General features: G+C 44.4%; 2 protein-coding genes across 7 annotated transcripts in view; one reads left to right on the top strand and one right to left on the bottom strand.

The window, feature by feature from the left end:
* SHCBP1 (SHC binding and spindle associated 1) overlaps positions 1-37,715 on the bottom strand; it is a 149,080-nt gene extending 111,365 nt beyond the window's left edge. Inside the window, exons 1-2 of the mRNA XM_068119310.2 lie at positions 37,603-37,715; positions 25,976-26,152 (exon numbers count right to left, since the gene is read on the bottom strand). Coding sequence (XP_067975411.2) covers positions 25,976-26,033 — 58 coding nt within the window. The 5' untranslated portion in view covers positions 26,034-26,152; positions 37,603-37,715. The remainder of the gene's footprint in view (positions 1-25,975; positions 26,153-37,602) is intronic.
* A 1,955-nt stretch (positions 37,716-39,670) lies between these two features.
* PIGN (phosphatidylinositol glycan anchor biosynthesis class N) lies at positions 39,671-138,214 on the top strand. Of its 6 annotated transcripts, none has more exons than XM_068119813.2 (29): positions 39,671-39,872; positions 42,975-43,211; positions 53,823-53,944; positions 54,064-54,162; positions 57,058-57,161; positions 57,721-57,845; positions 62,938-63,068; positions 72,001-72,117; positions 72,319-72,359; positions 72,519-72,578; positions 82,172-82,264; positions 87,099-87,154; positions 88,309-88,387; positions 90,153-90,338; positions 96,346-96,491; positions 103,475-103,574; positions 108,066-108,158; positions 110,317-110,408; positions 110,571-110,685; positions 127,218-127,326; positions 129,849-129,951; positions 130,648-130,741; positions 132,989-133,072; positions 133,237-133,292; positions 133,379-133,454; positions 133,532-133,605; positions 133,707-133,749; positions 136,476-136,528; positions 137,700-138,214. In XM_068119813.2, exons 2-29 carry the CDS (start codon positions 42,985-42,987, stop codon positions 137,818-137,820), a joined length of 2,799 nt encoding a protein of 932 aa, XP_067975914.1. In that variant the 5' UTR covers positions 39,671-39,872; positions 42,975-42,984; the 3' UTR covers positions 137,821-138,214. The 6 variants fall into 6 exon arrangements, 4 of the variants coding, with proteins under 4 accessions (XP_067975914.1, XP_067975915.1, XP_067975916.1 ...); XM_068119814.2 differs by having other exon boundaries at positions 133,693-133,749; XR_013623775.1 differs by lacking the exon at positions 133,379-133,454.
* The last annotated feature ends 5,965 nt before the right edge of the window (positions 138,215-144,179 follow it).

Here is a 144,179-nt window from a genome sequence, read left to right as displayed (position 1 = left end):
AACGACAGACGCACTCTTTATTGTGAGGCAGTTGCAGGAGAAGTACATGGAGAAGAGGAAGAAATTGTTTCTTGGGTTTGTTGATCTGGAGAAAGCATTCGATAGGTTCCACGCGAAGTATTGACATGGGCATTGAGGAAGTTAGAAGTGGAGGAATGGTTGATCAGAGTAGTGATGGCAATGTACAAAAGAGCGCGCACAGCTGTAAGGACGAAGGACGGGAACAGTGGTGAGTTTGAGGTGAAGGTGGGAGTGCATCAGGGGTCGGTACTAAGTCCACTACTATTTCTAGCTGTGATGGAGGTGCTGGCTCAGAACGTAAAGGAGGGTTTACCGTGGGAGTTGTATGCAGATGATCTGGTGTTGATTGCGGAAAGTATGGATGGACTGAAGGAAAAGATGAACAAGTGGAATGAATGTATGGAGACAAAAGGTCTGAAGGTGAATATAGGAAAGACGAAGGTGATGGCAAGTGGTAAAGCATGTCGTGAGGTGGAAATAACTGGGAAGTGGCCGTGTGCTGTGTGCAGGAAGGGTGGCGGAGTGAACTCCATTCAATATACAATGTGCGCTGAGTAGGTTCATCAAAAATGTAGCGGTCTGAGAGGGTCATTAACCAGTGTGGCAGCTACATTCAAATGTAAGGTGTGCACAGAGGGAGCTGCAGATGGAGGAAATGTTGAGTTGGATCTTGGAGACGGCGTGAAGCTGGAAGGTGTGAAAACATTTTGCTACCTCGGAGACATGCTGAATGGAGAAGGTGGATCAGACTCGGCAACGGTTGCTAGAGTGAGATGTGCATGGAAGAAGTTTCGGGAACTGAGTGGCGTGCTGATGAGGAGGGGAGTGTCGTTGGAGCTGAAGTGAAAGGTGTATGTTGCATGTGTGAGAAGTGTTATGATTTATGGGAGCGAGACATGGGTCATGAATGTAGAGCAGCAACGAAGGCTGGAAAGGATGGAAATGCGAATGGTTCGGTGGATGTGTGGAGTATCGTTGAGGGAGAGGAAGACAAATGATGAATTGCGAAAGATGATGGGAATAGAGCCTGTGATTGATGCTGTGAAGAGGAACAAGTTGAGATGGTTTGGTCATGTGTTGAGGAAGGATGAAAGTGACTGGTTGAGAAGAGTGATGGAAATGAATGTAGAAGGAAGTAGATGACGGGGAAGACCGAGAAAGACTTGGCTAAAGATGGTGGAAGAAGAAATGTGGGGAAGGGGGTTAACAAGGAGAGATGCAGAAAATAGGGCAAAATGGAGAAGATTGTCATGGGGACCGCAAGGCTAACCCCCGCTCTAGCAGGGAAAATGGCCTTAAAATGCATGTTGTTGTTGTTGTTGTTGTTGTTGAAGAGAGAGAGGATGTCTCAATACAAACTGACGCGGACGGGCTTTGCAATTTCAGATGCTTTCTGGTTTAGCAGTTGCAACTGGTCCTACCCCCACAATCCCCAACCCATCCTCCCACTCCCACCCCTTTATGTCATTTCCACACACGGTTAAAAATAAAAATGAGATAAGCTCCACAAACTCTTAATTCGAACAGATCTTCAAACTTCCAACTTCAGAATTGACTCTAACTGTAACAATAGTCCCAACTACTAAAGAAGTGTTCTTTGCTAAAAACTCGTCATTCAAAAAACACGTCTCTGAGCAGTTCCCATGGAAATAAGAATTAAGTTAAAAACGATTATTAAGTGAAACAAGCATTCTGAGTATTGCACTGCAATACATGTCCCCAACCGGCAGTCTGTCGTCCGGAAAATTGTTGGTTTGTCGGAGGGGGGAGGGGAGGGGGAGGGGGGAGTCAAGTCGGAAGTCATTGTCGTCAATTGAATGTCGCATTTATTTTTTATTCCCTGTCAAATGGCATTGGTCCCGCATTCCGAACCCGGACGTCGGATGTCATTGTCGTCAAATAAATGTTTCACTCTCTGTCACATGCCGTTGGTCCCATGTCAATCGGATGAAGTTGAAAAATTAACGTTACGAAGTTTCTCTGGGACGTACTGATTCTGAATATGAAGTTGAAAAATTAACGTTCCGAAATACGCTGATGACGTCATAATTTTCAAACGCGAAGTTTTTTAAATTTTAAAGTGTGCTGTAGTTGCTCTGAGACGTACTGATTCCGAATATTCCTTTGGTTTTGCTCTGCGATGAGTAGTTCTCGAGTTATAAGAGGACAAACAAACAAACATACTTTACTGCTTTATATAAATAGATAGAAGAAGACTAGCTGAATGCACCCAGCTTGTCCGGGTTCTTTTTGAACGAATTTAATCTTCTGTACATAGGTCTGAAGCGAGCCCAGTATCAGTTAGTGTTCAACGATTCCTTGTTCTTTCTTCTGTCGGGCCCCGCGTGAAAGAATTTTGAAAGCAGGTGTTGCAATCAGTCAGATATTCCTATTAAATGCATAAGTTGTACTTCAAGAGAATTTTGAAAGAAGAAGATTTATTGCGAAATGGGCCCAGCCCGGCCGAAGCGGCCTCACCACCTAGCCTATAACCTTCCCGGGGCCCGTCCCGACATTTTTTGTTTCAGAGGTTTCGTCCTATCGTTCACCGTTCACGAGATTAGCGCGTGCAGACAAACAAACAACAAAAAAAACTTTTATATATATATAATGATATATAAAATATATATAAAGATAATAAAGATAGAAGAAGATAGAAAATAGAAGATAATAATAATAAAAAATAATAATATATTGTAACGAATGTGGAAACGTTACAATGTGAACGTTACAAAAGTATGGTAACATCCTCGTATTAATGTAAATAATGGTCGTAGCCGGCCTCCTAGTTAATTCCATGAAACTTACACGCAGGTCACGATATATCTTTTAAATAGTGTATTTCCTTATTCCATGTAGGCTAAATATGTGTTTCCCACTAGATTGACTTTGCATTGTATCAAACAAAATAAGCGTAGGCCCTTCCAATTTCCCCAAAACCTCCCTTCCATTTGCCTTCCGCATTTTGGGCGGTTTTCTTCAACCGCCATTGCCCATGTGCTTTGAGTCGGAGAAGAAAGGCGTGTCTCCACCTCGTCATAAGAGGGAAGGAGTGAACCGGCCCTAACAGCCAATCAGCACCGCGGTGAGCGACCCGGTAGGCGTGCCCTCGGAGCCGGCGGCTTAATTCCGCCCGAGGTGATAAAAGCGACTGTAAGGGACTGCTTTAAGAGAGGCCTTGAGAGATGACCCTGGGAGATGAGCAAAGAGGCTGCACCAAGAGAAGCGGTGAGATGCGAAACGCTCCAAGCCAAAGAGGAGAGGTACTCGGCAAGGAAACCAGCTTTGGAGAGACGCGCTGAAAGGAGGGAGACGGCTCCACCCCATGAAGAGGAGCAGGTGTGCAGAACCAGCGCGTGACGTCTACCGCAGTGGATACACGACGGAGGGTTTCCCGCCAAAACCGCGAGGAATTGCGAACTGCGGCCTCCCGACCTTGCCTCCCTCTCAAGCAATCCATCTCAAGCCCTACCTGCCTGCAATATCCCCTGTGTAAGTGTGAACGTCCTGTCCTACTCGTTGTCTTGGGGCTAAGTAAAAATGAATAGTGTAAGTTAACGATTCGCTGTGTTACTGCTTCTTCCATCCATTGCTTGTGTGTGTATAATAAAATCTGTTCTTCCTCCGTATTCTTCTTCTTCTTCTTTTTCATTCTCTTTCGGTCGCTTTAGAGATTTCCCGATTGAATATCTGTGGGGCGATCTGGTCAACGTCGGGTGGAATCGGGTTTTAATCGGGGAGTAACTGTTCGGACGCGGTTAAATACACCACCGCTCGGTCAATATAACATCTAAAGCCGCGTCTGTAACAATATATATATAAAACACAGTTTGTGTGTGTGTGTGTGTAATGTTACCGATAGACTCCTAAACGGAGAGGCTCATGTGCTTGATATTTGGCACAGACATGGCCATTGAGCCTGGGAAGAACATGGCCTACCTAAAAAAAAATATTTCATAATATTTTTTTACCATATTTTTACCTCAGCGCATTTCAGCGAGGAATATTATACATGGAATCTGAGCCGGTGGCAGAGCAGCGCGCTGATTCGCTCAGAGCGATCACGTGATGTTCCAACCTTGCCGCCATAATCTCACAGTTACGCGTTCGCACGTAATTCAGAACGAAAAGCGATTGCGTTTTTTCACATTTCAGCGAGGAACATTGCCATTCACACCACATAGGTTTTTTTTTCTTTCATCTTGAGATCCATATTTTTATCCATAACGTAGCGAACGTAGCGTAACGTAGTGTAGCGTAGCTAACGTAGCGTTAGCATAACGTAGCGTAGCGTAGCGATCCTCGCTCAGGATCTTCGTCAGGTTCGCAAGCGAGTTAGCCAAAACGTAAAAGTGAAAATATATTGAATGACCATTGCCATTCACACCACATAGGTTTATTTTTTTTCTTTCATCTTTAGATCCATATTTTTAGCCATAACGTAGCGAACGTAGCGTAGCTAATGTAGCGTTAGCATAACGTAGCGTAGCGTAGCGATCCTCGCTCAGGATCTTCGTCAGGTTCGCGAGCGAGTTATCCAAAACGTAAAAGTGAAAATATATCGAATGACCATTGCCATTCACACCACATAGGTTTTTTTAACTTTCATCTTTAGATCCATATTTTTTGCCATAACGTAGCGCATTATGGCTCGCTCGAGCTCGAGTTAGCCAATCACCTGGGAGCATGAGGCCACGTTGGCCATGCCCACGACACGACGCAGAGTTGCAATCTTGACGAAGACTGACTGTGATAAAGGCAATTTTTTTTTAGTTTTTTTTTGTATACTGAATCGAGGCTCGTGAAAGAGCAGACACCGAAGCACCGAAGAAAAGAAATTTGTCACGTTCAACCTCCCGAGAAAGGAAAATCGCTGATCGGAGACTCCATGAAACTGATGAAGATACTTTTCACCATCGACAAGCCAATCAAGAACGTGTCTCTAGATTCAGACAGCAAGAGACAGAAGATGAGAGAACGGCACGTCTAAACGCCAAACAACAATGTCTGGCGAGGGCCAGACAGCGAGAGACAGAAGATGAGACAAACTGTATTTCAAACAAACTGTATTTCCCATCTACACGGCCATGTATTCCTATTAACGTCATGTAAAGTACATACATTGTGTGGATTACATCATTTGTGGATGTGATCAATTGCCAGTAACCATCTATATCCCTCCCCTCCCCTTCCCTCCTCTTCTCCCCCCTCTCCCTCTCCTCCCCCCCTCCCCTCCCCCTCCCTCTCCTCCCCCCCCCTCTTCTCTCCTCCCCTCCCCCCCGTTCCCCTCCCCTCCCCTTCCCCACCCAGCAATGCCAGGTACTTCTGCTAGTAATAAATAAGAAGACAGAAGATAATAATAATATAAAATAATAATAATAAATAAGAACATAGAAGATAATAATAATAATAATAATAATAAATAAGAAGATATAAGATACAAGATATAAGATATAAGATATAAGATATAAGATATAAGATATAAGATATAAGATATAAGATATAAATAAATAAATATATATATATATATATATATATATATATATATATATATATATATATATATATATATATATATATATATATATATATATATATATATATACACCTTGACTTACGAGTGCACCAACTTACGAGTTTTCCGAGATACGAGCCGTCGCTCGGGCGGTTTTTTGCTTTGAGATGCGAGCCGAGATCTGAGTTACGAGCTTACGCCACCCACCACTAGGTGGCCCAACGAGCGTTCCGGTCACGTGGTTATCTTGCCGTGCAAGCATCTCTGCCGTATATCGCTGCTGCTTTGTTTTCGCATGTTGGTTATTTTGGAAAATTTCTTAGTTTTAACCATGGGTCCTAAGAAATTGAGTGCCAAGGGCAGTACTGAGAAGAAGAAGAGGATGATGTGCTTGGATATAAAACACGCAATCGTCGAAAAACATGAGCGAGGTGTGCGTGTTGTCGACTTGGCGAGGCAGTACGATCGTAGTACTTCTACGATATGTACGATTTTGAAGCAGAAGGAGTCGATAAAGGCTATAACGCCAGCCAAGGGCGTGACGATTATTTCAAAGCTCCGGACCTCTATCCATGAAGAGATGGAGAATTTTCGAAACATTTTGAAAGGGAGGAAGAAACAAACCTCGTTGGACAGGTTTTTATTGAAACGCCCTGCAAGTGAAAGCGAGGAAAGTGTGGCGAAAAGGGCAAAAGTTATATCCTCCACCTCCGCCAGCATCTTCGTCTGATCTTCAAGGTAAAAACACTGTAGCGCGATGCTGCGCGCGCTAATGCTTACGCAAGGAGCAAGCGGACAACGCGGTTCATACAAGTCTTTATTCAAACTGCAGCACTAAGCTGCTCAACTCAAGGCTGCACACCCCGTCTCTATCCCGAGGCCATGCCTCTCTCCCCGGCGTGGCCCACCCCCACTTGGTGTGCGGGGTGATGTCACCACGTCAGTGCTTTCGTGTCCGCCACAACACTTAATAAAACCAGTTTATTTCTTTACATTGAAGGAATCTGGACTCCAGCAGAATACGGATAAAAGGATGGCAAGGCACAAACTCGTCCGAGAAGATGTTTATTCGTAAAGCCAACTCGGGAACACTAAAAAGCCCGTTTATCGGGCTGCCTTATAAAGCAAAACCAAAAACCCAAACCCAAACCGAAAGCCACGCCTCTCAAGCGAGGCGTGCTTCGGTGGTCACGTGATCCAAAGGTGTAGCTCATTATACCCGCACGCGCGGGACGCTTTGGCGGTCACGTGACCGGTGACGTTACCAGCTGGAGCAAGGAGATTCTGATGCCGGTCTTGCTTGGGGGACCCATGGGTCGCTACAACATTCTCTTTTATTATGAACAGTATATATGAGGTCATGCTTGTTTATACATTATTTGTTATTTATAAAGTACATTTTTCTTATTTAAAAACACGTAACAAAAAAAATTGGTGTGGTTTTTTGGGGGCTGGAACGGATTAATAGCATTTCAATGCCTTTTAATGGGGAAATTTAATTTGAGAAACGAGCAAATTGAGTTACGAGCTCGGTCACAGAACGAATTAAACTCGTAAGTCAAGGTTTCACTGTATATATATATATATATATATATATATATATATATATATATATATATATATATATATATATGTATGTATATATATATATATATATATACAGTGGGACCTCTAAATCCGAATTTAATTCGTTCCAGCGGCAGTTCGGATTGGGAAAAGTTCGGAATTAGAAACTATTTTCCTCATTAGAAATAATGGAAAGTGAATTAATCTGTTCCTGGACCCCAAAAATCCATTATCAAGACACTTAACTGCAAATACACATGATTCAAGGTAAAATAAGATGAGTAAATGCCCGAAATATCAAATAATAATAATAATAAAAACAAGAAATAAATGTACTAACATGAAAATAACTGCATTTACCTTAGTGGAGAGTTCTGATGGTGCATGTGGAAGCTGGAGAGGAGGAAGGAGGGAGAGGGTTTTATTGCTTGGAAGGTGAGGCACCTTCCAAGCTAACATCAGATGACTGTGCTTCTGGTGTTTGCTCTCTTTGTCTCTTAACACCACTTGTAGAGGGTTGGGGCTCACTAGGCTTGCTTTCTTTAGAGAACCACCTCTCCAAAGTTGCCTGGTGTTGGCGACTTTTCTTAATTTTGTCTGAAGTGGTCAATCACATTGTCACCGAACAAGTTAATGCTCCTGTTAACCACTGCTTTATTAGGGTGCCACCTTTCAACAATGGCCTGTGTTTTAGACCAATGGATGCACAGTTCTTTAATTTCAGCACTGGAAATGTTACCACTAGCTCCCTCTTCCTCCTCTGAATAAATTTCCACTGCCACTTCTTCTTGCTGCATCTTGTGGAGGTGCTGAAGTTCTTCTGTGGTGAGTTCCTTGTTGTGATCCTCCACTAACTCCTCCACATCCTCCTCACTCACCTCCAAGCCCATGGACTGACCCAATGCTACAATAGCAGGCACAATAGGTTCTTCAATGCCTTCAAAATCTCGACGTTCGCGGTGGGAAATATGAACGACGCTAACGCTATGTTGGCGGTTCGGTTATAGAAATACATTCGGAATTAGGGACAAAATTTTCTCGAATTTACGGTTCGGAATTAGAGTAGTTCGAGATGAGGGGCGTTCGGAATTAGGGGTCACTACTGTATATATATATATATATATATATATATATACACAATATCATATAAGATATATATATATATATATATATATATATACACACACAGACTTAGCATTTAATATGGAATATATATTTTTTCTTGACGGGTTTACTTTCTTAACTCAGTATATCAATCTAGTGAGTTTCTTTTACACTTTGGTGATTTATTTGTTAAAAGAACCATGTCACTGATTGTCTGTCGCAGCAAGAAGTCAACAACAGGATTATATCACAGGTGGCGTGGCAAAATGTACGGACAGGTGCATTTGATGATTGGCTTCACAGTCGGGTATACAAGGGTTGTTGCGTTCTGTATTAGTGGAAAACAACTGCTGCACATCTCCAAAAGTTATTGCCGCTTCCTCTGGAGATGGTCCGTCAACTCGGCAATGCTGTTTGTCATGGAGTGGTGGCTTTACGAAATTACGGCATGAAACAGCGTGCTATTGCTCAACAGTATGGCATCACTCAAGGTCAGGTGTCAAAGATCCTGAAACGAAATGCTCAGAGGGGTGTCCCTACTCCAATACCGAGGTCAGGACGTCACCCGCAGAACCACAAGGAGGGATGATCACCAGCTGCACCGGTTAGTCCGCAATGGCCGTACCAAGTCAGCTAATCGGCTTAGGGCTGAGTGGCAGCAACTGACAAATGTGCCTGGATCCAGAAGGCTAGTCAACCAACGACTGGTTCAAGCAGGCTATCGTGCCAGGTGTCCCCTGAGAAAGCCACGCCTGACCAGACAACACCACCAGCGCCGATTGCAGTTGGCCAGAGAGCACCGTCAATGGCAGCCAGGACACTGGAATCACATGATCTTCAGTGATGAGTCTAGATTTCTGGTCTATCGTCAAGATGGTCGCGTCCTTGTGTGCAGACAAGTGCATGAAGCCTACAACAAAGATTGTATAGTGCTAAGATTCCAAGCTGGAGGTGGTGGGGTGACCATTTGGGCTGCTTTTCATGCAGGGGGCAAAACTGACCTGGTTGTTCTGAATGGAAACCTGAACCAGTTCAAGCACAGGGCCATTCTGGAAGAAACATTGCTTCCATTTGCTCGTGCAGCCTTTCGAGGAAACTTTGTCTTCCAAGATGACAAAGCACGGCCTCATCGTGCTCGCATGATCCAACACTTTCTTGCTGACCGTGGTGTAGAGCATATGGAGTGGCCTGCCATGTCCCCGGATATCAATCCGATAAAGAACTTGTGGGCAGAATTAACGCGTCAAATCGACCACTTAGACCAGCAGCCGACCTCTGTGCGTGAATTGCAGCAGGCTATTGTCACTGCATGGCAAGCGATTCCTGTCCAAACCTTGGCAAATCTCGTGAACAGCATGCCTCAACGTGTACGTGCTCTCCTGAATGCTCGCGGGGGTTACACGAAGTACTGAACTGTAATTTTACTGTCCGTAATCCCAGTCGTAATTTAACTTTTGTTTTTGTTATAAAACAATTTTGGCTAATGTGCAAAATAAAGAGATACTTCTGGAAAACGTACAGAAGTTTAACACAGTACTGTCCATGAATTGAGTTCGATATCAGTTTGCATAACTTTCAAGGATCAATTTATTTTTTTTGAAATGTCAAATGTAGTTTTTGTTTCTTTTAAAGGTCACATTAACAAAATCTGGAATAATTTCAACATAATTCCAATTAACTTTTGGTTCTAAGACATCTTGAAAAGTAAGTTCACCCCCACAAAAAAAATATTCCATATTAAATGCCAAGTCTGTGTGTGTGTATATACACATATATATATATTGTTGCGGATATGGCATTTGGCCTCCAGATCCGCTTGTAAATATTCCCCTATTTCCCCAATACTCCCCAACTATCCCCAATCCCCCATTCCCTAGTCCCATTGCCTGTAAATAACACTCTGTAGAACCGACCTTCCCCTTTTTCCCCCATTAAATGTCGTGCCCAGGTCCACCGCATCTCACGTAGACAACTTTCGGACATCTTGCTAGTTATTCTTAGTCTATGTCAGTTAAGGACTCGTTTCCATTAATTCTGACTCTTCGTTGCACCAGAATGTGATTATATGGCACCAGTAGTGAGTTTAGGACCTTCCCATACCTCCTCCCATCTTCTTCCCCAAACAACAACAACTACAACAACTACAACAACGGCGCGCGCGGGGAGTGTGCGTCCTCACTCCGGCTCGGTTAGCCGCCATTACCCATGCGCTCCACGGGGTTACCACGAAGGGGCTGGCTGTCAGCTCCTCGTCAAGGGCGGAGCCTGGTAACCCCCCCGCACCCAATAAGAAGGCCGGACCGATTCCATCTGGGGCGGAGCTAACGAGCCGAGGGCGTGTCACTCCCCGCCGGATATACGCAGCGACTTACCGGATGTGACGTGAGATGCGCCCCCAGCTTGGAAAGAGAAGTCACTACCTCCGAGCGCTGAGAGACCTCCTGCATCTTTTGGGCCGCGCTATCCTGTCCCTGAGCACAAGGTGCACCTTGTGCTGGCCATCGACCAACCCGCCTTTCCTTGCCATCAATCCCCGTGTGAGTCAGTTTTTGTCCCGTTTATCTGTCGTCTGTCGGGGCTAATATAAGAGTGTAACTAAGTGCCTGCCTTTCTATGCTGTCCCTCTTGTCGTTGTAATCTGACCTTCCGCCCTAATATAACCTCCTCCGGAGGTCTTGAGAACTGAACCCTTGGTGTCGTGTCATTTTAATCCCAGCCGTTGTGTCCTTTTCCTTCATTGATTTAGCGTAGCGCGACTCGGCAACGTTCGAGTATAATCGGGTAATTTGTGCGGACACGGCGGCCATTCCGCTCGGCCCACCATAACATCAAAGTCGTGTCTGTAACAATTGGTGTCAGGAGTGTCGGATTCGAACCTGGGACTAAATTCATTTAGCCCAAATTTTGGAACACCAAGTGTACCATTAGGGTAACATTTTGGTGTTGGGAAGAAAAATTCGATCCGGAGCGCGTTTTTTCCGCGCTCGAAATTATAACGGCGAAATTTGAACTTGTTTTACGAAAATAAAAACCCGAATTTTGAAAGTCGCGCTGTGGCGGATCAAGACAGCTGGGTTCCGGTAGAGGAGAGTGAGGCAGGGTCGGTCCAGGACCAAATTGAGGGACGTGAGGAGAGCGAAGCAGCGAGGGTAGCAGACGCGCGAAATAGCGCCTCGCACATGGCCACGGCGCCCACACCCGCGACCGTAGTAGCGCCGCTGGTAAATTTGGACCTTTTTTTCATACAAATGAAGGCCCTTATGGCCCAGAATAGCGAGCAAATGAGGGAGGAAATGAGGGCTGATAGTGAGCGGTTGGGGAACCGGATGGATGCTCAGAGTGAGCAATTGGGGGTAATGGGAAACCAAATGGGGGTAATGAGGGACGAAGCGAGGGGTACTGGTGAGGGATTAGACAATAATTTTAAGGGATTAGACAATAATTTTAAGGGATTAGACAAGAAATTTGGGAAATTAGACGATAGATTAGGGGAAATACAGGAGGGGTTAATGGGGGTAGAAAACAGAATGGCCGCTCAAGAGAATCAAATGGAAGGGATGCAAGAGGGGTTAGAGGGGTTAGAAAACAGTATGGAAGGCAAATTGAGGGACATGAGGGACCAAGCGGAAAGGGAAGTTAAACAAATGGGGCAGCAGATAGAGGGGGTCAGAATGGGGGTAGAAACCAAACTGGATGCTCACAGGGAGGAAATGGAGCAGATGAGGGTGGCATCTGGGCAGGAGATGCAAGTGATGGGAGAGGAGATCAGAAGAGGAGTGAGTGAGGAGGTCGGAGGAGTGCGCGAGGAGGTGAGGCACTGTAAGGAGCGCATGGAGAAGGAGGTGAGAAAGGGGACTGTAAAATTGCAAAGTGGTATAGAGGAGTTGACGCTGGGAGTAGAACAACTGACAGTGGGACAAAAGGAGTTGGGGGACCAGGTAAAGAAGAACACAGCGGTAATAGAGGGTTTAAAATCGACACAGAAGGAGATGAAAAAGGACGTAGGGGTAATTAAAAAAGAGTGTCAGACGGTACATGAGGACCTGACGAGGAAAATGGACAAGGTGGTAGAGGTGATGGAGGTTAAAGAGCGGGAGGTGCGGGAGCACATAGAAAAAAATAAAGTGGAGTTAGAGGAAGAGCTTAAAGGGGCGCACGAAGAGATGAAGGAGGTGAAGCAGAAATTAGAAGAAGTGGAAGAAGGGGTGAGCGAAATGAAGAAGCGACGGAGAGAGGATAAGAAAGAGATAAAGGAGGAAGTAAAAGAATTGGTCCAAAGTCTGTGTTCGGATCGTGATGATGTGCTCATTAACCGGATGAGGGATTCGCAGGTGATGGAGGAGAAGCGAAGAGAAAGAGGACCCGGTGTAAGTGGTGACCAATATGGTCGTGCGTATGATGCGCCAGGTGATTTAATAAGCTTGGGGGTCGAGATAGACCCGGATGTTCGTGAGAGGCCACGAGTGAGGTGTATGGCTGGTCCGGAGGGTATGGAACGAGAGGTGCGAGGTGTGAGTGAGCAAGGTTGTGGTGGTATGGAATGGGTAGCGGGTTGCGGAGGTGTGACCCATGCATCGACACCAACAGGGGTAGTTGTTGGAGGGACCGGGGAGGCACGACAGCCCCTTGGGGGTAATGTACTGTGGGGGCCCGGCCGGTTCGGCCCCGCGCTGACCCCGCAAGGGGCGACGCACGGGGTCCGGCAGGCGGGCAACGACTCGCATGCGAGGTGGTCCCACAAGGTCCCACTCGCGCCGTATGACGGCAAGAGTGATCTACGCGCGTACCTGGCGCAGTTCGACTGTGTGTGCAAGGGCAACGGTTGGGGTGAGGACGAAGGTGGAGTACACCTGGTGGCCGCATTGCGCGGCGCGGCGGCGGAGGTGCTGACGGCATTACCGGCGGGTACTCTCACCCTGCCAGCCCTCCGCGACGCCCTAATTAATCGATTCGGCATAGAACAGCAGAGCGAGCTTGTTAAAGCTCAGCTCGCGCTGCGAAAGCGCAAGCCCCAGGAAGCCATCGGGGAACTTGCCCACGACATTCGCCGCACAGTGGGGATCGCACATGCTAGCATGGCAGCGGATTCCCGGGAAAGCCTGGCGCTGGACCATTTTATCCAGGCCCTCCCGGACATTGAGCTCCGGCAACAGCTCGCCATGTGGCGCCCGCAGACTCTGAGCCAGGCGGCTGACGCTGCGGCCCGTTGGGAAGCAGCGAGGCCCCTGGCCCGGGGGGGCGAGCGTCTCGCAATGGCGGTCCGCCAGGTGGGACCCCCGATGGAGGGCGGACCCCTTAGGGGGCCCGCCCCCGACGTGGGTCCTGACCTGGCGGGCATGGTCCGGAGGCTGGTGGACCAGCGCCTGGCGGGACCTGGACCATGGCAGGCGGCCCCGGAGGTGGCCCGCGGTGGACCATGAGCGGGTAATCCAATTCGGACCTACAGGGGGGGAAATTTGGAATTCCGGAGGCAAGCACCTTATCAGGTGAGGTGCTATACCTGCAACCGTCTGGGTCACCTGGCGCGGCACTGTCGAGCCGCGCGCCGGGATGATCCCCGGCGGTTGAGGTCCTCAATTCCGCCCAGGGGGGAGCGGGTTAGCCGACCCCAGACACCCCCCCGCCAGACCCCGGGAAACTAGAAGGTGTCGGGCACGTAGGGCGGTGTTCGGCAGCAGAGGATGGAGGAGAGCCCTCATTGACGCGACAGGTCATTTATTGTGGCCAAATTGGAACCGGTAGCCTGACAATTAGATGCAAAATTGCCGGCGTGGGGGTAGACGCCGTAGTGGACACAGGAGCTAGCGCCACGATCATCAGCCCTGTGGTCCTTGATTCGAGCGCAGGTGGCTGGGATAAGATCCAGCGCCTGCAAAATTATAGTTTGCAGCTTGCTACCGGGGTAACGGCCCCGATCATAGGGCGTGGTTCTGTGACCCTCAAGTTATGGTCGGTAAGGAGGGAGATAGATGTTTGGGTGGCGGAGGTGTGCGACCCATGTTTAATAGGGTTGGACCTGTTGACTGCCAGCGGCTGTAAAATCGACTTGTGCCGGGGGATCCTGCAGGTGGGAGTAGAAGAGCTGCCGTTAGGGGGAGTGAGCACGGCCGAGAGAGCGGAGCTGGAGGCTTCCGAGGCCGTGACCATCCCCCCAAGGGCCGAGGCGATAGTGTCGGCCCGGTGGGCAGCTCGCCCAACATGGCAGGAGTCCTGCGGCCTGGTCGAACCGGTGGCAGCGCAGTCCATACCGGGTTTAATCGTGGGCCGCACCCTTGTAAAAACGGACGGACCGGTAGTGGCCGTCCGAGTAATAAATATAAGTACAGAACCACGCACTATAGTAAGGGGCACGAGGGTAGCTGGCTGCACCCCAGTTGAGGAAGTCGCGACAGTGAGGGGCGAGAACGTCCAGCCGAGCCAACCCCGGGGGGAGCCTTCAATAACAAGTAGGAATTGGCCCGATCCCATTTGCGAGATGGTAAATCGTAGTAGCGTAGAGTTGGGAGGTACCCAGAGGGAGGCCTTACACAAACTGGTTGGGTCCCATTTGGACCTCTTCTCCCTGTCCACCGAGGATATTGGACGTACGGGCCTGGTGAAACATCAGATCCACACCGGTGAGGCCCGGCCTATTCGTCAGGCCGCCCGACGGCTCCCTTGGAGCAAGAGGGCGGAAGCTGACGAGCAGGTTGAAAAAATGCTCGACGCAGGCGTGATCGAGCCCTCGGGAAGTCCTTGGATGTCACCTGTTGTGCTGGTCAAAAAGAAGGATGGGACCACGCGGTTCTGCGTGGACTATCGCCAGCTAAACAACGTGACACTCAAGGACTCATATCCCCTGCCAAGGATTGATGACACCCTCGATGCCGTTGCGGGCTCAAATTGGTTCTCGACTTTGGACCTCAAGAGTGGGTATTGGCAGGTGGAGATGGATAGGGCAGGGAAGGAGAAAACGGCATTTTCCACAGGTAAGGGACTGTATCAGTTTACTGTGATGCCGTTTGGTTTGTGTAACGCCCCCGCCACCTTTGAAAGATTGATGGAGCATGTACTAGGCGGCATGCCATGGCAGTCATGCCTGGTGTACCTGGATGACGTCCTGGTACATGCCCAAACGTTCCCCCAGGCAGTAGCTAATTTGGACCAGGTGTTCGGGTGCCTCAGACAGGCAGGGTTGAAGCTGAACCCGAGTAAGTGCACTTTGTTTGCAAGAGAGGTGGCCTATCTAGGTCACGTGATCGGCCGCGAGGGGGTAAAAACGGACCCAGACAAAATTAAAGCGGTAGAGGAGTGGCCCGCACCACGTACCATCAAGGAGGTGCGGGGATTTTTGGGACTCTGCTCCTACTACCGGCGCTTTGTGGCGAAATTTGCGGAGTTGGCCCGTCCCCTCCACCGGCTTACGGAGAAGGGGACGCGATTTAATTGGACACGGGAGTGCCACGAGGCCTTCCAAAAATTGAAGGGGTGTCTAACATCCGCACCCCTTCTAGCTTACCCCACTAGCAACGGGGCATTTACCCTGGACACGGATGCGAGCCAGGAAGGATTGGGCGCAGTTTTGTCCCAGACACAGGAGGGCGTGGAGAGAGTGATTGGTTATTATAGTCGGGCCTTAAGTAGGCCCGAGCGAAATTATTGCGTGACTCGCAAAGAGTCATTGGCTATGCTGGCTGCCATGAACCATTTCCACCCATACTTGTACGGGCGGAAATTTTTGGTTAGAACTGACCATTCCTCCTTGCAATGGCTCCTTCGGTTCAAGGAACCAGAGGGCCAAATTGCAAGGTGGTTGGAAAAGTTGCAGCAGTACGATTTTGATGTGGCCCATAGGGCCGGGAAGGCCCATGGTAATGCGGACGCACTCTCTCGGCGTCCTTGTCTGGGGGAAAACTGCAAATTTTGTGCGAGCCACGAGGAGAGGGAACAATTGGGCGATTCGGACCCGACCCTCGTTGTCCGGGCAACCCGGGTGAGAGGGCCAATTTTGCCACTAACCGCGGACGAAGAATTTGGAGAGTTGGCTTGGAGCACGGCCCAGCAGGAGGATCCTGTTCTGGGGCCGGTGTTCCAATGGGTCAAGTTGGGGCAAAGACCAAAGGGGGAAGAGGTCACCCCCCTCGGGGCGCAAACAAAGGCGTATTGGGCTCAGTGGCAGACCCTGGAATTGAAAGGCAACATCTTGTATCGCAAGTGGGTGGAGGTTCCCTCTGATAGAACTTCCTGGCTGGTGATAGTCCCTGACAAATTCAAGAACGTCATATTGCAACAGGTGCATGGTACCCGCTCCGGCGGCCATTTGGGCAGGACAAAGACAATATCTCGGGTCCGCCGGAGGTTCTATTGGGTGAATATGGGGCGCGACATACAGGACTGGTGTCGGAGATGCGACGCCTGTTCTGCCAAAAAGGGACCAGCACGGAGGATGAGGGCCCCCTTTCAATTACATCAGGTGGGGGCCCCCCTTGAGCGGGTGGCTATGGATATTCTAGGACCGCTGCCCCGCACCCGCCTAGGTAATAAGTACATCCTCGTTGTGATGGACTACTTCACCAAGTGGCCGGAGGCCTACGCCCTCCCCAACCAAGAAGCAGGGGTGGTAGCGCAGGCCTTCGTGGAAGGATTTGTGTGCCGGCATGGGATTCCACAGGAGTTGCACACCGACCAGGGACGAAATTTTGAGAGCAAATTGCTAAAAGATGTGTGCAGTCTCCTGTCAATTCGGAAAACAAGAACCACGCCCTTGCGGCCACAATCTGACGGGATGGTGGAACGGTTCAACAGAACATTAATCCAACAACTGGCACTGTTCACCGCCACCCGTCAGGATGACTGGGACGAACATCTCCCTTATTTGCTTATGGCCTACCGAACCAGCCAGCACGGGGCCACCGCATGCAGTCCAGCGTTGCTTATGTATGGGCGGGAGTTACGGGCTCCCGTCGACTTGCTATGCGGTCCCGTGCCAGACACAGTGGTTAACCCGCCGAGGGAGGGGTACGCACGTCACCTAGAGGAAGGCATGGAGCTAGTCCATGCCTTCGCCCGCCGCCAACTCCATCTGGCGGGGGAAAAGATGAAGCGCAGGTACGACGACCGGAGCCAGGGGAGTCAATACGCTCCGGGGATGAAGATTTGGTTCTTTAATCCCCGGAGGCGGAAGGGAAGGTGCCCAAAGCTCACCTCCCCCTGGCAAGGCCCAGGAGTCGTCCTGTCGCAAATCTGTGACGTGGTCATTAAGATCAAAATGGGGCCACGAGCCCTCCCTCGGATCGTCCACGCCGATCGGATAAGACCTTACACCGGCGAGCAGGCGCCCCCGTGGATTGCCTCGGCTTTAGATGCCGAGGCGGGACCCAGTACCTCTGAATAAGGGGGGCTTATTAGTGCCAGAGGACTGGGGGATTGAGGAGCGATGGGCCCGGTGGGTAAGGGTGGCATCCTTGCCACCCTTCCCATAGTGGGGGCAAAGGAGCAATAGCTTATGGGGTGTATGGCAGTGAAAACTAGCCCGGGTGGGTGAGGTTATATTGTTAGGGATCTAGAAGAGATTGACATTAGGTGACGTTAAGTTTAGTTAGTGACTGATACCTGTAGTGGGGACGCAGGTAGTTTAGTGTGGATGATAATGACGAGGGAGCGCAATAGTTTAAAGGGACGACTGGGAAGCGCAAGTTTCAGAAGGGAGTAGTTAGCTGAGATGATGCCGTGTGTGTGAGAATGGAACAGGTGTGATTGCACAGGTGTGCAACTGGACAGGTGTGTGGAGCAGTGTGTGAGTAATGAGTGTTGTGGATCAGCGCGAATGCGCTTGGGGGAGAGAAGGGTGCAGGGGGCACCAGGTGTGAGAGCACAGGTGTGCAAGTACAGGTGTGTGGAGAGAGTTGGAGTAAGTGGTACGGAGTGGTGTGCATGGTGCGAAGGTGTGGATGGGGGAAGAGTGGACCCCTTTCACGAGTACCCGGGGCGGGTAGTGTAAGTGTTAGGTAGAGGGTATAGGTAAATTGTGGTTGGATATTGGCATTTGTGGTGCGGTTGCAGAATGGTATTGTGAATGGGTGCACTAGTGTCGTGGAAATGGCTGGGCGTGTAGCCTGTTAGTGTGTGTAGTTGGTTGGGCACTCCACCACTGTGAGGATGTCGGCCAGGTGAGGCCGCAGGTGGGCTCTGGGAGCCGGTAGAGTTGTGGATGGGGCCCGAGGATCCGGAGGACGGACCCGGGTAGCCCAGTGCCAGAGAGGGCACCGAGTGGGGAGAGCGCCAGAGGGCCTTCCCCAGGTAGTTAGGTTAGGGTAAGGAGCAGGTAAGCTCGGAGGCAACTGCAGTGGTGGAGGTGTGCAGGTGGGTAGACCGGCTAGGAGAGCTTCACGTCGCAGCCCAGAAATTGTGCGAGGGCACCGGGAGATGAATCGGGGGAGTGAGACCCCAAATTGAAAAGCACCACAGTTTGGCCAATGGGAATTGGTTTTTAGAACCCATAGTGTAAGAGGGCCAATGGTTTGGCCGGAGAAAGACCCCGGGTAGTGTAAAGTTGTTAAAGTCATTTAGGAAATAGTTAGGATTGATGAACCTGTCGCACCATACGCAGCCACTTACCTGTGGTGATGATGACTCCACACCTGTGTTTTCTTTGTTTTGTTGCAGGAAATGAGATTGCTGTGGATTTGTGAGACGCATCACGACGTGGATGAGACATTGGGGTGATTCCATCTCTCCCTCCCTAGGAGGGACTGATGATGAATTGGTGATAGCAAATTATGATGTTGAGTTGGAGATGGCAAATTTTGATGAAAGTTGAAAATGGCAAATTTGATTGGTTAGGAGGGAGAGAAGACGAATTTGGTTTATGGGAGGAACGGGGAAGACAGTAGGGACGTTTGTTGATTTGTAAAATAGATGTTTATGGGTAGTGTTGTGTTGTGTGGATACAGTAAGGGGTAAGGGAGGGGCCATGTAGGTTACCTGGTGGGGGGGGGGGGGGGGGGAGCGTACGGTAGGAACGTACCCGTCTCACCTGGTTCCCATGTGCCCCTAGTGTGCATTACCTTGTGTTGCGTGCACTTTTGCGCCCTTACCACCTTACTCACTTGTCTGCTTCTTTTGTCTCCCACCTCCGAGGATCTGGCTTTGGGGCAGAGAGAGAGGAGAGAGAGGTGCTGGCTACGCAGTTGTGGGCCTGCACTTTCGCTGCTTGCTGCCTGGATCGATACACCATATGGACCGCTATGTTTGTGGCCACCCACCATGGACCGCAGTTCTTTTGCGGCCAAGCACCACCCATGGATGGACCTATGGGTCAACGTGGCACCTATGCCATACAAGGTGAACCACTAACAGTTGGCCCCCTGACGGCCACAATAGAGAAATGGACGTGGTTGGCGCCTTTCTTTATTTTTTTGAAAGAGGCAAGAACACCAAGTGCACCACACGAAGGCAAGACCAGCGGCAGAACATCGGCCGGCTGAGACACCACCGGTGATTTATAAACACTTTATTGGTGCACCGGATGGTGCTGACTGTGTGATGGGGTGGTGCTTTTGGTGCTGGGAAGGGGTGCTCTGCACATTATTAAAGGCCGTAGGCCACAGAGCACTCGTGGGTTGGTGTATCGATGCTGGCATGCGTGCTCTCTCTATGCATAACATCTGCATGTGTTCCTCCAAAAACAGGTCCTGGATCGTAGTGTAAATATCAGCGTAGTCTTGTAAATAATGCTCCCTACCGGCTGTATGTTTAGTTTGCGAATTCTTTCCGGATTCGGTTATCCTGTGGGTGTGTTTCTGTGAGGAGAAGGGTGCAACGTCGCAGGGGGACATATTTACTCATTTGTGAATATCTGTAAAACTGTCGCACTCAGGGTAGAGTTAATAATAGAGGGAACTACATCTGAGTGCCACACTAAAATAGGTAAAAATTTATCGGGTCGGGACGCCCCGAGGGTAGAGAAGGGTGCAATGTTGCGGATATGGCATTTGGCCTCCAGATCCGCTTGTAAATATTCCCCTATTTCCCCAATACTCCCCAACTATCCCCAATCCCCCATTCCCTAGTCCCATTGCCTGTAAATAACACTCTGTAGAACCGACCTTCCCCTTTTTCCCCCATTAAATGTCGTGCCCAGGTCCACCGCATCTCACGTAGACAACTTTCGGACATCTTGCTAGTTATTCTTAGTCTATGTCAGTTAAGGACTCGTTTCCATTAATTCTGACTCTTCGTTGCACCAGAATGTGATTATATGGCACCAGTAGTGAGTTTAGGACCTTCCCATACCTCCTCCCATCTTCTTCCCCAAACAACAACTACAACAACAACTACAACAACAACTACAACAACGGCGCGCGCGGGGAGTGTGCGTCCTCACTCCGGCTCGGTTAGCCGCCATTACCCATGCGCTCCACGGGGTTACCACGAAGGGGCTGGCTGTCAGCTCCTCGTCAAGGGCGGAGCCTGGTAACCCCCCCGCACCCAATAAGAAGGGCGGACCGATTCCATCTGGGGCGGAGCTAACGAGCCGAGGGCGTGTCACTCCCCGCCGGATATACGCAGCGACTTACCGGATGTGACGTGAGATGCGCCCCCAGCTTGGAAAGAGAAGTCACTACCTCCGAGCGCTGAGAGACCTCCTGCATCTTTTGGGCCGCGCTATCCTGTCCCTGAGCACAAGGTGCACCTTGTGCTGGCCATCGACCAACCCGCCTTTCCTTGCCATCAATCCCCGTGTGAGTCAGTTTTTGTCCCGTTTATCTGTCGTCTGTCGGGGCTAATATAAGAGTGTAACTAAGTGCCTGCCTTTCTATGCTGTCCCTCTTGTCATTGTAATCTGACCTTCCGCCCTAATATAACCTCCTCCGGAGGTCTTGAGAACTGAACCCTTGGTGTCGTGTCATTTTAATCCCAGCCGTTGTGTCCTTTTCCTTCATTGATTTAGCGTAGCGCGACTCGGCAACGTTCGAGTATAATCGGGTAATTTGTGCGGACACGGCGGCCATTCCGCTCGGCCCACCATAACATCAAAGTCGTGTCTGTAACAATATATATATATATATATATATATATATATACTGTATATCAAAGATCAAGTTCCACTTCCTTATGTATTTTTTATGTTCTGTAGCTGCTCCACTGCTATGCTATGCGGTGCTTTTTTCGATTTTCTGCAGCTGTGATGGAACAATTTCATGTGCAGCCTGACTTTCGAGTGGGCTGTCCCAATCAGGAAGTGGTCAAAACGTATATAATGACACACAAGGAATTTTAATTTTGATGCACGAGATCATTTGGCCGACATTACTTTAACATCGTTTTTTTTTGTTTGTTTTTTGCATACAAGATCGAGGCTCGTGAAAGAGCTAACATTAATCACACAAAAAGTCAAACCGACACACAAAACACAAAATAAGGGGAGCGGTAGACAAGATGGGGAGAGTGGGGGAAGGACACAAACACAACATTTGAGAGCAATGACATCGAGGGAACTGTGGGAGGGAGAGGGCTTGGGGGGAGGTATAAAACATATGGACACTGCAAGGACTTCCAGGAAAGAAGTCGGTATTTCAAAAATGTGGATTTGGGGTGAAATTAGCGGGGGTAGAAAAGATCAAGGTTTTGGATGGGGGAAGATAAGAGATGGTGGTGAACAGCTGTTTTAAAGACCTGGAGGGAGGAGTGGGATTGAAGAGAGTGAGGGAGTTTGTTCCAGAGGTGGGAGAAAAGAGGAATGGAGGAGTGAAGGTGAGCAGAGAGTCTTGATTTTGGCAGTTTAACCATAAGAGGGTTGCAGGCAGATCTTGTGCGACCTGAAGGAATATTTGGGGGACAGAGCCCAGAGAGAGCTGGGGGAGCAAGGCCGGAGAGGAGTCAGTAGAAGACAGAATGACCACCAACCTGCCTGCGGTGAGTGAGTGAAAGGCCCTCGGACTTAGCTTCATCGCGGGAGATTACATCGCGGGATTTGAGGTAAGGGAGGGGATGGAATGGGAACAAACACCAGAAACGGATTTGACCAGACACCACCAGGATTTGGAGGAAGGAGACAGGTTTGAGAGTTCATTCTTGAGTGTGAAGAGATGGTGCTTCCTGGCACTCCTGAGGGTAGACACAGACTTGTTCCGAGCTTGGTGGAAGGAACTGAGATTGCCTTCAGTTGGATTTGCCTTCCAAGAGGCAAAGGCAAGTTGTTTCAGGGCAACTGCCTCACCACAAGACTCAGTGTACCATGGACGGGAGGAAGGGTAAGACAACTGAAGACGAGATGGGATAAATCTGTGCATGAGAGAGAGCAGTTTGCTTTGGAAGAATTCCCAGGAAGTTAATTAAATATTAACTTCATCATGTTAATTACATCTTTCACTTTATTGATTGGGGAAGGGGTGGGCAGAGGGGAGGAGAGTGCAGGAGTGGGGAGAGTCATACAGACATCACAATAATGACACAGGTATACAAACAACGCTCAACACCTCAGTCACCAACCATTCCAGCCAATATCCGGCACGTTCCCCTCCATTCTCTCTCCAATGTTTATAGGTACATATCGAACTCAAATATTACACCTATCTATGGTAACTTCTGACACTACTATTCCAGGGAGACTATTCCATGCATTAACTATTATCTAAGTGAAATAGCCTTGCTTTACACTACCATCCTAACTATCCTCATCTTTACTCACAGGCTATGTATGACCCCTGGTTGAGCAGTATTTGTCTTGGTATAATTCATACTCTATATAGATGAGAGGAACATATGTGGACATATCAATATTTGATCTTTATTTAAACAGTATCAAAAGATAAAGGTGATCTAGTTGAACAAAAAACAATGAAAGATTGACTTTGCAATAATTTATTCAACAAAAAATTAACAGATGCCATTTCCTTCTGTGGAAAAAGTAAGTACACCCCTGGCTCGAATAGGTGGTATTGCCCCCTTTGGCAGAAACAACCTCAAGTAGGCATTTCGTATAACTGTCTACCAGTCTCTGACATCCACTGGGAGAAATTTTTGCCCACTCCTCCATGCAGAATTCTTTCAGCTGTGCGATGTTTGAGGGGTTTCTTGCATACACAGCTCGTTTCAAATCCCCCCACAACATCTCGATGGGATGTAGATCCAGGCTTTGACTTGGCCATTCCAGAACCCTCCATTTCTTTCTTTTCAGCCATTCCTTGGTGGATTTACTGGTATGTTTAGGGTCATTGTCATGTTGCAAGGTCCACCTTCGGTTGAGCTTCAACTTTCCGACAGATGGCCTCACATTATCCTCAAGCACCATCTGGTACAATGAAGAATTCATAGTGGATTCTATGATGGTGAGCTGCCCAGGCCCTGATGCAGCAAAGCTGCCCCAAACCATAATATTTCCACCACCATGCTTGGCAGTTGGTATCAGGTTCTTGTGGCCAAATGCTGTCTTTGGTTTTTGCCAAACATGTCTTCTGGTACTGTGGCCAAATAGCTCTACCTTTGACTCATCTGTCCAGAGCACATTGTTCCAGAAAGATCGACTGGACAACCCTCCCATCTACTTTCTCAACAATCCTCTCCAAGAAGTTCTGTCGCTCAAGCTTTTGGGTCTCACTATCTGCCATGATCTTTCTTGGGAAAACCACATTTCCAAGCTGGCCTCAAAAGCCCTTCCTCCGTCGTGCGAAGTCCTTCCTCGGCACACCTGAGCTCCTCACCACATACAAGGCTTTCATCCGCAGCTCATTGGAATACTGTTCTCCCCTATGGGCCGGTGCTCCTGCCTCACACCTAGCTCGGCTTCACGCTGTTGAAACCAAAGCTTTCAGAATCATTGGAATCTCCCGTGATGAAGCTATCTCCGAGGGCCTTTCACTCACTCACCGCAAACAGGTAGGTGGTCTTTCTGTTTGCTACCGACTCCTCTCCGGCCTTGCTCCACCCAGCTCTCTCTGTGCTTTGTCCCCCAAATATTCCTACAGGTCGCATAAGATATGCCAGCAACCCTCTGATGGTTAAACTGCCAAAATCTCGGCTCTCTGCTCACCTTCACTCTTTCATTCCGCTTTTCTCCCGCCTCTGGAACAAACTCCTACACCTCCCTTCAATCCCACTAATCCCTCCAGGTCTTTAAAACAGCTGTTCACCACCATCTCTTATCTTTCCCCAGCCAAAACCTTGATATTTTCTACCCCCACTAATTCACCCCAGATCCACCCTGTTTGAAATTCCAACTTCTTTCCTGGAAGTCCCGGCAGTGTCCCTATGTTTTATACCTCTCCCACCCCCCCTTCCCACGCCTCCCCCCCCCCCCCCAAAGCCCTCTCCCTCCCACAGATCTCTCGATGTCCCTGCTCTCAGATGTTGTGTTTGTGTTCCTCCCCCTCTCGCCCCATCTTGTCTACCGCTCCCCATGTTATATGTTTTATGTGTCGGTTTGTCTTTCTGTGTGATTAATGTTAGCTCTTTCACGAGCCTCGATCTTGTATACAAAAAAAAAAGAAGAAAAAAAGTGCTGGTCTTTGCCTATGTGTTCATTGGCAAACTTTAGTCTTGTCCTGATGTTCTTTCTGGACAGCAAAGGTTTCCTCCTGGCACACCTCCCATGTAGATCAAATTTGTGCAGCCTCTTTCTAATGGTAGACTCATGCACTTTGACATCAACAGTGGCAAGAGCTACCTGTAGGTCCCGTGATGGCATTCTGGGGTTCTTCGAGACTTCTTTCAGCATCTTGCAGTCTGCTCTCAGCTGAACTTGCTGGGGCGGCCTGGCCTGAACAAGTTGGCAGTTGTTTTGGAATCTTCTCCACTTGTAGATGATCTTCCGGACAGTCGAATGATTGATTTCAAATTGTTTGGAGATCTTTTTAAATCCCTTCCCAGACTCGTGGGCATCTATAAACTTCTTTCTGAAGGCCTCAGAGAGCTCTTTTGATCTCGGCATGGTGACGCCGCACACTTCAACAACAAAGAGCAAACCAAACGAAATGGCTGAAGTTTAAATAAGACAGGTTCCTCCAAGATCCTCTCTAATGATGTTCTAATCATTTGCACCTGAGCTGGTGCACCTGATTCTAATTTTAGCTATTTGAAGTAGTGATAAATGTCAGGGTGTACTTACTTTTTCCACATACGAAATTTGCATTTATGTTTATTTAAATTATACAATGGACTACAAAATGTAAATGTTTCATGATATTTGTTATATTACTTCATCTGTCAATATTGTTGAAATGAAGATCAAATAGCTGCATGTTGAAATATGTTGAAAAAGTCAAAACTTTACATGGGGTGTCCTTACTTCTTCACGTGACCGTATATCTTTGCAAGGCTGAACAGTTTACGTTACGTATCCCACTGATGGGCCGGATCTGGATTCAGACCTGAATCAAACTCTAATCAGCTTGTTCTTGTCACCAATCCAACTCATCCACCAAGTTGTGTCATAATCTGTTCACAACTTCATGTGTTGTCGAAATATCGTGCTATATATCGCTTTTAGCCCAACAACTAAATGGTGATGAATCACTTTAAAATTCCTGGATCCGAATCCGGATCTTCACCAAAAACGAATCAATTCGTCCTTGTAAAGCGCCCAACCTGTCCATCAAGTTTCATCCCAATCCATCCACAACTTTGAGATATCCTGCTCACAGCCAGACGAACAAACAGGCAGACACACAGGAGGTGAAAACACAACCTCCGTTCATCTTCGGTGGCTGAGGTAAAAGTGAAGGAAAACAATTTTGTCAGAAGATGTGAGAAAATGTATGGATCACTGCAAAAGCAAAATAATTACCATACCAAGGATGTAGTCTTGATAAGCCTTGAAACGAACATAATATGACAGGTGATTTGTCATGAAAATATCTGGAAAGGCGTCGATGTCAGAACCAGAGGTTATCTTGCTGAGATGAGCTCTGGGCGGAGCAGGCTTGTTACAATCACTGTTGCACTCATCAGCATCTGCGTTGTTATGGCCTGGCAGACATAGAATGACATCTCCTAAGTCATGATAATCATATAGAATAATCTTGTGACGAGGATATCTTTAAGCATAGTGATTGTGCGAACCTGCACATCACAAGTGAAATTATATCATCCCATTGGTTAAACTGCTCCACATTGATCACCGATACAAAATGGCGACAGAAACACAACCAGTCAAATGTTTTAGAACACCTCAATTTTTCCAGTTTTTATTGAAATTTACACAGTTTAATTTCTAGTGAATAACCTGAAATGGTACAAAGGTAAGCTCAGTAAACTGCTCGAGGTTAAAAAAAAAAGGTTAGCAAAAACGGCAAAATAATGGAAATTGCTCAGTTATACTGTAAAAAAGGCCTTCTTCAGGGAACAAGTAATGGGTTAACAACTTACTGCTGTTCTGCAGCAATGCAAGTAAATTAAGCCTTCAACGTTGATGGACAATTCCTATAGGTGTCCCAACCTCTGCTGATTACAAACCCCCTGTCTGTATAAAAGCAGTATTGGAACAGACTGTTATTACACCCTCTGAAGCATTATTTGGACAATATTGCACTGCAGGAAGTAGTATATTGGAAACTGGAGGAAACTCTGACAGGAAGAGGTCTGGCAGACCCAAAGCCACAACAGAATCAGAAGACAAGTTTCTGAGAGTCAACAGCTTGCGTGATAGGCAGCTCACAGGACAACAGCTTCAATCACAGCTTAACACTGGTCGAAGTAAGCAAGTCAGTTTCAACTGTGAAGAGAGACTTTGAGCTGTAGGTATGACAGGTGGCGTGACAGTCAGAAAGCCATTGCTAAGATGACAAAATAAGACAAGCGTTACGCCTAGGTCCCCCGTCGGTGAAGTGGTGCGAGTTGACTAAGTGGAAGACACAGAAAACATGCTATGATATGATATTTCGCTCACAAGGTTCAGACAGACATGGAGGCGGCCATCTTTGATTTTGACGTGGCGACCCAATTTTCAATAGCGTTCTTCCTTATGCCTAGATACACCCACACACCAGATTATAAGTTGGTAGTTCGCTTATTTTTCAAGATATTCCGCTCACAAGGTTCAGACATACATGGCGGCGGCCATCTTGGATTTTGACGTGGCGACCCAATTTTCAATAGCGTTCTTCCTTATGCCGAGATACACCCACACACCAAATTAGAAGTTGGTACTTCGCTTATTTTTCAAGATATTCATCTCAAGGTTCAGACATACATGGCGGCGGCAATCTTGTATTTTGACGTGGCGACCCAATTTTAAACAGCGTTCTTCCTTGTGCCTAGATACACCCACACACCAGATTAGAAGTTGGTACTTCGCTTATTTTTCAAGATATTCATCTCACAAGGTTCAGACATACATGGCATCAGACATACATGGTGGCAGCCATCTTGGATTTTGACGTGGGTTGCACCCACACACCAAATTCGAATGCGGTCCTTCGCTTACGCACGCACGCAAACACGCACGGACGGACGGACACACGGACGGAGAGGAAAACCATAGTCCCCCTTTCTCTCTGCTGTGCGACGGGGGACAAAAAAGAGGCTTGCCTGGGCCATGAAGCACCGCCAGTGGACTACTGAAGACTGGAAGAAGGTCTTATGGACCAATGAATCAAAATTTGAAATGTTTGGTTCATCACGCAGGGTTTTTGTACGCCGTCGAGTCGGCGAAAGGATGGTTCCTCAGTGTGTGACACCAACTGTCAAACATGTAGGAGGAAACGTGATGGTCTGGGGCTCTTTTTCTGGATCCAGAGTCGGCGACTTGCACAGAGTGACTGGCACCCTGAACCAAAAGGGGTACCACAGCATTTTGCAGCGCCATGCAATACCCTCTGGTATACGCCGAGTTGGCCAGGGGTTCATCCTCCAGCAAGATAATGACCCTAAACACACCTCCATGCTATGTCAAAACTACCTTCGAGGAAAGGAACAAGACGGTAGGCTTCAAATCATGGAATGGCCAGCACAGTCTCTAGACTTAAACCCCATCGAGCTGGTTTGGAATTAACTGGACAGAAGGGTGAAAGCAAAGCAACCTACAAGTGCAACACATTTGTGGGAACTTCTGCAACAGTATTGGGAAGAACTTCCCAAACAATAGTTGATTTCCATTGTAGAAAGAATGCCACGAGTGTGTTCGGCGGTTACATCTGCAAAAGGTGGCTACTTTGCCGAGTCAAAATTTTAAATTAAATTTTGTTAAACAAAATGATTCTATGATTTCTTTATCTCCAATTGTTTATTTTGTTCTTTGTTTAATTTCAGAGTACATCGAAACATTAAACGGTGTAAATTTCAATAAAAACTGGAAAAATTGAGGCGTTCTAAAACGTTTGACCGGTAGTGTAAGTTTGAAGGGAATGTTGCTGCAAAAAAAAATCATATCCCGACATGGCTTTACTCCAGAATGGCATCAACGCAGAGTTTTATTATAAAATTAACATTTACAGAGGATCAAATGGATTTGCTTTACCGGAAAATACAAGCAAACAACACTGCTGCTGACATTAAAATTGGTACAGGAATTGTTCAACGGTAATTAAATAACTGCAGTGAGGCTTCTCAAGGACAGGCAATATCAAAGTATTATTTAATGGTGGAGGACACTGAGGTGATGGGAGCAGAAGGATGGGGAGTGTAAGGAGGTGATGAGGGAAAAGCGACAATCGTATAGTGATACAACAGAATGCCATCACCAGCCTGCAAGTGTTATTTTCGGATATATTTGAACTAAAACATCGACAACCAAAATGCCCTGTTGCGCTTCAAAGAGAGTATTCGTGATAGAGAATTAGTTATGATAGCATGGACAGCAAATATCAATTACAAACAGATGTATGGGCCAATTAATCAATTCATTTATTCATTTCTTATCTGGCAGTTTTCATTTCAAATAAAATGTTAAAGCACTTTACAAAGAGGAAAAATAAACATCGGGGCCCTGGTGCTCACCTGGTAGAATAAACCGTATACTGCACTGACTAAAGGTATTTTAAACCAATTTCAATGGTTGCTAGAAGACAGGGCAGCATGTAGAATTATGCTAACATAATCATAAGACTTTAAACAAACAAACAAAAAATATTTTTAATGCCGTCAACAAACTTTAGTCACAATAAAACAAATATCACTTGTGCCAAGTTTGGTCACAATCCCTTCAGCAGTTTCGGAGAAGTTGCAAGTGTTTACGGATGGACAGATGGACGGACGGGCTGACGAACAGACAACGCGCTATCGCACAAGCTCCCCTGAACTTCGTTCCAGGTGAGATAAAAATGAGTAAAAAAATATTAAATGATACAAAAAACAAAGGTAGGAACTACAATGGCACTCAGTAAAGCGCATGCCTCCACTAGGCCGAATACGTTACATTTTGTCTCCCACCGAAAGGTCGGATCTGGAGGACTTGGACCTTAAAAATGGAATCAGCTTGTTGTGGTCACCTAACCAACTCGTCCACAACATTTTGTAATTTCATGTTATATACAATACTAGTGGGGTCACCCGTGGGAGCACGGGCATGGACGTGTGTGACATTTCGACATATTGAGTTAGATGCTGCACCTGCACATGCAGTTTCACAATAACACACACACACACACACACACACACACACACACACACACACACACACACACACACACACACACACACACACACACACACACACACACACACACACACACACACACACACACATGTTTAAAGTGTACGTGCCCTTCCCCCCTTCCCTGCCCGGCAACGCTGAGTACTTCTGCTAGTAACTAATGAAATAAAAACGAAGAAATATCTCTGGGTAATTTCCTGAAACTCGGTGAAATTCGCTGAAATTCGCTCGGTGTATCGGTGAAATATTTTATTTGGGCGGTGTATAATTGCTTCGACCGAAATATCTCTAAGCAATTTCCCGTCTGTGTTTCATGTCCATGCATACGTGAAATGGAGTTTGTTTTTGCACACGTGAAATGAACATGTGAACCTTTACTTCCGGATAATAATGTTCAATGAAATAAAAACGAAGAAATATAGTGGGGTCACCCGTGGGAATCCCACGGGCATGGACGTGTGTGACATTTCGACATATTGAGTTAGATGCTGCACATTCATTTTTACAAAATGGTTACTGGCAAGTCATCAGATCCAGAAATGGTGTAATGAACACAATTTATTTATTTCACATAATATGTGACCCCTCACTCCTCTCCACCTGACACTCTCCTCTCTCCAATCCCTCACTCGCCTCTCCAATCGCTCCTCACTCGCCTCTCCAATCGCTCCTCACTCGCCTCTCCAATCGCTCCTCACTCGCCTCTCCAATCGCTCCTCACTCGCCTCTCCAATCGCTCCTCACTCGCCTCTCCAATCGCTCCTCACTCGCCTCTCCAATCGCTGCTCACTCGCCTCTCCAATCGCTGCTCACTCGCCTCTCCAATCGCTGCTCACTCGCCTCTCCAATCGCTCTTCACTCGCCTCTCCAATCGCTCCTCACTCGCCTCTCCAATCGCTCCTCACTCGCCTCTTCAATCGGCTTTCCCTATCTCGTTTCTCTCGTTTTTCTCCCGTCTCGTTCTTTTTCTTGCTCCAAATCGGCCCATCTAGCCCGTCGGCCCGTCGGAATCGGAAATCGGCCTGTCTTGCTTTCGTGCTTGCGCGTAAATAAATTGTGTTCATTACACCGGCAAAAAGGGTTGGCGTCAGGAAGGGCATCCGGCCGTAAAACATTGCTTCAAAAAGGGGACCAAAAAACAACAACTACCACGGTCCCCGAAAAGGCCAACCCCCGCTTTGCGGGGAAAAATGGCCTCTAAACGGTGGTTTACACCATTTCTGGATCTGATGACTTGCCAGTAACCATTTTGTAAAAATGAATGTGCAGCATCTAACTCAATATGTCGAAATGTCACACACATCCATGCCCCTGGGATTCCCACGGGGGACCCCGCAAGTTTGCATTGACGTTCGTCGATGGACTCGTTCGCCCGTCTCATTCGTTTTCTTGCTACATCCTGTTCAAGTCTGCGTTCTTCATCGATCGTCTCATTCATTTTGGAAATAGAAGTTTCCACGCAGCGCATGAATTGTCACGATCCTCAAGAGGAAGTGTCTCGTAATCATCAAATGATAAATGGCAAGTAAATTACATTGTGGAAAATTAAAGATTTCAAATAAACCTATTTAAGTGTATGCGCACATAACTAATAAAAAAAACGAAGAAATATCTCTCGGTAATTTCCTGAAACATATTTTACTTCCGGCTAATAATGTTGAATGAAATAAAAACGAAGAAATAATGTCGGCATCATTGTTCACGTTTTTGTGACGACTGTCATCAAACGAAAAAGTAATATATCTTAACGGAAAAGCAAAAGCGAATTTTTAATATATATCGACACGTTGCCGTCGGTGTCATGTTGGGCGGTGTATGATACACCATGACGCGATTTTTAAAAATATAACTCTGCATTTTCCCACGTGTGTGGAATGTTCTCAATTATTGCTGACACCGAGTCTAAAACCATCGATAAAAATGAAATCATATGGTGAGTTAGATTGGAGATAAAGGCGTGAGAGAGACTCAATGGCCTTGAAGTTACAGGCGTTTGAGAATTCATTTCGTTCTATAAACGGCAACTTTCATTGGATTTTCTTCCCGTTTTTTTTCAACCGAGTCTAAAACTATGTTAGCGACTGTGAAAAATGAAATGATATATCGAATTTGATTTGAAATAAAACTGGGAGAGAGAGCAAGACACCACGGGCCTACAAAACAGGCCTCAAAGCTATGCGAGTTAATAAAATGGTGGATATTTGTTTATAATTATATGAAGCCACTCCCAGAATGGGTGGAGCTATGGGTGGAGCTACTCTGCAAACCGAGTAAGCCACACCCCGGACAGACGCCCAACAGACAGACAGACAGAATCATCTACGGCTATTATAATATAGATAGTTTTTGGCTCCATCTCTCAATGGTGAAGAATCACTTTAAAATTATTGCATCTGGATCTGGATTCTGATCTTCACCAAAATCGAATTAACTCTTCGTTAGGGCAAACCCAACCTACCCACCAACTTTGGTACGAATCAATCCACAACTTTTTGAGATATCATACTGTGTTTCCTTTTTGGGCGATGATACTTTGTGGCATGCTGATGAGGAGGGGAGTGTCGTTGAAGCTGAAGGGAAAGGTGTATGCTGCATGTGTGAGAAGTGTTATGATTTATGGGAGCGAGACATGGGTCATGAATGTAGAGCAGCAACGAAGGCTGGAAAGGGTGGAAATGCGAATGGTTCGGTGGATGTGCGGTGTATCGTTGAGAGAGGAAGACAAATGATGAATTGCGAAAGATGATGGGAATAGAGCCTGTGATTGATGCTGTGAAGAGGAACAGGTTGAGATGGTTTGGTCATGTGTTGAGGAAGAATGAAAGTGACTGGTTGAGAAGAGTGATGGAAATGAATGTAGAAGAAAGTAGAGGATGGGGAAGACCGAGAAAGACTTGGCTAAAGATGGTGGAAGAAGAAATGCGGGCAAGGGGGTTAACAAGGAGAGATGCAGAAAATAGGGCAAAATGGAGAAGATTGTCATGGGGAACGCAAGGTTAACCCCCGTTCTAGCAGGGAAAATGGCCTTAAAATGCATGTTGTTGTTGTTGTTGTTTCCTTTTTGGGCCTATCACTGAATAGCGAAGAATCACTGGAAAAAAAAAAGTAATCCAGATCCGATCTAGATCTTCATCAAAATCTAATCAATTCTTCCTCGTCACACCCAACCACTCCACCAAATTTCGTCCGAATCCAACCACAACTTTTTTAGACGTCCTGTTGACAGACAAACAGACAAACAAATAGACAGATAGTGGTGAAAACATAACGTCCATCCACCTTAATTATGAAAACAGACCCTAGTAACTATAGGACAATGAGCTTGCTACCCATTACAAGTGAAGTCATGGAATCCACCATTTCTTCTGATGCCGAGTCTTTCCTGGTTTCAAACCGTCTGATCTCCGACCACCAGTTTGGATACTGTTAAGGTTACAACTCAGGACATGCTTCTGCTGCTCTATCTCTCAGTAAATGGTTGGAGGCCCTAAATCGCAAACAGTAGGTCAAGACCATATCCCAGGCATTCAACAGTCAAGCATCCTGTTTTGCTTGCCAAGCTCTCTGTCTGTGGCACAGAAAGCCACCTTAATTCCTGGATTTCTGACTTCCTCCATTCATCAAATCAATGTGTTGCAAGCAATGGAACCCTCTCCTCCCCAATCTCGGTGGAGGCTGGAGTTACCCAAGGCAGTGTTTTGGGCCCAGTCTTGTTCCTCATCGATATGAATGACCTGTCTGATGCTCTGGAAAATCCTTTCTTCCTTTTTGCAGATGACTCCATCTTGTGTTGGACAGTATCACCATCCTTCTGCTAGGCAGACAACAGCTCTGCGTTTCTCTCCACCGATCTGGAAATTATTAATTCTAGTCTGATCAATGGAATATGTCCTTCAATCCTGCAAAAGTCTCACTCGACCTCCAGAAGGATCGTCAAATGAACCCAACTATCAATTTCCTTGGTCATACACTGGATGAGCTTCAGTCTATTGAACTTCGAGGCTTCACGATCAGTCAAGACCTTTCCTGGACAGACCATATAGCAAAGCTCACCTCCAAAGACGACCACAAAGTGTCAATTCATCAATCCAAGACTTTACTTGGAAAATAATAGTTATTCACAATCTACAAGGCGTTTGTGCAATTTCTCAATGGAGTACTGCTTTTTGATATGGACTGGTGCCCAAGCATCGAATCTGTCTCTCCGAGGTTCTGTGGCATCCAATGCTCTCAAAATGTTTTTTTGTTTTGTTGTTTTTAAAATACTGAATCGAGGCTCGTGAAAGAGCTGAGTTGAAATCTCCCATAACTCTTACAATAGTTAACGGACCAGTGCGAGTTTGTTTGTCGTGCTACTACTCCTACAGTTTTGGGTAGATTCCATCCAGACTTGCTACATAGGATCAGCATGACCCCGATTAGTGTATAGGGGTGTTTTACCTTTGTCGGTAGTCTTGTGGGAGGGGTGGGAGACGCAAATTATCAATGTAAATAGATATTGTGTAGCTCCACTCCGAATGGGAGAGGGTACGCTAAGTCCACACCCTTTACAGTACATTATTCCTATCCTAACATTTTCCAATGCAGTAAGGCGTTTTGAATTTCGGAGAGATATTTTGATTTACACGTATAAATAAGGATAATAACACAACCTCCCTGGCAGTTCCCGTAGGGAGCAGGTACTTCAATTGTAGCCAAAGCACAGCATCTAAACATCACAGGCAGGGTGATGGTCCCTGTGTTTTCTACCATCCATTCTCTAATGTTGCACCCTCTGCTCTTTTCATCCTCTGACCCTACCTATCGACTCTAGGATGCATGCATTCTTCCAGTAACCCCCTCCTGGTTAAACTTCCAAAATCCAGGCTGACTATACACCTGAACTATATTATTGCTTGCTTCTCCCATCTGCATAACCACCTTCCGTAGGCTGCTCTACCTCACTCCCTTATTTCCGATAAGAGCTTCAAACAAACAGTGCTCTGCCCTCTCTTGTCATCCGCAATTGTGACCCCTGATATTCATTACCCCCATTAATTTTTACAAACTCAACCATTTATTTGGTAGTTTCTATGTTTCCTTCCCCCTCTCCTCTTTTCCTCTTCATTCATTACCATGATGTTTGTCACATGTCAATTCTGCCTCACTCTTTCATGATTCTCACCCCTGTTAAAAAAAAAACAACAAAACAAACAAAAAAAACCTGAAAACTAAAATAAACTGGGGCTGATGAGTTAGTGCAGATTTTAAATGGCAAAGAGTTCCACATATCTCAAACCATAACTTGAGAATGCTCAACCAGCAAGTCTATCTTATTACAGTAAACCACCAATAAATTCCCAGTGCCAAAGCAGTTTCTTGGCCAGGGGACATGCTGGGCGGTTTGCCATCCATCTCCCATCAGTAGTTAGGCAGAAATTTGAAATTTGGCCATGTTGCAGGCGATAGCTCGCCTACTCTTCACGAAGCATACAGTGGGATCTTTAACGTCCACCAACTAATGGTAGCAGACAGGACGCCGAGTTTTAACATCCACCGGAGGGGCGGCACACACATTTGCGACCTGCATGCCAAATGCCATGACGGCAGTTTTTAAGTGGTAAGACCACTTCAATATTCGGCTCTGTCCGTCCTTCAGTCAATAATGAAAAAGAAGAACCTTTCTACCCCACTGTGTGTAATGCTAAAGGATTCTAAAAGGTCATTCTAAAGAGTAATTCTAAAGGGTGATTCTAAAGGGTTCTGAAGGGTAATTTTAATGGGTTTTGTTTGTTTCTAGGCTTTGCCTATATCATGTTAAAATGCCAATCTGAACCGCCTTCTTCGTACATGGGTGCGATTTTTTTATAGCTTGTCTGAGGATTTGATCCCAGACTAGACAGCTCGGTGGGCAACTCGGTATACCTCGATGCTATCCTGCCAGTCCAAATGCAGAGTTAAGCTTTTCTGTAAATGGAGTTGCAATCGACGGAAACAAAGAGCAACATGCGTGGGTAGTACAAACAGCTGGTAGAAGGATGGCTGTCATGTGTGCATGATGGAACCATGGCTGATATGCCATAACGATGATGCTATTTTGGGAATCCTCATGATCAGAAAATGTGCAACCCAAAATATTTTTTCTGGATGAGAAGTTAAAGCTACTATTTTTCTTGCCAATGCAATTGTCTAATGCCCTGTTTGTAAATAATGAATTCAGAAAGAGGAGGAGAGGTATCAAAAGCTTTCTCCATTCAATTTTCAGATTTGCTTGGAAATTTATGTGCAAATAAACGTAAAGGCAGGAGGGCTACAATAAATGTAATACACCAACAAAATTGTCTGACTCTTTACAGCTCCCCTATGTTGCTTAACAAAAGTACAATTTGACGCGAATCGGATATGCCTCTGCCCATGTTAGATGTCAACCCACTGTCATATAGCTTCACATAAAATATGGAGCGCGAGAGAGAAAATAACTGCCCAGTTGGAAGATAGGAAAACAGAAACCCAGATTCAAAATAATTTCATAAACATGTAATAATGGCAATGAATTGCAGAACGTCTATGATGAAGACCACTCCTTGGGCACCGTGACGAGACATAGGGCTTCTGAGGCAGTTTCCCTGGCTCTTGGGCAGAATAATCCTGGACGGGTCGCCACTCCGACGCAGGATACCTGGCACAATAGTCCTGGATGGGTCGCCGCTCCGACGCAAAATAACCGAATGGCCCATTCATCCCAGCCAGCTGGCACTCATTTTGCCGACCTCGGGAGGATGACAGGCTGGGTCAACCCCACTTGGTGTCGATTCAACAACATGACAGGGGCTTCAACTCAGGACCTTGCGATCTCCAGCCAGCCACCTTAATCATTAAGCCAACACCAGGCTCAGCAAAAATCGTTCAGAAAGTAACCATAATCAGGGAAAACAGACCATAATATGAACACAAACCAAGAAAGAAAGAGAACATTTACCGCCTTACACTGGTTGAAAAACTTAAAATATGTACCGTACTCTTTACAGAGCGTTAGTGCTGCCGGAGCAGTTTCATGGCAAGGGTTATACTGTGTGGTTTGCCATTGCCTTCCTAGCGTTGTTTGTCCGTGCTATCGTTTTAAATGCCGAGTGTCAACTAAAGAAGTGGCACGTACCATTCTTTGAAAATAAAAGTCTTTGGTACGACTCGGCGGGGGTTTGAACCACTGACCTCCCAGACTAGGGGAAGACACTCCAACCATTAACACCACCAAGTGCTTCGACTTCAATAAATTTGTGAGATTCAGGGATAACAAACGGTAAAGATTAAATTCTTTTTTAAAAAGTTGATTTAATTTGAATTCCCACCCCTACACTCACCCCCCCATAGCCCCCCCCCACCCCCCCAATGTTGATTGCATACATAAAATTTCATCAAATGTTTTAAAATGTGCTCGTAATTGCATTTTTTGGTATGCAGCTATTGACCCCACCCCAGGGGGTAGGGCCATAAATGACATTGCTCTCACACCTTCGTGCCATGTGGTGACCATAACTAATAAGTTTGTTGACTTTCTGCCCAACCGTTTTGGAGATAGTGTGACAGATGGACGAATGGACAGACAGGCAGAGCTGATTACAATATCTCCCCACTTTTTTCAAAAGTATAGGGAAAACAATGTATCGTATAGCACTGTTACCAGTGTGAGTGGGTATTACCAGCCATACATACTAAAATGCACCAATTCCGCAGAAATTATCCCATCTGTAATTTTACGGGGAATTGATGGGACTGTAAGGCCGGATTCTTCGCTAGTAGCATTAACAATATTTGGTGAGAGCACGTGTAAAATGCTTTTGCTTCTTACTTGTATTGTCAACTGCCTCTCCAGCAATGTTCCCCGCCTCTCCAGCAATGTTCCCCGCCTCTCCAGCAATGTTCCCCGCCTCTCCAGCAATGTTCCCCGCCTCTCCAGCAATGTTCCCCGCCTCTCCAGCAATGTTCCCCGCCTCTCCAGCAATGTTCCCCGCCTCTCCAGCAATGTTCCCCGCCTCTCCAGCAATGTTCCCCGCCTCTCCAGCAATGTTCCCCGCCTCTCCAGCAATGTTCCCCGCCTCTCCAGCAATGTTCCCCGCCTCTCCAGCAATGTTCCCCGCCTCTCCAGCAATGTTCCCCGCCTCTCCAGCAATGTTCCCCGCCTCTCCAGCAATGTTCCCCGCCTCTCCAGCAATGTTCCCCGCCTCTCCAGCAATGTTCCCCGCCTCTCCAGCAATGTTCCCCGCCTCTCCAGCAATGTTCCCCGCCTCTCCAGCAATGTTCCCCGCCTCTCCAGCAATGTTCCCCGCCTCTCCAGCAATGTTCCCCGCCTCTCCAGCAATGTTCCCCGCCTCTCCAGCAATGTTCCCCGCCTCTCCAGCAATGTTCCCCGCCTCTCCAGCAATGTTCCCCGCCTCTCCAGCAATGTTCCCCGCCTCTCCAGCAATGTTCCACGCCTCTCCAGCAATGTTCCCCGCCTCTCCAGCAATGTTCCCCGCCTCTCCAGCAATGTTCCCCGCCTCTCCAGCAATGTTCCCCGCCTCTCCAGCAATGTTCCCCGCCTCTCCAGCAATGTTCCCCGCCTCTCCAGCAATGTTCCCCGCCTCTCCAGCAATGTTCCCCGCCTCTCCAGCAATGTTCCCCGCCTCTCCAGCAATGTTCCCCGCCTCTCCAGCAATGTTCCCCGCCTCTCCAGCAATGTGCCCCGCCGCTCCAGCAATGTTCCCCGCCTCTCCAGCAATGTGCCCCGCCTCTCCAGCAATGTGCCCCGCCTCTCCAGCAATGTGCCCCGCCTCTCCAGCAATGTGCCCCGCCTCTCCAGCAATGTGCCCCGCCTCTCCAGCAATGTGCCCCGCCTCTCCAGCAATGTGCCCCGCCTCTATGCCATGAGCTTGGTATGTTTCGGTCTCTTCCTTTGTAGTCGGTTCCATGACCAAAGCTTGAGATAAATGAGAGCCCATGTTAAAGATGCAAAACATATATCACATAAACGAAAAATAGACAGATATAAAATAATTAAACAAACATGATACAAAACATATATATACAAAATTGCTGATTACACAAGTCATTCTTCTTAGACAACTGATATTTATCTGGTACAACAGCTGTCAACATTGCTCAAAAGATATCATGATGTTAACTTTTTCCTTCATTCTAATGTGTCACCCATAATAATCTACATCCAAGCGACAAATTTTCACTTTACAACAGTAAACCTTTTGGGTTTCGTTTATGGGAAAGAAGAATCTCGGCCGACCACCACCTTTACGAAATCAACCTTGTGCGCCGCTGAAACCAACACACACAATTTGAAATCTCCCGCAGCAGATTAATTTCCGGTGTATCTTATTATTATTCTGTTTTAGGCGTAATGACGTTGTCAAATCCATAAAAATATTTATATTCAACTCGTTGTTCAAAATATATACGAAGAGAAACAAGAAAGAGAGGATATTCTAACAATCCGCTACCCATTAATGATAACACTGCTACAAACTATATCGCTGTGGCCACCATATATTGCATAAAGACTGCGGTAAATATGTTGCGATTAATATATCGCGGTTGAATTGGCAAATCTTTGAGTAATTAAACTACTTAGTTATGCATATAGTTATGATGAATTTACCACCAACACAAATATATACGTTTATCCATGAACCTTCCAGCTCGTGTACGAGCAAAGTTTCAAGAGCTTAAAAATAAAATGTTTTTCTTCTGACAGATTCAGCTTCAGGAGGGTCACGTATAAGCGGATTATTATTGCAAGTTGCAACGTATAAATTCCATTTATTCCTGTTTAAATTGCTTGTTTTTATTTTATAAACGCAACTTATTGAAGGAGTACGATTAAAGCAATAAAGGTAAAATAAGATAATGTTCTGTCCTGCCTAACGTGCTGACGTCAGTTCCGACGTCATGGTCGAGTAAAACCACTGGAAGTTTAATAAATTAATTTTTACGTTTCTCTTCTTTTTCTGTTTCCCTTTCCAATGCCGTTTCCAAAGGACAATTTGTGTTGCGATTTCCATTTTGGTACGTTTCTCGTTATTCCTTTTTGCACTGAGGCAGAACACCACGGGCCGGAAGATCATTGAGGCAAGTATGGGTTGGATTGGAGATGGATTGAATGACTGAAATGAATGGACGAGTTTTGATAAATTCTCAACCGACAACCTGTTTTGTCCTGGTTATCATACAATTATGTTTCTCACCCCAATTCAAAAAATATATTGTCGTGTGCGTGTGTGTATATCACCTCCCTCACTATAAACACAAATTCCTGTTACTAGTGTTAGTAATTATTTTTTATTTGTTAGTAATTAATTGCACAAACAAATATATAAACAAAGAAATATCAAGAAATGTACACCAGCAATTGGGAGAACGACAAAAGAGCAGGAAAATACAACAAATAATTGGACAGAGTAGGGATAGACAAAGAAGGCTCATTGGAATGGCTAAGAAGTGGTCAGCTCAATTGGGACGGAGAATGAATCTTAATAAATGCCCAAGATCAAGGACACTACACCAATGGATTTAAAAAGATGGCAGGACTGAGCCAGACGGACAAGTGCAGATTCTGCAAGACAGAAACAGAAAGTACGAGTCACCTGCTCTCGGGATGCAGAAAACTACAGTTATCGGGGCGGGGAAGGTATATCCTGCGTGCCATATAAGGATTGTTCCCTGAAATGTCTCACAAAGCTTGTAAAAGAAACCTGAGAGAAAGTAGTGTGCCTCCACACAACAAATATTTGGAGAACTATCTGATTATCTCGCTCAAAAAGTTGATTTCTCACAGTCCGTACTGCAAAAACTCATGACGATATGGGCCTGTGAAAGGCCTGTGGACATGCTGTCGACCAGAGCGTCCTACCCAACCTCCTCGATCATCCCTGTCAGTGAGTGGTGGCGTGAACGGTGGGGCTAGTTGTGGAGCGAGTGATGCGGGTGGTGGTCCTGTTGGACATTGTGAAGAAATGTGGGCAATAACTGTAGGCGTAGAGGTTATAAAGGTGGGATGATTAGCATGATGAGGGTTGCATCCTGGAATGGGGGGAGGGGGGGGGCATTGCATTTAGTTTTTGTTGGAATGGGGTAGAGATTTGCATTTGTTATGGTATAATTGTCACGTTTCGTCTTGCTTTCTGTTGTTTTGGAGGCAAAGGATAGTGGAGATAGTTGGAGGCATATTGGTGAGTGGTAAATGAGAGGCGCCGAGATATTAGGGGTGTTTGCCTCTTTCAGGCTGAAGTAACGATTTAACTCTTCTGGCGAGGGAAGGGAGAAGTGACGTTCAGAGTCGGGTGGTTGTGTGGGTTGTTTGGCGAGATAGTTCTGTTCATATATAAGAGACATGAGGGGAGAAGCGCAAAAGAGAAATCATGGACGTTGAGAGTGAGAAATCTAACAAGTGGAACCGAGCCTGGAAGGAACCATTTTGGAAGCAATGGACGTGACTGAGTCGTAGCCCACTGCAGAGAGGCCAGCTGATCATTTCCTTCCTTTTTTGGCTAAGACATAGCTTGGCTCAATTCACTTTTGGTACACACATCGAGGGGCATGCTTGGGATCACGGGGAACCAACCAAGCTGTTGCAGTGTGGTGCATTGGTGTAGGAACTGGGCTGCGGTCCATGACAAATCTGACCATCCACCAGAATCCGTCAACTCCTTTGTTCTAAGGAGAGTTTGCTCACCCCACATGTCACCTCTACCCAGGGTCTTCAAATTTTAATGGCCATGTTTCCAAGTGCTCAGCAGTTCCGTGAATAAAAGCTTGTTTGAGATAATCTTTTAAAAGCCAGTTTAATACCAAAGTCCCGGGAAGTGAAGTCAAATACCTCCTGAATCCATTGTTCTGCCGTGTTGTCCTTGTCCTGATTGTGGAGAAATGGTAAGTGCCTGTGTACAAAAAGATAATAATTGAGCTAAGAAAAGTTATTGTTTGGGTTTTTGAGGGATATTTATCAAATTTGCTTTGGGATGGACATATTTTGTGAACCTGTTAAGTGGTTGTTATGTGATCTTGCATGCTACCTCAACGGCTTCCCATATTGACCACTGTGACCCAAAGTCTCTACACCCTGGGGTATGAACCGGGGGTTAAATCCCCTAAAAAAGTTACGTATTTTATGCATCTCACAATGTTTATTGCACATACAAAGTTTCATTTAAAAAATATGCCTGTAATTTCATTTTATTGGTATTTGACTTTTTGACTCCACCGCAGGGGGTAGGGCCAAACATTATACTGCCGTTGCACCTGCTTGTCATGTGCTGATCGTAATTCCCAAATTTACTGAATCTCTTTACAACCGTTTAGGAGGAGATAGCGTGACGGACAGACAGACAGACAGAGCCGATTACAATAAACCACGTTTTTTTTTCAAAAAGTGAGGGGATAAAACTACTTTTCATAAGGGACATGTAATTATTGTATTATTTATTACATTTTACCTGTTACATATTTAATTTGTACTACGATTACAACATTGTGTACAAAAGCAGAACGAGTTTACTGGAATTGCAGGAACGCACAATAGCCCCTTTAACACTGCCGAGCGTCGAATCGGTTACAGCTCTCTGAAGAGATTGTCAGAGAGAGAGATGAGAGAGAGAGATGAGAGAGAGATGAGAGAGAGATGAGAGAGAGATGAGAGAGTGATAAAGAGAGAGATAAAGAGAGAGATAGGAGAAGAATCCAAATTGGTTTGGGACCAACGAAATTGTGGCCTGTCATCGTTTGCAAAATTGATAAAACGTTTAGAATTCGTGAGTGCTATGATTTGGTATCATGAGCTGCAAATAAATGCAGTTGGACAGATGCACTTTGACCTTCAAAAAAAACAAAAACTTATCATGTATGTACAAAATCCTGGTGTTTGCTTAATGGCTGAGGTGGCTGTCTTCCGAACTTAGCATCTTGAGTTTGAGCCCCTGTCATGCCGTGAAATATGACCAAGTGGGTTGACTCGGCCTGTTATCTTTTCGTGGTCAGCAAATTGAGTACCAGCTTGCTGGGGAAAGGGGGCACTGCATGATCGGCACATCCGTGCTCCCAGCAATGATGTAACCAGTGGACATGTTTTGTAATTTTCTTCCATGAACCTCAAGATCCCCAAACCATGCACATTATTACTGAGAAAGCACAATCTACTACAACGACAATAAAGTTCTCTCACACCTCCCTCCCCAGACTTGGTGGCATGAAGCTGTTACATTTCCTTATCGCCGCACTGGCTGTGCATCTTCTTCTTTTTGCCTCCATTTTCGAAATATACTTCACATCGCCTCTGGTGCATGGTATGACGCCCCATACTCCCCCATTGCCAGCTCCAGCACGCCGCCTTGTTCTTTTTGTGGCCGACGGGCTGCGGGCAGATGCGTTCTTCCAGCTTGATGCACATGGCTCGAGTCGCACGCCATTCCTTAGGTGAGCCAAGACAACAGCATTAACCAAACACATTATTTTCCTTTTGAGCACATCTTCCAAACCTGACCCATATCTTTCCCACCTATTGGAGTAAGGCCTTGGCTTTCGGCATCCTTTTTGCTGTTGAAAATGTCGTAAACTGGGTTCATGATGCCACTCTCCGACACACATTATCCCAAACACTGGAGGGAACAATGAGTAGAATATGACTTCATAGACCAGGAGCCCAGACAATGTACTCATGTGAAAATTGGCAAAATGTTTGACCTTATGGACACATGGGAACATCTCCGACGTCTAACATATACATTGCTGCTGGGTTGGCTTTAAAGGAGAACGGACACGACCAAAACAACTTTGCAGATTTCGAAACATAAACATATCTTAAACACTTCTATTGAGTTCATTTCACAAATATCTTCGCGGTTTTATTAGAATTTGTCAAAATATCGCCGAACAAGCAAAATCAGTTTTGTCAAAACCGCAAACCGGAAATGACGTTTGCGAAGTAACCCAGTTTTTCGTTCTTAAAGCCTTGTTGGCTTCGTGACGATCAGAACATCGCTTTGTTTTCGTTACGATCAGTTGGAATCATGCCCAGTCGTTGTGTGGCTGCTGCTAGTGCGTGCCCGTACGTGCGGGGAGGTAAGTACATGGACATACGTACGTTGACATACATACCAAAAATAAGGCCTCACTGTCCGGAAGTTCGCATATCGCAGTTACGATTAATCGCAAATTAGTTTTAATGGCCAAGTATTCAATTTTCAAACCGCGAGGCAGAAACAACAAACACACGCGGTTCCTTCGCTGTTGCTTGACCGTACGTGCAAAGAAAAATTAAAACTTGCATCGTTCCTTCGGTCTTCGCTCTCGTCCTTCGCCGTTCCTTCGCTCTCGCCCTTCGCTGTTCCTTCGCTCTCGTCCTTCGCTGTTCCTTCGCTCACGTACAAAACGTATGTGTTTGCTAAATAAATGGCCATAACTTGGTAACCACTTGTCCGATTAATAGCAAACCTTGAAAAGGCACACCCTCAGGTCCCCAGCAATATACCTGGCAAGTTTCACTTAGATCGGACCAGTGGTTGTCGAGAAACAGCGGTCACAGACATACGCACAGACAGACACACAGACACACAGAGATTGCTTGCATTATAGAGAGTGCTATAATGATACAATTACAACTGATACACCTGCAGTGCTGCACTAAGTCAATAAAGTCGTATTTCGTTTCTGTGTTTCTATCCATTTCTTGCCTCACATTAATTAAATATTAGTGATGTATTCCATTGACCAGAAAAAGAAACTTTTTCAATTAAAAAAGAGACATAAAAATGAATACCATTCAGTATTTTGGAGGCGCCCGAGATCAAAATCGATCGCCATTGTGTCTGTGTCCGACGATTTCTCTTCTTCACTCTCTGGACGGTATGGTTCGAATCTGTATGGGAGAATCGAGTGTGATTCCCCAAGATTATTAACTTTCTCTTCATTTTCCGCATCAGATTGGTCAGAAATATCACTGATATCCAGACTTACGCAACTATCGGAGTCGGTGTCTGCCATTGTTTACTATTGCACAGTCACATCAGCTTCCTCCGATGACGTCACATCGTGGAGGGCAGATTATCGCGAGATGCTGGCCGGCGCGAGAGAAGTCGTCTGCTATTGGCATTTTAAAACTCGGATATCTCACGATTCACGCATGCTAGAGCAACAATTTTTGCGCCAAACTTAATCTTTTTTGTTGCTACAATTAATTAATCTTAAGCATTTGATGTCTATACTCATGTCCGTTCCCCTTTAAAGGTCCACAGACACGGAATCTCACTCAAAATGCATTTGATGTCATCCAAATGAGTCTTTTTATGGTGAAATCAAATATGGCATTGATTTTTTGTTATATTCACTCTGAAACATTAAAAATGAAAGAAAACCGAACCACTTGGGAACGCTCCTAAAAATTCTGCCCCGTACCTCAAAGCCGATGACGTAATCCATGTGACGTCACCTCCAGAACGCAGCTCGCTCGCAAGCATGCTCCACGTGCATTTGCTTGATACAAATGAAACACTTATTTTAACTCCAATTTACATTCTGTTTCCACTTTTAGTGAGAAGTAGGGGTCTGTGAAACCATTCATAAACTTTATTTGGTGCAAATCGGATAATTTTTAGCCGAGTTACCTCAGACCGTGAGTTGTTAATTATTTAGTTCACACATAGTTGAATATGTGCAGGCCACTCCACGGAGCGACCTTGCGGGCTTGTTTTAACTCCAATTTACATTCTGTTTCCACTTTTAGTGAGAAGTAGGGGTCTGTGCAACCATTCATGAACTTTATTTGGTGCAAATCGGATATTTTTTAGCCGAGTTACCTCAGACCGTGAGTTGTTATTTATTTAATTCACACATAGTTGAATATGTGCAGGCCGCTCCACGGAGCGACCTTGCGGGCTTATCAACGAGGCGAGGCGTGACACACATGTGTCTCAGCATACCTCAGATCAAGATCAAGCAAATCAAAAGTAGAGTACGTACAAATTACACGGAAAGGATCGCAGGCCGTATCATAGCGAATCGAGATGGCATGGACTTCGTTCTGGAGATGATGTCACCGGTCACGTGACCTGCGGTTCGCTGAACTCCACTTTTTTGAGGGGCGGGGCATAGCAAGTTGTGAAAAACACTACAAATGTTCAAAATAATGGTCTAATTATCCCATTGTTGATTTTAAAAAAGAAACATGGGTGATTTCTTCACTAGGAAGGTCAAGTTAATATATAAATAACCAGAAACTTTTGAATTACATGGGACCTTTAATCCCCTAATACTCCATATAAGGGGCCAGGAAAATGACATTTATTTATGTGAAAGAAGGCAAGCCTAAAATCGTTCTCAAATCTTCCGTTTGGGTCCCATGGATACTAAATTACCAATGACAGGAATTTTTGAAGCAGCCTTGACCTTGACAGCACCCCTGAAAGTGCCCAAAAAATGACATTTATTTATGTAAAAGACAACAAGGGTAAAATCACTCTCAAATCTTCCGTTGGGGTCCCCCGATTAATTGACCAATGACAGGAATTTTGGGAGCGGCCTTGACCTTGACAGCAACCCCCAAATGTGACGTTATCCACCCTCGTAGTGGACGAAAGTTTAACTTTGACAGTCGTTTTATTCAGAACCTAAGTATTATCAACCAATATGAAACGGTACCTATTGTTTTCAGAGAAACTATTTTCAACATCGTCGGTAACCATGTGGTGACATAATGGCCGAGAGGGACCCGTTATTCACATTGATAGTACAAATGCATGACATTAAGAGTACATGTACAATGTACATAGAAACTAAGCCAGTTATAGCATACTAATGTAGTACCGACCAATGTGAAGCGGTACCTAAAGTTTATAGTAAAACTATTCTCAAAGTCGTGTGACCAACTGGTCATTTTGAATCTTTCTCCAACATATAGGCAAGTGAGGTGTCGGGTGAAAACTAACAAAGAAAGAAGGTTAATAACTAGTGTTTCATTGATTCAAACAATGTTTTCTTATTTGCTGTCACCACTATCCTTGCTCCATGCGTTATCTGAATCACAATCTTCGATAGAGGTCACTTAGACTTCATCATCTTCTGTAGCGTCTGCTTCGACGTCATCATCTTCTGTTGCATCTGCTTCGACTTCATCATCTTCTGTAGCATCTGCTTAGACTTCATCATCTTCTGTAGCGTCTGCTTCGACTTCATAATCTTCTGTAGCGTCTGCTTCGACGTCATCATCTTCTGTAGCATCTGCTTCGACTTCATCATCTTCTGCGGCGTCTGCTTCGACTTCATCATCTTCTGTAGCATCTGCTTCGACTTCATCATCTTCTGTGGTGTCTGCTTCGACTTCATCATCTTTTGTAGCGTCTGCTTCGACTTCATCATCTTCCGTAGCTGTGGCTTCGACACTGTTCTCATCTTCATTCGGAACTGGGGTTGTCAGGGACTAGATGCGTTCTAGTTCTCGGACCGAATTGCCCGAGTATCATTCTATTCCTAGGCCAATCGCTGTGTCCTTCCAACTGTACTCTGTTGGACTTGCCCCACCAGTTGGATCGATTTGCTTGGCCCTCTTCCACATTCTCGCCATAAACTGGGCCAGTTTGAGGTGATTTTCAAGCCTTGCGGTGCAAGGAGTTAGGGGCGCACAGTTGATCTTTTTTATTCCGCCCACTGCTTTTTTCCCTTTTCCGCCATTCATGCACATGAAGGCCTGGTATAATGCCTCATTTATGGTGGAGGTTTTGAAGCCATACAATCATATGACGTGACGCCTGGTACGTCCATCTCGTCGGACGTAAGTGATTGCAATGCCATAACATGAACTGGATCAGCCTCAAGACATTCTAAGGGCTCACCATGCCTTTTTTTTTGCAGAATGACGATTCTAACTCACACCCACTCAAGGCATGAAGCCCAATCAAGGCCTTAGTGAGACCGAGTTGTTTATCCTCAAGTCGGGCAGCGAGATGTGACATCGATGTATTTTCGGTTGTTGCCAGAGCCATAGTACTGTCAGACCCCGCTATTCGCAATTCTGCTATTTGCGGATTCCGCGTATTCGTGGATGATAAAATGCGACCTGTTTCTCTATTCGCGCAAATTTTCGGTTTTTATTCCATTCGCGGCCATGTTCCGCAAAATGGCGGGGTTTTCTTTCCTCTTCGCAGCCGTGTTCTGCAAATTCGCCGGGTTTTTTTCTATGACTGGCCGTGTTCCGCGATATTCATGGTTTTTCAGGGGCGAAATTTTTTTTTTCACGAGCAGTTAGCTTCACATACAGTATTTATAAAAACCTTCGCGGATTATCGTCGACATTCACCGGATTTGCGTCACCATTCGTGGATTTTGCCTCGCCATGCATGGATTTTGCCTCGCCATGCATGGATTTTGCCTCTCTATTCGCAGATTGGTCCTCTCTATTCGTGGATTTTCGTGACTCGGGAACCTATCCCCCCTTTTTCCATTGAAACAATGCCCCACTATTCGTGGGTTTTGCGATTCGTGGATTTTCCAGGAAGGTATCCCCTGCAAATAGCGGGGTCCTAGCGTATATGATTATGGAACATCAGTGCTTGGATACGTCACAGGTTGAATGTGTTGCTCTTCTTTGCCACGACAGCCAGGATTCTTCCCAATCCGTCTCTGACTCCCTCTGCCACATACATTCTTCACATTGTACTTCTGCATATGTTGGCATTCCATCCAGCGAAGTTCAAAATTTTGGTCCTTGGCACAGTCTTCAGAAATTGAGAACTGTTGACCGCACACTTAATTTTGAACTTCATTTAGAGTTCTGTCCCCATTGTATGTGTACCAATAAGGAATTTCTTTGTTTCCTCTTTGGCTAAATTCCCTGATGACACGTTGACTACCTCAGTAGGCGAATGATTTGCGAATGGGTTACAGGTACTATTTAGGGCGTTGGAGAGTCATGAATATCAGAATTGTCGGGTATAATTCTCCAACTTCGTAGCTGATTCGCTGATTCCTCCCCCGACCGAAGGCCAACCGAAGTGCCAAAGCTCTGAGAGGGCCATGCCACGCTGAGTGAGAGTGACAGACCACCTCCCGAAGGCATTCTCGGAGATTCTAAATGCCAATATGCCCTTCATAGGAGAAGCATCTTCCCTATTCACCGTCTGTTCCAATGTTAGTTAAGTCAATTACACACCTCGAGTAGGACTTTTCCGTCCGTTGAGTGGACAAGGCACCAGCCTCCAGGATGTTGCGGGCTCCAGGGTCCATGTGTCGAAATGTGTGGAGGAAGAGCGATCCCCATCCCACATCATTCGGCCAGTTCAAAGCAAAGCAAACCTCAATCACAGATGGAAGGATCTGGATGTACCTGTCGATGTCTTTGGCATATATGCAAAAGTCTCAATATCCCAGTTCCAGAAAATGAGTAGAAACATAAACCAAAAGCAATCACTGAAAACAAGGAATTAATGTTCACGTATGACCTAATGATCCCATCAAGCATGAACACACCTCGAGTTTCTTCCGTTGGGGTCCCCTGACCTGCAACAAACCTTGACAGCTCCCTCCCCAGACTTGGTGGCATGAAGCTGTTGCACTTCCTTATTGACGCACTGGCTGTGCGTCTTCTTCTTTTTGCCTCCATTCCCCTGACCTGCAACCCCCGTTTTTGTCTGCAACAAAAACAAACATGTCTTTCGATCCTGACAAATCTCACACTCTTACGATGTCTCTCCGAAAAGACCGACTGGACAACCCTCCCATCCACTTTCTGAATAATCCTCTCCAAGAAGTTCTGTCACTCAAGCTTTTGGGTCTCACTATCTGCCATGATCTTTCCTGGGAAAACCACATTTCAAATCTGGCCTCCAAAGCCAGTCGCCGACTGGGCATCCTCCGTTGTGCGAAGTCCTTCCTTGGCACACCTGAGCTCCTCACCAATACAAGGCTTTCATCCGCAGCTCAATGGAATACTGCGCTCCCCTCTGGGCTGGTGCTCCTGCCTCACACCTAGCTCGTCTTCACGCTGTTGAAACCAAAGCGTTCAGAATCATTGGAATCTCCCGCGATGATGCTATCTCCGAGGGCCTTTCACCTACTCACCGCAGGCAGGTTGGTGGTCTTTCCGTCTTCTACCGACTCCTCTCCGGCCTTGCTCCCCCAGATCTCTCTGGGCTCTGTCCCCCAAATATTACTACAGGTCGCACAAGATCTGCCTGCAACCCTCTTATGGTTGCACTGCCAAAATCAAGACTCACTGCTCACCTTCACTCCTTCATTCCTCTTTTCTCCCGCCTCTGGAACAAACTCCCTCACTCTCTTCAATCCCACTCCTCCCTCCAGGTCTTTAAAACAGCTGTTCACCACCATCTCTTATCTTCCCCCATCCAAAACCTTGATCTTTTCTGCCCCTGCTAATTTCACCCCAAATCCACTTTTTTGAAATACCAACTTCTTTCCTGGAAGTCCTTGGTGTCCTTGTGCTTTATACTTCTCCCACCCCCCCTCCCCCTTCCCACGCCTCCTCCCCCCAAGCCCTCTTCCTCCCACACATCTACCGATGTCCCTGCTCTCAAATGTTGTGTTTGTCTGCTTCCCCTTCTCTCCCCATCTTGTCTACCGCTACCCTTTTTAGCCGCGTCGCAGACGCTGCTAATAGAGTGCCCTCTGCTGTTGTTGTTGTTCTTCTTGTTCTTCTTCTTCTTGTTCTTCTTGTTCTTGCAGAGAAGACAAAACCTCAAAGCTCCACCCATTCTGGGAACCATAGCTCCACCCATTTTGGGAGAGGCTTCATATAAACAAATATCCACCATTTTATTAACTCGCATAGCTTTGAGGCCTGTTTTGTAGGCCCGTGGTGTCTTCCTCTCTCACACAGTTTTATTTCAAATCAAATTCGATATATCATTTCATTTTTCACAGTCGCTAACATAGTTTTAGACTCGGTTGAAAAAAAACGGGAAGAAAATCCGATGAAAGTTGCCCTTTATAGAACGAAATGAATTCTCAAAGGCCTGTAACTTCAAGTCCATTGAGATATATTTTTTTACAATCACGGCATGGTCAGTCATACACCGCCCGAAATAACAGATGGGAAAATGCAGAGATATATTAAAAATTCGTCCATTTGATGACAATCGTCACGATGAAATATTTAATTTATACGTCGTCACAATAATGTGGAGAGAGGAGCATAGCTTCGTTCACGTGTCGCCACACACGGGAAATTGCCGAGATTTTTTCTTTTTTTAAATCGCGGCATGGTCAGTCATACACCGCCTGAAATAACAGACGGGAAAATGCCGAGATATATTAAAAATTCGTCGCCACACACGGGAAATTGCCGAGATATATTTTCACTTTGCACAAAAATAACATCAAGTAATCGAATCAATAGGAATGTCCTGTGCCTATAACATCAACGTTATAGGCACAGCTGCATCTAGGCATTGTGTAACATCGACGCGGCTTTTGTTTTAATTAAAACTTTTTGTACTTGTTATATACTTTGTTTGTCTGTTTGATTTGTTTGTGTGATAAATGTTAGCTCTTTCACGAGCCTCGATTCTGTATACAAAAAAAAAAAAAAAGGCATTGCGACCCGATTATAGTACTGAGGTACAAAAAAGGAAAGAATGCGTTGCTAATTGAGCTGTCAGTCCCCAGCAATTTTGCCTAAACAATGCAGAAATCAAGAAAATGACCACATACCAAGATCTTAAAAATGAAGTGAAAATATTCTGGAAGCTGAAGAGTGCCAAAATTGTACCAGTGATTATTGGAGCAATGGGAATGATAAAAACCTTATGAAGATCTTAAAAACCATCCCTGGGAATATTACTACAAACGAACTGCAATTAGAAACTGTCCTCGGCTCTGTAACAATCCTCAAAAGAGTACTCGCAACAAAATTTGAGAATAAGAAAACTCCACAAACGGGTCCATGGATCATGATCCCTTATTGAAACGGAGCTGCATGCTTCGAGACCTGGAAGGATGCCGTTGCACTTTCTGAAACCTGCACATGGAGATAAACAACCAACACACACACGCACACACACGCACACACACGCACACACACGCACACACACACACACTCGCACACATGCACGTACACACACTCACATGCACACAAACACACACACACACACGCATTCGCACGCACGCAGACACACACACACACACACACACACACACACACACACACACACACACACACGCATTCGCACGCACACACAGACACACACACGCACATACACTTCACACAGTATTGCAATTCCACCTTTTTCATTATATTTTATTTAATTTACTGCAATGAGGATCAATGCTTCACTTTCCCTTGATTTTGAGTGGAAATATAGTATTTTTGTTGTGTACCTCTTTTTCTTTTCTTCCACAATGCATGCCGACTTTAGTCGCATTACTTCTGGGAAATGACATTGCAATGGATGATTTGCACATTCTTGAATTCTTGAATTCATCATTTTAAAGTCATATCTTTGTACTAGCTTGATATTTTACTCCTTAAGAATGATTAACACTGTAAAGAACTCCTATATAAGTAAAAATACATCGATCATCTATGTGATAAATCTGCAATTGTTTATCGATTTTGTTCAATGCAAAACCAATGTGCAGCAACCAGCACTAAGGAACGTACATATGTACTCGTTCGGCAGTTTACCTGACACAACGACATTATAAGTATACATTGCCATCTTGGGAGCCATTTTGCATGTTGAGAAAGTACACACAGAGAGCTGATTTGCTGGCCTTTGTGATGGTGTTTGTTCCATTCATGTCAAACTGTGTAGTAATTACCTCCGCTGCCGAAGGTGGGCGGAGGTTATGTTTTCAACCTCCTCTATGAGCAGGATATCTCAAAAAGTTGTAGAAGGATTTGGATGAAATTTGGTGGACAGGTTGGGTGTGTTACAAGAAAGAATTGATTCGATTCTGGTGAAGATCCTAATCTACATCCGGATGCGAGAAATTTTATTTTATTTAATTACCCTTCACCTGCCTGGCATTGGCATTGGCTTAGCTTAGCGGTTAGGGTGCCGGCTTGGGATCCTAGGATCCTGGGTTCGAATCCCGGTCGATCGCTGAATTAACGCCAGGGGGGTTCACTCAGCCTGTCATCCTTCAGAGGTCGGCAAATTGAGTACCAGCTTGCTGGGATGAATGATCACGGTGTGTACCCCGATTTAGAATAGGTACACCGTATCCCTGCGCATCGTAAGAGCGTGACCAAGGGTTGGCGTCAGGAAGGGCATCCGGCCATAAAAACATTGCCTCAAACAGGGAACCATGATTGTCATGGGGCCCGCAAGGCTAACCCCCGCTCTAGCGGAGAAAAATGGCCTTAAAACGATCATTCATTCATTCATTCACCCTTCACCATTGAGAGATGGGGCCAAAAGCGATATAAAGCACGATATTTCAAGAAGTTGTGGGCTGATTATGACAAAACTAGGTGGGTGAGTTGGTTAGTTGTCAAGAACAAGCCGATTAGATTTAGGTTTCGGTCCGTATACAGATCCGGCATTTCAGTGGAATACAAAATGTAAACTGATCAGCTTGGCAGAGGTATGCGCTTTACCAAGTTCCGTTCTAGTTCACCTTTGTTTTTATTGGCTAAATACTTATACCAGCAAGCATAATGTTGCATAACTTTTGTCTGAATTTATTCTTTCGTTGGTGTTCACATGTATGACAAATATTCAGAGGTAAATTAAAGATCGACATAATCCTGTATGTGTGAGCTCAAAATCACCTTTTGTGGAAATGATTTTCCTTTTGACAGTTTGAAATAGGAAATGGGGACATTTAAATTTTGCCATATCTCGCTGGGTTTACAATAGTTGTCAACCATTTTGTTGAGATATTAACCATTGTTGGAAAAATTGAAAGTTTAAATTTTTCTGAAGTGGAGAAAAATCACTGGAATAATTATTTTGCTTTTAAAAATGTGGTTTATAGAACTAGACTCATGAAAATATATTTGTGGCCTTTGTAGAATGCACATGTAATATTGGCAAAAAGGAAGTATTCCTGATTATGGAATGTGGGTGATCACAGGGACGTCATTGAGCGGCGTGGGAGCTGGGGCATTTCACACACTCGTGTCCCAACAGAATCCAGGCCAGGTCACGTGGCTCTCATTGCCGGATTCTATGAAGACGTCGCTGCGGTTGCTAAGGGCAAGTCATATTTTGTATCACACCATCGCCAGACATTGGCAGAATGATTGATCGACCTCACAATCCTCTGTGTGTTTTGTTCCCTTGAAAATGTGTAAATCACCAAATATTGTCATCAGGTTGGCAGGAAAATCCAGTAGAGTTTGACTCTGTATTCAATGAAAGCCAACACACGTGGTCATGGGGAAGTCCAGATATTCTGCCAATGTTTGCTAAAGGTGAGATTTTTTTTAAACCTCCCTGTCAACAACAAAAAAAGAAGAAATTCATTCATATATGTATTGGCCAAAAATATTGGCACCATTGCACTTTTTTCAAATAACTCACAATTTTCTCTAAAAATAAGTTGAAATTGAAAAAAGTATTGGTCTCCACAATTCTTTATTTCACTGTTAATATTACAGAACCTTTGTTTTTTATTCAGAACTTAATATATCCTTTTAAATCAGAAAAAAAAAAAAAATGGCATTGACAAAATTATTGACACACTCAACTTAATATTTGGCAACACAGCCATTGGACAAAATAACTGCAGTCAAGCGCTTCCTATAGCCATGAATGAGCTTCCTACACCGCTCCACTGGCAGTTTGGCCCACTCTTCTTGTGCAAACTGCTCCAGTTCTCCCAGATTTGAAGGGTGCCTTCTCCCAACTGCTGTTTTCAGATCTCCGCACAGCTGTTCAATGTGATTTAGATCTGGACTCATTGCTGGCCACTTCAGAACAGTCCAGTGTTTTGTCTTGAACCATTCCTGGGTGCTTTTTGAAGTGTGTTTGGGGTCATTGCCCTGCCGCAAGACCCATGACCTTCGACGAAGACCCAGCTTTCTTACACTGGGTTGAACATTGTGCTCCAAAAATGCCTTGGTAACCTCCTAATTTCATGATGCCATGCACACATTCAAGGTACCCAGTGCCAGAGGCAGCACAGCAACCCCAAAACATCACTAAACCTCTATGTTTGACTGTAGGGAAGGTGTTCTTTCCTTTGAAGGCTTCATTTTGTTTTCTGTATACATATAGATGATGTGCTTACCAAAAAGCTCTAATTTGGTCTCATCTGTCCACAAGACATTCTCCCAGAAGGATTTTGGCTTGTTCAGGTGTGTTTTGCAAGCTCCAGTCGGGCTTTCTTACGTCTCTTTCAGCAGTGGGGTCCTCCTGCGTCGCCTACCATAGAATCCCCTTTAATTGAGTTGGCGACGGATGGTGCGAGTTGAAACTGTCATACCTTTGTCTGAGGTCAGCTTGAATCTGTTTGGCGATTGATGGAGGTGCTTTCTCCACCATTCTAACAATCCTTTGCTGCAATCTTCGATCAAGTTTTCTCTTGCGGCCATGTCCAGGGAGGTTGGCTACAGTGCCAGGGGCCTTAAACTTCCTGTTAACATTGCGTACGGTGGACAGAGGAACATCAAGGTCTCTGGAGATGGACTTCTAGCCTTGAGATTGTCCATGCTTGGCTACAGTCTTTTGTCTGACCTCCTCAGACAATTCTCTGGTTTTCTTTCTTTTCCTCATGCTCATTGCGGTACACACAGTGATACAAAACAGCAGAATGACTCGTTTTCTCTATTCGAACTGGTTGAATGAGTGATTTTTATATTTCATGCACCTGCATCTCACCACAGGTGAGTTCAATTCCAAAGTAAAGGAGAATCACCTGCTTGAAATCTAATTATTTCTAACAACTTCGAAAATGTGCCAATAATATTGTCTGGGTCATTTTAGGATTTTTGTGTGGAATTGAGCTAAGATTTAGTAGTTTTTCCAGCTTTTCTGTTTTGTTCCACTGCAAACCAAAGAAGTACATATGTGGCTACTAAAATATATTTTCATTTCAACAATTTTCTGGAAGGAATGGTGCATTATTTGAAAGAAAAAAAAACATTCCACACGTGATGGGGGGAGGGGGTGAGGGGCAAGTTAAATTATCAAGGAGATACAAAAACGCAGTTTTTTATTTTGAAGTTTAATTGTAATATCTTCAATTAGCTATTTTGCAGATTTTACCGCAACATATACTGCATATCTAATTCCAAAGCTATTTTAAAGGTACTGGTAAGAGTTGTTTTCCGTGAAGCCCCCAAAGTTCTCGTCTTCTGTGTGGCTGTGAAACAGTTGAAGCAGCTCGGAGTCGGCAAGTAGCTTAAGCACTCAAGCAAGCACTCCATTCAAAACCGTCGATAAGGAACAGTTGGCTTGTCATGCATTAGCTAGCTGCTTGGTATTTTACTCTTTTTTAATTACTCTTTAAAATCTACCAACTGATGTGAGCAAATGGGACCCTGCTTAACGTCCATCTGAGTGATGGCACACTTTTTGATGAATCGGCCCTGCCAACGAAGAACCGATTAGACAGTTTATCGTTTGGTCGGGAATCAAACCTCGACTAGACAGCTCAAAGGGAAATGCACAAAATGATATATCTGCCACATCTTGTCAGACCTTATCATAATTATAATAACTAGGGCATGCCCGTACTATATATATATCTAAAATTATATCCCCCCCCCTCTATTTACATGAAATGGTTTGGTCCAAAGCGAACGGCTTGCGAGTACGGTGACAATCCCCCCCCCCCTCTATTTACATGAAATGGTTTGGTCCAAAGCGAACGGCTTGCGGAGTTTGGTAAAGAAATCGCCATAGCGTGCACAAACGCGCAGGAAAGCAAAAGAATCGCAAAGTAGTTTTAATTAGTTTTAAAACATAGTTTAACGCCAACATAGTTTGCCAACGTGAAATAAATGAATACGCTCTCAAATGTGCCGTCCGAGGCAGAGTCTGTTCGGCACACGTGATAGCTCGCTGCTCTCTGATTGGTTGAATCGTTTTTTGGACATAGCTCGCTAACTACTTGTCCGATTAATATGAAACCTTGAAAAGGCACATCCTCGGGTCCCCAGCAATATACCTGGCAAGTTTAAAGTATATCGGACCCGTGGTTGTCGAGAAACAGCGGTCACAGACATACATACATACATACATACATACATACATACATACACACAGAGATTACTGGAATTATAGATAGATAATGATGTAATATTGATAATGACCACACCATAAATCATGCCTAACCTTATTTAGTATATCACGACTATTCCCAGGAGCAACTGGAGACCATGTATACACGTTCACTTATACGGCAAAGGAACAGGACTTTGCTGCTGATTCCTCAAAGCTCGACACATGGGTTTTTGACCACGTCAAGGTAAAAGCGACGATGATGCAAATATAATAATACTCCTTGTATTGTGCAAACAAAATTGTATACGTCCGATCTTATGTAACTTGAATTAAGACCAGAATATTATTTATGACTTTTGTGTGCTGGTGGATGGAAGTTATGTTTCCACCACTGTCTGTCTGTGAGCACGATATCTCAAAGAGTTGTGGATGGATTTGAACGAACCTTGGTGGACAGGTTGGGTGTGTGACAAGGATGAATTGATTTGATGTTGGTGAAGATCCGAATCCCGATCTGATAGTTTAAAGGGATTCTTTAGCATTGAGTGATTGGGCCAAAAACAACATGTAGCACGATATTTCAAAAGGTTGTGGCAAAATTAGGTAGATGCATTGGTTAGGTGACAAGAACAAGTCGATTCGATTCTGATTCAGGTCCAGATCCAGATTTCCTTTATTGCATTTTTCAAAGCAAAATACAAAACTGATATCATTGCTCATTGATCGACGATCGATTTGTTTGATTTGTTTATATATATATATATATATATTGGTGTGTGCTCATGTCTATGCAACACAAACAGGACTTTCTTCAAGAGGCTCAGAGAGACTCGCATCTAGGTTCTAAACTTGGAAATGATCGCATAATGTTTTTTCTCCATCTCCTTGGCATTGACATCAGCGGACATGCTCACAGACCTGCATCCTGGTGAGTTGCATCCCATAGAATGACATGCTTTAACCCTGCCATGCCTCTCATGGGCCTTGATTTTTTCTCAGACTACTTACCATGTAGATGTTGCTTGCTGAGGAAGCAAGAGCCACCAAAACTGCTTTGGCAAGTTATGATTATGAGTGTTGTGTGTGGCACAAGTTATTGCAAGTTCACTTGTGGATGAAACTGTACGTCATGTCGTCATAACCAAGACTCTTTGCCTATTGTCTGTCATGCACCCACCACTCCACTTATTCCCTCACTTGCAAAAATTACCACAGACATGAGAGGCGTACATTGTTGCTTTTTGATTGAAAAAAAATTTTCTCAAATTTTCAAGTGATTCTTCACCATTGAGAGATAGGTCCAAAAACTATGTGTGTGTGTATATATATATGTATACAGTATATATATATATACACACGCACACACACAAGGTGTTTCAAAAAGAGTGATACAACTCTTTAAACGTTTATTTACAAAGAAACCGAAACCTCAGGAACGTGAACCAAACATTTATTGAAAGCTTATGCCATGGTATTTTCTATCACTGATTGCTATTGCAAGTCTATCACAGTCACTGCTAAAGTTAGTGAGAGGTAAAGGTCTGAAATTGGCATTTACGCAAAATCCTTGGTAATTGACGTTCTCGATGTGTGCCCCTCCGCCGTTCAGACAGGCATTGATCCTGAATCTAAAGTTCTGTACAACTTTCCTGTAGGTCTCATGTGGCACTGCCTGGAGGTAGTCTGACACCTCCTGCTTCAGATCATCCAGTGTGGCAGGGCCGATGACGTAGACAGAGCGGTAACCAGGGCAACGAGGTGGTTTCTGAAGAGCTGCTGCAGGAAAGTGATGGTGTCACCAGCTGTATGCGGGGGGTGCACCATTCTGCATAAACCAGGTCATGCTGAGCTGGTTTGGGGTAACCCTTTGTGCTAGATCATGATATAACTTCTGGAGCATGGCCCGGTAGCGCTCACCATTGATCGTCATCGTCCTGCTGTTGTCATTCTCAAACCAGTAAGGCCCTAGCATTCCCCATCTGGCATTGAAGGCACAGAAGCATGTGACATTAGGCCCTTTCAGGTACCTCTCAGTGATCTCAGTTGGTCTTGCCCCCCAGAAAATGTTGTTGTGGTTGTTGATTTAGTCTCATACCACAGAGCCACCACTTTTGTCTGCTGCTCCACTGTCAATGGCATAGTTTATCTACGGAGCTAGAAATCCCAGGGAAGAAATACCACGATAACGCCACCAAACCCTGAAAAGGAAAATGGTATAGGTCGAAAACAAATAAATGGCAGAAAGTCAAAGTTGTATCAATCTTTTTGAAACACCCTGTATATGTACAGTCATGTGAAAAAGTAAGTACACCCTATGTAAAGTTTTGACTTTTTCAACATATTTCAACATACAGCTATTTGATCTTCATTTCAATAATATTGATAGATAAAGGTGATATAATATAACAAATATCATGAAACATTTACATTTTGTAGTCCATTGTATAATTTAAATAAACATAAATGCAAATTTCGCATGTGGAAAAAGTAAGTACACCCCTACATTTATCACTACTTCAAATAGCTAAAATTAGAATCAGGTGCACCAGCTCAGGTGCAAATGATTAGAACATCGTTAGAAAGGATCTTGATCTTGGAGGAACCTGTCTTATTTAAACCTCAGACATTTAGTTTGGTTTGCTCTTTGTTGTTGAAGTGTGCAGCGTCACCATGCCTAGATCAAAAGAGCTCTCTGAGGCCTTCAGAAAGAAGGTTATAGATGCCTACGAGTCTGGGAAGGGATTAAACAAGATCTCCAAACAATTTGAAATCAATCATTCGACTGTCCGGAAGATCATCTACAAGTGGAGAAGATTCCAAACAACTGACAATTTGTTCAGGCCAGGCCGCCCCAGCAAGTTCAGCCCGAGAGCAGACCGCAAGATGCTGAAAGAAGTCTCGAAGAACCCCAGAATGTCATCACGGGACCTACAGGTAGCTCTTGCCACTGTTGATGTCAAAGTGCACGAGTCTACCATTCGAAAGAGGCTGTACAAATTTGATCTACATGGGAGGTGTGCCAGGAGGAAACCTTTGCTGTCCAGAAAGAACATCAGGGTAAGACTAAAGTTTGCCAATGAACACCTAGGCAAAGACCAGCACTTCTGGAGCAATGTGCTCTGGACAGATGAGTCAAAGGTGGAGCTATTTGGCCACAGTACCAGAAGACATGTTTGGCGAAAACCAAAGACAGCATTTGACCACAAGAACCTGATACCAACTGTAAAGCATGGTGGTGGAAATATTATGGTTTGGGGCAGCTTTGCTGCATCAGGGCCTGGGCAGCTCACCATCATAGAATCCACTATGAATTCTTCATTGTACCAGAGGGTGCTTGAGGATAATGTGAGGCCATCTGTCGGAAAGTTGAAGCTCAACTGAAGGTGGACCTTGCAGCATGACAATGACCCAAAACATACCGGTAAATCCACCAAGGAATGGCTGAAAAGAAAGAAATGGAGGGTTCTGGAATGGCCAAGTCAAAGCCCAGATCTAAATCCCATCGAGATGTTGTGTGGGTGGATTTGAAACGAGCTGTGCATGCAAGAAACCCCTCAAACAGCGCACAGCTGAAAGAATTCTGCATGGAGGAGTGGGCAAAAAATTCTCCCAGTCGATGTCAGAGACTGGTAGACAGTTATAAGAAACGCCTACTTGAGGTTGTTTCTGCCAAAGGGGGCAATACCACCTATTAGAGCCAAGGGTGTACTTACTTTTTCCACATGCGAAATTTACATTTATGTTTATTTAAATTATACAATGGACTACAAAATGTAAATGTTTCTTGATGTTTGTTATATTATATCACCTTTATCTATCAATATTGTTGAAATGAAGATCAAATAGCTGAATGTTGAAATATGTTGAAAAAGTCAAAACTTTACACGGGGTGTACTTACTTTTTCACGTGACTGTATATCATGATTGATATCTCAAAGAGTTGTGGACGAGTTGTGTAGATGACAAGAACAGGCCGATTAGATTTTGGTTCATGTCCAGATCCAGATCCGACTTATCAGTGGGATACAAAATGTAAACTGTTCAGCCTGTTTGAGATATGCGCTCTACCAAGTGCTGTTCTAGTTGAAGATGTAAATGGAGCCTGAAAAGAATACTGTAATTGGGATAATTTGCAATGATCAATCCAAAGGGTTTTATTTAAAGTTTTTTTTAATCAACATTGATGTTAAATCTTGGCCAAGTTCTGCTGATGTTCTAACTTGCTTATAAATCTGTTTTGCATGGCTCTCAAATGAATTGAAAATGAGGATGGTGGTGATGAAAGATTCGGGCGGTCCTTATTTGGGGGTAAAAACATTTTTTTCAAAAGTTTAAGGTCTGACCCTGCCAAAAGGCTCCATTTGCCACAAAACCCTCTGTGTAAAATATTTTTGAAAAATATCAATATTTTGAGCTCGCCCAAGGCCCTTTAAATTTTACCATGTACGTTTATAGGGGAAGCTGCATCGAACAACAGTTTATCGTTCATATCTTTCCTATTTTTAACTTACAGAAGACATACTAATACGAAGTGAAAGCATCAAGTGTTGCAAATTAAATTCTGTACATTTTTGATACACTTAATTCTAGATTAACTGTATCCAAATATATGCGTTGCATGTTGAAGAACCTGGGTCCTCCCTACCCAAAGGTGGGTGTTATCTGTTTAAAACATGGGTGACGGCGACCAAGGATTCCTGGGAGATTCTGCTCTCCGTGCAGGGATAACCAACGTCACGTGTTGGCATTTGCAGTTTTGACACACGTGTCCATGTACCCATAAAAAAAAAATTGGCTCACAAACTCTCCAGAGTTACCAGAATCCACCGTAGTTGGAATTATTGAAATCCGTTCATCCGTTCTCAAGTTCAACACAACAAACAGACAGACAGACAGACAGACATGGCTCCTTTTATAATACTAGGGCATGCCCGTACTATATATATATCTAAAATTATATCCCCCCCCTCTATTTACATGAAATGGTTTGGTCCATTCGCAAAGCCAAAGCGAACGGCTTGCGAGTACGGTGACAACCCCCCCCCCCCTCTATTTACATGAAATGGTTTGGTCCATTCGCAAAGCCAAAGCGAACGGCTTGCGAGTACGGTGACAATCCCCCCCCCCTCTATTTACATGAAATGGTTTGGTCCAAAGCGAACGGCTTGCGAGTACGGTAGAACCCCCCCCCCCCTCTATTTACATGAAATGGTTTGGTCCATTCGCAAAGCCAAAGCGAACGGCGAACGGCTAAATCGCCATAGCTCGGTAACTACTTGTCCGATTAATTTCAAACCTTGAAAAGGCACATCCTCGGGTCCCCAGCAATATACCTGGCAAGTTTCAAGTATATCGGACCCGTGGTTGTCGAGAAACAGCGGTCACAGACAAACACACACACAGACACACAGACACACACACACACACACAGAGATTGCTGGAATTATAGATAGATAGATGTAGAAAACAAATTCATAATATTGTTAAAATGTCAAAGGTCAGCATCACATAAAATCGTGAATTTTCATCCGATTGACCTGAAATTTTAAGAATCTGTAAATCGAATCATTTAATTGGTTCACCAATCAAAAGCTAAAAGCCGATTATGTTTTTAGATCAAAAGGTCAAAAGTCAAGGTTGCATAGAATCATCAATTTTTATCCGATTGACTTGAAATTTGAGCAGGGTTTGCATATTGTGTCATTGAAGCCTTTTGATTTTGAGGTCAAAAGGTTAAGGTCACCTAAAATCGTCAGATTTTTTGCATATGTTTTAGCTGTTTTCGTCATGTTTAGCCTATGAAAGAAGAAGAAGTCTGAACACAAAGCGGATGTGGATGGGCTTTGCATTTTCACATGATTTCTAGTTTATCTTTTTTTTTCGTTGACCCCGTCCATAATATCATACTTTAAAATTGCAATTGTCATCTTTGCAAATGATTATTATTACATTGATCATCCTCTCAGATTGAACTGTGCAGTTTAAAGCCAGACTGTTTAAAGTGCACCTTTTGCATCCAGGCAATATCTGCGAAACATTAGAGCAGTGGATGAAGGAGTTGCTGACATATTTGCAGCCATCGAGGAATACTTTGGCAATGATGGGAAAACAGCATATCTCTTCACCTCTGACCATGGAATGACTGATTGGGGTTAGTCAAACTCACTTTCGAATGTGATCACTATTAAAGCAAATTTCTTATTCTCCAAAGCCTTTTCTACTCATTACTCCCAAAGGGTCATTAACCTGAGGGTCATTAACCAGTGTGGCAGCTACATTCAAATGTAAGGTGTGCACAGAGGGAGCTGCAGATGGAGGAAATGTTGAGTTGGATCTTGGAGACGGCGTGAAGCTGGAAGGTGTGAAAACATTTTTCAACCTCGGAGACATGCTGAATGGAGAAGGTGGATCAGACTCGACAACGGTTGCTAGAGTGAGATGTGCATGGAAGAAGTTTCGGGAACTGAGTGGCGTGCTGACGAGGAGGGGAGTGTCATTGAAGCTGAAGGGAAAGGTGTATGCTGCATGTGTGAGAAGTGTTATGATTTATGGGAGCGAGACATGGGTAATGAATGTAGAGCAGCAACGAAGGTTGGAAAGGGTGGAAATGCGAATGGTTCGATGGATGTGCGGAGTATCGTTGAGAGAGAGGAAGACGAATGATGAATTGCGAAAAATTTTGGGAATAGAGCCTGTGATTGATGTTGTGAAGAGGAACAGGTTGAGATGGTTTGGTCATGTGTTGAGGAAGGATGAAAGTGACTGGTTGAGAAGAGTGATGGAAATTAATGTAGAAGGAAGTAGAGGACGGGGAAGACCGAGAAAGACTTGGCTAAAGATGGTGGAAGAAGAAATGCGAGCAAGGGGGTTAACAAGGAGAGATGCAGAAAATAGGGCAAGATGGAGAAGATTGTCATGGGGACCGCATGGCTAACCCCCGCTCTAGCAGGGAAAATGGCCTTAAAATGCATGTTGTTGTTGTGTTGTACTCCCAAAAATGGCTTTAAAACTTCTTGATAATATATATTATATTATGCCAAGTGGTTGAATAAGTGCCTATCTCCTCTGATGCATTGCTGTCTATGATCCCTTCTGTGGTCTCAGTAGGTTCGTGGCAACTTTCTCCTTTTTTGCCATTGATGGTTTTGAACTTTCCTCGATTTGATATTGATGGGTGTTTAAGGTACTCGTAAATTTGTCTGCTTCACCTGGTGACATCTGCCATCTTGCTGCTCCAAAGCTATAGTTTTGTCTCGTTCTCTATGTCATATTATCTTTGATTGCCTCTGCCAGTGAAGGTGGACGGAGGGCATGTTTTCACCTCTGTCTGTTTGTCTATTTGTCTGTGAGTAGGATATCTCAAAAAGTTAAGAACAGAACTTGGTGGAAAGGTTGTGTGTTTGACAAGGACGAATTGATTCGATTTTGTAACTAGAAATGGCCAAGTACGGTATTTATGAATATCGGATGATATCTCAAGCCTGGTGTTGGCTTCGCGGTTAGGGTGCCGGCTTGGGATCCTAGGATCCTGGGTTCGAATCCCGCTCGACCGCTGAATTAACGCCAGGGAGGTTGACTCAGCCTGTCATCCTTCCGAGGTCGGCAAATTGAGTACCAGCTTGCTGGGATGAATGATCACGGTGTGTACCCCGATTTAGAATAGGTACACCGTATCCCTGCGCATCGTAAGAGACGACTAAGGGTTGGCGTCAGGAAGGGCATCCGGCCATAAAAACATTGCCTCAAACAGGGAACCATGATTGTCATGGGGCCCGCAAGGCTAACCCCCGCTCTAGCGGGGAAAATGGCCTTAAAACGATCATTCATTCATTTTCATTCATCTCAAAAAGTTGTGGACAGATTATGATAAAACTTGGTGGATGAGTTGGGTAGGTGACGAGAACAAGCTGATTCGATTTTGGTTAACGTCCAGATCCAGATCCGGCCTATCAGTGGGTTACAAAATGTAAACTGTTTAGTTTGGTGGAGGTATGCCCTCTACCGAGTGCTGTTCTAGTTTTTCATGCGATCTTCAATTGAGATTAAAGAAAATAACAATGGTTTGACATCTAACATGGACGGAGGCATTTCAGTTGACGCATTCGCGTCTAATTATGTGTTGGTTGATCTTTCAAGTCTAAAGGGAAAATGTCAGCACATCATTGGATATCCGAGATAGAAAGGAAACGTACAGAGCAAAACCTGGAAGCGCTGTCCCGGAATACAACAGTTAGCGATTGTCTTTTGGAACTTGAGAAACAAGTTAATGTCACGACTGAATATGTCTCGGAAACAGAATAAGTAGGATGTCACTGGAATGTTCCGTTCAAATGGAATGTCACTTGGGATTAAAAATGGAATGTGACGTTGTGAATGCCACAGCCTTTGGGAACTCTATCTCTCTCTCTCTCTTCCTGTTGATGTTTTAGACTTTAATCCCTCATCAATATATTGGAAAGCCTGTGAAAGCACTTTGAAGGATTGCTCCACACAGTTTGAAAGTGAATATCATGTACACGGCAATATTTTATGTGGACTTCAAAAATCCGAAAGACTTCCAATTGATCAAAAGTGGGATGTATAGACACTTTGAGAATGGTGTGTATGAAATCCTGTCTCGTGTTGAGGATTTGTGGCATTTGCTCACGTGTTTCTTGCCTTTAGCAAAAAGGATGGCTGATTGATGATGTGACTTTGCTATTGCTTACTGAAGGTCACTCTCTGAATTCTCTATAAATGCACCATCACCACCAACAAGTATCTCTTCAACAAAGTCTTTTGAAACTTTTGTTTGGGCCTTGAGCGAATGCAGGTTCAATGGCTTTTGTCCTTTGAACTGTGAGTTATAGTTGGTACATTTCAATCGCTGCATGCTGCAGTGAAAACCTGTGTACAAGCTGATGGGTCTAAGTGTAAGAGGTCGAAGGATATTATCGAAGGATGCAGTTGCACAACATTTCCATTCCAAAGAGCCTGGGTTGGTGCTGGCTTAACGCTTAAGGTGTCTGGCTTAAGATATTGGGGTCTTCAGTTTGAGCCCCTCTCCTGCCACCAAATAGCACTAGGTGGGTTGACTCAGCCAATCATCCTTCCGAGGTCAGCAAAATTAGTACCAGCTTACTGGTAAAAGGGGACACTGCATCAGCAGCACAGCCACACTCCCAATAATGATGCAACCAGCCACCACATGCTGCATAGAAAACGAGAACGGCACTCAGTAGAGCATACCCCCGCCTGGTGAACAGTTTACTTTTGTATCGCACGGATGGGCCGGATCTGGATTCGGACCTGAACCAAACTCTAATCGGCTTGTTCTTGTCACATAACCAACTCGTCCACCAGGTTTTGTCATAACTCGCCCATAACTTTTTTAAATATCATGTTAAATATCACTTTTCACCCGATCTCTCAATGGTGAAGAATGACTTAAAAATTAAATAATTATTGTAGCCGAATCCATATTCAGATCTTCACCAAAATCGAAATGATTAGTCCTTTTCACACACACAACCTCTCTACCAGGTTTCGTCCAAATCCGTCCATAACTTTTTGAGATATCCTGCTATATGTTGGTATTTGCCCTATCTTCCAATGGTGAAGAATCACTTAAAAAATTAAATAACTCTCATATCCGAATCCATATTCAGATCTTCACCAAAATCGAATCTATTTGTCCTTTTCAGACACACAACATCTCCACCAAGTTTCGTTCAAATCCGTTCACAGCTTTTTGAGATATCCTGCTACGTATCGTTTTTGGCCCGATCTCCCAATGGTGAAGAATCACTTGAAAAATTCTACTAGCTGGATCCGGATCCAGATGTTCACCAAAATCGAATCGATTCTTCTTGGTCACACACATAACCTGTCCAACAAGTTTCACCCAAATCCATCCATAACTTTTTGAGATATCCTGCTACGTATCGTTTTTGGCCCGATCTCCCAATGGTGAAGAATCACTTAAAAAAATTCTAGTAGCCGGATCCCAATCCGGATCTTCACCAAAATCTAATCATTTCGTCGTTGTCACATTCGCCACATCTCTGCCAAATTTCCTCCGAATCCGTCCACAAATTTTTGAGATACCTTATTCACAAACGGACAGACAAACGGACAGACAAACGGGCAGACAGGGGTGAAAACATAACCTCCATCCACCTTTGGTGGCGGAGGTAACGATGACCATACCAGAGAGAGATGCGATTTCTCTTGGTGATAATAATTTTCCTCTGTTTTTGTACTCCTGGGGTTTGTCGAAACGCTTTTTCCTGTAGACCTCCCTCCCTTACCTTGTGATTGTCTGCCGATTCTGTTTTGCCTTTGAGCAGCTCGCTATGTTTAATGGCCTCCTAGTTCTTCCTGTACCTTAATATCTGTACTGCATTTCTTATGTCTGTTTATCCTGGCAAGACATGACCTCTGACATGTGGATGTGCTGAGATGCTGCAAAATACCTTTTTCTTCTTCTTCCTCTCCTTCCTTTTTTTTCTATTTTTTCCTTCAAATTATTTCAAATATTTCAAAAATTATTTCAAATATTTCAAATCCTTCAAATTATTTCCTTCAAATTTTTCCTTCAAAAATATTTATTTCTTTTCCTTCAAATACCTCTTCTTCCCCTTCCACTTCTTCTTCTTCTTATTCTTCCTCTGCTTCTTCTTCTTCTCCTTCTTCCTCATACTACCTTGTATTTGAGTAATTGTATTACTATTGATTGATAACATTGTTGTAATGATTTTAACAGATGAATTGTTCCATTTGATTGATGTCAACAGTCACTTTGCATTGTTTGTTTTTTCATCTTTCACAGATAACCTTTTTGTGGGTTTTCGAATTACCTCCCCTCCCTCCCTCTCTTCTTTTTCTGTGTGTTCGTTCCCTTAATGTTTGTCCTATAGTCAGTTACACCTTGTTCTTTCATGAGCCTCAAGTCCTAGTGTAAAGAAAAGAAAAATAACCTGAAATATTTATGGCAAGGTTACCGTGTTACCCTTGGAGGCATTATTTTACCTTGCATACAATTTCAGGTGGAATGTTTGACCAAACCCTCCCCTCCTCTTCCTTCCTGTATGTTCCACACACACCCTTTCCTTTCAACTCTTCACCTCCTTTTCACTTCTCTACCCCCTCCTCCATAATCCATCAATGGAATTCTCACATAACACTTTTTATTTGCGAGTAAAATCTCAAAGCACTTTACACAGAAAGAAAACGTAAGAAGAATACAAAGTAAGATAATGAATTTTAATTCGATGCGATTTTAAGAGATTTTAACACCGTAATAGATGAGACCCTGAAAATTTGAAAATTGAGGAGCACATCTGAAGATTTCTCCATCATCAAACGCCTTCATCCTCATGTGAGGCACTGCTGGGAGATTCCCATTGTATGATCACAGCTCTCTTCCCCGAGTGCAAAGTGTGATTCCATCAGAAATGTCAGCAGGAACCAATTTGTGTTTGCTTTTAAAGGTTCTTGACGAAAAAAACAAAAACAACTTACATGTATCTCCTGGTGTCCTGGGAGCCAGTCAATTGTTTTGAGAAATGGAGTGATGTGATTAAATACACGAGCCTGCGGTACGAGTCCAACAGCAATGTTATAAATGAGATGTAGTCGCTTGAGAGAAGAAGAAGGCAAGCGACATTATGAAAGCATGATGCAAAGTTTAATTTGTCCTCTGATTTAGCCAACACTAGTTTTGGGCAATATTGTGCAGATGGAAGAAATTAGTTTTTCAGATTTTAGCAATTTGTTGAGTATGGGAAAGAGTTGGGTTCATAGTATGAATGAATGATCGTTTAAAGGCCATTTTCCCCGCTAGAGTGGGGGTTAGCCTTGCGGGCCCCATGACAATCATGGTTCCCTGTTTGAGGCAATGTTTTTATGGCCGGATGCCCTTCCTGACGCCAACCCTTGGTCGCCTCTTACGATGCACAGGGATACGGTGTACCTATTCTAAGCCGGGGTACACACCAGGATCATTCATCCCAGCAAGCTGGTACTCATTTTGCCGACCTCGGAAGGATGACTGGCTGAGTCAACCCCCCTGGCGTTAATTCAGCGATCGACCGGGATTCGAACCCAGGATCCTAGGAACCCAAGCCGGCACCCTAACCGCAGATCCAAACACCAGGCTAAATGATAACTGGATTTAGAACCAGAGAAGCAGAGGTCAGGTGGTGATCCCCAAGTCTCACTATGTTTGGTTGGGTCTTTATAAGAAGAGATTGAGAACCACAGATCAGCGTATCAGTCTTAGGAGCAGGAAGTTTGAGGCCTTTCATGCACATCCATGTTTGATTTGCCTGGGACCGGAAACCAGTGGTGGAGATCACATTCCCAGGTTGAATGGACTGGTAGGTCTGGGTATAGTCAGCATAACAATGAAATCTCATATTGAAATTCTGTAAAATTGTACCTCAGTGCTATTTAACCATTTCATAACAGATTGGAAGCATTCTAAAAGAGAATGCTGGTCCAGGTATTCCAAAAAATGATTGGCAATATTACACATTCTGGAATCCTTCAAATAAATGGTAAATGAGTTACAGGTCTGTCATTTTTATGCTTCCGCCGTTGAAGTCGTCGGAGTCATTATGTTTTCAGTTTTTCCGTCAGTCTGTCCGTCTGTCCGTCCATGCGTCCGTTCGTGATCGGGTTTTGTTACCACAATAACTTGAGAATGGCCGAAGCTAAGTCAAACTTGGTACAGGTATATATAATGATGTAAAGCTGAACTGATTAGATATTGGGGTTACAACATCACAGGTCAAAGGTCAGAGGTCATGTTAGGTTAAAATCCTGTTGCGATAACTTTTGAACCAGTGATGGGATTTTGACCAAAGTTGGTACAAGTACGTATTATGATGCAAAGATGAACTGATTTGTTTTTGGGGTCAAGAGGTCGGATGTCACGTTCGGCAAAAATTATGTTTCTGTGCTAACTTGTGCTAACCCATGAAAAGCGCAATACAAAATAAATGTATTATTATTATTAACTTGTGAACCAGTTATGGCATTTTGACCAAACTTGGTATAAGTATGTATTATGATGAAAAAAATGAACTTATTAGATTTTGGAATCAAAGGTCAAAGGTCAGATGATATGGCAGGTGAAAATGTGATACTTGAGAATAGCTGAAGGGATTTAAATCAAACTTGGTACAAGTATGTATAATGATGTAATAATGAGGGTCGGGGCATTTCAGTCGACGTTGAAGAGTGCCGTTCTAGTTTTAAATAATCAACATCCAATTAAGGTTTTTTTTTTTGTTTCCATCTTCAAAATTGGAATTGTTATGGCTCGCTTATTTCCCACGCTTGCCAACTGAAAAGTGGTGGTCAGTGACCTATTGCAAATTAATAGTAGGATAAGGGGAGAGATAAATCTAGGCAACCAAATATGTTGTATGAGGTCCTGAAAGTCGTTTTCTTTGAGTTACTGGTGATGGCTTGGATTGTATCTTGACTGACAGGTAAGAAGTGATCAAAGCAGGAGTCAGTAATTGATGGTTTGGAATAAAGTGTAGGATCCAGAGCATTTTGCATCATGCATCACAAACACATTATAATGTTATCCTGAAAGTAAATAAACAGTAAATTGTTTGGCTTGCGATAGACATGTAGTCAATGGAAAGAGTTTTAACTCTTTTTTAAAGTTTAACAATGAGAGAAAAACACTCCCATACCTTATATTTTATTACCCTGCACTCGCGAAGTGAAAAGCAGGGTTATGCATTCACTTGCGTACGTATGTGTGTATGTGTGGCATATGTGTGGCGTACGTGTGGTGTATGTGCATGTCTGCATTTTTTTAATTCATTTTCTCGGCAACCGTTGGTCCGCTTGACACAAAATTTTACCATAGGAGCGCCTCCGCCTGTAGAATTGTTTTATTCATAATTGTGACGTCATAGGTCACGTGGTGCATATGCCATCTTGGAAAAACGTTACACTTCCATATCTCCAAATCCGCTCCATGGAAAAAATTGAAACGTGGCTCCTTGTAAAGAACTCCATGTGGGGGAATAAGTGTTATTAATGATGACGTCATTGGTGCCTTAATTTTGACGTCATAATTCAGCAGCGACAACGCTTAGTCTGATCCGTTTGAAATTTCTTAAGCATGATCTACACAAAAATTATATTTGAGATTGCTCACGTGGTCTGGCTGCCATATTGGATGAAAGAAACAAACACTTCAAAACAGATGAGTTGGCTCGCACCAAGTTGACTGCATAGGGTAAGTATTCTATGAATACCATGTAGCTCCCTTAGCACTCGCACTCATGCACAAACACAATTTTTTTACACTTTCTCTGACAAAGTCACCGGAGGCATTATGTTTTCGGGTTGTTTACTCTTATTTTTCCTTATTATCTCAATACCTTTTGAAAAAACACTTGGGGATATTGTAATCGGTTCCGTCTCTGTCCGTCCGTCTGTCTGTCGGTCTGTCATGCCATCTCCTAAACGGTTGTACAGACATTCACCAAACCTGGTAGTTATGATCAGCACGTGGCTCAAAGGTGCAAGAGCAGTATCATTTTGCCTCCCACCCTGGTGTCGGGTCAAAAGGTCAAATACCAAAAAAATGCAACTATGGGCACATTTTTCAACATTTTTTTTTTAAATGAAACTTTGTATATGCAACCATCATTGGGGGACGCATGAAGTACGTAAGGATGTTTTTGATTTCACCCCTGGTTCATGCCTCAAATTTGGACTTATGGAAAATAGAGGTCAAAACGGGGGGGTAAAAATGTAACTAAAAATTTGATATTGGGTCATTCCTGGTGGAACTTTTTGTCCTCTTTCAATTTTGCTTTCGTTGGTTGGCATGCGATCGACTTCACTCTGGTTTCTCTTTATTTTTCTTTCCTTTTCCCCTCTTTTTCTCAATTTTTACACTCTCCCCACGTCACTCTTCAATCCCATCCTTTTCAACTGCCGTTTTACATGTAATATGTTGAAGGTCCTCCATGGAACATAGGAGTTGTGCACAGGAGAGTAAAAATATTTTTCAAAATGAATCCTCGATTCCTCTTGTATTGTTTTACTTTGCCTTACTTTCTTCCAAGGTTCACACGGTGCGGGCCATGGTTCAGAGACGATGACTCCCATCGTGTGTTGGGGTGTCGGTGTTAATGGGCCAGAACAAGCCGGTATAGAAACCTACGCTGATAGCTTTTCAGAAGGTGTGTTAAACAAGGAAAGCTTGCATGCCGTTAATTTATTATGTAATGAAAGGCCGAGCTATAACCACATCTACATGGTTGATCTCCCTCGCTGAGCATAATGTTATGATCAAGGCAATGGACTTTGCTTGTATGTTTTGGTTTAATTCATAACAGTCGGGGTTTGGTTTTTGAGTGTTTTGGCGGAATGTTCTTTTACAGAATGGAAACTGAGCCATTTGAAAAGAAAAGATGTCAATCAGGTGGGCGGTGGGGAGGGAAGGAGGTCATGAGGCTGGAGAAGGGTAAAAGGTGTAATGAAAGCTTTTAATGATGTCATAAAAAGTATATTGTCGGTGATATCCTTGTTTAAGAGCTGCCTCCGTCATTTTGTTTTTCCTTTGTTTTGCTTTTCCTCACAGGCAGATCTGGCTCCATTAATGGCGACCTTATTGGGAATTCCTTTTCCAATGAATTCCGTGGTGGGTCTGAGACAAATCTATATTTGAATTTGATCTGTTTGTTTTCAGATAGGAATTTCAAACATAGTTGGCCTGTTTGGTATTATCTTTGCAGGTTCCAATCCAAATACACTCTCTTGATTTGTCCATTAATGTCCTCTTCATTTTCTTGTAATTCATGGAAAGGTGTACTAATGGCGTCATCCTGCATATAATGTATGTGCAGGGATGAGCCTTCAGTCATTGTCGGAAACCGAAAATAGTTTGTGGTGACATACATATATATATTGTTACAGACACGACTTTGATGTTAAGGTGGGCCGAGCGGAATGGCCGTCGTGTCCGCACAAATTACCCGATTATACTCGACGTTGACGGAGCCGCGCTACGCTGGATCAATAAAGGAAAAGAAGACACCCGGCTGGATTATAATGACAGACACCAATGTTTCGATTCTCAATTATATTCGTACGGAAAGGTTAGATTACAGGGGCTAGAGGTATATCACAGGAAGACAGGCACTTAGACACACTCTTATATTGACCCCGGACAGACGACAGATAAACGGGACAACGGCTGACTCACACGGGGATTGATGGCAGGGAAAGGCAGGTATCGGTGGCTCCAGGTGCGCCTGGGCTCGGGGCAGAATCCACACGGTTCGGTCCGGTCCAAAGATGCGGGGAGGTCACAGCGCTCGGAGGTAACGTTCTTTCCCAGGCGGGTTCGCTTCCTCTCAGCGATCGCAGGCAACGTTCTTTCTCAGGCGGGGCGCCTCTGACTCAGCGCGCGCAGGTACTTCTTTCTCCAGCTGGGGGCGCATCTCTCGTCACGTCCGCTAAGTCGCCACGTATATCCGGCGGGGAGTGACACGCCCTCGGCTCGTTAGCTCCGCCCCAGATGGAATCGGTCCGCTCTTCTGATTGGGTGCGGGGGGGTTACCAGGCTCCGCCCTTGACGAGGAGCTGACAGCCAGCCCCTCTGGTAACCCCGTGGAGCGCCGAGCCGGTGTGAGGACGCATCCTCCCCCGCGCCGCCGCGCCGCCCCCATCTCCTCTGTTGTTGTAGTTATAGTTGTGGAAGAAGATGGAAGGAGGTATGGAAGATGGAAGGAGGTATGGGAAAGGTCCTAAACTCACTACTGATGCCATATAATCACATTCTGGTGCAACGAAGAGTCATAATTAATGGAAACGAGGCCTTAACTGACATAGACTAAGAATAACTAGCAAGATGTCCGAAAGTTGTCTACGTGTGGTGCGGTGGACCTGGGCACGACATTTAATGGGGGAATAAGGGGAAGGTCGGCTCTACTGATTGTTGTTTACAGACAATGGGACTAGGGAATGGGGGATTGGGGATAGTTGGGGAGTATTGGGGAAAATAGGGGAATATTTACAAGCGGATATGGAGGCCAAATTCCATATTCGCAACATTGCACCCTTCTCTACCCTCGGGGCGTCCCGACCCGATAAATTTTTACCTACTTTAGTGTGGCACGCAATGTAGTTCCCTCTACTATTAACTCTACCCTGAGTGCGACAGTTTTACAGATATTCACAAATGAGTAAATATGTCCCCCTGCGACGTTGCACCCTTCTCCTCACAGAAACACACCCACAGGATAACCGAATCCGGAAAGAATTCGCAAACTAAACATACAGCCGGTAGGGAGCATTATTTACACGACTACGCTGCTATTTACACTACGATCCAGGACCTGTTTTTGGAGGAACACATGCAGATGTTATGCATAGAGAGAGCGCGCTTGCCAGCATCGATACACCAACCCACGAGTGCTCTGTGGCCGACGGCCTTTAATAACGTGCAGAGCACCCTTTCCCAGCATCAAAAGCACCACCCCACCACACAGTCAGCACCATCCGGTGCAGTCACCATTGTTCATGGGAATAAAAATAAATTCGACAACCCCTAACCCTGCAGGTGTCTCTTGCTCTTCGTGTGGCCTTCAGTGGTGTTAACTATTAGTGGTTCACCTGTATGGCATAGGTGCCACGTTGACCCATAGGTCCATCAACGGGTGGTGCTTGGCCGCAAACGAACTGCGGTCCATTGTGGGTGGCCACAAACATTGCGGTCCATATGGTGTATCGATCCAGGCAGCCAACAGCGAAAGTGCAGGCCCACAACTGCGTAGCCAGCACCTCTCTCTCCTCTCTCTCTACCCCAAAGCCAGATCCTCGGAGGCGGGAGACAAAAGAAGCAGACAAGTGAGTAAGGTGGTAAGGGCGCAAAAGTGCACGCAATATAAGGTAATGCACACTGGGGGCACATGGGAACCAGGTGAGACAGGTACGTTCCTATCGTACGCCCCCCCCACCAGGTAACCTACATGGCCCCTCCCTTACCCCTTACTGTATCCACACAACACAACACCACTCATAAACATCTACTTTACAAATCAACAAACATCCCTACTGTCTTCCCCGTTCCTCCCATATACCAAATTCGTCTTCTCTCCCTCCTAACCAATCAAATTTGCCATTTTCAACTGAACATCAAAATTTGCCATCACCAATTCATCATCAGTCCCTCCTAGGGAGGGAGAGATGGAATCACCCCAATGTCTCATCCACGTCGTGATGCGTCTCACAAATCCTCACAACAATTCTTACTTCCTGCAACACAAAACAAAGAAAACACAGGTGTGGAGTCATCATCATCACCACAGGTAAGTGGCTGCGTATGGTGCGACAGGTTCATTAATCCTAACTATTTCCTAAATGACTTTAACAACTTTACACTACCCGGGGTCTTTCTCCGGCCAAACCATTGGCCCTCTTACACTATGGGTTCTAAAAACCAATTCCCATTGGCCAAACTGTGGTGCTCTTCAATTTGGGGTCTCACTCCCCCGATTCATCTCCCGGTGCCCTCGCACAATTTCTGGGCTGCGGCGTGTACCTCTCCCAGTGGGTCTACCCACCTGCACACCTCCACCACTGCAGTTGCCTCCGAGCTTACCTGCTCCTTACCCTAACCTAACTACCTGGGGAAGGCCCTCTGGCGCTCTCCCCACTCGGTGCCCTCTCTGGCACTGGGCTACCCGGGTCCATCCTCCGGATCCTCGGGCCCCATCCACAACTCTACCGGCTCCCAGAGCCCACCTGCGGCCTCACCTGGCCGACATCCTCACAGTGGTGGAGTGCCCAACCAACTACACACACTAACAGGCTACACGCCCAGCCATTTCCACAACACTAATGCACCCATCCATGTACCATTCTTTCACCCGCACCACAAATGCCAATATCCAACCACAATTTACCTGTACCCTCTACCTAACACTTACACTACCCGCCCCGGGTACTCGTGAAAGGGGTCCACTCTTCCCCCATCCACACCTTCGCACCATGCACACCACTCCGTACCACTTACTCCAACTCTCTCCACACACCTGTACTTGCACACCTGTGCTCTCACACCTGGTTCCACCTGCACCCTTCTCTCCCCAAGCGCATTCGCGCTGATCCACAACACTCACTACTCACACACTGCTCCACACACCTGTCCAGTTGCACACCTGTGCAATCACACCTGTCCAGTTGCACACCTGTGCAATCACACCTGTTCAATTCTCACCTGTTCAATCCTCACACACACGGCATCATCTCAGCTAACTACTCCCCTCTGAAACTTGCGCTTCCCAGTCGTCCCTTTAAACTATTGCGCTCCCACGTCATTATCATCCATACTAATCTACCTGCGTCCCCACTACAGGTATCAGTCACTAACTAAACTTAACGTTACCTACTGTCATCCTCGCTAGATCCCTACAATATAACCTAACCCACCCGGGCTAGTTTCCACTGCCATCAACCCCATAAGCTATTGCTCCTTTGCCCCCACATGGGAAGGGTGGCAGGGATGCCATCCCACCACATCGGGGGTCTCTCACTACCAATTTTGCACATCAAATTTCAACAAATCAAAAATTTGCCAATCACTACCCATCATCTGCCAATCACTACTGCCAATCCCTTGCCAATCATCAAATTTTGTTTTTCTCCAATTTTGGGTCCAAAACACTAACCTCATCACCCAGTCTACTCAATAATGCCTCTCGGTGCGCCAATTCCTGTCCAAAGCCCGGCTTCGTAAAGCCAAGCAATGGATGCTGGTTGTTTTGTGCCGGCGGCAGGATGCGTCCGGCACTCGGTGCAGGGACGGGGGCTTACCCGTGCCGAGATCCCACGCACCACCTCGGCGTGGAGCCATCCAATGCCCCGATCTAGACCTGCCGGCACGTCTCACCAAAAAGTGGTCGCCATGACGACCCTTTCTATCGGGCTGCCAGCTCCGCCTAGTGGAGCACGGACGCGGCCGTTCAAAGCGAGGCCCAGCACGCACCGAGGGCCCGCTTCGGCTAAAAGTCGCTCTAACCTCTAACCCGTTTAACGTCGATGCTTCACCTGCATGCTTACACCCCGCAGCCCGTTCCTTGCTCACACATCCAGCCGTGCCCATGCTCCTCGTACCTTTCCTTACACACCCAGGTACCCTCATTCCACTCACAGCCTTGGTCACACACCTGACCACCGAACACTTTGGCACACATTCGTTGCTCGCACACCTCACCAATACACCGCTTCGCACCCCCTCCTCGGTCACCTCCTCTGTGACAATCACAGGTGTGCTCTCATTCGCACACCCAACCACGTGCCTCACCACCAACTCCAGCGTGCATTCCCACTCACGCTCTACCATTCCAGGTGTGCATCCTTCCATCCCAGGTGTACATCCTCGCTTACCTGTCACAACCAACTCACTCTCCTTGTCACTCTCACTACTCTCCCCTCCATTCTTGACAGCGCACTCACCCTTACTCTTGACAGCGCACTCTTTCCTCAGGCACCTGTCCGTTACACACCTTTCTCGCGCACACTCTCCCGTCACACCCTCTGTAACACTCACCACACCGCGCTTCCATGTACTCCCTCGCACACGCGCTACGACCGACTCACTCTCGCCAGCACCCTCACTCCTTGGCACGCACTTTTTCCTCACACACCCCAGAGTCGGACTTTCTCGCACACCTCCTCTTTCGCACACCAGACCTGTCGCACACTTCACCAACGGCCTCTCACGAACACCCGGGTCTATCTCGACCCCCAAGCTTATTAAATCCCCTGGCGCATCATACGCACGACCATATTGGTCACCACTTACACCGGGTCCTCTTTCTCTTCGCTTCTCCTCCATCACCTGCGAATCCCTCATCCGGTTAATGAGCACATCATCACGATCCGAACACAGACTCTGGACCAATTCTTTTACCTCCTCTTTTATCTCTTTCTTATCCTCTCTCCGTCGCTTTTTAATTTCGCTCACCCCCTCTTCCACTTCTTCTAATTTCTGCTTCACCTCCTTCATCTCCTCGTGCGCCCCTTTAAGTTCTTCCTCTAACTCCACTTTATTTTTTTCTATGTGCTCCCGCACCTCCCGCTCTTTAACCTCCATCACCTCTACCACTTTGTTCATTTTTTTCGTCAAGTCCTCATGTACCGTCTGACACTCTTTTTTAATTACCCCTACGTCCTTTTTCATCTCCTTCTGCGTCGATTTTAACCCCTCTATTACCGCTGTGTTCTTCTTTACCTGTTCCCCCAACTCCTTTTGTCCCACTGTCAGTTGTTCTACTCCCAGCGTCAACTCCTCTATACCCCCTTGCAATTTTACAGTCCCCTTTCTCACCTCCTTCTCCATGCGCTCCTTACAGTGCCTCACCTCCTCGCGCACTCCTCCGACCTCCTCACTCACTCCTCTTCTGATCTGCTCTCCCATCACTTGCATCTCCTGCCCAGATGCCACCCTCATCTGCTCCATTTCCTCCCTGTGAGCATCCAGTTTGGTTTCTACCCCCATTCTGACCCCCTCTATCTGCTGCCCCATTTGGTTAACTTCCCTTTCCGCTTGGTCCCTCATGTCCCTCAATTTGCCTTCCATGGTGTTTTCTAACCCCTCTAACCCTTTTTGCATCCCTTCCATTTGATTCTCTTGAGCGGCCATTCTGTTTTCTACCCCCGTTAACCCCTCCTGTATTTCCCCTAATCTATCGTCTAATTTCCCAAATTTCATGTCTAATCCCTTAAAATTATTGTCTAATCCCTTAAAATTATTGTCTAATCCCTCACTGGTACCCCTCGCTTCGTCCCTCATTACCCCTATTTTGCCCTCCAATCGCTCACCCTGAGCATCCATCCGGTTCCCCATTACCCCCAATTGGTTACTCTGCAGTTTGAGGGACGCCTGCATTTGCGCCATAAATTGCTCCATGAGGACCTGCATCTGGGCCATCCCTCCCACTTGTGCAGCGGGTGCGGCCGCCGTAGCTATGTGCGAGGCGCCATTTCGCGCGTCTGCTACCCCCGCTGTTTCGCTCTCCTCACGTGTCTCAATTTGGTCCTGGACCGACCCTGCTTCACTCTCCCCTACCGGACCCCAGCCGTCTTGATCCGCCATAGCGCGACTTTCAAAATTCGAGTTTCGTAACACAAATCCAAATTTTGCTGTTATAATTTCGTCGAGCGCAGTAACCGCGGGACCGCGCTCCGGATCGATTTTGTCGAGCGCAGTACGCGCTCCGAATCGATTTTCCCTCCCAAAATTTGGGCCTAACTAATTTAGTCCCGGGTCCGAATCTCACTCCTCGACACCAATTGTTACAGACACGACTTTGATGTTAAGGTGGGCCGAGCGGAATGGCCGTCGTGTCCGCACAAATTACCCGATTATACTCGACGTTGACGGAGCCGCGCTACGCTGGATCAATAAAGGAAAAGAAGACACCCGGCTGGATTATAATGACAGACACCAATGTTTCGATTCTCAATTATATTCGTACGGAAAGGTTAGATTACAGGGGCTAGAGGTATATCACAGGAAGACAGGCACTTAGACACACTCTTATATTGACCCCGGACAGACGACAGATAAACGGGACAACGGCTGACTCACACGGGGATTGATGGCAGGGAAAGGCAGGTATCGGTGGCTCCAGGTGCGCCTGGGCTCGGGGCAGAATCCACACGGTTCGGTCCGGTCCAAAGATGCGGGGAGGTCACAGCGCTCGGAGGTAACGTTCTTTCCCAGGCGGGTTCGCTTCCTCTCAGCGATCGCAGGCAACGTTCTTTCTCAGGCGGGGCGCCTCTGACTCAGCGCGCGCAGGTACTTCTTTCTCCAGCTGGGGGCGCATCTCTCGTCACGTCCGCTAAGTCGCCACGTATATCCGGCGGGGAGTGACACGCCCTCGGCTCGTTAGCTCCGCCCCAGATGGAATCGGTCCGCCCTTCTGATTGGGTGCGGGGGGGTTACCAGGCTCCGCCCTTGACGAGGAGCTGACAGCCAGCCCCTCTGGTAACCCCGTGGAGCGCCGAGCCGGTGTGAGGACGCATCCTCCCCTGCGCCGCCGCGCCGCCCCCATCTCCTCTGTTGTTGTAGTTATAGTTGTGGAAGAAGATGGAAGGAGGTATGGAAGATGGAAGGAGGTATGGGAAAGGTCCTAAACTCACTACTGATGCCATATAATCACATTCTGGTGCAACGAAGAGTCATAATTAATGGAAACGAGGCCTTAACTGACATAGACTAAGAATAACTAGCAAGATGTCCGAAAGTTGTCTACGTGTGGTGCGGTGGACCTGGGCACGACATTTAATGGGGGAATAAGGGGAAGGTCGGCTCTACTGATTGTTGTTTACAGACAATGGGACTAGGGAATGGGGGATTGGGGATAGTTGGGGAGTATTGGGGAAAATAGGGGAATATTTACAAGCGGATATGGAGGCCAAATTCCATATTCGCAACAATATATATATTCAACAATCATCGGTCCTGGTTTTTTTTTTTTAGTAGAATGTACAGGAAAAGAGCAAAACCTATGGTCATTCATAACAACCTCTTGTAACTAGGGAAGGCAATAAGTCAACCACAATGGGTGGAATAGCATCGCATGCAGAGAGAAAATAAGGAGGCACAGGATGACGAACAAGACGCTACAGAAATGAAGAGAAACGCATTATGTTGCCCATTTTCTATGATGAGAAGCAGCAGGCCTTATGCATACTAATGAGTCAATCCATGGGAAATAAACCAATTTCAAGGAACATTCTTGCCTGGCCATTTCCAAATCCTTTTATTTTTAATATGCGTCATATGGAAAAGCGCAAAGTTGTAAAACTCAGCTCCACATATGATGTAAATTGTGCTTCCAGCGGTGTGTGGGCACAACAAGGCCAACTGAATCGAATCTTGCATCCTTGAGCCATTTTTCAGTAGCTGTAGTTTCAAAAGCACTTGAGATTTATTCATAAAAGTTGCTGTATTGCCGGACAACTTTGTATTGATTGTAAACCGAGAAGAAATACCACTGTTTTTGGCCAGGATATTCGATACCAGTCAGACAAAGGTCCGTGTACATCTCAATCGTGACATCGGAGGGGGTATAATAATACACTGTAGCATCTCCTAAACTTGTCGAGATACCAACTTACACCTTACACCGATTAATTCCAATCTTCAGAAGAGTTGATGTTCTTAACGACTGTGCTCTGAGATAACCAGAAGGATATGTTACAGAACGAGCCTTCGTCTAAGATAAATGCTGTTAATTTGGTATGCGTTCAACATGGATTGTCCTTAGAGTCAGGTTCACTATGTTAACAAATATAATTTCGTTCACAATTTTGGTAGATTAGCAAAACTATACATTTTTGGAATATTCAGAGCATGAGGAATCCAAAAATTAATGTTTACATTTGCGTAGACACCTTTGCGAAAATGACACTCAGGACAGTGATGAAGATAGTCAGGTTCACTATGTTAACAAATATAATTTCTTTCAAAATTTTGGGATTAGCAAACCTGTACATTTTTGGAATCTTCAGAGCATGGAGAATCTGAAAATCAATGTTGGCATTTGCACAGACACCTGCATGGCCGCCATTTTGGATTTTGAAAATGGCCGCCATAAAATACATATTTTGCGCGATCTCGGCTTCTAGTCAACCTAGAGACTTAATTAAATATGCTAATCCTATGTTTTCTGGGTCAAGGAATCCAATACAGGCCTCAAAATAGTGCTCAGGATTATAGAAAAGCAACAAACAAAGGTAATTGAAAACCATTGTCTTTATATTTGTGATATAACTGTATTACATAATACATGATATTGCAAGTCCTTTGAAGTTATAGGTTGTTATAGGAAGTTATAGGTAGTGTCAGATTGAACTATAAGTCCTATACACAGGATCTACGAGGTCTATACGTTCAGGAATATGCTTTTACAGATCTTCATCACTGTCCTGAGTGCCATTTTCGCAAAGGTGTCGACGCAAATGTAAACACTAATTTTTGGATTCCTCATGCTCTGAATATTCCAAAAATGTATAGTTTTGCTAATCTACCAAAATTTTGAACGAAAAAACATAGTGAACCTGACTATTAATAAAAAGAGAATTCATCTTCATAACCAATCTTTCTAACTAACATTTTAATGATGTTACTGTGCATGTGATCTTAAGGTTTTCTTGGTGCATAAAGTATTGTTTATGGCATTTTGAAAATACTGTATTATATTCCATTATCTTCATTAGGGCCTGCTTCCTTTGTCGTACCTGAATGCCTCTGTGGCTTTTCGTGCTGAAGCGGCACTTGCAAACGCTCTCGCGATTGTTGAACAGTTTGAGGTGAGTATTTTCAAAATGCTTTTAACTTTCACTTCTGCCTCTTAAGGATCAATAAACATACTATGGACCATTTCTCACTGTGAGCTTATTTTGCATCATATCTTGTAATTATTATTTGTGAATTTTTAGCATTTGTACTGACATAAGTGTGATCCTTCTAATGAGAAATTCCCCTTTAAAGGTTGTTTTTGTAGGTCTTCTGCATTTGTATGAAGCACAAGGCTGCGGCGTAGCATTATTAGCTGAGGGTGCTGCTGTGCCATTGATGCAGTGCTGCCCTCTGCTGGTTAGGGCAGGAATTTGGAATTTACTCAGGGTGCCAGCGATAACTCGCCTATTCTTCACGGAGGACACTGTGAATCTTTCACGTCCACCAACGAATGCTGGGAGACAGGACGCCTGCTTAATGTCCATCCGAGGGACGGCACACACATTTGTGAATCATTCTGTCTGTCAAACAGTTCATAGTTGACATTTCGGATGATATAAGTTAGGATTTAGGATGAGTTTAAGGATGATAGTTTATAGTTGGTTTGGGATTCAAATCCAGACTAGACAGCCTAGGGGTGAGCGTGCGTACCTCTAGGCCATCTTTTCAGCCTGTTTTTGTGATTACTGATGATGTCATTGATGGAGTTCACCAGTAATCTGTGAATCTCCTGATCAAGGCTTTTCACTTTTTAAAACAGACTTTTGTGAAACTGTCGAAGTTTATAATGAGGTTTCAGAGTTGTAGCTAATCCTTCCTTTCTCCTCTTATTGACAACCGAAGCACCTGCATTTACACCATTTAGAGCATCTATATGTTGAGCATATAAAGAGGTTGAAGTTTTATCTTGTCATATTGATCCCACGGCTGGTATTGGTTTTGCAATATCCACTTTTACTGACCATGCATTAATTTATCAATCTCTTTAAAGTTTCCTTTAACTGAAACCTTCACATCCATTAAAGCCTCGGCCATAACATGACATTAACTTCATTAATGTGCAACACTTCTGTATACAGTTACCTGATTCGACTTTGGTTTTCACATCTCCTCACAGATTTATCTCAATTTATACCCACCCTCTCATATACTATATATCTATTTGCTCCACATATCACAATCAATTTCTTAAAATTGGCAGGTTTACCGGTTATTTGCATTCTTATCCACTCAAATCCATGACACGGAATCACTTGCTAATATAAGAACGGCACTCCGCCAGGCTGAACAGTTTACATTTTGTATCCCACCGATAGGCCAGATCTGCATGCGGCCAAAACAAAATTTTAGTCAGCTTGTTCTTGTCACCGACCCAACTCATCCACCAAGTTTTGGCATAGCTTCTCCACAACTTTTTGAAATAACGTGCTGTATATCGTTTTTGGCCCAATGTCTCAATTATGAAGGATCACTTAAAAGAAACAAGCGTTACGCCTAGGTCCTCCGTCGGTGAAGTGATGTGAGTTGACAAAGTGGAAGACGCAAGGCGGCCATCTTGGATTTTGACGTGGCGACCCAATTTTCAATAGCGTTCTTCCTTATGCCTAGATACACCCACACACCAGATTAGAAGTTGGTACTTCGCTTATTTTTCAAGATATTCCGCTCACAAGGTTCTGACATACATGGCGGCGGCCATCTTGGATTTTGACGTGGCGACTCAATTTTCAATAGCGTTCTTCCTTATGCCGAGATACACCCACACACCAGATTAGAAGTTAGTACTTCGCTTATTTTTCAAGATATTCTGCTCACAAGGTTCTGACATACATGGCGGCGGCCATCTTGGATTTTGACGTGGCGACTCAATTTTCAATAGCGTTCTTCCATATGCGTATATACACCCACACACCAGATTAGAAGTTAGTAGTTCGTTTCTTTTTCAAGATATTCCGCTCACAATGTTCAGACTTACATGGCGGTGGCCATCTTGGATTTTGACGTGGCGACCTAATTTTCAATAGGGTTCTTCCATATGTCGAGTTGCACCCACACACCAAATTAGAATTCGGTCCTTCGCTTACGCACGCACGCACGCACGGACAGATGGACATATTTCGCTCACAAGGTTCAGACATATATATGGTGGCGGCCATCTTGGATTTTGATGTGGCGACCCAATTTTCAATAGCGTTCTTCCTTATGCCGAAATACACCCACACACCAGATTAGAAGTTAGTAGTTCATTTATTTTTCAAGACGGACGGACGCACGCACACACGGACGGAGGGGAAAACCATAGTCCCCCTTTCGCTCCGCGGTGCGACGGGGGACAAAAACTCATATCTGGATCCAGATCCAAATCTTCACCAAAATCGAATCCTTTCGTCCTTGTCACATAACCGACCTGTCCACCAAGTTTCGACCGAATCCATCCACAACTTTTTGAAATATTGTGCTATATCTCATTTTTCGCCCCATCTCTAAAAGTGAAGAATCACTTAAAAAAATTATCGGTTCCAGATGCGGATCTTCACCAAAATCTAATCAATTCGGCCTTGCCATACACCCAACCTGTCTACCAAGTTTTGCTCAAATCCGTCCATAACTTTTTGGGATATCCTGCTCACAGATAGACAAACAGACAGACCGGGTGAATACATATGGGCAGGTAATAAAGGCCTTATACTGTACGTTCCTAAAATATTGAGAAGTATTCCTCCAGCACTAAAATTTTGCTCTTTATTGTCATTTAGAAACTTATAAATAGGGTTACGTATGTTCCGTTGGATATTCTCCTCAAGTGTAAATCCCACTGCCTTTAAAAATCCATTCAGCCTCATACATTACCAATTTAATCTGTCTTAAAATCCAATATTATTACAGTTGCTCTTTCTTAATATTCTACCTTTCTTATTACCTCCTCCCTCGTAAATTGCTTTGGGTTTTTTTAACCAAACATTGCACAATTTTTAAAGAAAGTTATGGGGAATAATAAGGATGGAATGGGAACAATAAAGAGCATTGTAAATCATGGCAAGAGATGCTGATCTGTCACACGTTTGGACCTGTGAAATCAGCTAATCGATTGTTCCCATTGGAGCACCCAATCAATGTCTCTCTGAAGTACACCTGTTGCCCTCATATGAAGTTTGTTCTCAAGCATCCCCCCACCTGCTGTGCACACCTATAACTAATGCTGCGAAAGAACTGCCTGGAGAGAGATTGACCCGACATCAGTCACTTTTTTCCCATCGGAAGTGACTTAAAAGCCCACTGGGATAGGATTTACTTTTTTCTCCGCACAACAAAAGGCTCTTTGTTCATCAACTGTTCCTGTCCCATGCAGGTGTCGCATTATATTTTTCACTGTCATTACCAAGCTCGTATGCAGTTTTGTTGATTTTATTGTTTGAATATGAGGATGAAATCCATCTGGAAATATGAAAGCTGCAGGATATATGCTGCAAGATTTGTTAACAGGAAAACTGTAGTGGTAAAATTATAGCTGCACCTTCCTATGGTAAAATATATTGTTACGCACCGCGGATAAGGATGTTGGTTTGCCGAGCGGATGGCACCGCGGCCGAACAGTTACCCCGACTAACCCGATTCCCGAACGTTGGCCGGATCGCGCCACAGGTATTCAATAGGGAAAAGACAAAGGTGACACGGATGTGAAGAAGAAGAAGAAGAAGACAAAAAGGTTGGAAATACTACTAAATTTATTCTTACTATTTACACGCTCAAAGTAACCAAGGAGAAGGAAGGATAATAAAATAATATACAGAAGAATCAGAGACACAGTGCAATTATTAACTTATACAAGCTTAATTAATACCCAGGGACAAGACACACAGAACAAACTCACGTACACAAAAGGATGGAAAGGCAGGAGGTGGATGGCTGGAGGGAGAGGAAGGCCCACGGGTACTGCAGCACGATCGGCGCGTTTAGCAGCCGCCGTTCCTTTGCGGCCCTGCTCATAAACTGCCGTCAAGGCCCCCCAAGCTGCTGTGTTGCTGCTGTGGCTGCTGCTGCTGCTGTTGTGTAGACGTCGCGCGCTTTTTCCAGGACTCATCTCTGGTGGGGGCGCCTGCTGTGGGTTATATATGCCACGCCCCTGAACCTTGATGTTTCTCTCCACACCCTCTCCAAGTCCAACCCCTTGTTCGTGGTTGGTTGAGTGGGGCTGACTCACTCCTCCCCTCTATGACGAGGTGGGGACATGCCTTTCTTCCCCGACCCGAGCACATGCTCAATGGTGGTTTTGGGGCGAAATCAACAACCCACAGCTGTAGCAAACCTGGCAAACTGCCCAGTGCAGTTGGCAATGGAGGCTTGGAGGGGATGTAGCTGGCAATTAAGGCTTGGCAATGACGCAGTTGGAAATGGAGGTTTTGGGAATGGGAATGAAGAATGAAGGGAAGCTATCTTATTTCACTTGGTGCAATGGAGTGTCATCTTAATGGAAGACAAGGCCTTACCCTAATACACATAATAAAGATATAACTACCAACAAGGGGGGAAATCTATGATTGGCTAACGTGTATGCTTTATGGAATTAACTACGGGAACGCCCTTTGACCTTTATACAACACTGGAGTGAGGAGGGCGATATTTTACAACAATTTACTATACAATAAAAAAAACACAATAATAAAAACACAATCCTCATATCCACAACAATATTATGCTTTATGTTATTTTGTAAAAGCTTTACCATGAGCATCCACTGCATCCTTCCACCCACCTCCAAAAACGTCAGACTTTGGAACTCAGAAGCCATAACTCACGCCTGACAAAACATACTATTGTCCTATAACTCCTAGCTGATAGAAAAAGGTTTGAGTTCTGGATATTTTGAACAATGTATCTCACTTGGTCTGCTTTTCCTTCATGCAGGTGAAAAGAAACATAAAACGGGAAACAGCTCTGCCATTCTTTTATACACCTTACCAGTAAGTCGAAAACAAAGATGGACTTCAAACAATTAACATTACATTCTTGACTGTGTCGTGATGGCAAAAGTTACAGCGATTGAAACATGATTTTTGTTTATGCCTCCGCCGACGAAGTCGCCTTAGGCATTATGTTTCCGGGTTGTCTGTCCAGCTGTCTGTCCGTCCATCAATGCGTCCGTGATAGGTTTTCGTTACCATGACAACTTAAAGGCTGAAGGGATCTAAGTCAAACTTGGTACAGGTATGTATATTGATGTAAAGATGAACTGTTTTGGGGTCAATAGGTCAGAGGTCATTTTAAGTAAAACTTAAGTTACCGTGCCAACTTGTGAACCAATGATGGGATTTTGAACAAACCTGGTATAAGTATATTTGATGAAAAGATGGTTGGATTGAAAGATAAGAAATGATTGGATTATGGCATCAATAGGTCAAAGGTCAGAGGTCATGTTAGGTAAAAATGTGATACTTGAGATCAACTGAAGGGATTTAAATCAAACTTGGTACAAGTATGTATGATGATGTAGACATGAACTGATTATAATTTTGGGTTAAGAGGTCAAAGGTCATATTCAGTAAAAATCCTGTTACTGTGATAACTTGTGAACCAGTGATGGGATTTTGACCAAACTTATATAATTATGCAAAGATGAAGTGATTCGATTTTGGCATCTAGAGGTCAAAGGTCAGAGGTCACGTCAGGTAAAAAAAAAATGTTGTTACCTCGATAATTTGTGATGGGATTTTGACCAAACTTCGTATAAGTATATATTATGATGTGAGACCAACTGATTCGGTTTTGGGGTGAAAGGTCAAAGGTCATGTCAGGTAAAAATGTGATACTTGAGATCAGCTGAAGGGATTTAAATCAAACTTGGTACAAGTATGTAGAATTATGTAAGAATGTGGGTGGAGGCATATTGGTCGATGCTGAAAAGTGCTGTTCTAGTTTTTCTTAACGAGTGCATTTCTCAGATCTCATAATTACTCCATCACTGCAACTGTGCACAGTTTAAAATGTTGTTTTAATAATAACCTAACTACTTGATACATTAGTCAAATTAACTTCACAGTTTGGATTTGATTGTATTTTGGCACAAACCATTTCTATCAGGTGAAGTTGAAATTGAAATTCATTTTTATTTGTCCAGGCCACTGCATGACTCAAAACTGCTGCAATTGATTGTTGCGGCCAGACAAAGCTTTGAGAAGTCTCGCTATGATGATGTTGTAAGTGTTCAATTTGTTTTGGTGTTTAAAATGCCTATTTAATTTAATGACAACTGTATAAAGCATTTTTTTTTTTTAAAGAATAATCACTTTGACAATATTATGTTGTGAATTAGCATTAGGCCATGTTCGGCATTCCACAAAACGTGGAACAGGCAAAGTTTGAAACTATTTACTGTGGAATTTGCAATTGTGTTATGGGATAATTTATTGTTTGTCCCGAAATTGATTCAAATTTTGAAGAAAACATGTCTTTATTAGCTAGAGTCCAAGGCTTCCCTGATCATTCAACTGTTAAAAGCAGCAAAGTGAATTGTGATTTTTATGCCTCCTCCGAAGGTGGCCGGAGGCATTATGTTTTCGGGTTTGTCCGTACGTCTGTCCGTAAGGGCTAAACCTTGTTTTTCTCACCAACCACATGTCCGATTGAGACAAAACTTTCAGCGTAGGAGTGACACCCATGCAGAATATTTTTATGATAATTTGGACCTCGTAGGTCATGTGGTATGGCAGCCATCTTGGATTAAACGCAAATAATTAAAAAAATATTTCTCATAAACCGCTGAATGGAAAAATTTGAAACTTAGCACATTGTCAAGTACTCCCAATGGGGAACAAAAGCATGATAATGATGATATATTTGGTGAAGTGGTATACCAGCCAAAATTGTTTTAATCGAATTCCTTATCCTAAAAATCTGAAATTGCATGCACATGATCTGTGACCCATTTGTATTTGAAATATTGAAATATTAAATTTATGATATCGTAGGTCACATGGTTTGGCAGCCATGTTGGATTTAACCTAAAATCTCAAAGAAACATCTTCTCCCAAACCAACAAATTGATTCACTCGAAACTTTACGAGTTTCATTGACTAGGCATGGCGATTAAAAGATGATCACGAAAACATCATTGGTCACATGGTGTGGCAGCCATGTTGGATTGAAGGAAAATATTAAATATTTATATCTCTGAAGCCGCTTACTCTATTGATGCGCAATTTTACAAATATTATCTAACACCACTGTTGCATAATGCATGTAGTTTGAAAATGATGATGTCGTAGGTCACGTAGTTTGGCAGCCATCTTGGATAGAAAAACGAACCTTATCTGATCAACACGAAACTTCACAAACGTGATCCCCTACCCATACATATGCAGAGTGTACAATTTTTAAGGTCATATGTCACGTGGTGTGGCAGCCATATTAGCATGAAAGCGGATATTTTAAAAAATCCCTTCGCTGAAACCGCTTCACCAATCTATGTGAAATATGTCATGGCTGGTGAAAATGTGATACTTGAAAACGGCTGAAGGGATTTAAATCAAACTCGTTTATTTTTAGGACAGTGAACGAGGGCATCTACCCGTTGCGGGACGATGCAGATGCATATTGGCGACACAGTCACATTGCTGTAGTTCTGCATAGCCAAAGAAGCAGAAAATAACTGAAATGTCAAAGGAATTGGAAAAGTGCTATCAACCAGTAATGAAAGAGTAAAGATCCCATTGTCACCCATCGTGCTCTTTTTCGCTCCCGAACCCCTCCCCAAATTGCCAATTGAAAATCTACTCACCAAAATTGATAATATGCAGGAGGTATTCTAATTAGTGTTTTTTAAGGGTTTTGTTTTGCCGGGGCCAGGAAATTGACCTACTAATGCGAGACACGCTTTAGAAGCTGTAAAGCACAACTTCATTTTGTGAGTGGAGCCCCACTCACTCAAAATATGCTGCATATATCACTCAATATTGTGTGCAGGTACAGATAAGTGAAGAGCTCGTGAATCTTGCCCTGGGTGGTCTTCGTTACTACCATACGTTTGACCGGGCATTTCTTGGTACAAGCGTGATTTTTGGATTTGTTGGCTGGATGGTATACATTTCCACACTCATTCTGCATCCCAATGTCCATGAAACAAGCTGGCTGAAAACTCGACTACGCCTGGTGAGTCCTTCCCAAAAGCATTCATTCCTGTTCCTGGAAGGTATTCCTCTTAAATAATCAAATTGATCAAATTGAACCTGATTGATCTCTCCATTCAGGTTGCTTCTGACAATCCAGACTTGATCTGCTTAACAGAAACTTTCCTCCTTCAAGATGTCTCTGATTCCTTAATATCTCTTCCTGGTTACTCCCTCCTCCGGTATGATAGACCTGAGCCTCGTCCTGGTGGTGGGGTTGCTATCTTCATCAAAAACTCTGTTCCTCACTCTCCTTGCACTGCCCTCTCTCCACCCCACCCTCAGCAGTACCTCTGGCTACGGCTTCCTCTCCGCTCCCACCTTTTGTTCATATGTGTTCTGTACCGTCCTCCAAACAGTGATGACTCCATTTACATTTGGCTGTCGGACAACATGGACCAACTTCTATCAACTCATCCAAACTCTCTCTTCCTCATATGTGGTGACTTCAACTGTCATCATGCCAGCTGGCTGGGTGTGGGTTCCTCTCTCACCAGCCATGGCACCTCAGCAAAGGACTTCTGTGACTCTTTGGGACTGACACAATCTGTCAATTTCCCGACCCGGATCTCAGTCAATGGAGTATCTTCTCTTATAGACTTGGTTATGACAAACTTCCCTGCAAATGTCTGCTGCTCTTCTGCTCCAATCGGTTCTTCTGATCATGTGCTTGTTAAAGTGGGCATCTCTCTGGCCATTCTCAGAGAGCCTCCTCAGCGCCGACGAGTCTGGCATTTCACTCAGGCTGATTGGCACGGTCTGCAAGCAGCCATCAATCATCTGGACTGGTCTCCCATCTCTATTGCCTCTGACATAAATTCTTCCTGGGAATTCTTCCAAAGCAAACTGCTCTCTCTCTCTCTCATGCACAGATTTATCCCATCTCGTCTTCAGTTGTCTTACCCTTCCTCCCATCCATGGTACACTGAATCTTGTGGTGAGGCAGTTGCCCTGAAACAACTTGCCTTTGCCTATTGGAAGGCAAATCCAACTGAAGGCAATCTCAGTTCCTTCCACCAAGCTCGGAACAAGTGTGTGTCTACCCTCAGGAGTGCCAGGAAGCGCTATCTCTCCACACTCAAGATTGACCTCTCAAACCTGTCTCCTTCCTCCAAATCCTGGTGGCATCTGGTCAAATCCGTTTCTGGTGTTTGTTCCCCCTCCATCCCCTCCCTTACCTCAAATGGGTACACAGTTGACACCGCACGTGACAAAGCCGAATGCCTCAACTCTGTGTTTGCCTCAAAATCTTGTGTCCCAAACCCATCTCTCTCTGTTCCCACCTTTCCCAGTCGAACCCAACTGCTCCTGGACTCTGTGTCCTTCTCTCCTGACAAGGTGGAGAAGTTTTTGTCAAACCTCGACTCTGATTCTGCAACTGGACCAGACGGCATCAGCCCACAGGTCCTAAAATCCTGCTCTGCCGCTCTATCTCACCCTCTCTCTGTTCTTTTCACCCTCTCTTTTGCTCAAGGTCATCTGCCAGCATCTTGGAAATCAGCAAACATTACCGCTTTACACAAAAAATGTGCAAAAACAGATCCTTGCAACGACAGACCAATCAGCCTGCTCCCAATTATCAGCAAAGTCATGGAATCCATCATTGCTTCGGATATCAAATCCTTCCTCTTCTCCAATGGCTTGATCTTTGATCATCAATTTGGATTCAGACCAGGTCATTCTACTCTGGACATGTTGCTTCTGCTGTCTCAACAATGGATGGAGGTCCTCAATGCCAAACAGGAAATCAGAGCTGTCTCCCTTGACATATCACGTGCCTTCAATACGGTCTGGCACCCAGCTCTGCTCACCAAACTCTCCTCCTATGGTATCCATGGAAATCTCCACTCATGGCTTGGGGACTGCCTCGCTGGTCATAGTCAACGTGTGGCCCTGAATGGATTTCTCTCATCTCCGCTTCCTGTTCTGGCTGGAGTTCCCCAGGGTAGTGTTCTGGGCCCTGTGCTGTTTCTGGTCTTCATCAATGATCTCTCCGACTCTGGAAAATCATCTATCTCTTTGCTGATGACTCCACGATCTGCCGCTCCATTCCTCATCCCTCAGATTGGCAGTCTGCAGCTTCCTCACTCTCTGCAGACCTGGACAAAATCACAGACTGGTCAAACATGTGGAACATGTCTTTCAATCCTGACAAATCTTACACTCTTACTATGTCTCGCCGAAAAGACTGACTGGAAACCCTCCCATCTACTTTCTCAACAATCCTCTCCAAGAAGTTCTGTCGCTCAAGCTTTTGGGTCTCACGATCTGCCATGATCTTTCTTGGGAAAACCACATTTCCAAACTGGCCTCCAAAGCCAGTCGCCGACTGGGCATCCTCCGTCGTGTGAAGTCCTTCCTTGGCACATCTGAGCTCCTCACCACATACAAGGCTTTCATCCGCAGCTCAATGGAATACTGTTCCCCCCTCTGGGCCGGTGTTCCTGCCTCACACCTAGCTCGACTTAACGTTGTTGAAACCAAAGCTTTCAGAATCATTGGAATCTCCCGCGATGAAGCTAACTCCGAGGGCCTTTCACTCACTCACCACAGGCATGTTGGTGATCTTTCTGTCTTTTACCGACTCCTCTCTGGCCTTGCTCCCCCAGCTCTCTCTGTGCTCTGTCCCCCTAATATTCCTACAGGTCGCACAAGATCTGCCAGCAACCCTCTTATGTTTAAACTGCCAAAATCTAGGCTCTCTGCTCACCTTCACTCTTTCATTCCCCTTTTCTCCCACCGCTGGAACAAACTCCCCCAGTCCCTTCAATCCCACTCCTCCCTCCAGGTCTTTAAAACAGCTGATCACCACCATCTCTTATCTAACCCCCATCCAAAACCTTGATCTTTTCTACCCCTGCTAATTCACCCCAGATACACTTTTAAAGAAATTCCAACTTCTTTCTTGGAAGTCCTTGCAGTGTTCATATGTTTTATACCTCTCCCACCTCCCCCCAAGCCTTCTCCCTCCCACATTTCTCTCGATGTCCCTGCTCTCAAATGTTGTGTTTGTGTCCATCCCCCTCTCTCCCCATCTTGTCTACTGCTCCCCTTATTTTGTGTTTTATGTGTCGGTTTGACTTTTTGTGTGATTAATGTTGGCTCTTTCACGAGCCTCTATCTTGTATGAATGAATGAATGAATATGAATGATCGTTTTAAGGCCATTTTTCCCCGCAAACAAAAAAGTATACAAAAAAATTTTGTATACAAAAAAAGAAAGAAAAAAAAGTTGTTCACCATGTTTCCTCATATTGCCTTCCCTATCACTCCGTATGTACTTCGATCATCTTTTACAAGAGCTTACTGCACTGCACCCATATGGTTGCTTTCGGCTGAATAGACTCTGCTCAATAATATGATCCTATGCCTGTTCATGGTAGAGTCGGGAAGAAACCACATTGATTTTGTTCTCTTTGTTTAACAGGAAGCTGACATATACACCCCTTTCAAAATTTTCACCTTTTGTCGCCTTCTAACCTGGAATTAAATTGCATTAAATCAGACTCTTCCCACTTTATTTACACATCGTAACTCACAACTTTCAAGTGAAAAACAAATTCTACAAATTTTAGATAATTAATTAAAAATACAAAACTAGAATGTCTTGGTTGGATAAGTGTCCCCCCCCCCCCCCCCTCACAACTCCCCCCTGAGTTAATACTTCTGCCTTTGACAGCAATTACAGCTGTGTGTCTGTTGGGATCGGTCTCTACCAAATTTGCCCACCTTGATTGGGCAATATTTGCCCATTCTTCTGCACAAAACTGTTCAAGCTCGGTCAAGTTGCCTGGGAAGCGTTCATGGACAGCAATCTTCAAGTCATGCCACAGATTTTCAATTGGATTTAGGTCGGGTCTCTGACTGGGCCACTCAACGACATTTGTCTTTTTTTCCCTTAGCCACTCCAGTGTAGCTTTGGTTGTGTGCTTCTGGTCGTTGTCAATCTGAAAGGTGAACTTCCGTCCCAATTTCAGCTTTCTTGCAGAGGACAACAGTTTTTTTTATAATAACCATCCCTACATCTTTCTTTGATTAATGGTTGTTGTCTGTGCATCCCTGCATGCATTTGCATTGATAGTTTATGTTGAGTGTGTACATGTATGAATTTGACCAGTGAAATATTGCAGTTGCATGATTATACACAACCATAAACACACACACTAAAAGTGATCGTTAAATGACCTGATGATCCCATCGAGCATGAACATGGAAAACATAGCATTATGACCGGATCTAGCTAGTACTCCAGTACAACTATAAAGAGCAATCGGAGATGGCAGACCCTCGCCAGGACGTGTTTTCAGTGATGTTTAAGGCTTTTGTGTTGAAACATATGGCGGCCAAACCACGTGACCGATTATGTCATCGTTATTATTTTTTTCCACCAATTTATCCTTAGAGGATGCTCAAGAAATTTCATCTTGATCAGATGACATCTTGTACTTGTCGAATTATGACGTCATAATGGAGGCACCTATGACGTCATCATTAACATATGTTATTCCACATGGAGAGTTCTTTACAATGAGCCATGTCTCAATTTTTTTCTATTCAGCGCTTTCGGAGATATAGAGGTGCAAAGTTTTTTGTTTTTTCCAAGATGGCGGCCAAACCATGTGACCTATGATGTCATAATTAGCGTTAAAAAATTATACAGGTGGAGTTGAACCTATGGTGAAAATTTCCTGTCAATCGGGCCAACGGTTGCATAGAAAATCATATTTATTCTGTGCGGACAAACAAACAGACAGACAAACGGACTCAAATGCAATACCCTCTCCTCAGGCGAGGGTAAAAAGGAAGAGACAGTATTGTTAATTGAGTTGTCAGTACTAGCGGTTTTGTCCTAAAACGCAGAAATCAAGAAGTTGACCAAATACCATAATCTTCAAAAGGAAGTCAAAAGATCCTGGAAGCTGAAGAACGCTTAAATTGTACTATTGATAAATTGGAGCAATGGGAATGCTAAAGAAGAACCTTACAGAGATCTTAAAACCATCCCTGGGAATATTACTACAAACTAAGTACATGTCGGTGGAGGATGTCCGGGGCTCGGTGATGATCCTGAAAAGAGCCCTCGGCACAAAACTTTGAGAATAAGAAAACTGGACCACTTGGTCCATGAATCGAGATCCTTCACCAAAGCGGAGGTGGATACTTTTAGACCTTGTGGGTCTCCGTTATATCCCCTGAAACCCACCCATGATTGCATTCAACAGCAGCAACTTGCATGCACACATGTACACACGCACACACACGCACACACACACGCACACACACACACACACGATTAAACTAACCAAATCGAAAGAGATACATCGTGTCATTTGTAGACAGAACCATTATCCAAAGAAAGATGTAGCGATGGTTTCACATGATAATTTCAGTGTCATAATTGCTTCACACTCCGTGGATGTGTTCACATTTGATTTTGCAGTAATCATGCATTTTGGCCGGACTAACAACTGTAATGGCAGCCCACCCACTGTAAGTAAAGGAATGCACCTGTGTAATGTAAAAGTGATGTGCTCCTTAAAACTTAAGCAGAAATTCTGTTGAAAATGAATCTGAACTCTGAAGGCAATTTGTCCGTGATGAATGCAAAGTTGATCAATGGAGAATTTTGTCGCAACGATGATTCATTCATATTTGTATATGCAGCACCAGGCTGTAAGTTGCACCAATTCTGGAGGATCAGATATGCTGCTGATGCACTGCTCCCCATAAATTGAAGAACATATTTGGTATTTTTCCGTGGTACTGACACACAATTGCAGACACTCGTTGTTTGGTGCTTTGGGATTTTTAAAATGCATGAGCAGTGTGGACAGGTTTATTATCTACTCCGAAGGATGGTGTACTCATTCGTACAATGCCATGCGTGCAAAGCTACAATTACAGTTGTACCTTTACAGGCATGCATGATGCAAAATAAGATGATTGATTAGTATTTTCTGCATTGATATTTGACAGTTCTATGAATTTCAGACAGCTGCGAGGACAGTGAGCCTCTTTGGCACGTGTGCGGTTGCAACACTGGTCGTTTCAACACTTCTTGCCCTACAATCCTCACCATTCAGCCATTATGCTTACTGCCTCCTACCTATTGCTTCCTGGGCAGCAGCCGTTCGACGGTCAGTACCTAAGATGCCTTGGATAGATTCAGCAAGTATAGCGAACCTCAGATGTAAGCCTTTTGTTCCTTACAAATTCCAATAATTCATTCTTGTGTAGAGAAATCTAGGCCCACAGACGAGCTAAATGGCAGAGGGCATCAGTTTCACAAACTTACTTGAAGAGGCAGAGGCAAAGGATGAGAGCACATCGTGCAGATGGCCAAGTCTACTTCCACCCAGCTTGGTGGGCAAGCACGTGATTCGTGGCCTCAGTCTTCAGTAGGGCAATTGGGTGTGGAGCAAGGCAGGGGCGGGATGGGCAGGAGGACAAGGAAGGGCGAAGTGTGATTTCAACTTGGTTGGAACAGGACTCCGAAACGTTCTGTTCTTTCGTCATTGTCTGATTAATTTTGGTCAAAGTTCCTGTAATTTGAATCATTCTTCCATTTAACACTTTATTCATACTGATGTGCGGATGATGAAAAAGGAATTTATTTTTTAAATCCCTGTCTTTGCATTCTAATTTGAAAATTATAACTCAAAAATCCACAATGCTCCACATTTTATTTTCGAAATCAATATCAAAGCTGATCATCAAGCAGTAATAATCTCAAACCAATTGCATAATAATAAAGATTAGGTATATGAAGTTGCAGATTTTTCGGATAAGAATTTAAATTCCTCCAATTATGGCTGGAATTGCACTTCTCCAATGATGTCATCATTATCACTCTGTATACCCAATGGGGAGTTGATGACGAATGCCAAGTCTAAAATTTTTTAGTTGAGCAGTTTTGGAGAAAATGATGTCCAAATTTCTTCCTTTAATCCAATATGACTGCCATACCATGTGACCAATGACATCATGAATTTAAGTTTTCACTCACATTGGGTCATAGATAAGATATATGAAGGTTCAGGTTTTTCGGATAAGAATTTCAATTCAACCAATTATGGCTGCAAAACGACTTGACCGATGACGTCATCGTTATCACCCTATATATTCCATAGGGAGTTGATGACATATGCCAAGTTTTATTTTTTTCGTTGAGCGGTTTCGGAGAAAATTATGTTCAATTTTTATCTCAACTGGACGGATCACATACTGAACCCTCCGGCGTCCGTCGTCTGTCGTCGTCGTCGTCGTCTGTCGTAAATTAACTTTTGGACGTTAACACTCCAGCGTCCACAAATATCAACCGATTCTGATCAAACTTGACATGCAGCATCCTTACCCCAAGGACCAGGTTGGTATTACATTTCAGCCCGATCCGTTGAAAAATGGCGGACTTAGGCGACCATTTTGTTTTTGGGCATGAAAACGACGTTAACACTCTAGCGTCCACAAATATTAACAGATTTTGATCAAACTTAGAATGTTTAACCCTTACCACACAAGGTAGGTTGCATTCCAACCCGATCCGTCACAAAATGGCCGCCATAGGCCGCCATATTGTTTTCAGCTCCGAAACGATGTGAAGACTTTAACGTCCACAAATATTTATGGATTTTGAACAAACTTGGTGTGTGAAGTTGTCCAGTCAGTTCAGTAGAGTTCTGCTTCCCTGGAAGCTCTAGTTTTACTTTAATCCAAGATGGCTGCCATACCTATGACGTAAGACTTTGCGATAAAATATTATCCATGAGTAGTCCCTCAAATGTTTAAAGTTTTGCATCGATTGGCCAAGGTGTTGTGGAGAATCTTTGTATTTAAGTGAAAATATATATACGCGGACACACACAGACAGAAAGACAGATGGATACATGGGAATTGCAATAGTTTAGCCCCAACATAAATAACCCGATCCGAACCGTTGCAAGAATTAGCTTTTAATGTTATTAATCTTTAAACATTATTATGAAGCACACTTTAGCCATAGTCTGGTAAGCTCTAGTCTCTGGCACATGGTTTGCAAAGATTCACCAGAACAGCCAAACCATTGTTGGCCTCATGCCGGGACTCAGTAGCAAATACTCAGTTCGGATTCGGCTGGGTCATTATGGCAAAAGGTTGCCAGGTCCTGGATCGGCTCACAACTCAGATAAGATCTCATTATTAGCTAACCTGGAATGAAGTTCAGGGGAGCTTATGCGATGGCGCGTTGTCTGTTCGTCAGTCCGTCCGTCCGTCAGTCGATAAACACTTAACTTTTTCTCCGAAACCGCTGATGGAATTGCGACCTAATTTGGCACACATTATATTTATGTTGTGACTAAAGTTTGTTCACGGCATTTAAAAAATCGGTGTCTAAGGAGGTTTACCGGGGTCAAAGTGTATCCAGGTTTGACCCCCAAAATAGGAATTTGCTTTTTCCTCTGAAACTACACACACTATTTCGATGAAACTTGACCACAACCTTCATCACCCGTGCTGTACCAAAGCTTGTTCACGGCAGAAAAAAAAATCTGCACCTTCAGGGGTCTACAAGGGGGTTGAACCCCAAAATAGGTATTTGCTTTCTTCTCATTAGCTAGACACACAATTTGGATGAAACTTCACCACAACCTTAATCACCCATGATGTACCAATGTTTGTTCAAGGCATTATAACAATTGGGGTCTTAGGAGGTATATTGGGTTGGGGTTGAGGGGGTTGTCCCCCAAAATAGGTTTTTTTTCTTTGTTTGTTTAAAGTCTTATGATTATGTTAGTATCATTCTACATGCTGCGCTGTCTTCTAGCAACAATTGAAATTGGTTTAAAATACCCTTAGTCGGTACAGTATACTGTTTATACTACCAGGTGAGCGCCAGGGGTATTGCCCCTATGTTTTTTTTTTTTTTAACATGATCGAGGCTTGTGGAATAGCCATCAAGAGTATGTAAATCAATCGCATGGGGGACGCATGGCCTCGATCTAAGCTGCATTTACAGGCACAGCTAGCCACAGCATTACAACACAACGATGTTCTATGCAGGGAATGATGGTGATGAATTTGTTACTTAATTGTGCAAAATGTATTAGTCCCCTACCGGTTTCACTGAAGGGGACTGTAGGTTTGCTCTCCATTTGTCTGTCCGTCCATCTGTCCGATGGTCCATCTGTCCATTCCACCTTTGCTTTTTCAGACTTTTTCCATACCCGTTAATATATTCAACTGAAACTTGGTACATGGCTTTATTATGATAAGTTGAGGAGCAAGTTCGAGTTTCAGGGCATTTCGTCAATTTTTCAGAGTTATGTCCTTTTTGGACTTCAAAAATAGCGCATCAGTGGGGAGCATGTATTGCAATGCAGTTGTTGCTCTTGTTTCCTCTCCTTTCATTCTCTAGTCTATATGTAAAAGGAGCAGAGTTTCTCCATCACGACTCATTCTAAAGGATATCTGCTGTCTGAGAATAATAAAAAATGGTGTTATATAGAAAGGTAAAAGTCCATTTACTTGTAACAAGAAATTGTTTGATTAATCACAAAGTTCAAAATTCTCCCACCCCCCCCCCCCCCCCCCTTCCCACGCCTCCTGCCCCCAAGCCCTCTCCCTCCCACACTTCTCCCTGCTCTCAAATGTTGTGGTTGTGTGCTTCCCCTTCTCTCCCCATCTTGTCTTCCACTCCCTCTTTTTGTATATTTTGTTTGTCTGGTTGATTTGTTTGTGAAATAAATGTTAGCTCTTTCACGAGCCTCGATTCAGTATACAAAAAAAAAAGGAAAAAAAAAAAAGTTGTTTTGAAAGCCTCTTTCTGAGTTTGAAGAAGAAGAAGCGTCAATGATTCACTCAGCGGTTCAAACGAAATATTTATTATTCTACTAAAGGAGGAACCCATTAGAAGGACAAGGAAGGAGCACACAGAATTATATATACTAATATTTCTCGAAGAAATAGAAAAATATAGAAAAGTACAAGGAAGGAGCACACAGAATTATATATACTAATATTTCTCGAAGAAATAGAAAAATATAGAAAAGTACATGGAAGGAGCACACAAACAACAACAACTTCAGCCACGACAACAACAACTACGTGTTATAGCATGTCCTTTTTTCATGTTTTACTTCTGGCTTCATTTTACATTCTCATTAACACTCAGATATACATTTGTAGTATGTTTGTGATGTACAACATACCCTCTTTTGATAAAACCCGTCAGCTGTCACGACGATTACGAAAAGAAATTCCTCTCGATTCGACGACAGTATGAAAGTATAGATAAGACTTACTTGTTATTTCTGCTTCTTGATATTGTTTTTCAAGTATTCTAATGAAGCATGACTCACATTGGCTAATCAAATCCAAACGATGTCCATATTTGGTGGTGTCTTTGGACCCGTGCCACGGCTAACACTAGACCAGTAACAGTTACAGTGCCCGATTACGGAAACATTTTGCTTTGAAACTTTCTATAGACAGCACATCCGATTCATATACTCACGTACATTTTACCTCACACACTTGCAAAATACTGCAAGTACTTCATTCGATGTGACACGAAAATTTCCGAGTTGACAGCCAAGCCCGGCTTGACCTTGACCTTTTTACCCATAATTTTGTCGAAAACCTTGCTCTGTGATCCTTTCTGTCTTTGAACACTTGTTGGAGGGTGTTTTAGGTTATGACAGAAATTTGGAACTTTGCCAGCGTGCCAGCATGCAATGGCCGAGACAGGACACCGATCCAATCGATGGTGTACTCATGAGGCCTTGCGATTACATACTGGCTACAGCGACTAACGCTGTGCCCAAAATAAATGCGCCCAATTAATGTCCCTGAATTGACCGCACAGTTAATTAAAAACGAACAAACATAGTGCTTTCAAAAACGGATTCAAGTGGAAATGTCTGGAAGAGGGAAATACATGCAGCTTGCCAAATGTCCTCTGACAGCATGATTGTATTGTCATGAACCCCCCTGCAAAACAAATAAATAATGAGATATCCTGTTCACAGACAAACAGATGGACAGACAGGGGGTGAAAACATAACCTCCATCCACCTTTGGTAGTGCAGGTAATGAATTTGCTTGCACCTCCACCACCACCCTGCCTGACTCTCCTATTATCCCCCTTGGAAATAAGGGAAATACATTATTTAAATCTGTGTTGTTGTTCAATCAGATAAACATACATTTATGATTGCATTTCCAGTTCTTTTAAAATAAACGTTTTGACGAAGGTGCGTACTATGACCGAAGGCTCCACGTTTTCCCAACCGTACCCCTGCCCCTGGACCAACCAAGGTTGGTCCGTACCCCTGCCCTCCATCAAGACTCCGTTCCACAATCTTAACGCACAATATATTCCCAAACAGCATGTTGTGTGACATGGGTAGTAAACATCATTTAATGATATCCAAAATAATGCATCCCTTTGGTCTTTGCAAGCAATGTTTCACCTTTTGGGCACTGCATCACATATGGCAGAGCGAAATATTTACATCACCGTGTCTAACTATAGTAGTGAAACAATAGTTGTACGCATTATTATAGTATGACCATCGTATTCATTTTGATTGTAGTGCAATGACCTCTGCTCTACTAGGAGCCAGGAAACTGTTTGCAATTGGCCTGTTTCGCATTCCGAGTTTACGATGCTGGGATACCAGGTTCAATTATCATTGCGTTTATTTAGCCATTGTTTAATTCTTAATATCCTTTTATGTCGTGTAAAATGACATTAACTCCTCCTAATGTCTTCACCCAACAAGGAGTCTATGTTAAAAGCTCTTCCGCAGTCACTCGAGTAGAAAAATAAGTTAGCCTTCCCTGCCTCAAAAGAGGTTATACCGCTTCTTTTGGGTACGACTAGGTTTTCTTTTATTATATTGTATATGCAGGACTTCATTTTGTGTATATATATTTTTTTTTTTCTTTTTTTTTTTTGAGGTCATCTAATCTCGATCTTGAAGAGATGACCTTATAAAATGGATTGCGATGTCCGTCCGGTTATCTGTTAACATTTTCCTATTTTTGCTACTCCTCCCTTGTCTCACCCAGTTCATTGTTCTAAAACTTGACAGATGAATACAAGACAGTATAAGCCGCACAATTGCTCTGGCTTTGATGTTTTTGATGTCGGAATATGGGGGCTCCCAGAGGAGGGGATACCCCCGAAACTTCTCCTACTTGTCCCCTGTTTACCAACCGATTTCTCTGAAACCCGATAGAGCCCTTCTACAAATTGGTCCGCAGGATCACCCGATCGTAGATTTATTGATTTTGGGTCACGAGGGCTCCCAGGAGGGCTCCACCAAATCTCAAGAGATGACCATCAGCCCACTGGGGGCTATTATTTCATCCAAGGTCCAAAACTTGTAATGGAGCTGCCACTCACACGCGCACACACACACACACACACACACACACACACATAGACATACTGACAAGACCAACACTTAACACTGTCATCTGCCACTGAGCTTGGCAGAAGTGCCATCATTTCCTGGGATACTCTGGGTACCAGTGACATCACAACAATGATGCTGCTTTTCTCTCTGCACTCAGAGGGATTGTTCATGCTCTATCCTTTAAAATGCTGAACATCCAACAAGGAATCAGCTCATACCATTTTTTAAGTCTTTGGTATGACTCGGCCAGGGTTTGAACCGCTGACCTCCCAGACTCGGAGCGGGTGCTCTAACCATTACACCACCGAGTCTGATATTTGCGCATCAATATCCACAGTAAATCACACTCAAAATAGAGCTATGGAGGTTTGCGGCCGATGCAGTGCCCCCTGTGCATTACATCAGGTTTTTGGAATTTGGTTTTGGAATTTGGTGACCATCACTTACTCATTATGAAAGGTACTGTGGGATCTTTAACATCCACCGGCAAATAATGGCCGATGAGTATGATTATGCAATAAGCATTGGACGTGGGATATGACCCTGTGTCACTTTGCTTTTATTTTCTGGGCACTGGGCGATGAGCATACATAGAATAGATCATTAGGCCATGAGCATTATCCTGCATAACTTTTATTGTCTATATGTTGAGTTTGCATATTTATCTTCGTGAAAATAATTCCCTTTTTGATTAATTTCTTTACAAACCCCTGCTCCTTCAGCCTCCCTGAAAGGCATGAGCTTCTGACATTGGGGAAGAGATTTCGATGGAGAAGCATTGCTGCAATGACGATGCTGCTGTTGCTGGGAATTGAGCTGCTGGTAAGTTTGAATGCTTGTCCTATTTGCACATAATCTTCCTATTTATTACTTGCAAAATCGAAGATTTTTCAAGTATATTGGTCGGTTCCGTTTGTGGTTCTGTCTGTTTGTCTGTCTGTCTGTTTGTCTGTTTGTCACCGGCCTACAGGTCACAATTCTAAACCGATCCTCACGAAACATCACCACGTTGTATAAGTCGTCCCAATTGAGAAGCCTATTGATTTTGAGGTCAAAGGTCAGAGGTCATCTTGAGGTCAAATTTCTAAAATCGCCATTTTAAATCCGATTGACTTGAAAATTGAATACCATTTGTATATCAAGTCACTAAATTGGGAAACATACTATTTTTGAGGTTAAAAGGTCAAAGGTCAACTTAAGGTCAAATTCTAAAAATCATCAATTTTCATCTAAAAAGTCAATTCTCAACCGATTGACTTGAAAATTGAACAGCATTTGTATATCAAGTCACTAAATTGGGAAAGATACTATTTTTAGGTCAAAAGATCAAAGGTCAACTCAAGGTCAAACTTCCAAAATCATCACTTTTTATCTGATAAACCGTCAACTCTCATCCGATTGACTTGAAAATTGAACAGCATTTGCACATTGATTCACTAAATAGGGAAACCAACTATTTTTGAGGTCAAAAGGTCAAAGGTCAACTCAAGGTCAACCTTCCAAAATCATCATTTTTCATCTGAAAAATCGTCACTTTTCTTCCTATTGACCCGAGCTTTATCAAGATTGTCAATTTTAATCTTGATGAAATGGTCAATTTGCTGTATCAATGGAATTTTTTTTCTTTGGGGGTGGGGGGGGGGCGTATTTTGCAAGTATCGTGCTCCGCATGACGTCTTCTTGTTTATTACTTGCAAAATCGAAGATTTTTCAAGTATATTTATCGGTTGCGTTTGTGGTTCTGTCTGTTTGATAGGTCACAATTCTAAACCGATCATCACGAAACTTCACCAAGTCGTATATGTCGTCCCAATTGAGAAGCCTATTGTTTTGGGGGTCAAAAGGTCAAAAGGTAAACATAGGCCAAAGGTCACCAACTTTACCGAATTTCTAAAATCCTCAATTTTCATCCGATTGACTTGAAATTTGAAGAGGATTTGCATATCTGGTCACTGAATGCAACCGCCAAGTATATTTCAGGTAAACATAGGCCAAAAAGGTCAACATAGGCCAAATTTCTAAAATCCTCAATTTTCATCCGATTGACTTGAAATTTGAAGATGACTTGCATATCTGGTCAGTGAATTCAACCACCAAGTATTTTTGAGGTCAACATCGGCCAAAAGGTCAGCATAGGCCGAATTTCTAAAATCCTCAATTTTCTTCCGATTGACTGGAAATTTGAAGAGCATTTGCATATCTGGTCACTGAATTCAACCACAAATTATATTTTTGATGAACATAGGCCAAATTTCTAAAATCATCAATTTTCATCCGATGGACTTGAAATTCTAAGAGGATTTGCATATATGGTCACTGAATTCAGCCACCAGCCATTTTTGAGATCAACATAGGCCAAAAGGTCAACATAGGCCAAGTTTTAAAAATCTTCAATTTTCATCCGATTGACTTGAAAATTGAACAGCATTTGCACATTGAGTCACTAAATAGGGAAACTAACTATTTTTGACGTCAAAAGGCCAAAGGTCAACTCAAGGTCAACCTTCCAAAATCATCATTTTTCATCTGAAAAATCGTCACTTTTCTTCCTATTGACCCGAGCTTTGATCAGGATTGACCATTTTAATCTTGATGAAATGGACAATTTGCTGTATAAATGGAATTTTTTTTCTTGGGGGGGGGGGGGAGGGGGCGGATTTTGCAAATATCGTGCTCCACATGACGGCTTCTTGTTTATTTTATTTCTACCGATTTCCACCCATAAATCATTGACTATAGCTGTAACTACAGCATCACAAAGAGATATTGTAAAACCCATGACGTGTACAAGTTGGAGATCTTTGGCCATTAGCGTGCAAGTGAAAGGTAGCAAAGGTAGTTGCCCAATGCACGTGGCGACCCAATGTAAAGTGTGCGGTAAGGTCCTGAACAGGTGTCCTATACCTATCATTCACACCGGTATGTACATCATGATCGACACTTTGAAACCACGTTCTTCAATTACCTACCAGCAGAATGGCTCGTAAAACCTTTCGTGGATTTCTCTCTTATGCGACAAAATTGATGCGGGTTAAAGGAGTTTTGTTCAGAAGCTCCTAGGTTTGAACTTGGAGAAAATTTTGAAGATCTGATCATTTTATTTAGACTTCAGAATGATTACATTTCGATTTTGAATGATACACAAATTTGACACAAACCATCCAAGTGGACAGTAATTGATGCCAAAGCAGCTTGCTGGCCAAAAGCAAAAATACATTGGGAAAAGGCCTCACTGTAAAATTGCATATCCACCATTCAACATCTTGCCTTTGAAGAACCAGGATGGCAATTTGTAGTTGCATTCTATTCTGTTAGAAACCACAAACAGATGAAAAACCGAGGCCAGTATGATCTGATCTGATCCTGCAGATATCACAGCTTCAAATAGTGGATATGAAAATGTCAATGGAATACTGTTCTCCCCTATGGGCCGGTGCTCCTGCCTCACACCTAGCTCGGCTTCACGCTGTTGAAACCAAAGCTTTCAGAATTATTGGAATCTCCCGCGATGAAGCTATCTCTGAGGGCCTTTCACTCACTCACCGCAGGCAGGTAGGTGGTCTTTCTGTCTTCTACCGACTCCTCTCCGGCCTTGCACCCCCAGCTCTCTCTGTGCTCTGTCCCCCAAATATTCCTACAGGTCGCACAAGATCTGCCAGCAACCCTCTGATGGTTAAACTGCCGAAATCTCGGCTCTCCGCTCACCTTCACTCTTTCATTCCTCTTTTCTCCCGCCTCTGGAACAAACTCCCTCACTCCCTTCAATCCCACTCCTCCCTCCAGGTCTTTAAAACAGCTGTTCACCACCATCTCTTATCTTCCCCCATCCAAAACCTTGATCTTTTCTACCCCCGCTAATTCACCCCAGATCCACCTTGTTTGAAATTCCAACTTCTTTCCTGGAAGTCCTGGCAGTGTCCATATGTTTTATACCTCTCCCACTGCCCCCTTCCCACGCCCCCCCCCCCCCAAAGCCCTCGCCCTCTCTCAGATCTCTCGATGTCTCCATGTCTCTCGGTCCCTGCTCTCAAATGTTGTGTTTGTGTCCTTCCCCCTCTCTCCCCATCTTGTCTACCGCTCCCTATGTTATATGTTTTATGTGTCGGTTTGTCTTTCTGTGTGATTAATGTTCGCTCTTTCACGAGCCTCGATCTTGTATACAAAAAAAAAAAAAAAAAAAAAAAAAAAAAAAAAAAAAAAAAAAAAAAAAAAAATTCGCCTTATTTCTGCAGTTGATTCAGAAAAAGATTACAGAAAGACATCGATGTAACTTTGGGTTCGTTTATAAGATGTAGGCCCGCAGGATGGCATAGGGGTACGCACCATCACCTTCAAGCTGTCCAGCCTAGGTTTGAATCCTGACCTAGTTATAAACTGCCATCCTGGTGTTTCACAGGCAGAGTGATTCATCAGTGTGTGCCGTCGCTCGGATGGACGTTAAACTGGGCATCCTGTCTACTGGCATTAGTTGGTGGGCATTAGAGATCTCACGGTGTCTTTGACGAAGAGTAGGCGAGCTGTCGCCGGCGCACCAGCCAATTTCCGAATTCCTGCCCTGCCCTGTGTCGGAGTGACTGCCCGTCCAGGATTGCAATTCCAGCCAAAGAAACTGCTTTGGCATAACCGATGCCCTGTATCGAGCATGGTACATGATCTGAGCTGATCTGATCTGAACTTGCAAGGGTGACATGAGGCATTGTTTTGTACATCGTGCTCGTCAACGCATTGCATTGTGGGGGCAGTGACAGTAAAGATGAAAATAAGACGATGGTATCTCGTCAAACCTAGATTGTGAAATCAATGAGCATTGCATGCCAAAAGGTATGCTTCTTTAAAAGATCAATAAAAACCCTCCTGCATAGACATTATATAGGCCCCAATGTTTAGCCAACATTCCCTGCTGATGTATGATAACCTTTTTATGCAATATTACCTGAGTGCAATAAAATGCCGCATCAATTTGATAGCATGCTAAAATGCCTGTTACCATGGTGATGCAACAACAAAGAGAAGGTGATGGGCTACGCTGTGTTTTGTAATTTGTAATTGATTGGTTGTGGTGTGGAAGCAAGATGGATTGTGATTGCGGAAAGCGAGCAGAAAATTTGAAAGTTATTCCGCCGGTTGGTTCCGATTTTTGGCGTCTCGTCGAGATCGCAAGAGTGTGTTGTTTCGTGTCGGATCCAACAGCGTCTTCTTAAATTATCATGAAAATCCAGGGTGTGAAGCATGAATACTGAAGTGTGGTTATTAGCGAAATGAACGGTAACGGTGCTAATAAAGCATGACATTACCGGTCCGTCACACTTGCAGGTGCTGTCCTTTTTCCACCGTGAAACCTTGTCTGCAGGCCTTCTGGCTCTGGCTGCCTGGCCCTACACATCACAGATTTGCTTCAAAAAGAAGGTACATCCTGCTGATCTGCGTTCATCTTGTGTCTTTTGGTTGCTCCTCGATTAGCTGTTAATTGCATCATCAATGAAGGAAAAATCACTTTGAAGCAAAATGATTTAAATTCAGTTGTTTTATTATTTTTGGCAGGAGGGTCTCTCACAATAACGCAAAATTACTTCTTCACAGTGATAAAGGAAACCTTCATTTGTATTGATGAATGCAAGAATTACCAACCATAAATCTTGTAAATACTGTTATGAATTTGGGGTAATGGGGAATATCTAGATCTAGGTAGATCTGTGTAGGTATCATGCTTCGTCTGTCGTGGGTAGCTAGAACCATTTTGATGTACAGTAAGTCAGGGACCTGTAGCCTGGATGCCGGATAAGTTGGATATTTGTCCCTGTTACGAGGGGCGGGGCATGCTAATCAGTTCAGGGATTATGGGTAAAATTCCCTTGTGTGTCATTCCCTCTGTGAACATCCCGGTGTCCCTTATGGCAATACATCCCATAGACAGTAGATTGGCCCTTAGTGCACACACTAATTAAATTCCCCCCCCCCCCCCCCCTTACAATAACTGATCGGAAAAACCAACAGGCAGCGGCCACGCAGTACGCCACCATGGACATCAAACGTCGTGCAAGGCAAGCAATAGCCACGCCCAGGAGAACGTGTGATTGGTTGGGGTAAGAAGCTGGCTACTGATTAGTGAAAGGAAGGTGGAAGGAAGCGCCAGGACTGATTGGCCACCGACCGATGACACCTTGGCCAATCAGTGCGGAAGGCGCGAACATTCGGCCAATCAGTGCGGAAGGCGCCAAAACCACTACTTAGAAGCAGGTCGCTGATTGAAGGACAAGCGCCGGTGACGTCAGAAGGTGTGAAAGACCACCAGGAAAAGAGGCACTGGTTCGGAGAGAGGATGGCTGACGTCACACTGCGAGTGACAGAACCGCTCGCTCGCCAGCATTTTGTCTTCTCTTCTTCCCTGGCCTTCTCGTTCCTGGTTCCTCCCTGCCCAAAGCTCTTCCCTTTGCCTCTTGCCTTCCCTTGTCTGTCCCTTCGTGCTTGACCTGTTCTTGCCTTTGAACTTTGGTGGAGAGACGAGCGCCGACGATTCTCTTCCCCTGCGTTCACATACGAACGAAGAGCGAGGCTTGAGTTGGAGCGCTGACGAGCGAACGTGCCGAGGGCCGCTCCACGCCAATGACCAGGCAGTTCCCGCCACCAACAGCGCTGCGTCAGACGAACGCGCTCGATCCCAGACCATCCTTGACGAGGACACACACTGCAGACAGATAAGACGCATCCACAAAACGACAAGACATTTATTTTATTCATCTTCTCCCATTGTCTTGTATTTGAAATCTGTGCGGGGACATCCCAATATAGGATTTAGTTTCTTCGGTCGCGTTTCCTTGTTCTCGGGTTCCGTAATAAATATTTATCGTTGTACATAATTCCGTGTTCGTGTGAAGTTAATAACTTGCAGGGAGAAGACATCGTCGGGGCCGAAAAGGTAAGCCGTGGCATTTTTCCCCAATATTCCGTCTCCTGTATGAACCGCCATCAATTGAATTGGAAACGCCTCATTAAGCTCGATATTCCATCCGTGGTGACGCTCGGTGTTAACTGACCCAACCACACGACAATACTTTCAAGTGTTTGAGTGTTGTTTGTGAGTTTGTACGTTATTCTTTCATGGCCGAACTGCAGCACCTGGAGGCCCAAATTTTGGGTGGAGGTACTTCAGAATTTGGGCAAGGTTTTAAGCTACCACACATTGGCATTGATGCCCTGTGATGTGTAGGGCAAAGTATATATTGGAATGTGTGCTCAGGCAGTGCTGCCGCCGACCCGCAGGCAAAAGGTAACCACCATGAGGCCAATAACTCCATAGCTTTTCAATGTCCAACACGTCACTAAATCCCCACCAGTAAAGGATCATCCAGCCGGGCAGCGGCGAGTATACCTCCCGTCCTCCCTTCGGGAAGTGCCGGGTACCCCTCCCTCTCCCCCTGTGCAGCGCCGGTAGCCCCTGATAGTTTGTTATATGTACGGCATAAGTTGTATTTGCACGTGATCGTGAATCTTATCATTTTTATGATGCCTGGCCTTAAATGAAGGCATCGTTTTGTGGAATTGCTGTATGTGGCGTTGTCTACAGATGATCTCGTTGACGTGGTCTGCAAGCTGCGTGTTCCTCTCAATCTTTCCCTTGCTGCCCACGGTCGGACGCGTTGCCAACATTTCACTCGTGTGCGTCTGGGGTTACATCAGGACATTTTCTCATCACCTGATATTTCTTTAAATGACATACTTTTCGAGGAGTTTATTTTTCGGGGCAAAAATGATATGATTGTGCATGACGAGTGCGCAAGAGAAGTAGGTACAACCGGTTCCGTCCTGTTTGCGATTCAGGGTGTTGGCAGCGGGATTAACACTGCTCCTCAGCTCCTGTGCTTTGAAAGTTCTGCAGAGAGCATCGACCAGTCTGTACCTGCCTCCACCACCATACGCTTTATATGCTGCTCAGGTACTGTTACATCCTTTTGAGCAGCTAGGATTTTGAAGTGGATGTCTTTAAATCCCTCATTTGCAAGGGTACACAAATATGGCACCACTGTTTGTTTTCTTATTGGTTTCTTGTTTGTTTCAGGGGCCTCATCCATTGCAACCTTTTATGCACATGTCATTATAATTGATAAACATTTCCCTGAGTTCACATTCGTTTCTAGCTGGAGATTGAATATAACTGTTATATTCCTTAACGAGTTGCATCCAATGGTGATGCAGGATAACTCTGATCTGACAACTTCTTTAATATTTCTTGTAGTTCTTTTTATTTACTTATTACCTCTGCCATGCAAGACGGACAGAGGTTACGTTTTCACACATCTGTCTGTCTGTTTGTGTGCAGGATATTTCAAAAAGTTGTGGAAAGATTCCAATGCAATTTCGTCGGGAGGTTGGGTGTGTGACGAGGATGAAATGATTAGATTTTGGTGAAGATCCTGATCCGGATAATATATATTTTTAAGTGATTCTTGACGATTGAGACATCGGGCCAAAAATTATATAGAACACAATATCTCAAATAGTTACAGACTAATTTGGGCAAGACTTGGTGGACACGTTGGGAGGGAGTATGACATGGAAGAATTGATTCAGTTTTGGTGAAGATTCTGTTTTTAGTCCAGGAGCCAGTTTTCAAGAGAGGCCTAGAAAATGAGTTTCGTGCAACACCCACTGCACAGTTGGTTTGTCATTTCAGGGTGCTTGGGATACATCTGTAGAACAAATCCAGCCCTGATGTACAGTTAAATTGTGGCAGCAACAATAAATGGCAGCCACTTTTCTATTAAGGGGGAAGCGTAAAGCCCAAAATTGACGATTTTTTTTTGTATTTTTGTTTTTTCAGCTCTTCCAATAGGGATTCTTCAACAACAACAACACAACATGCATTTTAAGGCCATGTTGCCTGCTAGAGCGGGGGTTAGCCTTGCGGTCCCCATGACAATCTTCTCCATTTTGCCCTATTTTCTGCATCTCTCCTTGTTAACCCCCTTGCCCGCATTTCTTCTTCCACCATCTTTAGCCAAGTCTTTCTCGGTCTTCCCCGTCCTCTACTTCCTTCTACATTAACTTCCATCACTCTTCTCAACCAGTCACTTTCATCCTTCCTCAATACATGACCAAACCATCTCAACCTGTTCCTCTTCACAGCATCAATCACAGGCAATATTCCCATCATCTTTCGCAATTCATCATTTGTCTTCCTCTCTCTCAACGATACTCCGCACATCCATCGAACCATTCGCATTTCCACCCTTTCCAGCCTTCGTTGCTGCTCTACGTTCATTACCCATGTCTCGCTCCCATAAATCATAACACTTCTCACACATGCAGCATACTAGTGGGGCGGCTTAGCCCAAATATTCAAAAGAATTGTGCATTTTGTGATACAAGCACCAAATTTGGCACAAATGTACATTAATATGTTGCGAACATTTTCAGATATTGGGCCACTTGAAATTCCGTAATTTTTTTTTTCAAATTTTTTCAAATTTCGTAATTTCAAATTTTTCGGGTGACACCGTCACAATTTCGGTCTTCGAGGCCGGCCGATAGGCAAAGTGTGACCGGAAGGGACGAGGTTCTCCTGACCACGTGGCCCTCCATCTGGGAAGCGAGAGGCGTTCCATTAGTGGACGCGCCCCTCACGCCCGACTTTTGGGCGGCCCCGGCAGGCCGTTTGTTTTGACGTTCCGTGACAGGCCCCGCACCCCCACCTCCGGGCCGACCGGAAGCTTGTGCTGAGTACATCATACCTGAACAACTCAGTGAGGCAGAACACAGCAGTGCACACCAGGGTGACCCCTTCAGTGCATAAACCAATTGACCTGTCCACTGCAGGGCATATAGAAATGAAGTTATTTTCTGCATATAATAATAATATAAGTTCAGTTCTATATAACAATTTCTGTTATCACCACTACCACTACAACTACCACTACTACAAGCTTTGTCTGGAATTTTGTGGACTAACAGACAAACAGACATACAGACAAGCTGGGATCAAAACATTACCTCCTTCCACCATTGAGTGTAGAGGTAAACATCATGGAAATTATATCATGCCCTAGATTTAATTCATTCTTACCCGTGTATTTGCTTCACTGGTTCACAAGGTCTTTTGCATACATGTAATTCAGACTCTCGTCTTCATTGCTGACCACACAATGTTCGCAACATATTAATGTACATTTGTGCCAAATTTGGTGCTTGTATCACAAAATGCACAATTCTTTTGAATATTTGGGCTAAGCCGCCCCACTATATCGGCCAGCCTCGAAGACCGAAATTGTGACGGTGTCACCCGAAAAATTTGAAATTACGAAATTAGAAAAAATTTGAAAAAAAAAATTACGGAATTTCAAGTGGCCCAATATCTGAAAATGTTCGCAACATATTAATGTACATTTGTGCCAAATTTGGTGCTTGTATCACAAAATGCACAACAGGTTTGCTATGCTGCTACACTATACACCTTTCCCTTCAGCTTCAGCGACACTCTCCTCCTCATCAGCACGCCACTCAGTTCCCGAAACTTCTTCCATGCACATCTCACTCGAGCAACCGTTGCCGAGTCTGATCCACCTTCTCCATTCAGCATGTCTCCGAGGTAGCAAAATGTTTTCACACCTTCCAGCTTCACGCCGTCTCCAAGATCCAACTCAACATTTCCTCCATCTGCAGCTCCCTCTGTGCACACCTTACATTTGAACGTAGCTGCCACACTGGTTAATGACCCTCTCAGACCACTACATTTTTGATGAACCCACTCAGCACACATTGTACATTGAATGGAGTTCACTCCGACACCCTTCCTACACACAGCACACGGCCACTTCCCAGTTCTTTCCACCCCACCACATGCTTTACCACTTGCCATCACCTTTGTCTTTCCGATATTCACCTTCAGACCTTTTGTCTCCATACATTCCTTCCACTTGTTCATCTTTTCCTTCAGTCCATCCATACTTTCTGCAATCAACACCAGATCATCTGCATACAACAACTCCCACGGTAAACCCTCCTTTACGGTCTGAGCCAGCACCTCCATCACAGCTACAAATAGTAGTGGACTTAGTACCGACCCCTGATGCACTCCCACCTTCACCTCAAACTCACCACTGTTCCCGTCCTTCGTCCTTACAGCTGTGCGTGCTCTTTTGTACATTGCCATCACTACTCTGATCAACCATTCCTCCACTCCTAACTTCCTCAATGCCCATGTCAATACTTTGCGTGGAACCCTATCGAATGCTTTCTCCAGATCAACAAACCCAAAAAACAACTTCTTCCTCTTATCCATGTACTTCTCCTGCAACTGCCTCACAATGAAAAGCGCATCTGTCGTTCCTCTTCCTGGCATAAATCCAAACTGCATTTCATCGATCTTCACTTTCTTCCTTATCCTCCTCTCCAACACCCTTTCCAATACCTTCATTCCATGCTCCAATAACTTTATCGCTCGGTACGAGCCACACTCCAGAGGGTCACCTTTCCCCTTGTATAGAGGGACAAGGGTACTCATTTCCCAATCCACTGGAATGCGGCCTTCTTTCACCACCAAATTACAGATCTCTGTCATTCTCTTCACACCCCAACTTCCTGCTGCCTTCAACATATCTCCCACAACTCCCGTCGGCCCTCCCGCTTTTCCACTCTTCATTGCTTTTATCGCTTCCTCAACTTCCTTCTCAGTTATCTTCTCTGCCGGTCCTAAAACTGGGTTACTCTCTATGTTGCCATCCCATTCATTCTCTGTATTCAACAGCATTTCCATATATCTTTTCCATCTTCCTTTAATTCCATCTGGGTCGACAACGATTTGTCCCACTTCATCCTTCAAGCAACTCACCCCCATCACATCACACCTCTCTTTCGCTATCTGCTTTGCAATCCTGAATACTGCTTTCTGACCCTCTTCCGAATCCAAGCGTTCTCCGAACATTTTCCTACATGCCTCCTGCGCCTTTGCTACCTCTTTCTTTGCAGCCTTCCTGGCTGCCTTATAACTTTCATGCTCTGCTGTTTCTGCTCCCGTACCCTTCGCCTTCTGCCACTCTTTGAACTTCTTCCTCTTCTCGTCAATCCTCTTTCCAACCTCAGCATCCCACCACCATGTTTCCGAGTGCCTCGGTGGTCCTTTTGTCCATCCACATACCTCACCAACGGCTCCCAACAGACTAGCTTTCATTGACATCCAACCACTTTCAAGCTCAACCACATCATCCTCTACCCTACTCAGCCTCTCTTTTAATGCCTCCCTTACTGTCACCTCTTTCAACCTCCACACCTTCATTCTCGGTTGGTACTTCACCCGCCGAGCTCTCCTCGCACCTTTCACCCTTATGTCGCAGACAACCAAGTGGTGCTGTGAAACAGCCTCCTCCCCCGGGATCACCTTTGTGTCCCGGAGGTGCCCCCTATCTCGCCGACGCACCATCAGGTAGTCAACGGTTGTCGTCGACCCACCTGACGTGTATGTAACAAGCTTATTGTCCTCTTTCTGGAACTGAGTATTACAAATCAACAAATCAGCTCCATCAGCAAACTCCAAAATCCTTTCACCTTCTCCATTTCTCACACCATATCCGTAACCCCCATGAACTCCCTCAAAACCATCCATACTCCTTCCCACATGTCCATTCAGGTCTCCTCCCACCATAACAACTTCCTCATCTTTCACGTTTTCCATCAGCTTCTCTATCGCACACCAGAACTTGTCCTTCTCTTCATCGCTTCGACCAACCTGCGGAGCATATCCCGAGATGACGTTCACCAAGAGCTTTCCAATCATCATTTTCACCATCATCAACCTATCACTCATTCTAGTCACACTCACCACACTGTCTACAAGCTCCTCAGAAAACAGGACACCAACACCATTCACGCCCTCCGGGCACCCTTGCCACACAAACTTGTATTTCTGTCCCTGCCTACTCTTCACCATTCTCACACCACTTCCCTTCCATCTCGTCTCTTGCACACAACATATGTCCACTCTTCTTCTGACCAATACTTCCACCACTTCTCCTGATCTCCCTGTCATTGTCCCCACATTCCATGTCCCAAACCTCAGAAACCGATCTCCACTTCGGGCTGCACCCTGCCCATATGTACTTGTGATTGTCATGGTTCTCTTTTTGAGGCAATGTTTTTATGACCGGATGCCCTTCCTGACGCCAACCCTCTTAGTCGCCTCTTACGACACGCAGGGATACGGTGTACCTATTCTGACCAGGGTACACACTGGGAAACGTTTAAAACATGTAAATTCTGGGGGTGGGGGGGGGGGGAGGCGTCAGCATCACGGCTGCGGTTTAAACATATTCCAACAATATCCAAACAGAACGATGAAAAAAAAAAAAAAAAATCCGGGAAAAGTCTCCAAGCGAGAACGTCGATTTGAGAAGGAAGGAGCAGAGGTGGAAGAAAACGAGATACAGGGGGCGGGGCACAAGCCGAGACGAGGAGGAGAGCAAACAAGCACGTGTCCGGGAGGAGAGAAAGAATCAATATATAATTATTTGTCTAGGGAGGTGAGGTGAGGGGGAGAAAACAAAATAAAAGAAACAAGCAATACAGCGAAGGAAATAACCCAAACCGACAAAACACCGACGGGGGGAGGGAAGCCCCAAGTCACCAGGCCGCGCACGAGGTACGACTCAGAAAACGATTAACTACACAGAAGTTTGCACGAACCACAAACCAACACCAACTAGAAACACACAATAACACGTACACAGCAAGATAACCAGTGGAAATTTGACAAAGACAAGAATGGGAAAACACTCAAACTTCGATGCCGTGGAGAGCTCGAAGCACGGCTCACTCGCCCGAGGAACCGGAAGTCCTCGAGGAATAGGGATTCTTCAACATTATAATTAAAAGGATAGTGGGAAGTATGAGGGGATTTTCGTTATGCTGTTGTATGATTTAAACCATTTTTTATATTATTATTCCTTGTATTATACCCAAAACACACAAAATCGCTGAAATATGTAGTTTTTGCTTTTCGACTGTAATTATGCAATATCATCTTTATGTTGTTCAAATGCGGTTATGGTTGTAATATGATATATCTTTATGATCTTTTCAAGAAACACACCTGGCCAGATGTTTGATGGGGTGACAACATCCAGAAGATTGGACTTGGCAACAACTTCCATAGCTAGGCTGGTATCGACTGCTTCAACTTCTTCATAAGATGAACAGTGGCCCATGTGGTGGAGTATGTTGATGACTTGTTTCGAAACAGTCAGGTGGCATACTGACACGGCGAGACTTACATGCTTGGGTGTTTTTACTCTGCCATGTAAAGCAACAACAACACAACATGCATTTTAAGGCCATTTTCCCTGCAAGAGCGGGGGTTTAGCCTGCCATGTAAAGCGCTGTGTTCAATATCTTAGCCAAGCATTATAACATGACGTTCCTGCATTAACATAACATGCTGCATTAGGGTTATCCTCAGTGTATGGTGGTGGAGCTGCTTCCTTGCAGATGACACAGCGCAGGAAGTTATATAGACTTTCTGGTAGCATGTCCTTGGACCTCCTCAGATTTAGATCATGAAGACTCAATGGGCGAATTTGGATGCCTGCACAGTCCTTCAAATCGATCCTGATGATCTGAGCAGCATGGTAAATGGTGCTCATCGGCCCAGCGTCTGCATCGTCATGGGTAACGTATGCTGTATCAGTAGTTGCAGTTTGTCTCTCTTTCAAATGAGCGGCGTTGATAACTTCACATTGTGAGATCTTGCTGGAGTATACCAATTGGGATTTGCTTCGATCCTGCTGTTGATGAAAAACCACACTGTCCTTGAAGTGATTCTGGAGCCTTAGCTTGAGTCTCTGGCTGGTATAGCTATCTGCTGTTTTAACATCCAAACCTGTCAGAATAGTTTTGTACTTTGCAAGAAGGCTGGTGAGCTCAAAAGCCTTTCCTCGCTGGATGCCTACTTCAACCGAGGACATGAGCTTAGTAAAGGCATCTGAATAGACATCTTCTGTGCGCTTCTCTTCCTTGTATGCATGGTACTTGAGGTTCGCTTTGCTTGTATACTGAGCTTTACATGGGTTGCGGTATTTAGCCTCAGCAGCTATCAGGTCAATGCCACCTATCTTGGTAAGCATGTCGTCGTCTCCCTTTACATATGCTGATTGCTGTATTGCGGTACACGCATCAAACGTTGTTGTAATATTGTACAGTACCTTGCTCTTTCCATGGTACTTGCGTTGACAGAAGAGACACAACGACCAGTCCACAGCAGGTGCTGAACTTCTCAGCCGGGTTGTACTTTCGTCAACGTCCTTCAAACAGCAATCCTCTGCTGGCTTTCCATGGACATACTTAAGATTGTGTGAGCTTGTGTACGACTGGTAACATGCACGATGCCAAACAGTTTCCATAGTGTGCAACGTTTCAATAGAAGTCTCGAGACGTTGGTAGGTTTCATCACGTCTGTATTTTGCAGCTGATACAAACTTTGCAATTCCTCCATCACCTGGCTTTCCTTAAATCTGAACCTGTGCTTGTTTGGCAGATGATGCATTTTTTCCAATCGATTAGTTTCATGCGTTTTTGTGGTAGAAGTGGGAAAGATTCCTCTGCACTACTCTCGCTCACAATGCTTAGGTTGTTATGTTCCTTGCTTCTTATTCAGCCAACTGCAAAATACAAAGTGCAGTTTCATGTTACAACAATAATATGATATTTCATCACATCAATACTATTTCAACGCATAGACAACTGTGTAAAATGTCCCAATAGCAAAATATTTGGAAATTTCGGGAATTCCTCGAATTAGGCGATATTATTTTTGCATAATTATATGAACAGCTATGACATGCGAAATATAAAACTATTTTATAGCATACACATATAGATGTCTCGTACTCATGAATGAAACTTTCACAACAAAATTGGATGTATCTTGCCTGTAGGGGCTAAGAGAAAAAATAAATAAATGAAATCCGTCAAAATCTCAGATTTACGCTGTTGTAAAAGAATCAGATCTACAACAGGGTCTCAGAAGGTGAGTTTAATCTGTATCAAACACCAGCAATATCTGAAAGAGAATTAGCAATCATAGGATCAATATATGTCAAGCTTATGAGCAATAAAAAGTATCATAGTCAAACACGCAAGCAAGTGACATGAAAAGTAGTTCCCTTACCATTCTAAGCATATGCGTGGATAAAGCATGATAAATGTCTCAGGACTGCACTTCACGTCTCGGAGCTAAGTTCTTATAATAGCCATGTAGTGGAGAGAAGCGGTAATGCCGCCTGGGTCGCAACTTGGAACCAATTTCACCACATACGCCTCGGACACCACCCCCCTCATAGAAAGGTGGCTGCCATTTATTGTTGCTGCCACAATTCAACTGTACATCAGGGCTGGATTTGTTCTATAGATGTTCCCCAATCACCTGGAAGTGACAAACCAACTGTGTAGTGGGTGTTGCACGAAACCATTTTGAGCAGATTCTGGCTCCTGGACTATTTGGAGCTCTACTGAGTGTCCTTCTAGTTCTCCTAATATATTTATTTATGTATTTGTTTCCATGTACGTGTATACACTTGTCACATTGTTCTTTTAATTTAATTTTTTTACGTGAAGTCCTCACTTTTTTTCTAAGCATCATCCTTTGCCTTGCCGCATTGAATTTTTATTTTCTTGATACGAGATTATTTGTTTCAGAGCACAGTAATTCCTCACTTAATGTTGGTTTGGTTAACGATGTGTTACGTGGTCCCCTCGGTGAATACCTGGTCTCAGTGACCCCCGGACCGTGAGAGGAACTTCGCCAGAAAGCTGTATTATATATGCGCTTTCGCCACGCAAGCCATATGAATTTCACCCAAGAGACAACTGACGTTCAAGGATATATTTCAAGGGTAATGATACCAAACAATTTCAATGACACAACCATCAACAATATTTCAATGACACAACCACGGAGATTTTCCCCGAGCAATCAACAATACATAATCCTCACCAATTCCCAATTCACAATCAATTCCCTATGATTAAGATGGCCATCTTATACATGTGTGTCCTGGTGAGTACTCACGAAACCCTTTTGGTCTCGGTCCCGCACAATGTCTCTGGGCCCCTCTTGACCAAGAGGATAGTCACCGTCACCGCACTCGGGCGGTTGAACGAACCCCGGGCGGACGTGCTCCAACGTGCCGTCTCGTACCGGGGACAGCTGTTGCAGCGCGCCTCCTTGCCAAGCAACGGGGCAAAACCAAAACGCGGTTTGCAACGCGAGCGAGGCTCAACGTGCGACCCGTACGCGTCCTTGTAGACGGGGCGAAACCCAAACGCGGTTTTTCACCGCGTGCGAGGTTCGACGTGCGACCCGTACGCGGCCTTGTAGACGGGGCAGAACCCGGCGCGGTTTGCAACGCGCGCGCGGCCCAACGTACGACCGCTTGGTTCCGTGCACGAACTCACGGGGACTTCACGTGTCAACAGGTAGTTACGCGTCCAGGTAACTCCTCTCTCGCCAAACGGTTTTCGGAACGCCGCTGTTTTCCTTGCAGCGCAAGGTCGATTCCACCTCCTCGTCGCGGGGCGAGGAAGAAGAATCACCGTCCTTTTCTCTCCTCGTGTCTTTTCTTCTTCCGTTTCCGGCCACTTCCGTTTCCGGCCACTGGTTCCGAAGGGCTCCTGACCCTCCAATCACAACAACCCTTAATATACTACACACGGATAAGCAAAGACCTGAATGGTAATCCACATACATTCACATAAATATGTAACACTCCCCCCCTTCAAGAAAGAAAGTTTGAACCCAGCGAAAACTTTCTTTGCCGGCCAATTTGGAGAAACAAACCAGATCCCTCAACCCTCCAGATTACTCCCTCTGGACTAAGTACCAACAACGACATTGTCCCTGCCAAATCAAACTCCCTCTCATGACCCTCTGACTTTGACCGTCAGTTTCTTGGGAATGAAGGTTAAGGGGTTGATCCAAGATCCAAAGTTAGGCAACTCGATAGCACTTTTTCCGGGAGGCCAAGCCGAGTATTCACTACATGGATGCCTTTAGGAACGCGGAGTTCACGGTTAGTCCGTGCAGGAAAGTTCTCTACATGGGCGCCTTGAGGAACGTGGAGTTCACGGTTAGTCCGTGCATGAAAGTTCCCTGCCTGGACGCCTTTAGGAACGGCGTTCACGGTTAATTCGTGTAGGAATCTTGGCTCGGCGGCTCCGCCGCCTTCAGTGCTTCAACTTTTCAGAACTTCCCTAATACTTATGGTGGGACCACTGGTCCCTGTAGTCCCATGAATAGCGGTCTCCTTCTCGGCCACCACCAAAACTACCGCCCAGTTGTCCTCTCCTGTAGACCTCTCGACGCCTACGAAATGCCTTCCCTACTGTTATGGTCCGACCCTCCAAATCCTTGCCATTCCAATTCTTCTCTGCCTCTCTGGCGTCTTTTGTGCTGGCAAACGTGACAAAGCCGAACCCTCTTGACTGTTGCGTTTCCCAGTCTCTTACCAACCGCACTTCCACCAGCGGCCCATATCTGTTGAAGACAGAGGTCAGAACTTCTTCCTCTGTTTTGAAGTTCAGTCCCCCTACAAATAACTTGGCACTTTTGTCGCCATCCCGAGCTGGTGTGGCGTTATTTTCCCTGCTGGGCTCTTTACCAACCCTCAGGTTACCATAAACTTGACCCCCGGCCAAATCATTCCCAATAACCACAGATACACCCTCTACAGGAAGCGTGGCTTGTAAACCGACGGTGACCGGTCCTGACACCAAATCGGACTCCAAATGGATGACATGAAGGGGAGCACTAACACCGCCCCCGATCCCCTGTAAACGAACACTATCCCCCGTTGCCGTCTCCTCGGACCATGGCAAAATGCCTTCAAGCATTAAAGATTGATGTGCCCCTGTGTCCCTCAATATCCTAACCGGTTTCCGGTTAGTCGAGGCTCCATCCCGTGACACAAACCCCTCTGAAATAAAGGGTTGGTAACCCTTTTGATGGCGATTTCTCACAATGGCCATTGCGTTTGGAGTCGTAGTAGTCGGACTCCGCTCTGGGTCTTCGCTTTTCCTGCGGTAACAACTGGACATCAAGTGTCCAGGTTTCTTGCAAAAAGCGCAAGTAGGCCCGGAGGAAAAACTCGTGGTCTGCCTCGGGCCCCCCGAACTATAAGTTTGTCTTGGGCCCTCATCCCTCCGATTTCGAACCGGTGGGGTATCATAGTTGTCCCCATAATCCTCTCGAGGCCGCCGCCATGTATGGTCGTTCTCCGCACCTGCTGTTCCCCACCTCCCCTGCGGAGATCTAGGTGAGGAGTTAGGTTCGTGGACCCCTATTCGGTGGGTTAAGGCATAATCATCTGCCATGGTGGCTGCGTCCCACAACTTTGGTACCTTCTTTTCCTGCAGGTACACTTTGATGTCCTCGTGGACACACTGCTGGAATTCCTCCACCAGGATCAAGTCCCGCAATTTCTCGAAGTCTTTCCCGACTCCTTTTGACTCACACCACCGATCAAACATGTTTTCTTTCACTCTGGCAAACTCCACATGGGTCTCACTCTCCCTCTTCCTGGCATTCCTGAATTTTTGCCTGTAAGCTTCCGGAACCAACTCATAGGCCTTGAGGATGTGCTTCTTCAGTACCTCATAATCTGCACATTGGTCCATTGGTAGCGCCGAATAAATTTCCTGAGCTTTCCCCACCAGCACACTTTGCACGAGTATGGTCCAGGCCTCCTCCGGCCAGTTTAATTGTCGAGCCACCTTCTCAAAGTGTGGAAAAAATTTTGCGACTTCTTTTTCACTGAACGGTGGAACCAGCCTCACATGTCTGCCCACATCCCAGGTTTTCTGGTTAGGTGTCGACCCCGTCAGCAAGGGTGGTGCCTCTCCCCGTTCTCTCATTAACTCCAGCTCCTTGAATTTGATTTCTTGCTGAAGCTCCATGTCACGTTCCTTTAATTCCCTTTCCGCTTTTCTCTCCTCTGCTTCTGCTTTCCTTTCCTCTGTTTTCATCCTTTCCTGGAGTTCTCGTTCCACTCTCCTTTCCTCTGCTTGTTTCTCTTCTCTCCTCTCTTCTGCTTTCCTTTCTTCTTCTGCTCTTTCCTTTTCTGCTTTCCTTTCTTCTTCTGCTCTTTCCTTTTCTGCTTTCCTTTCTTCTTCTTTTAACCTTTCCTGGAGTTCTCTTTCCACTCTCCTTTCCTCTGCTTGCTTCTCTTCTCTCCTCTCTTCTGCTTTCCTTTCTTCTTCTGCTCTTTCCTTTTCTGCTTTCCTTTCTTCTTCTTTAATCCGTTCCTGGCTCCGTAACTGCAACTCCAGTTTCCGGAGCTCAACGTCTTCTGGTTCTTCGGGTAGCCACTCCCAGGCTAACTCGTCCCATTTTCCTAATCCCACCATAGATTGTATCACCGTGGCCTGCAACTCTGCCTTCCTCAAATTAGTTCGGACCTCCAAGTTAAAATGTTTGGCCAATTTCAAGAGGTCCGACTTTAGCAACGCTCGGAACTGCGCCTCACTCGGTGTTACCCCAAAGTTCTGTGCCACAAACGCCATGGTGCCTATCGTTAACACCTGTTAACCTTCACCCAAGACTTTACCCCAATTTCTCAAAAAAAAAAATTACCAATTAATAATTAATTAATAAATTTTAATTAATAAAAAATATTATTATTTTATTATTTTATACAATTTTAGATCCCGGACGTAGACCCAATTGCGAAACCGCAAATCGTAATTTGGACGAGCCCCCAATTCTGTTACGTGGTCCCCTCGGTGAATACCTGGTCTCAGTGACCCCCGGACCGTGAGAGGAACTTCGCCAGAAAGCTGTATTATATATGCGCTTTCGCCACGCAAGCCATATGAATTTCACCCAAGAGACAACTGACGTTCAAGGATATATTTCAAGGGTAATGATACCAAACAATTTCAATGACACAACCATCAACAATATTTCAATGACACAACCACGGAGATTTTCCCCGAGCAATCAACAATACATAATCCTCACCAATTCCCAATTCACAATCAATTCCCTATGATTAAGATGGCCATCTTATACATGTGTGTCCTGGTGAGTACTCACGAAACCCTTTTGGTCTCGGTCCCGCACAATGTCTCTGGGCCCCTCTTGACCAAGAGGATAGTCACCGTCACCGCACTCGGGCAGTTGAACGAACCCCGGGTGGACGTGCTCCAACGTGCCGTCTCGTACCGGGGACAGCTGTTGCAGCGCGCCTCCTTGCCAAGCAACGGGGCAAAACCAAAACGCGGTTTGCAACGCGAGCGAGGCTCAACGTGCGACCCGTACGCGTCCTTGTAGACGGGGCGAAACCCAAACGCGGTTTTTCACCGCGTGCGAGGTTCGACGTGCGACCCGTACGCGGCCTTGTAGACGGGGCAGAACCCGGCGCGGTTTGCAACGCGCGCGCGGCCCAACGTACGACCGCTTGGTTCCGTGCACGAACTCACGGGGACTTCACGTGTCAACAGGTAGTTACGCGTCCAGGTAACTCCTCTCTCGCCAAACGGTTTTCGGAACGCCGCTGTTTTCCTTGCAGCGCAAGGTCGATTCCACCTCCTCGTCGCGGGGCGAGGAAGAAGAATCACCGTCCTTTTCTCTCCTCGTGTCTTTTCTTCTTCCGTTTCCGGCCACTTCCGTTTCCGGCCACTGGTTCCGAAGGGCTCCTGACCCTCCAATCACAACAACCCTTAATATACTACACACGGATAAGCAAAGACCTGAATGGTAATCCACATACATTCACATAAATATGTAACAGATGTTTCATTATAACATTGCTGATACAACAGGGGTCATATATCCTTTTAACGGCGCGACGTTCACCATCATGTTGTTTGGTGGAGGGCCACAGTGAACTCCTTTGTATTGCATAGACATAGTAGCGTATGTAGATGCTGAACAGTTGTATCACACCATTTTGATGCACATTACTTGTTTGAAGTGTGATTACATCACTTATAAAGACTATAAGAACCCACTCCCTATGGGAGTGGCCAGGGGGCTTGTTATTATCTTCATTGAAACGCATAAATCAAAATATTTCTCCAAAGTATTTCTCACTGTGTAATGCATACGCCGCACTTCACTGGAAAACGTGGGGCAGCAATACTATACTGTAAATGGTCGGGACTTGTAATGCCCTCTCCCACCTGTAACTGGGTACGTGAACTACAGAGGCAGTGCTTGTCTCATTTTTCGCTTAAAGTCAAATTTTTCAAGAACACGACTGCGATGTTAAGTGAGGACCAGGTGTATTTATATCATTTATAATCTGGCAAAAGGTGGACAATATTTTTGATGGTGATTTAGTGATGAAGCTTGGACTAAGACTGATTAGATAGAGGCAGTTGTAGGATTTAATGGCCAGAGGAGATGGCAAAAGAAACTTCAATCATTGCAAATTATTATCAGTCGCCGACTGGTTTCACCGGAGAGGGACCTGTGGTTTTCCACACTTTTTCCCATACCCTCTAACATATTCAACTGAAACTTGGAACGTGGCTTTATTATGATAAGTTACAGAACAAGTTTGGGTTTCAGGGCGTTTCACCAATTTTTCACGGAGTTACGCCATTTTTGGACTTAGAAAATATCACATATTATACATGGGTCAGTTTTTCAGTATTTTTCCCCTTGCCCTTTAACATATTGAAATGAAACTTAGTACGTAGCTTTTTTTTGATAAGTTACAGAAACTGCAACTTATTGTATAGTTTTGCATACCTAAAACAATTTGTCCTATTGTTTATGGCTCACAATTGCTGAGCGCTTTGAACAAGAACATTCATTGGCACCATTAGGAGACATGTATTGCAAAACAATTTTCCCTCTTTTGATTTAATATGCATCATTGCTGGGAGTGCGGATGTGCCGATGTGCTTGCCCCTGTTAGCAGTAAGCTGGTACTCGTTTTTCCGACCTCAAAAGGCTGAGTCGACAGGCCGACAGAAAGGCCGACAGGCTGAGTCAACCCACTTAGTGTCATTTAACGGCACGACAGAGACTCAAACTCAAGACCGCAACTCATCCACCAAGTTTCGTCCGAATCCATCCACAACTTTTTGAGATTTCCTGATATATATCGTTTTTGGCCCTATCTCTCAATGGTGAAGAAAATCGCTTTAAATATTCTATTATCCGGATCCAGACACGGATCTTCACCAAAATCCAATCAATTCGTCCTGGTCGCACACCCAACCTGTCCACCATGATTTTTTTCATAATCCGTCCAGAACGTTTTGAAATATCGTGCTTACAAACAAATAGAGGTGAATAGATAAACATCATCCACTTTTAGTGGCGGACGTAACAATGAATAATTTCAGCTGCATGATGAATATTATTGTTACAATTGGATTAATTAATCAGGGAAATTACAAAGGAAAAGCAAATGGAGTGTGCAATCCACATTTGTATGCGAGTGCTTTGCTTTCCACGGAATACTACATCTTGTTTTTTTCACACTGTTTATTAATGTTCATATTGTGAAATGTTGTTCAAAATCTCCTGCATTGTTCCGCACAATTCATCCAAGTTGTTTGGTCTCTGTTTGACCGTCTCAGTCTATACATAAGTCCATATCATCGCAAAATACTCTTTTTAAGGTTTGGATAGGAAATGTCGTGGCTATAGTGGCTCCATCGTTCTCGTCCTATGTTTGGGATGGCTTTTCTGCTGAAAGGTTATTCTCTACCCAATGGGTGGTATTCCTAAAGGATGGTATGATGAATGAGAATCTGCCTGTACTCTTATAGGCTTGTTGTGTGACTGTTTGGTTTGGTGACAACAGTTTACGTTTTGTATTCCACTGATAGGCCGGAACTGCATCTTAACCTTAACCAAAATCCAATCGGCATGTTCTTGTCACCTAGCCAACTCATCCCCCAAATTTTGTCATAACTCGTCCACCAATGTTTTAGATATCATGCTATGTATCGTTTTTGGCCCCATTTCTCAATGGTGAAGAATCACTTTAAAAAATGAAATAATTCTCGTGTCCGAATCCATATTCAGATCTTCACCAAAATCGAATCAATTCATCCTTGTCACACACCCAACCTGTCCACCAAGTTTCGTCCGAATTCATCCATAACCTTTTGACATATCCTGCTCACAGACAAACAAACAGGGGTGAAAACATAACCTCCATTCATATTTGGTGACAAAGGTAATTATCAACATTAGACGCTTTGGTACAGTTTAATTTTGTACCTTAAAGAAGCATTCCTTTTGCCTTCATACATTTATTTTTGCTGTTTAGCATTTCCGTAATTATTTCCAATACTGTACAGTGTACATTTTTATTTGCTTCTGTATTCTATTCATATTTTTCGTTTCATTTATATTTCACTTTGATGCTTTGCACATAGCTTCTTTTAAATATTCCCTCCTGACCATCCAATCTTATTGAGAGATTATACTGTGTGGGCATGCATGCGCGTGTGTGCTTCACACAGATGTGCCTGGTTGCAGTTTCTGCGTGCATTGTATACAACACACACCGCAGCCTTGAGAGACGAGAAGGTCTGCCCTTGCTGAACCAGCTCCTGAGCTGGACACTTCTTGGTGAGAATTCCCATTCTTCTTCTCTCGTCCTGCAGTAAAACTACTGTCGGACCCCGCTATTCGTGGTTCAGCTCTTGGTGGGTTCCGCATATTCGCGGGTGATAAAATGCGATCTTTCTCTATTTGCGGAAAAGTGCCCCACAAATTCCCTTTTGTTTTTTCTATCCATGGCCATGTTCCGTGAAATCGCAGTTTTTGTTTTTTTTTCTATTCGCGGCCGTGTTCTGCAAATTCGAGTTTTTTCTTTTTCCTAATTCGCGGCCGTGTTCCGTGAATTCACGGTCTTTCAGGGGCACAACAAAAAAAATGTTCACGAGCCGCTAGCTTCACATACGGTATTTATTTATAAATCCTTCGTGGATTATCGTTGACATTCGTGGGATTTGCCTCACCATTCACGGTTTGGTGCTCTCTTTTCATGGATTTTCATGACTCGGGAACCTATAATCCCTTTTTCCATTGAAACAATGCCCTGCTATTTGTGGGTTTCGCTCTTCGCTGATTTTCCAGGAACGGATCCCCCGTGAATAGCGGGGTCCGAGGGTATTTTAATTGTTTCTGTTTGTGTTATTTCATTTGAACATGCTTCCTTTTTGTGACAAATGCACTGCACCATGTGCGTACAGGAGCCGATGGAACATTGTTTTAAATTGAGGCTCGTTTTCCATACCACGTAGCAATTACCTATTCTTTTCTGGCTTTTTTTCTTCGCTATTGTTGTTCCAGAAGTATACACTCCTTATATTAGTTGTTACTAGAGTTTCCACATGGTGTCCTTTTAGCTCACCTGGATCAAAGTTCAGGGGAGCTTATGCGATGGCGCATCATCCGTCCGTCAATCTGTCCGTCCGTAAACACAAACCGTAAACACGTAAACCACTAAACAAAATGCCAGGGCATAGAAAAGGCCCCTTTATATATGATATGTGCCATGTGGCAAAGTATAGAAGAGAAGGGACATTCCATAGCTTGTAGAAAATGTCAAACGATACAAAATAAGGGGCCAAAAACGATATGTAGCAGGATATCTCAAAAAGTTATGGATGGATTTGGACGAAACGTGGTGGACAAGTTGTGTGTGTGACGAGGAAGAATCGATTCGATTTTGGTGAAAATCTGAATATGGATTCGGATATGATCATTATTTAATTTTTAAGTGATTCTTCACCATTGAGAGATAGGGCCAAAATGATACATAGCAGGATATCTCAAAAAGTTATGGACATATTTGGACGAAACTTGGTGGACCGGTTGTGTGTGTGACAAAACTTAGTGAGCAGGTTGTGCGTGTGACAAGGAAAATCGATTCAATTTTGGTGAAGATTTGGATCCCGATCCGGCTGGTATAACTTTTTAAGTGATTCTTCACCATTGAGTGATATGGCCAACCAGGTGGAGGTATGCTCTCTACTGAGTGCCGTTCTAGTTTCAAACTATATTCCCCATGGCTAGTCGTATGAAGTTTTGCATCAATCTGTTAAGCAGTTCTGGAGAAGTTTTTATTTTCAATCCAATATGGACGCCAGAACACATGGCCAATAACGTCGTAAATCTAGTTCTTCGCTTATCCGGTCGTAGATCAGATATGTGAAGTTTCAGATTTTTCGGATAAGGATTTCGATTCAACCAATTATGGCTGGAATACTACTTCACTGATGATGTCATCATCACCCTATTTACCCCATGGGGTGTTGACATGCCAAGTTTCAATCTTTTTCATTGAGCGGTTTTGGAGGAGATATCCAATCTTTTTTTGTAAAACCCAATATGGCTGCCATACCATATTGGGTTAGTGGACTCAGTATGGCTGCCATACCATTTGAGGCCACCTAAGGCCGCTATAAAGTCCATATTGGGATGTAGAGTCAGGCAATGCTGCCACCGGCGTGCAGGCAAAAAGTAACCACCATGAGTCCAGTAACTCCATAGCTTTTCAATGTCCAATACGTCCCGATAACACCCCCGGGAAAAGCTCACCCAGCTGGGCAGCGCCAGGTTCCAGGTACCCAGCTCCACCGCTCCCCGTTGTCCCCGGGTAGCCCCTGGTATGTCACTCTGTCAAATTGCTAGGCCTGGAAACCACTCTGCTTGCAACGTCTACATTCAAATATTTGTAAGTTTAAGCGCCGGGAGTAACATGGCAATTAACGTTTTGTGATTTCTGTTGATGAGCAAACGAATCGTCTCACTTAACATCGATCCCGAAGTCCCATGACATGAAGCACTGCCTCATACTTATTGCACCTGGGATTTGAAGTGTGGTTGATACATTTTTAAGCTTGTTAAGTATTCATCTTTCCTTTTAATAAGGATGTGTCGAAGCCATTTCTCAAGGGAATTGTGTTCTGTTCATCGAGATTGAATCTGCAGCGCATACAATATCGCTATCTCGACAAGAGAATATAACAGATTAGGTAAAGGTGAAATCAATACCTGCAGTGTTTTTAAGTCAAACATTACATGATACTTATTCTCAGTTTTTCACATGTTTTATCTCCACAATGATTTTCTTTTTTTACCAGGTTCCTCACTGCTGCTTCCACTGCTCAGTCCCACGCTGCTTTGCCAACGCCTCCTCAGTATCTGCCTCTCCCTAACTTCAGCATACCTGCTCTTCACAACTTCGTATCTTTCCAATAGTTCTTGGCGTAGAAGGATGATGGATTTTTTTCCTTGTTATAAATATTAAATATAAATATTTATAAATATGTCATCCTGGTGTTCCACAGGCAGGGTCATTCATCAATGTGTGTGCCGTCCTTCGGATGGACCATGAACTGGGCATCCCATCAGTTGGCATTAGTGGGTGGACGTTAAAAATCTTGCGGTGTCCTTCGTTAAGAGTAGGCGAGCTATCTTGGGCACCCTGGCCAAATCTAAATTCCTACCCTATCTACTGCTGGGAAGGCAATGGCAAACCACCCAGTGTAACCCTTACCAAGAACCTGCTTCGGCCGCACCGACGCTCTGTAACACAGAGTATTTGGCTGCTGTACATAGTTTTTTTTTTCACGTATGAGTGAAAACCAATACAGGTAGGCACCCACTGTATATTTTCATTTAGACCTGCAAATAAAAGAAGAAGAGTCGTGACAAGTCTCCCTCCCCCCCACCCACCCCCCTGCAGTTCAAAGTCACCCCATTTGACAGTACGTGTATGTTACCCAGTTTTTTAATGACTACCTTCATCGTCTTATTTACGTCATACCTGCTGTGGATCGTGAACACAATTTGAACCCAATTATTCAATGTGCTCTTATATTCAGTGGAAATAATAGAATCAACACTTGCTCTCATTTACTTCACCTAAGCTTCTCGCAGACATGAGGCCTTGTTTCTGCTTGTGTTCGCTTGGGCGTTGCTTGCCTGGATCTTCATGGAAAGCCAAGTGCAGCGACCGATGCCCGGAGAACAGGTATGATGGCATGACGCTGAACGGAAATACAAAGGCCTCACAAAATTGGAATGATTTCCACAGCGGAACATTTTTACTTTTACACATCAGAATTTGTTGTTTTTTTCACCGTAACGATGGGACCGTTTGGCTGAAACCATCAGCCCTAAATGGCCTTTAGGTTTTCCTTACCATATAAATATTTTTGCAGCACTATATCTTCATTTGTTGCTGTTTGAACCAGAGTTCATAGAATATGATACCTCATGTAATTGTTCAAGTGTATACTTGGATTTTAATTAAATAATCTTACTATAATTCACCAAATGTCTGTCCGTCCGTTCCCAGGTACCGCAAAAACGGCTCAACCGATCGCAACGATATTTTGGGTGGGTATTCCTGGGACCCCTGGAGTAAAATAGGCTATATTGTTTTTCCAATTTTCCAATTTTCCAGTTTTTCCAAACACGATGGAATTTTACCGATATGAACAGTGATGTGGCTTTTGTTGAAATTCTACAAACTTTATTCTACGTACCAGGAGAGAGTAGATCGACTCCTGACAAACTCTTCCTATATAAACGTGCGGCTCCGAAGTAACATGGCAGCGTGTGCAAAGCGACTGAGAAACAGGTGTAGCGGCTGCTTCCGTGTTACAGATTCGGTGCGCACTCTTCACACATAAACGTGTGACTGAGAAAGATGTGCAGCGGCCGCTTCCGTTTTGCAGAATTCAATCTTTTTTCAAAATGGGCGCCATGTACTGTTTCAATTTTGATGATTTGCGTGTGATATGATTCAACGGATGTTTATATGAATCGCTTAAAATAAAAAAAGCCTTCAATTTCTGATCTTTTTCCTTTTCATTTGGGCCTCCCAATTGAAGCCCCGCACATAGGGCGGGTACCGTTGCTAGTTATTTTAATGATTGATTTGAAACTTCCGGAAGTTTAGCACGATGAAGCAGTCTTATACACCTCCCTGTAGAACATCTCCTGGTACTGCAAAACTGGAGGTTCTTGGAAGTATTGTGAAGGTGATTTGTGTTATGCCGTGTTCAGTTATATAATCTATATTATAAGAGCCGCCCGAGGACCCAAAAGACCCAGATGACCCAAAAGTCCTTAATGACCCAAAAGTCCCTAAGGACACAAAAAGTCCTTTATGACCCAAAAGTCCCCATGAACCCAAAAAGACCCAAAAGTCCCTAGGACCCAAAAGACCCAGATGACCCAAAAGGCCCCAAGGACCCAAAAAGTCCTTGATTACCCAAAAGTCTCAGATGACCCAAAAGTCCCAGAGGACCCAAAAGACCCCCCTGAGTCTAGCAGGCAGGTATGCTACAAGGCAGTGAAGACAAATGACAGTTTGGTACAACGGACCAACGGGCCCCCTAGTATTATAAAAGGAGCCGTGTCTGTCTGTCTGTCTGTTGTGTTATAACTTGAAAACGGAATAACGGATTTCAATAAATCCAACTACAGTGGATTCAGAAAACTCCCAGGAAGGTTTGTGATGCAAAAATAAATGAATGAATAATCGTCGTTTTGTGTGTATAGATACATGGGCACACATGTCGAAACTGCAAATGCCAACTTTGGACGCGGGTTATCCCTGCACAGATGGCAGCATCTACCAATAATCTTTTTTTGTTCTTGTCCCGTAGATTAGCCATCGCAGCAAAGATTGGTATTTCCATCAGCGAAGCGACAGGTCTTATCTTATAGTTAAAATTAAATAAAGGTTTAAAGAGGTTTAGAGGCATATAAATAAATTATTTATGGGTTTACCGCTGTTTTATCAAGCGTCATTTACATCACCCTATCTGCAATGTTGCATTAGTTATTCGTGCCTGTTGTTTGTATCCATTATAATGCCCTTAAAAACGGGAAGGTTCACACAAAAAACCAGCACGTTTCATCTTCCATGCTGCTGACTTTTCCATACTTAACAGGTGAGTAGCTGTGGCACCTGCAAAATTCATCTCAAAACCTCATTAGCTACAGATCTGTCCAACTCCTTAACGAGCGACTTCAAAAGCACCAAATGTTCCTCAAGTGTTGCTGGCAGGAAGGACATTCTAATTAAGGATAAGTTGTGCGGCCCAACAATTGCGGCCTTCGAAACGTATTCAATAATGAACCAAAATGTTGGCTTCAAGCAACGCGCAAGGCCAAGAAGGTCACGAGCAGAGGCGTTTATTTGTTGAAGAGCTGCCCCGGCTGTTTCCGCAAAGCGATGGATCTGTTGTGTTTACGAATCCTGCAGGTGCTGGAAGTGGATTTCTGTCGAGATTCAACGACTCTGGAAAGAAAGCTTTCGCTGGATGATGTCAGGAGAGCTTACATCTTTGTATCCTTGGGCACACCGCATCAAATGCAATCACTGTATCAAAATTACCAAGGAGGAGAAAAGGGGAATGGGGAAGAGAAGTTTACAATCTGCAATGTCTTGGCATCAACTAGTTTCTTCATCCAATTCTCGATTGATTCCTTCACTGCCATTTCCACTCAAAGGTGTATTTCATCGTGACGGCTTTCTTCGGCACGGGAAACATTGCTTCAATAAACAGGTAAGGAGGTAAAACCAAAGTGTCGCCTTCATGTTGATTTGCGTGTACCTTTTTTTCTTTCCTCATTCTCGTCAATGTCCACGCAGCTTCGATCCCAGGTCCGTCTACTGCTTCGTGACCGTGTTCAGCCCTTTCGTGATGGGAGCGTTGATGATGTGGAAGGTTTGTCCGCTTGAAGAGCTCGAGTCAAATGCAAACGGTTCTTTCAACTGATGTGATTCTTGTTTTTCTTGTTACAGATACTCATTCCTTTCATCCTAGTCATGTGTGCATTTGAAGCCATTCGAACGTTGACTCACCTGTCGTGCAAAAGGTCGGATGTCAATACTTTGTGACTTTGTCTCTTAATAATCACAGCCCATTGGTGAATGCGTTTAAGTTTTTTTCCTCAACCTGTCAGTGGTTTCTCCTCAGCCTGTTCCTCGTCGTTTTGCTGCTTACGGACTTCATGGCCATCGTAAGTAAACCTGGATGTGTGGGCATTCCCCGCACATTTAGTGGAAAGATTATATTCCTGGTTGATGTAGCTCTTCACTTGCTTTCGTAGTACCACATTCTTGCTTTGTAAAATATTTCTTCCATTTTTTACTTGCATGCCTGATCTTCTCTTTTAACATGCTGTGTCGATGTGAAGTTGAAGCTCCTCATTCCAGACTTTCATGCCTCTGGCCCATCATCACCTCGCGCTATTCTACTCTAGCTGACGATCACTACCCGCTGCTACTTTATCACTAAGCTGTGATGTATCCCTAACTCCTTTCCAGTCACACAAGTACAGATCTGCAATATGTCTGCACCAGTTGCGGTGTCTCCCTGTCCTATCTCGATCCTCTGTCTGCTCTTTGAACCTGCTGCCCACTTTGTCGTTTTGCTCCTGTATTTGGAGATTTGTACATATGTAAGCTAGAGTTCATAGAACACCTTACCCCACGTAGTCTTGATAAACGAGGTTATGGGGGAGGAAGATCCGCAAGTGGCAAATTTAATTATTGGCCGTGATGATTTAAATGCCATAATATTTTGTCCACGTACTGCTAACTGAAATGTTTTTTTAACGTGCCTATAAGGCGATTTGTGTTCTACAGTGTTCAAGTATATAAATGAATGATCGTTTTAAGGCCATTTTTCCTGCTAGAGCAGGGGGTTGGCCTTGCGGGCCCCATGACAATCCCCGTTTGAGGCAATGTTTTTTTATGGCTGGATGGCCTTCCTGAGGCCAACCCTTAGTCGCCTCTTACGATGCGCAGGGATACGGTGTACCTATTCTAAATCGGGGTACACACCGGGATCATTCATCCCAGCAAGCTGGTAATCAATTTGCCGACCTTGGAAGGATGACAGGCTGAGTCAACCCCCTTGGTGTTAATTCAGTGATCGACCGGGATTCGAACCCAGGATCCTAGGGATCCTAGGATCCCAAGCCGGCACCCTAACCACTAAGCCAACACTATGCTTTAAGTATATAAATCAATTGAAATAAAATTAGGATTTTAAAGGTTGTAAAAAAAAAAAATTCTTACATTTACCGCTGTTGATGCAATGTCTTTTACACCACCCTATTTGACGTGTCACATTAGTACAACTATTGGGGATGCCTTTTTGTGGTGGTTGTACCCCCAACGCAAGTCAGGGGCCACATTTTCCCCATTCTTCCCTGCTGCCCGGATTTGGCAGGGTCAGAGTGCTGATCGGTCCCCATGGATTGGCTCATTCCCTCTTGTCTCCCTCTCTCTTGCTCTTAACTCTCATGGCCTTGACTGTGTGAAGGCGGGGGTACATTATACTGGATGTGGGCATTGCATTAGTTTCCGTGCCTGTTGTTTGTGTCCTTTATTTCATACTTAAAAAACAGTAAGTTTCCTGTTTGGAATGATTCTCAATTTTGTTTGACTGCCAGGCAGGAGACACAGTAAAACAATAATTATCTCACTCCTCTGCGCATGCGCAATCGGGCCAATCTCCGAGCCAAATACTGTTAAACTGCAGGTCCGTTTTCCGATTCATGGTCTGATTCGTGTTCAAAATACAACGTTCAATTTAGATTAACTTGCTCCTCGATCATAAACGGACGTTTTTAGACAGACAAAGTGAACCAATTGCTTAACCCCGCTTTTCGCTTCACGCTCATGGGGTAAAAGTAACTTCTCAAAACCAACTTGAACACTTCACGCTGCTCCTTTGGAGTGGTACTTTGGAAGGCAAGTGAGTGTGATATTGATGAGTGCACAAAACAACCAATTGGCTTACGGAGGGGTCTGCTCATGATTTAGCCTGAAAGTAAAATGAGTCAATTTTTGCCCAAGAGAAATTCCTTTGTCATGTAAAGAGCTATCTTATGTATGTATATCCACGGGAAGTGTATGGGAGGAAAAGAAAAGCGTACTTAATATATAGATTTACAAAATTGGGCACATTTCCGTGCAAACACATGTTTAATGCACCCTTTCAATAAGACTATATCCAGCTTCGAGAACACGCCCGAGTTCCTATTTAGATTACTGGTAGATGTATTTTTTTGTTTGTTTTTTTGTGTACAATATCTAGGCTCGTGTAAGAGCCAACATTGATCACAAAAAGACAAACTGACATATGAAACATAAAACATATGATAAAGGGAGCGGGAGACACGATGGAGAGCAGGGACATCGGGAGATCTGTGGGAGGGAGGGGGCTTGGGGGAAGGAGGCATAGGAAGGGGGGTGGGGGGGGGGAAGTTGGGAGAGGTAAAAAACATGGACACTGGACACTGCTCGGACTTCCAGGAAAGAAGTTGGTATTTCAAAAAAGTGGATCTGGGGTGAATTAGCAGGGGTAGAAAAGATCAAGGTTTTGGTTAGGGGAAGATTAGAGATGGTGGTGAACAGCTGTTTTAAAGACCTGGAGGGAGGAGTGGGATTGAGGGGAGTGGGGGAGTTTGTTCCAGAGGTGGGAGCAAAGAGGAGTTTGTAGTTTTGTAGAGAGGGCTGATGTAGTTTTAAATACTGCTACGGTACATCAAACTGTCATGCGATTATTAATTTGCAGATCAATTCAATTACAAAAAGTCGACAAGAAGTCTTGATGAATGTCACTTCAACATTTTGATGCAGTTTTCTTTTGTCACATTGGGGTTTGAGCTTTGGTTGAATATGAACCATTTCCCCCCTGCAAACCATGAAAGTGACTTCGTGCATGTTTTGACAGCATTTTTTCTGCATGGTTCAAGACCATGGGAGCTGGCTTGATATCGGCATCAGGTATGTCTACCTTCTCTCATGCGTTCACCTTTCACAACACAAAACAGGACGATGCTCGTCCTTCTAATTCTTACATTTATTTAATCACCTTTGGCAACGTTTAACCGTGGCACACTGGCCTGAAGGAATACTTTTTGAAAAACATTTACCTTTGTAAAAAAAAATAAAAAATTCCATGTGCTTAATTAACCCTTGGATGCAGTGATTGGGCCTCGGAGGCCCACAAGGTTTTTTTTTATTGCAAAAACTATGCTGTACAATTATTATTTTTTTGGAATGAGCCTCATTTTCACCGACTTTCATGTTGTTACACAAAATTCAGTGGCATAAATAAATAAAAAATTCATTCAGGCTCATGGGAAAATCTTCATTCTCCACTTATAACCTGAAAATCCGACACGAATGCAGGCCTGGGGCCTACGAGGCCCCGCATAAATGTTGGTGTACTACTATGTTATATCATTATTTTATTGATATGAGCCTCATTATATGCTCCTATAACTTGGTTACAAATAATTCAGTGACAAAAGTATGAAAATTTCATTCCGGTTAGTGGGAACATTTGGGGGGCCTCCAAGGCCCAATGGCTGCATTGGTGTAGGATTTTTGACAGTTGTGGACATATACATTCTAAATAAAAGGATCAGTGAATCATATTTTTTGAGCAAATACTCCTCCATGAGCCTCAACTTTTTAGAGAAGAAAAAGTTGAAAAACCAAGAACAAAAAAATAATTTTGCATAAAAAATGAAAAATGATTCATTACTTCTTTGGGATTCTTCCAAATAATAGGATCAATGATTCACATTTTCTGAGCAAATAAACATCCATGAGCATCGACTTTGATTGAAAAAGGATATGAATGAAAAAAAAATACACGAATACATCCGTTGGGCCTCCGAGGCCCAATGGCTGCATTTATGGAGGATTTTTGACGCCTGCATCTAAGGGTTAAAGGAGTGCACACCCAGAACAATAACCTCAACCTATGAGTGTGCTTTGAAACGGTGACCTGAACACAATTAAAAATTCGGCCAAACACCATCAAGGGTTAATTAATTATTTTGAAGTATATAAAAATGACGATGCATGTTGTTTGTATCCGTTGCCTTACTAATCATGTTTAACTGTGGTCTGTCTCCCTTCATTGCTCCCCCACTTCCCATGACAGCATCAGCCATTTTGTCATCATCATGTCCACAACCATCTTTCTGCTGCTGCTGAGTGCCGTTGCTCATGTTTTTACGAAAACAGTTTTTCCTCTGCCCCGTTGGCACGACAAGCATCTATAAGGAAGGTTCGATGAGCTTGTTTCCACGAACGTACTGGATTTATGCCAAATGCAGGAATGCAATTTCTGCCTGAGTGTTTACATTGAAGAAAACCCAAAACAAACACACACACACACACACACACCAATACAAGTTATTTTTGAGTGCTTTCAGATGGCAATGAAACTAATTGAATTTTTCTGACTCTGTTCATATGTAAAGTTATTTCATGACTTTCAGACTTTTTGATGTTTCCGTGTTCACTCCACATGTGTGGCTTCCAGCCACTTTACCTGCCAACTGATTAGTGAGTCGGAAAAAAAAAGAACATTCAAAGTGCAATTTAGGTGCTTTTATATTCTGGAAAAATGTTCAAATCCTTGATTTCCCAAAATAAATTTGATTTTCAACTGTTGTTCCCAGAACCATGAAACATTCTGTGTGGATGCCTCGAGGCGATGCTGCTGTTCATTGAGGCTTAATTAATCAATTAATGAAAACATACCCAAACCTTTCTATTAATTTGCCGCTAAAGCACTTTATGGCCATGTGATGCATCTGTGAACAATGGAAGCTGTGCTTTGTGATTTTTTATTATTCTTCCTACTTCTTATGAACAGTTACGAAAAGACCCTCTTCCTCCACCATTGAATGCACCCAGTTTATTAGTCCCCTCCCGGTGTACACCGGAGGGGACTATAGGTTTGCACTCTGTCCCTCAGTCTGTCAGTCCGTCACGCAAAGAACAGTTTTCCGGACTTTTTTTCTAAACTCTTAATGCTAATGATTTCAAACTAGGTGCATGGTTTCCTCATGATAAGTTACAAATTAAGTTCGAACTTCACGACGTTTCGATCATTTTTGACAAAGTTATGGCACTTTGAACTTTGGTAATTTCCCCAACAGTTTTCCGGACAGACTGCCGGTAGGGGACATGTATTGCAGCGCAATACTCAGAATGCTTGTTATCTTTATTCTCTTGTTATGCAGATGTCTCGCTTTCAGTTTGAAGCTCCTGCAACTAGTCTATTACTATTAGCCTCCAATCCCACCAGGTACAGGGCAAGGAAAAACATTTTTTCCATTTATTTTTACCTGTGATGTGGTCGCAGGTCTACAAGAGCTCCTTGTGGTTGTTGTTGTGGTTCTTGTTGGAGGTCCATTTTTGAAATTTGCCCCCATTGGTAGGAAGCTGCCGGACCCCACCCACATTAATCGCTCGACTCCACCCACCATGGGACCCTGACAAAATAATACGGCCGCCATCGTGGTTTTCTCGTTTTTGCAATAGCAAATTTTGAATTTAGCCAAGAGGACAGCGACGGTTCACCTACTCTTCGCGAAGGACACCGTGGGATCTTCATCGTCCACCAGCTAATACTGGCAGACGGTACACCCAGTTTAACGTCCATCCGAGGGACGGCACACACTGTTGAATCGCCCTGCCTGTAAAACACGGATGACAATTTATAGCTGGATTCAAACCCAGGCTAAATAGCTTAGAAGCGAGTTTGTGTACCTCTAGGCCATCCTGCCAGCTCATTCTGACACGTTGTGCCATTTAAATAATGTAGAATGTGTTTTCAAAAAGGTTAGCAACTCAAGCATACAGAAACAAGTTTATCTTTAGTTAACCTCTGTCGAAGATGAACAAGTGGAAGGAATGTATGGAGACAAAAGGTCTGAAGGTGAATATCAGAAAGACGAAGGTGATGGCAAGTGGTAAAGCATGTGGTGAGGTGGAAAGAACTGGGAAGTGGCCGTGTGCTGTGTGCAGGAAGGGTCGGAGTGAACTCCATTCAATGTACAATGTGCGCTGAGTGGGTTCATCAAAAATGTAGTGGTCTGAGGGTCATTAACCAGTGTGGCAGCTACATTCAAATGTAAGGTGTGCACAGAGGGAGCTGCAGATGGAAGAAATGTTGAGTTGGATCGTGGAGACGGCATGAAGCTGGAAGGTGTGAAAACATTTTGCTACCTCGGAAACATGCTGAATGGAGAAGGTAGATCAGACTCGGCAACGGTTGCTGGAGTGAGATGTGCATGGAAGACGTTTCGGGAACTGAATGGCGTGCTGATGAGGAGGGGAGTGTCGTTGAAGCTGAAGGGAAAGGTGTATGCTGCATGTGTGAGAAGTGTTATGATTTATGGGAGCGAGACATGGGTAATGAACGTAGAGCAGCAACGAAGGCTGGAAAGGGTGGAAATGCGAATGGTTCGATGAATGTGTGGAGTATCGTTGAGAGAGGAAGACAAATGATGAATTGCGAAAGATGATGGGAATAGAGCCTGTGATTGATGCTGTGAAGAGGAACAGGTTGAGATGGTTTGGTCATGTGTTGAGGAAGGATGAAAGTGACTGGTTGAGAAGAGTGATGGAAATGAATGTAGAAGGAAGTAGAGGACGGTGAAGACTGAGAAAGACTTGGCTAAAGATGGTGGAAGAAGAAATGCAGGCAACGGCGTTAACAAGGGGAGATGGAGAAAATAGGGCAAAATGGAGAAGATTGTCATGGGGACCGCAAGGCTAAACCCTGCTCTAGCAGGGAAAATGGCCTTAAAATGCCTGTTGTTGTTGTTGTGTAACCTCTGTCGACCTTAGCTGGTGAGGGGATGTATCCAGCCGTCTGTCAGCAGGATATTGCAAAATGTTATGGACAAATTCGGACGAAACTTGGTGGAGAGGTTGGGTGTGTGACAAGGATGAACTGATTAGATTTTGGTGAAGATCCGAATCCAGATCCCAGATTTTTTAAAAAGTGATTCTTCACCATTGAAAGGGCGAAAAACGACATATAGCACAATATCTCAAAGTTGTCGAGGAATTAAGACAAAACTTGGAGGATGAGTTGGTTAGGTGACAAGAAGAGCAAGTAGATTTGATTTTGGTTCAGGTCCGAATCCAGATCCGACCTATCAGTGGGATACAAAACCTAAACTGTTCAGCCTCATGGAGGTATTCGCTCTACTGAGTTCTTGGTGTAATCAACAATCATCTGAAAGCATTCCTTGAGCACTTTGTTCTTAAAACTATTACTAAATGTAAATATTTCACTGTTTCTTTATCCATTCATCAGTAGTCGACAATGGACATCAGTCATTGTGTTGAAACAATTTACTGTGTAACTCAGGCAGGCAGGGAACAATTCACCAAGGGAAAAGTCGAGGTGAGAGGATGAATGATTCAACGGTTTGAACCCACTCGAGGTGAGAGGCTTTGTGACCCGGCACGTGCAGCAGCACATCATGTCAACTTCCCCCAGCATTGCACACTGATGACTTTCTCCACCCGAGGAAGCAAGCTGCTATAATGTCAATTGGCGATTACAGTTTTGTGCAGCATGCCACAATCAATCAGCATTCCTTTTGAATCCCAGAACATCATGATCATAATGATCCCAGTGGAGGAGTGTGCAGAACATATTTGAGGATGAAGATGCCTTACGGTCTCAATCTTTTGCAATAATTTACTTCTCAAGGGTCCCAATGACTTTTTATACCCATTGACCTGTAATTTTTTCATGTTACAATTGGCACTAAATATGCAAATTGCAAAACTTTTTGAATTCTCTTCATAAATAATTTCAAAATAAATTGAGCATTAAAAATAAAAATCGTCAAATTAAAATCAACATTCATTTGTTATTTGATTCTTGTGCAGATTCGTCCTCTTGAAACTTTAATAAAATAAGTATAGGTGCAAGTAGGATCGAATGTTGCACTACAAAGAACATCCAAGCACCTGCCTTTTGTTCATTTGTAAACACAAAATTTGGGATTAGCAGCTTATAATCCATAAATTAAGCTCAGGTTGGTATTCACAGGTGCAATGTGCATGTTTGGGGTGCATCACTAATAATAATCCCTTACTTCAGCTAATTCTTACATATGTGTGCAAAATGTCACCGTAGCCCATAGCGTTGAGCTGATAAATGGTTACAAATTAAAAACGCTAATAAAATGCAGTGAAGGCGATGCAGAACACACGATTCCTCGTTTTTATGTCGGTGCAAAAAAAACAACAAAAAAAACACAAAAATGGCTTTTTCTTCTCCTTTTCCAATTTCCTTCAGGCCCCAAACCAAAGAAAACATTCTTCGAATGAAAACCATTTGTGCCTCCTTTTGGTGGCACAGACCAATGTGGATGAAAAGTTATGTATTTCTTAACATTAGAACGGCATTCTTCAAAATCGACCGATATGCCTCCGCGAACATTATTACATCATTTTACATATTTGTACCGAGTTTGATTTCAATTCCTTCAGCTGTGCTTAAGTATCACATTTTTACCTGACATGACCTTTGACCTCTTGATACCGAGATCTAATCAGTTCATCTTTTCATCATAATATGTACTTGTACCAAGTTTGGTAGAAATTCCGTCACTGGTTCACAAGTTAGCTCGGTAACAGAATCTTTACCGAACGGGAACTCTGAAATCTTGACCCCATAATCTAGTCAGTTCATCTTCACATCATACACATACAGGACCAAGTTCGACTTCGATCCCTTCAGCTGTTAAGTTGTCGTGGTGAAGAAAAACCTATCAAGTACAAACCACCCAAAAACATGCCTCTGGTGACTAGTCAGGCATACAAAAAAAATTGGAGCAATTGAGGCAGCAATCTGTTGCTTATACACTGCCCCGGTGTTGGGGCAGTGCATACACCCTGGTGTTGGGCTAGCGGCTAGGGTGCCGGCTTAGGATACCTAGGATCCTGGGTTCGAATCCCGGTCAATCGCTGAACTAACGCCAGGGGGGTTGACTCAGCCTGTCATCCTTCCGAGGTCGGCTAATTGAGTACCAGTTCACTGGTAATTCCCTGCTTGTCATTAAAGGCGGCAAAAAGGGTTGGCGTCAGGAAGGGCATCCGGCCGTAAAACATTGCTTCAAAAAGGGGACCGAAAAAACAACAACAACCACAGTTCCCGAAAAAGGCCAACCCCCACTTGCGGGGAAAAATGGCCTCTAAAGGTGGTTTTTATACACTGCCCCGGTTAAATTTTTTTTTTGGTCTGCAAATATAAAAAAAAAACTAAAAAAAAAAAACTTCCCATGTTCTCTTCGATGATGAGCATTTCCGTGTTTCATGGTGGGACAGACAGCATTAACCTCTTAATTATACTATCAAGGATCGGCTTGCCTCACCACACGTCACCAGAGACGAACGGGCTTGTTTTAACTGAGGATAATGACCTGAATGAACTTGTGTTGTGTTGTCATGATTTACACCAATCATAATACTTGTACAACCCCAAAAGAGGTCCCCGAAGTGGACGAGGACCCAAAAGACCCAGATGACCCAACAGCCTGAGGACCCAAAAGACCCAGATGATCCAAAAGTGATCGACAACCTCGAGGAACCAAAAGACACCCTTCTCCCCTGAGTCTGGCAGGCTACAAGTTGGGAAATGCCAATGAAAATTTGGTACAACGGACCAACGGGCCCACTAGTTATTGAGTAAAGAATAAATTGCTGAGAGAATAAAGACGTATACCCAAAATATATAAATATTAATGCGGCATAGCAGATGTGTGCTTATAATTATACTGTGCTTACCTTGCTGGACCAGTTGTTACGGATTCGTCCCTTCTGCTGTTGTGGTTTTCATCCACTTGAAACCCTTCTGGTTCTATGTATTATAATTGTTGTTGTTTAAGGGAAATGGTTATTGTGGTTAAAAGGTTAAAAGCGTTAATGGTAAAAAAGAGACGAAGCAGGATCGGGAACCGGAAGACGAAGAGAAAAGAAGAAGAGGCGTGGCGAGCAAAGTCGGACAAGACGCGTGACGTCGAGCTCCGTAGCGAGCGTTGTCTAACGAAGGTCGCAAGGGCATTTTTGAGTTCCTTGAAAGGACATCCTGCGATAGGTATTATCGCTGGGATTGAGAAATCTGCGTAGTCAGGTTTGGGCTGAGATGCCGACGAATCCTTGCATGGTCGCACCGACTCAAGTAAGAGCCGTCGGCCATTTTGAACTTAGCGCTTCGTACACCGACAAAGGTTTTGCTACGCGTCAGCTCTTCTCAGCATCCTATCATCTGGCGGGGATGTGTGTGCGCAAACGCTGCGGTTGAAGATTACGCTGCGGTTCGCCGATTGAACTGTGAACGCGCACCTCGAGTTTGCCTTTGGTCGGACCACGTGACTGGCTACGCTTTTTCTACGCTACGCCCACGCCTCGTCCGCATCAACGGAGTGCGGGTCTCGATTCAATCTCGCTCTGACACTCGCTGGAGGGGATCACCTTTGAGTTACAGAGACATTGAGGAGTGTCCTTTGTTCACTCACTTGGAGCGCAGCGATTTATCTGACTAACTGATGGTACCATTTTAAGATGTATTGAGTGCACTCTTGATGACTATTGGTTGTACCGT

This window comes from Myxine glutinosa, chromosome 6, assembly GCF_964187855.1.
Source record: "Myxine glutinosa chromosome 6, kmMyxGlut1.1, whole genome shotgun sequence".
Classification (NCBI taxonomy): Eukaryota; Metazoa; Chordata; class Myxini; order Myxiniformes; family Myxinidae; genus Myxine; species Myxine glutinosa.
Note: the sequence above shows the minus strand (reverse complement) of the source record. Positions and strands in the feature narration are given on the sequence as shown.

Excerpts from the sequence above, each read along its gene's own strand:
- PIGN (XM_068119813.2), top strand. The coding sequence starts at position 42,985 with ATGAAGCTGTTACATTTCCTTATCGCCGCACTGGCTGTGCATCTTCTT. Across the intron at positions 54,163-57,057 it reads TCTGCCAATGTTTGCTAAAG|GAGCAACTGGAGACCATGTA; the intron begins GTGAGATTTTTT and ends GACTATTCCCAG. Across the intron at positions 133,073-133,236 it reads TCAGGAGAGCTTACATCTTT|GTGTATTTCATCGTGACGGC; the intron begins GTATCCTTGGGC and ends TTCCACTCAAAG.